At 41.0% G+C, this 144,179-nt stretch overlaps 9 protein-coding genes across 10 annotated transcripts in view; all 9 read left to right on the top strand.

Moving 5' to 3' along the window:
- The window catches only part of hoxc13a (homeobox C13a), a 4,715-nt gene extending 222 nt beyond the window's left edge, over nucleotides 1–4,493 (top strand). Inside the window, exons 1-2 of the mRNA XM_083770070.1 lie at nucleotides 1–612; nucleotides 3,173–4,493. The exon at nucleotides 1–612 is cut by the window's left edge and continues 222 nt beyond it. Of these exons, the coding sequence (XP_083626196.1) occupies nucleotides 1–612; nucleotides 3,173–3,432 (872 nt within the window). The 3' untranslated portion in view covers nucleotides 3,433–4,493. The remainder of the gene's footprint in view (nucleotides 613–3,172) is intronic.
- Nucleotides 4,494–12,334: 7,841 nt separating this feature from the next.
- Nucleotides 12,335–16,561, top strand: hoxc12a (homeobox C12a). The gene is made up of 2 exons (XM_083769030.1): nucleotides 12,335–13,311; nucleotides 14,247–16,561. Exons 1-2 carry the CDS (start codon nucleotides 12,723–12,725, stop codon nucleotides 14,483–14,485), a joined length of 828 nt encoding a protein of 275 aa, XP_083625156.1. The 5' UTR covers nucleotides 12,335–12,722; the 3' UTR covers nucleotides 14,486–16,561.
- Nucleotides 16,562–26,921: 10,360 nt separating this feature from the next.
- hoxc11a (homeobox C11a) lies at nucleotides 26,922–30,279 on the top strand. Its single transcript, XM_083770388.1, is given in 4 exon segments — nucleotides 26,922–27,067; nucleotides 27,069–27,144; nucleotides 27,147–27,860; nucleotides 29,273–30,279. Coding segments are annotated over 4 exon segments (1,050 nt in total). The 5' UTR covers nucleotides 26,922–27,040; the 3' UTR covers nucleotides 29,506–30,279.
- A 6,756-nt stretch (nucleotides 30,280–37,035) lies between these two features.
- LOC310861704 (homeobox protein Hox-C10a-like) lies at nucleotides 37,036–106,215 on the top strand. The gene is made up of 6 exons (XM_083769282.1): nucleotides 37,036–38,744; nucleotides 41,558–42,993; nucleotides 81,101–81,145; nucleotides 104,079–104,239; nucleotides 104,574–104,743; nucleotides 106,143–106,215. Exons 1-2 carry the CDS (start codon nucleotides 37,967–37,969, stop codon nucleotides 41,833–41,835), a joined length of 1,056 nt encoding a protein of 351 aa, XP_083625408.1. The 5' UTR covers nucleotides 37,036–37,966; the 3' UTR covers nucleotides 41,836–42,993; nucleotides 81,101–81,145; nucleotides 104,079–104,239; nucleotides 104,574–104,743; nucleotides 106,143–106,215.
- On the top strand, nucleotides 49,993–53,442 carry hoxc9a (homeobox C9a). Its single transcript, XM_083769289.1, has 2 exons — nucleotides 49,993–50,879; nucleotides 51,967–53,442. The coding sequence occupies exons 1-2, from the start codon at nucleotides 50,303–50,305 to the stop codon at nucleotides 52,215–52,217; spliced, it is 828 nt and encodes a 275-aa protein (XP_083625415.1). The 5' UTR covers nucleotides 49,993–50,302; the 3' UTR covers nucleotides 52,218–53,442.
- Nucleotides 56,589–60,667, top strand: hoxc8a (homeobox C8a). Of its 2 annotated transcripts, none has more exons than XM_083769292.1 (2): nucleotides 56,589–57,311; nucleotides 58,862–60,667. In XM_083769292.1, the coding sequence occupies exons 1-2, from the start codon at nucleotides 56,876–56,878 to the stop codon at nucleotides 59,182–59,184; spliced, it is 759 nt and encodes a 252-aa protein (XP_083625418.1). In that variant the 5' UTR covers nucleotides 56,589–56,875; the 3' UTR covers nucleotides 59,185–60,667. The 2 variants fall into 2 exon arrangements, with proteins under 2 accessions (XP_083625418.1, XP_083625419.1); XM_083769293.1 differs by having other exon boundaries at nucleotides 58,868–60,667.
- On the top strand, nucleotides 70,632–72,738 carry hoxc6a (homeobox C6a). The gene is made up of 2 exons (XM_083769294.1): nucleotides 70,632–71,333; nucleotides 71,835–72,738. The coding sequence occupies exons 1-2, from the start codon at nucleotides 70,940–70,942 to the stop codon at nucleotides 72,152–72,154; spliced, it is 714 nt and encodes a 237-aa protein (XP_083625420.1). The 5' UTR covers nucleotides 70,632–70,939; the 3' UTR covers nucleotides 72,155–72,738.
- hoxc5a (homeobox C5a) lies at nucleotides 74,057–76,658 on the top strand. The gene is made up of 2 exons (XM_083769296.1): nucleotides 74,057–74,506; nucleotides 75,641–76,658. Exons 1-2 carry the CDS (start codon nucleotides 74,071–74,073, stop codon nucleotides 75,847–75,849), a joined length of 645 nt encoding a protein of 214 aa, XP_083625422.1. The 5' UTR covers nucleotides 74,057–74,070; the 3' UTR covers nucleotides 75,850–76,658.
- On the top strand, nucleotides 92,002–94,167 carry hoxc4a (homeobox C4a; the record flags this gene model as incomplete). Its single annotated transcript, XM_083769291.1, has 2 exons — nucleotides 92,002–92,440; nucleotides 92,956–94,167. The coding sequence occupies 2 exons, from the start codon at nucleotides 92,002–92,004 to the stop codon at nucleotides 93,315–93,317; spliced, it is 801 nt and encodes a 266-aa protein (XP_083625417.1). The 3' UTR covers nucleotides 93,318–94,167.
- Nucleotides 106,216–144,179: the final 37,964 nt, after the last annotated feature.

A 144,179-nucleotide genomic window follows, 5' to 3' on the forward strand; every position in this document is an offset into this window, starting at 1 on the left:
ACGTTTATGAAAAAAGCCCGAATGAAAATAACCAGAATAAAAACCAAACAATGGAGGGACTGAGCGGCAATTGCCCTGCGACCCACTGCAGGGACCTGATGTCGCACCCCGCGCTGGGACGACATTCTGGCAGCATAGCGACCCACCAGGGCTCCGTCTACTCGGATATTTCTTCCCCAGACACCGGCCGACAGTGCCCCGCACCCCAATCCTCGTCGAGTGCATCTTTGAGCTATGGTTATCCGTTTGGAAACCCTTATTACGGTTGTAGATTATCGCATTCGCACAACGTGAACTTGCAGCAGAAACCTTGCTCGTATCACCCTGCAGAGAAATACGCCGAGCCCAGCACAGCGTTGCCCACTGAAGAACTATCTAGCAGGGCGAAAGAGTTCGCTTTCTATCCAAGTTTTGCCAGCTCCTATCAAGCTGTTCCGGGATACCTCGACGTTTCGGTGGTACCCAGTATCAGTCATCCTGAACCCCGGCACGACGCCTTGATTCCAATGGAGGGCTATCAGCACTGGGCTCTCTCCAATGGTTGGGATGGGCAGGTGTACTGTTCCAAAGAACAGACGCAATCAACTCATCTTTGGAAATCACCATTTCCAGGTATATACATTCATATCTATTATATATATATATCATTATTTTTACTGTAATTCTTACTGAAAATATTTTAACCATTGCACCTAGCATGCCATGCATGACATATAAGCAGCCTATATGTCAGTTGTTTTGGCAAATATTTCCTTTGTTTTGAAATGGCATTAGATGTTCTCTATATATGTTGAGGTGCATTTTAACTTATAACGTGTGAAGGACATTTGTAGAAGAATAACTGTCAATTCATTATTCAACTGTCAATGTTCGTGCTTTATCATTGGTTTTTATGGGCTACAACGTGTGGTTGCGATTAAAAACAATGTCTTGTCCTCGGATGTTATAAGGTTGAGTCCAGGCTCGACCTTAAACATCCCAAAGCATGTACAGGCTAAAGATGAAATCTGTAACAGTGTGGCTTAATAGGCTGTCTCTGATGTATGGCGGTGGTCACTTAACGGTTAATATAAATTCGGTAACACTAGCTTTCGGCATTGTTCTTTTGAAGTCATATGATGAATGCAGTAGTGTCCAAGTCACTTAGTCACGCAGAAAAAAAAGGAGCACCACTGCATACCTTTGCCCCCTATATGATAATATAACGAGGCGGCTACTGTCGTAGGATTGCGCCAATAAATCTCAGAATCTTTGTCAGCAGCATTCTGCAATGTGTGTCCCAGTGAATATTTGCATACGCTACATTTGGACTCGTTTGTGACATATACGTTTAATGCGCATACTTCAACACCCCGTTACATAAAATGTTACATGACGAGTGCACGTCTCTTTATAAATTGGTGTTTGTATCTTCACTATCTTGCATACCTGATATCTGATAAAGGACACATGGGGCCCTGCCAGTATGCTGTTTACAGAGTGTTTACTAGGCTGCCTTCTTTACCACGACGGTTTAATAATCTGCATGCAATTTGTAGGTATGTCCATTTCGGATACGGATAGATATGCGTTTCCTTAACTTCGGCTCACGGCATTTGGCCCGCTTTCTGTGTTGAAAACACGCAAGAACGAGCCACGCAAGAACGAGCCACGCAAGCACGGGCACGAACCCAAACACGCGTGCACACGCACGGAATCACGGTCACGCAGTGCTCGATTGCGCGCACGCACGTACACACACACACACACACACACACACACACACACACACACACACACACACACACACACGCCTTTAGATAGAAACATTGAACAATAAATTCATAACCTCAGTTTTCTGTGCCCTTAACTGCAAAATGTTGGACAAAATAACGGGAATTTCAATTCAGTGGAATAGTAGTCCCTATAATGAATATAGTCCTAATATCTTCAAGGGACATAAGGAATTGTTTATCACTCTAAACTTGAACATATTTGCTAGTAGCATAAGTATTATACAGGAAGTAGGAAAAAAACAACATAGTTCTGTCTCACTCTCACAGGGTATTATCAATTCCCAGGGTATAGCTACTTGTCCTATCATGTTTCTCGCTGACAGAGCTTTGCGGTTTTAACTAAAATGTTCAATTCCCAAACCTTGGACCATGACTGCAGTGCTTCCCAACATTCAACAAACAAGGTTCAACGTTGAGGAGGGAGAAAGAACAACTGTTTAGGAGATAATCAGAAGTTTTGACCATATCGCAATGCACGTATATCTCAATGTGTAAACTATTCTCTATATTTGTTTATTTCAGAAGAATATATAGCCTAGGCTACAGTTTTAGAATGCAATACAGGGAAAAAACAGGCAACTTAATGATGAACCAATAGAATACCGAAGAATTGTCACTCCCCTCGTTGTCATGATAACTGTCAGGATTTGATTTTTTCAGACAGGCGTAACTCAGCAGGCCATCTTCCATCTTTAGAGTTGGACAGTTGGTTAACCAAAACACAGCTTAATATAACGACTTGATATTTTCAAATTCTCACATTTGAACCACAATTTGAACCAACATTTTGAACCGTGGATTTAATACACTTGGCTTCCGTAACAATGGATATTTGATTATTTATTCCGCCAAGTGATTTTACGAAATGACCTGTAGGAGTATTAAGACCATTGCTGAAACTTGAGATTGACGTTTAGTTTCAAATCTGGTTTTGAATGTCCACGATCGAAATAGTTCATTGCAAATTAGCAATAATTGCATAAAATAGAGTCGACTATAAGGATACGCCTATCAAGCAGCCAAGGGGAAATACTTGGTGCGCTGTCGCGACATTTCAGCAGGTGCATACACCTGAGATCTTGATTGTAACGTATATGTTGCGCACACACACGCGCGCGCGCACACACACACACACACACACACACACACACACACACACACACACACACACGCACACACACACACACACACCTGTACCTCCATAACCCATAAACTATTTTGCGTTCACCTTTTATATTCACGAGCACGCGTTGCACCACAATGTGTTTCTACATTAAGGCCACACTAATAGGCAAGCCTATTACATTTATAAAACGACAAGATGATGTTTTGGCACGTATTATTATTATTATTATTACGTATATGTCTAACGGTTTCCTCTTTGTTTGTTTTTTCAGATGTTGTCCCGCTGCAGCCTGAGGTCAGCAGTTATCGTCGTGGGCGAAAGAAACGCGTTCCCTACACCAAGCTCCAGCTGAAGGAGCTGGAGAAAGAGTACGCTGCGAGCAAGTTCATCACCAAAGACAAGCGAAGGCGCATCTCGGCCGGCACCAACCTCTCGGAGCGCCAAGTGACCATTTGGTTTCAGAACCGACGAGTCAAGGAGAAGAAATTTGTCAGTAAATCGAAGACTACCAATCACATGCACACTACTTGACGGATGCCCCGAACCCCTCGACGCTGCAGCTGATTGATGCATCTCTACCCCCCCCCCCCCCCCCCAAAAAAACAAAAACATAACGCCATATATTTACCTCTTACTGAAAGTCATGGCTGAAGAACATTTCAGCTGTTTTCTTTATATTATTTAAGTTCATCGACGCCTCTCCGCCGCCACGCCCCTGTTTTCAGTTTAGAGATCATTGCTCTAAAAACTGTGAAAAATATTGAAATTTTCACTTCACGTTTGTTTTATATGAATGTACATATATAAATATATAATATTTAAAATGATATCTGTATTTCAAAGACACAAGTATTGCGTGTTTTTATTTCTTTCATTTTTTTCCCTCAAGCTCAAATCTCAAGAGGACTGATGACATTTCCAAGACTTGCAACAACAGGCAGACCCAACCGAACCGAGGTTATATACGGTTATATGACATTTTTAAGAAAGATAATTTCCATATGGATATGAATTGGTCAGGGAGAACATAAGAACTTATGAACTCGCGGTGTTCTGCATCCTCAACCCACCCAGAACTCTCCGAAAAGTCTTTGGGACATCTGACGCTATTTTGTTTTTGTTTTGTTCAGTATGCCTGCCAAATTTCAAAAAGCTATATGTTTGTGGGATATGTTTTTTTGTTTAAGCCTAGAGTAAACACAAGGCTGCTATGTTGTTAATCTGTACAGTGCAATGCCATTATTATTTAATTCATATTCACCTATAGTATGACAGGACTGTAAATTGGACTCTCAAAAACCTGTATGTTTTCCTTTGTCCGTGAAGGATAATTCTGTCATGCAACTGGAATGATTGTAAACAATTAAAAGTCAGTGAGTATTACACATAAATGCACAATCGTTTTATTTTGTTCTTTGTTATAGTGTATAGCATTTTTGATCTGATGATGACACGCCTTGTAAGCAGTCTTCTGTACCTTCTACTTTTCGTGCAGTATGTGAACTGTATTGTGGTGTTGAATTACGTACTGGTAACGTGTTTCATAAATAAATAATGACTATGAAAATGATAAAACATTTCAATCAATTACATGGCCTGCTTCTAGGGTTTCCTTTCAGTTTAGCAAACATTGCAGCTTATATAGATAGACCCGTTATCTCCTGAGCCGCTCACGGGTATAGTGGCCGGATGACATGCAGACTTCCCATGCAGTTCGATTCCGTGCTCCCTCGAAGTGTCCTTGAGCAAGACGCTGAACCCCTATAATTGCTCCTGATGTGCAGGTTTGTGCCTTGCATGGTTGTGTGTGTGTGTGTGTGTGTGTGTGTGTGTGTGTGTGTGTGTGTGTGTGTGTGTGTGTGTGTGTGTGTGTGTGTGTGTGTGTGTGTGTGTGTGTGTGTGTGTGTGTGTGTGTGTGTGTGTGTGTGTGTGTGTGTGTGTGTGTGTGTGAGAGAGAGAGAGAGAAAATGGGTGAATGTAATGCACGATCTATGTAAAGCGCTTTGGATAAAAGCCTATGGTGCATTTCCATTTAGTAAGTGCGCCTATATAGGCCTATATTGTGAGTAGACATTGGTGCGGTGGGCATCAATGTCAGTTACCAGCTTGTGAGCGACTGTAAATACATGAAAGTTATTATTATAGCATAATACACATATTTGTGGAGTATTTTATTCAGAATATCATATAATAATGGCAGAAAGGGCTAGTGGCTGCATGTGGCACCTGCGCAAGGGCGGATATACGCGTATAAACATCCGTCGTGATAACGTCTTGTAACATTTAACTTCATGGTTATCAACTGCAAAACGGAGAAAGCTGAAAGAGCGATAGCAAATTATTATTTTGTAGTATACTATTACTGGTTGATCAGAAGATTGACCGTATCCGCCATTTTAGCCTATATATAAGCTTACATTTGTAGAGCTTTTTATGTGGAACGTTCCAGGTGCCAGGGAAACCAAGTCAAAATGTCCGCCCAGGTAAGAAGGGATGCAGGTTGCATCCGTACCGTTTACCAAACCATGCACCACGCTCATTATTATATAGGCCTATATACACAATTTTGATAATTTGATTATCTTTCATGAATTCTATATGTCAATTAACACGGCACATGATTGCAGTGCATGCGAGAGGATATAGTTTCTCACAAGCTATAGCCAATCAAACATGTTCTGCATTCCATTTATCAAAAAAGAAAAAAATAATCCCCTCACTCATGCCAAGGGAAAACGTTTGTTAAACCATTGCTAGCTAAAACACGAATTAATATACTTAAGCGTACACATTAACCACGTGGAGCACTTCCCCGATAAATAATACTTTTTACGTTTGAAGTTGTTTTCTTTAATAAAGGAGCGAATTCAGATCTGCAAGGTTATTTATTTTCCACAATCCTGTGACTAAACGTGGCTATTACAAATATTACAATTAAATTAGCTTTCACCACCCGACTATAGGCTGTTCAGCTTGCGCTGTTGATGATGCGATAGGTTCCTGCACAGGTGTGCAGTAATTATACCAAATTATGCCTATATTGATAATTATATATTAATTTAATAATGTACACACACTTAACGACGCTTAAGTTAGCGTATAGGCCTATATACTCAATCGCAGGTTCTCTTGTTGTGAACAGTGTTAACTGTAGCTACCTAGCAAATTATAATGTAGGCCTATAGATGTTTTCTAGCTCAGTTCTTTAATAGCCTATGTATCTGGGCGAGAAAAGTAATATTCAGTTCACTCTTTCGCTCGTGTGTGTGTGTGTGTGTGTGTGTGTGTGTGTGTGTGTGTGTGTGTGTGTGTGTGTGTGTGTGTGTGTGTGTGTGTGTGTGTGTGTGTGTGTGTGTGTGTGTGTGTGTGTGTGTGTGTGTGTGTGTGTGTGTGTGTGTGTGTGCGCCAATCTGATGTTTTTAAACCAAAAGTAGCAACGCAATCTCAAACTGCAACTGTTATGGTGCAAGTGTGTGTGGTGTTTGTTTCTCACATTAAATCTGATAAATAGTCCACTAATTAAGTAATTGTGTGTGTGTGTGTGTGTGTGTGTGTGTGTGTGTGTGTGTGTGTGTGTGTGTGTGTGTGTGTGTGTGTGTGTGTGTGTGTGTGTGTGTGTGTGTGTGTGTGTGTGCATGTGTTAGTGCATGTGTTAGTGTGTGTTATGGTTATGGTGCAAGTGTGTATGTGTGGTGTTTGTTTCTCACATTAAATGAGAAAATCAGTTTCTCACGATAAATAGTCCACTAATTAAGTAATTCCTTTAACCAAAGCTGGTGTGCGGGCCTTATAACTCCCATTTTTTCACGTCACACACACACACACACACACACACACACACACACACACACACACACACACACACACACACACACACACACACACACACACACACACACACACACACACACACACACACATACACAGGATAGCAGATGAGATATGCATTATAAGCGTCAGTTTAGCCTGTGTGTATTTGTATTGTAATGTTATCGGACCCCCTCTAAAATGAGATGCTGCATCTCAAGGAGCTATCCTCTCAATACATTCTGACCAAACCAAAAAATATATAATCCTGTTACAAGTTGAATATAATGTATTTCACGTTAACCCATTTCTGTTGTCTCTGATTTCTTCTGAGGGTATTGATTGCGAACTAATTTGCTATCAATTTGCCTCGTTACAAATGGAGAATTTCTACCCTTGTGGAAAGTTCTAGTCTCCTGTCTTACCCTTGACCATGACTATGCAGTCACTTTGACCTTGACATCAGCAGCAGTTTGTGCATAATAAATAGGGGGCTGGACACCAATGCCGGCGGTTTGTTTGTAGGCAAACAAGGTGTTATTTCCCTGTCTAGACAGCTAGACTTAATGGCATGCCATAAATACATAAAAAAGGGGAAGTGTAGCGATATCCTCTGACCTGCATTTCTAACCATATAGAATCTGACACGTTTCCATTAAAATTTGGATTCTGTGCGTTTGTTTTACAGAATTCCTTAAAAGAGTGGTTTGCGCTCTGCGCTCATGACTCCGAAACCGCCAATGGTTTCCTGCACTTCTTCATGAGGTGTGTGTTATTGACCACGAAGGACAGGTAGAACTTTTTGACGTCTCACACCAACACCAGTAATCAGCCGCAAGCAGCCTGCCCGTGCACAGCGAAGGGAAATGATAATTCGACGTCGGCCACATTATAACGATTAAAAGGTATGCCCATTTTCTTGCTACAGTGAGGTTAGCCCTCCGTGACGACGCTTTGTGAGCTGTAGACATAATACGAGTTGAATCAAGAAATGCAAACGAGTATTTTGTGTCTGAACTTAAGCCTATATATTCTGTTAAACGCCTTTAGTTTTACTTGGCAAAGTATCGCAGATTTGTACTATAAGTTACGGGGCATTTGAAATTAATGTAGGCTGTATATTTATATTTAATTAAATGTAATTAATATCATGTATTTATTAGGCTAATATAGGCTATTCTTGTTTTTAAATACCGATACTAGTGCAATATATTTTAGGCTATATAGCACACTAAATGTTATGAACGTCAGTATAGTCAAAGTGAAGAATAATACATTCATTACATAAAGCTAACGTAACTCGATATAATATCAGATAATTAAGTCAGATAAGTTTTTAAAAAATCAGTTTTTGGTTTAAAATAGCCTATTTTGTATTTCGCCTATACATTACAAAGAAATGTATAGGATATACCGTCATTAAATGTTTACTTCATCACAAATTGAATACAAAAAAATACATATATACTTCAGTAAGTCGTGCACATCAAAGAATCTGTATTCCGTCAAAATGTCATCTATACGGCTAAAGTATGTAATCTAATACACACCACACGCATGCCCAGGCTGCTACTTAACACATCCCTATATAACCTAACCTAGGATAAACAATGACGTTATATTTGTGAAGATATATCGTTGCCTTATCTAACACCAAGCTGGTATAAACAAACGAAAAGCAGAGGCTGGCTGTATCACATCTCGCAAAGAAATGCATTTGGCCATGCAAATGTCAAACACAGTCCCTGCTGCATGATGTGCTCGTGGTTACGCATGGAGTCGTCGTCATGAGCTACGTCTGCTGCAGGCCTCCCCACTGCTGCTGTGCCAAGCGCAAAAGCAAGAGAAATGAGAAAGGGGGCTGATAACCTCTGGTGGCGACAAGGTGAAAATATCAGGAAGTGGCCCTATTTTTCTCCTATTTATTTCACTTGCAGTTTAACACAACAAAGGTTATGATTCTACCAACTATGAGATTAAGTTCAGCACTCGGTGCGTTTGACATTGCTTAAATATGAAATATTGACTTAACTTTGCTCTTTTTTTATTTTCTTTTTTAATTCCTTCAGCCTTATCATTAGATTGGTACTATAATTTGTAGATGGCAGAGTAAATGTAGACGTTAACCTGTATTGATGAAAGCGAAAGCCCATAGTTTCTCACACAAGTTGTTTGGTGGAATTTATTCACATAATCCATATTTATAACAGTGAATAATATTATGACACTTGCGTGCATGTTTGCGAATTACGCAGGTGTATGTTATTATTATCCAATATCCACAGCCTTTAAAATCGTATGAATAGCTATATGCATATAAAGCGAAAATTGTCCGAGGTTAATTTTCTGCATTTTAAGCTTAGTATAAAATACAGCAAATTTTCCTGACACGTGTCAATTAAGTAAGTGTATCTGAATAAACATGTTTGCAACTTTAACAACTTACAAGAAAACAAATGCGTGTTTTAAATGCATTTATATTTACACATTTTATTGATAAAAAATATATAGTAACTTCAGTTCATGGGCTACTATATTAACATTTAATTTAGGCTTACTTGATAATATACACAGCACACCGCGTGCGCACCGCACACAACGATGATGGCAAAGTATCAATGCAATCCAACAGTGTATTTGATGTCTTTTAAATTCACATATGTATAGGCCTACTTGGACAAATAGCCAACATTTGTTACGGTCAAGTTCAAATTGTTGGAGGTCCGTAGACTACTGCGACTAACGAAGGATCTCGTCTGCGATGTCCAATTTACTTAACTGGCTAACAAAATATGATGTTTGAACATTGTAAAACTTTCCCTTTTGTTTTTTTTATTTGTTTCTAATATAAATATAGTCCTATATTTTTCTCTAATTCCCCAGCATATTTAACAAATAAGTGCAGTATACCCATATTATTCTCAAATAAACACAAATATATATAATTAAATAACTATTAGCTGCCAAATGTTTTGCTCAGATTTATTCTGATTTTGGCATTGCGGCATGCACACGAGCAAAATTGGCCATTATCCTTTACAAAATGACAGAATCAGCAAAAAACTTAAGTAGGCTAACTTTTTCTCGTGTTTTGTTGCCTAGCTGCCCCTAGCTGGAGATTAGTTTTTCCCCTGAAGGAAAAGTTTAAAAGGATTGCATATAAGGCTATAACTGGCAACCTGCCTGCACAAAATCACATGAAGAGAAAGAGAAGAAAACGGCCCTTTGTTTACGCAATTGCCCTGTCTGGACAGGACTACAGGATTCCAACAGAGTTATTTCAATAGCACACAGACAGTGTACTAGACTGTGACCTTGACACTGCGAAGCTCAATTTACCAACTTCTTTTAACAAAAAGGGGGAAGAACACTTTTTTTCCACAGTTAAACTTACTCCTACTTACTTTATTTCATTAGGCTATACTAGATAATGATCATATCTGTAGCTACAAACAATAGGCCAGTTGTTTGCATGTGAATTGAGGATCTATACGGAAGCAGTGGATCGGAGGCGTGGAGTGGGGGCAACGAGGCGCAGCAAACAGCCTCTTTCTCCGAGGTAAAGTTGGGACTTTGCAGCGTTTCTTGTGAGATGACTAATCGCTCGAAGCCACTATGTAAACACCGCTGCGGCCTTTCTTTTCTGTTTTTTCTTTTGGTAACTTGCATTGTAACAACGCGAGAAGTTGTGAAGTGATTCCTATCCAAGACATCCATCCAATGCTCTTTAGACGAGTGTGAACCTCTGTCATAAGATTATAACATCGGGTTGATGTGCTGCATTGCGAGACACACTAACTAGAACCAAGTATGTGCACTGATTGAAGAAGCAACGTGAGAATCCGTGGGACATAATGCGACTGTACAGAATCCCCATGGCATGAGCGTCTCCAGTTTAACGTGGATCTCTTTTTCGTTCTATTCAGGGGCAGAGCAGGGCTCTGTGCCTTTTGAGTCAGATATGCTTCATCGTCAGAGGTGACGGATAGGGCTATCAAATAACGGCTGAGTTGCACATCGCTCCCAAACCAATGTTTAAATGAATGCTAATGTTCTCACATAACACTTCAGAGGCGATTTTGTAGCTCTCGACCAGAGCCAATCAACACCACGCATGGCAAGATATTTGGCCAAAGTCGCCTATATAACCTTTTATTACTTAGGCATATTGCCTGCATGGTATTACCTATTATGAGTTAAAACGTCTACTTAGTAAGATGACCTCATATCATTTTTTGCAGCCTACTCTTAACATAGCCTGCTATTCAGGGCGAGGGCAAGTCATGGGCCTATTTAAAACTGTTAGCGATATCACGCTATCAGCATGACTTGGATTTTACTCATAGCTAATGTGATGAGACTCTCGTGTCATTAGGCTAGTATTGCATGTCTCTTCAAGCTGCCATGTCCTTAACACATTACATATTTATTTATTCAAATTTATTTTTGTAGCCTAAATACAACAAGCCTATTCGAGTTCAATATCAAGTTCAACAAAGTGACAGACACGCGGTGACAACATGAACTTGAGTGAAATGACGCCGACTGATAATACATTTATTTGAATATTTAATATAAGATTTGAGATTTAGTCCTATTCTTGCGTAATTGGCGAGACGAAACTTTGAGTGCATGCGCGCACTTTGTCGATATAGGCCTATCTATATGCGCATGATACACACGCTATTATAACCTTTGAGATCCATACATCGATTTGGTTCAGTCTAGCTGTATAAGTTAAGACATTTTTAAAGATACCTTTCAAAGAAAAGTAAAGTTTGTCAGTGTGGCCACGGGGTTCTTATATTAATAATTAACAATAGCCAAAAGGTACATTATATTATTAGATTTTTTTTCACGTGCAATTGATAAATGGATATGTAGCCTATAGACTTCTGGGAGGAATGTGACAGAGGAGAATGATATGGATATATTTTTTGGAACGATGGTAGACAATTTGATAGCCGAAGGCCGTAGGGATTTATGCGCCAGCTATTGGCTAGAAACCTGGGCGTATCATTTGAAATATGGTGAAGTGGTTGTCCCTTTTTTCTCTCGCCCTCTCTCTCTAAGATGCACTGCATGGACTATACACTTGTAATGCCTTTAGATAGTTTATTTATTTATAAATCGTTGCATGTCAGAGAGACGTGGTACAAAACACATATTTGGCCATGTGTCTTCAGAGTTGCATCCATCCACTATAAGCCGCTAATTAGTCAGATACGGCGCAAAGAGCGTCCTATATGCTGATTGAATCAGTTAAGTGCCCTCTGCCATCTTGTAAAGTTCATATAAAAGAATTGTGAGAGGTATAACAATCCCACCAGAGTTTGGCTGCGAACGTTTATAGGAGGTATCTGTTAAAGTTGTTCATGTGAGGTGTACTAGAGAATATTATGTGAAATATACCCTCTTAAAGTAACCTTATAGAATATCGTCTTCTTTTTACAGAGCCAATGGCTTCAACCTGCTGACCCTGTTACTGTAAATATGAGCGGGGAGCAGCAATGAGCATCAGTCTTTTCTTAAAACAAGCTTGTAAAATGGGGACATCACAGCTTTATATGACATTGAATAAAACCGTAATTTGCTCGAAAACAAGATGTCATATGCACCCCTCTCCTTCTAGGGAAATAAACAGTTTTCATAAGAAATAGTATTTTAAAAACTTTTGCCAGCTTATAAAGATATTAAACGAGGCCAGGGACAGTTCCACGAGTGTAAAAAGAGAAGTGGCCTCTGCTACCTCTGCATGCCGTCCAGTGAAGGAAAAACAAGATTCTACATTTTTAATAAAACATTTATAGTATTTTTAAAAAGCATATAAACCTCTGTAATACAGAAGTTAATGTTTTGTTTTGTCTGAGATGGACCAAGTGGGTGGTACCATGTGTAGCATAAGTTACCCTGGACACGTGATTTGAGGATGACCAATCAGATGCCCTTCCAGGTTTAACTATGTTAAATGTCAGATTGCAATAAACTAGAAGCTGTTGGTCGGGCCCGCGGAAATGGGCGAGCATAATCTCCTTAATCCAGGGTTTGTGGGACCTTTGGTAAACATCCACACTGGAGACACATTTTACTTTCCGAATTTTAGAGCCTCAGGGGGACAACTGGCGGGGCTACCGTCTCTCTCCTACCCGAGAAGGGACAATGTTTGCTCCCTCCCGTGGAATCCATCGGAGCCGTGCAATGGATACTCTCAATCCTACTTTAGCAGCCCCGTTTCTATTAACCCTTCTTTCAATCGGTCGTGTGAAATTACCAGACCAGAAGAGGGCAAATGTTATTATAGCAACGGTAACGGGAACAGGGAGACCTGTTCAGGTGGCAGCAGCCTCAAGCGAGAGGATAGGGCGAGAGACACATCATCCCTAACATCTGATCACGGGATGCACAGTGGAATGGGCAGCAGTGCTGCCTTCTCCAAATATGAGTATGGAACCGAGCAACTAACGCAAGACCCACCATCCTGTCAATCTTTGGAATCCGACTCCAGTTCTTCGCTGCTCAACGAGGGGAGCAAACCACCGTCAAGCGATACACAGACCCTAGTGTCACCGGGAAACCATTCAACCAACATAGCTGCAGGCGGAGGTGGGTCCCGTGCTCTTTGTCGATATATTTTTCTATATATTATTGTGTTATTACATGCACGTTGTCCATTGTGTATTTGTTTATTTTTCTCGCGTGCACGTAGCCCCCTCTGTATAATAGCAGATGGTTCGTAGAGTTCGTTATTATGATGCTTGCTTTCATTAGCCTGCAGGGCACTTGCGTGGTGTACAAACGCCGCTAGGGGTTGCCCTAAAATACTCCCCACGCCATGTGGTTGTGTACAGTTATAGATAACCTCATCAAACGATATTGTCTTGTGGGGCTTTTAAGAAAGCAACCAGTCTGACACTATACTTTACAGTATATGTAGCCTAGCTTTAACCAAGGACTGAGTGAGGCTTGTGCCTATGAAGGTCCATTTTGGACCATTGTTGTTACACTTAACACACACAAATTAGTGCTGTGATTTAAAGAGGTGAGCCGCTTTGGTTGACTGCATCGAATGGAGAGAGTTTTCCTTTAATGACTCGTAAACGGAATTAATATCTGTCGCTGTGTACTCTAGAGTCGTTTTAATATGCTTTGAAACTCGCAAATAAGTAGGGGTATTTGCAAGCACGACTTAATTATCGCATTAATGTAACTTTAACTGCGACAATAAAACTTAGTGTGTGACAGCACTGTATAGTGGTGGTCTGGTCTCTTTTGTGTATGGGGTTAAAAAAAATAAACACCGAATTTCGTAAGACGTTTGTTAAACGTGCACATGCAGGAAAAGCAGCTCTGCACGAAAGTCAAGTTATTCCTAACACTCCAGCTATGCCCCAGTCCCAGACACCCCCAGACACGCCATCAAAACAACAAATAATCTGGCCGTATGGGCAGGAAGTCACAGTGGGTGCTCAGCCTTGGAGGTGACCGTGATTTTGCAACTGTGTTGTTGTGACTAATCCGTTGTATATGCCCCCCTCCAGGTGCCCCGTGGTACCCGATGCACACGCGGACCAGAAAGAAACGTAAACCGTATTCCAAACTGCAACTGGCTGAGTTAGAGGGTGAATTCATGCTGAATGAGTTCATCACCAGGCAGCGGCGGAGGGAGCTCTCCGACCGGCTGAACCTCAGCGACCAACAAGTTAAGATTTGGTTCCAGAACCGGCGGATGAAGAAGAAGAGACTCATGCTGAGAGAGCAGGCGTTGGCCTACTTTTAGGTTATGTGGCAGCAGAAGGTGAATCGATAGAGCCAGTGAAAGCCAAGCCTTGAACGCATCTCTCTTCAAATGCATGCACTTCATCCAACCCATCCTTTTCATTACAAGCCAGTTATATTTAATAGAACAATTTTATACGAATTGTTTTTGAGGTGTAGTTTAAAACCAGGGCAAACCCAACCATCTTGACATTTCTTTTCAAAACTTACAAAATAAAATAAAAAAAATCTTTGCGTTTTTCTCTGTCGTACAGGCCGTTATGGTTTGGTATTAAAACCACGCAAAGCTGTGAGGTGGTAGGATATAGGCTATACTTTCTCCTATACCGCCTATGTGTTAGATTTAGTTTTATATGGTTTCCTGAATTGATGTTACACACCATAAATGTAACTCAGACAAAACATGTCGTTGACGTAATAATTGAGTTTGTAGTGACACATAATCATATAGCTGTTATATCTGTTCCTTCGTTCCATGAAGATGAGGAGGAGGCATGCAGGGTTGAACATCACATCTGAATAATAATGGGCCATCATGTATAACGATAAAGGTGAGAGTGGACTAGATGTAGGCCCAAACCGTCTTGACAGGAGCCACACATTGCAGGAGTCATTTCTTCCGAGACTATGAAAGTGCAGGTTAAGATGAATATGTTTTCCAGTTGCTTAATGCCTCCCCAACGATCAGTTGTTGGGGGGGAGCGGAACACCACCCTTATCTCCTTTCCATAGATTTCGCCAGTCGCCACGTGTTGTGGGCACGTTCACGGTCATGGACAGGAAGTCTGATACTTGCAGGCTGCGGATGAGGAGAGGGATAACTTAAAACCGCAAATAGTGTCCATGCCAATACGTTTATGGCTGAGCATTGAAAAATTATTTGCCATGAATTTGTTCATGTGCTGTCAACGTTCTTGAAGATATTTTGTTCTCTTTTATCGCCTTTTAGCTTGACTTAACAACCACTTATGAGAAACTTGCATGGGCTGCATATCTTTGAGTTGAATGAGATAGCCGTTTGAACACGGTATTGAGCTGCTATCAAAAAGTACAGGTTCGTTTTGTGCCAACTCACAAAGTCTATTATTCGACAGTTAAGTCGCTGGGACATTATATATTACTCAAACAACAATAGTTACGTTTTTTGTAGGCCAGTTTCATAAAGCTAGAGAATTGACAAACGTTGCCCCAGGGGGCAAAATGGGAAAATCGAAATGTATAGGTATGAAAGGGCATCATTGAGTATTGGTGCTTATAATGAAAAATAAATATCTTATATGTAGAATTGTAGAAAAAGTTTATAAATAGGCCTACTTGTCTGCACCCTAAAATACGGGACGAACAAATGCATCATTTGACATGTATGAGTAGGCTATAGCAGTGAAATGTATTTGCCGCATGTAATTGATGTGAAATTAGCTATGAGCGACGTTCTGCCGACAGATATTTCTTTAACTTTTTTAGTTTTTTTTTATACTTTTTTTTCTGAACAAATAAAGTGATCAGACACTGCAACTATACAAATATTGCCACAAACAATCTTAAGTAAGCTTCATTATTATTAGTAGTATTATTCATATTATTATTATTGGGTCTACCAAAAGACATGATGTTTAGCCTAATAGGCCTATTTGTTGTATTTGCTATTCGCAAAGTGTTCTCCGTTGTCCCTATTTCCTTACCTTGTACTCGTGTATAACTTTGTAAAATGAAATCAGTATATGTATTTACATCATATTCGAGGATTCCCTGTAACGGTGTTTTATGTTATTGCTCGTCTTGTACAATATGGCATTCCATATATAGCCTATCTGTGGTTGTGAGTGAGGGTTTGAACTGTAGGCCTATTATATTATAACTGCCATTATTGGATATAAGAAATGGTGTATGCAAGAAATTATACCGTACTCTTTAAATACCAGTTTCAATGTATAGTAGCTGATTGTTATCGTTCCTTTATTTCGTCCCTCATTGCATTCCCTTCTTTACGCTTGTAAGGATTGCTACGTTGTCTTGTAAAAGTAAATGGTATGAATGTATGCGTAAGGTCTTCAATAAACAGAATATTTGAAACGTTTATTGGTGTAACCTCAGTCTATCACACGCTTCCCTTCCCGGTGCCGGTATTTCAAATCAGACTTTCAGGGTCCAAATATGATTATGATTTTGATCATCACTAATGATCTGTTTCAGTGTAAATGGCATAGGCCTACATAAAATAATTATGTCCAGCAAAATGAGGGATTCTCCATCTTATGTGGGTACATTTGGCAGCACTTAAAAATGTGTGTTGGTTGCATTTAATTGTACACATGCTGTGAACCAAGCAAGCACAATGAGCCCCCACACAGGTAGGCCTTTTCAATTTTACACGTTCATACAAAATATAGAATCACCGGGCATATAGCCTAATACATGATACATTTCCACTCAAAATGGCGCCCAGCTCCGCATATTCTATAGGTCTATATTGTGGCTCAATTAAGCCCGAACGTAAGCATCTTCACGTTCGTTTACTTCCTCGGTTTGTCGGCATTAAGCAAAAAAGGACATTTCTTCTGAATGGTCTGAACAAACCTTGCCCGTTTCCCTTGAAGTTCGACCTAATCAATGTCACTGGTATGATACAGGCCTATAACAGTGCAACTAAACGCGCAATAGCTCTGTAAAGTAGTAATAGGGTTACACCCCAGTGCTCCATATAGACAGGACTTGGGCCTGGGAATTCCTGCATCCTATTTTTTGTCGTTCATTATGGATTCATTCACGCTATAATTGCTTGTCAAAGCAAGTTTTTGAATGCACTTCTGCGGCTATATAGATTTCATGTTTTTGGTCGTGTCTGTAAATGATGTATATATACTTTTGTTTTACAATAATCTTAGTTTGGAATTCACAATGCACTCCCTACTGGCAAAGTGGTGTAAGGCAATGCAGATCTATTCAGTGAACTCTTCTCACTTGACCTTCATTTGTCTGCAGCAAACATGCATTTCTCTGGCCAGGGAATTTCACTAGAAAGAGGAGCTTCTGTTCTTTTTCAGTGTTGAGATCAGATGTTGCCATTTCAGTGAACTGTGAAAGCCCGGCTCCAGCAATCGAGTCATGGCACCGGCTAAGTGGTCTAACCCAGTTAGTTTGTGCGTGATCACAACACATTGCTAGATCAAAGCTGACATTTGTTCATTCGAGTTACATGCGGCGCTTATTAAGACCATACCTTGACCCCAACCTATTTGACGACAGGTTTGAGCATTTATCGGAAGGGGAAATATTTCACATTTAGCATGAGCCATCACACTGTATCGGACATCATATTAATGCCTTTGGTGCAGTGTTGCACGCTTTGTTATATGTATACTGTTTCTATAGCTGCGGCATGAGCGTATGCCACTGCCTATATCTCAAATGGGTCCGTTTTCATTGCATCTTAAGCCATTCAATTTGTTGTTTTGTGCATTTTGGAAAAAATACAAAATAAATATCTAATATCACTGCTATAGATGCTCGAGCATACAGTGCGAGATGTGGGTGTTTGAGGAGGATATAGAAACGAGGATTCTCCGATCGGTCACTGCGTCATTTTATCCATATAGACCTACATCTATAGATATAGGGAAATAATCCAACGTTACAAGATATGTTGTTAAACATGTCCTCTAGTGAGATGCTCTAGTATATGCGTTATACCTATACACTGGAATTACATATACCGGTAAGTCAAAGTAAACTGTTAGTGATTTCAGGTCTTGAATTCGTCTGTCCATGCAGTCCCCACAATTACGCATCGGATAACAGGGCTTTATCACGAGTAATAAGAAAGTCTATACATATAGATTTCATATGTAGTTGGCTTGGATTTTAGGGGACATTTTCAACAAACTGAAAATTTGTGAAAATCCAAAGAAATCAAAGAATAAATGTCGAATTTGGCATCAAGGATGATGAATCCATAAGGCGATCAATTTTCTTATAATTTACAAAGTGTTTGTGTATCACCATTGTATGTATAGGCCTACCAAACGTATTGGATAACGTCTGCTGGTTATGCTTACCACTGCCCAGACTATCCGGCTTTTGTGTTTATCTGCTTATCTAGTAGCCTATTCGCCTTGACCATGAAATTGGGGAAGGAAACCCATTGTTTGTATAGAATTTGATCATCTAGAGACTGAGCATTATTTGCAACAGCGCCAATCCGTTTAACCCATATCAAACGCCCTGTTAATCCTAAAACGAGATCATCTTTATTTCCCGTTTGTAGGAGTATTAAAGTGGATATGGAAATAACAAGATGAGCAAAATATTCGGACGGCCTTGCGATCTATAGTCACACAGATTCAATCTCCAAATGAATTCAAATTAGACAAACATGTTCAGTAAAAAGTGCAAATAAATAGACGCGGGCCCGTGCATTTCAGATGCAGCAAATGTAATATTTTGAATAACAATAATTAATACATGAAATAATAATAATATACTACAACATAGACTTATATACGGCAAAAAATAGACACTATAGACTAGATGTTCTCGATGATCTGTGTTAAAACAAACAAACAAAAATGCCGTAGATGTCCTTGCAGTGAGGAAAATATAGCCAGGCTTTCAAGTACATTTTTACCACGGCTAAAACGATGCGTCAAAGTCCAAACAATTAGCATAAAGTCTAGTACAACGTGACCGCTGACTGTGTGTGTGTGTGTGTGTGTGTGTGTGTGTGTGTGTGTGTGTGTGTGTGTGTGTGTGTGTGTGTGTGTGTGTGTGTGTGTGTGTGTGTGTGTGTGTGTGTGTGTGTGTGTGTGTGTGTGTGTGTGTGTGTGTGTGGTGTTGTGTAGGTTATCAGCTTTAAAGATGAACACGCCGGGACACGCCACATCACCACGTGCCGTTTTAACTTGAACTTCAGTTTAGACTTTAGTGTTAGATGCGTCGGGGTGCTTACTACTATGCACTACTATGCACTACTATTCCGACCTAATGCTAAATAAGTGATTTGATAATGTCGGGTATTTGTTTTTAATGCATAAAATATACACCAGTTCAATAAACCCTGGCTTAGTAGCTATCCCTTCCATTTCCTTTTCTTAAGCTGAATTGGGTAATTGAATAGCACCTATAACACTGCTATAACCACGGACCACATGCACTACAAAATCCTGGGTGTTAATTTAACCCCAAGACTTGAATTATCAGTCAGGATTTTCCAATGCCTATATTTATATACACATATGAATACGCAAGATGGTTCACGATGACCGTTTGATATTGAGAGCCCAAACACAAGACACCAGTCTGCAGAGACTTACGAAATGTCCGGATTGTAACACCAGGCTAAATCTCAGCAGGCTTTGTGGGGATTTACAGTGGGTCTTTCATTGCTCTTGAGCACTTTTGACTTTGAGACTGGCTAAATCTGTTTATGGTGGCCTGTCTCCGTTGCCCCAAAGGTCAGTGGGATCCACAGTGCCCTTCGCAGAGAACTTGCATGTCATGTGGTCTGGGTCCCCGGCCACCCCTCTACCGTTTATGGCACGGAGCTGGCTAGAGAAATAGAAAGGAGAGCAATGTTATTCCTGCTAAAGTGTGTGTGTGTGTGTGTGTGTGTGTGTGTGTGTGTGTGTGTGTGTGTGTGTGTGTGTGTGTGTGTGTGTGTGTGTGTGTCTGTGTGTGTGTGTGTGTGTGTAGGCTGCGTGCGTGTGCGTCGGTGGTCCATCTTTTCTCTTCAGTGCGTGACTGAAGAGAAAAGCGGTTTCGGCTATAGGCGACGGTAGAAAATGTAGATAGCATACGTGACATCCTATGTCGACGTATAATATATTATGTTCATGCAGTTTGACATTGAAATTACTTCAAATCTCCGTGTCTATGGGTAAATTAGTTCATTTATTTGATTCTTTCAACAGGATCGCACCCAACAAACTTTAGTATGGGTATGGGGTGTGGCCCTCTCTTGTGCTATGCGGTTGCCCAAGACGTGATGTCCCTAAAGAACTGTCCTCGTATTTTAGAGACAAACATTGATTAGCCAGGAGAATTCAAATTAGCCTACTATATCCTTCAAATGATTGGCATCGTTACCGTTTTCTTGTTCTTGTTTATTCAATGTGGAATCAATTAGCCTACTATTCTGGACTATACTCTTCGGGATAGGCACCCACCACTTGGTCCCTATTTTTGTCCCGGATTTATTGCTGCATTGCAGTATACTCGCTTTGATTATTTCAGTCGCTGATTTCAGCTATGCGGATTGAGTCCTCGCGTATAGCTCGTGACATAATATTGGAATTAGGTCTGCATCGTTTACTATAGGTAGGGCCTACACATTTGTCTCAGTCTCTCAGATATGTCGTCGGCCTATAGTATTTTTAGAGGTAGCCTATCTGCTTTCCCCTCACTGTCAGTCCGACGTGCAGGGCAGAGCAGACGCGTACAAATTGAAGGTCAAGTATGCACCATATATGGATCGAGTCCATAACAAGCTCTGACTACGCAAAGCACGAATAATTATACATAAGATATACGTTATACTTTTGTCATCCTTAAAGTGCTTAATTTCTTATACATTGTTTTAGAGACTCGTGAAAAGTGGGGGGAAACATATTTTTAAAGGCGAGACTTAAATAGGCCTATACATCACTTTAAAAACAATATTGGAAATTGTCTCCTCGGCTTATTAAGTGTTTTAGCAGGCTTTTGAAACGGTACTTGAGTTTGTAGCGTAATCTAACCTGCATATTGTGGCCCGTCTTATAAAACCATGGCTTAAAATGGCTAAAACGCAGCAATTTGAAAGGCAGTGTGAAATGAATATAGAACAAAATAAGACCATCGTGTATCCTGACTTTATCTCACAGCGGGGCCATGACCCTTATATGAGCAATAGTCTAAATGTGTTGAATAGTATATATAATATATTATATATTCAAATTCAGTGTTACACATGTGTTTAGGCCCCCTATAGTAGGCCTACACCATTATTTCGCTACACGCGCAAAACAAAGCATCGGATATAGGTTTATTTAGCATAATCTGACCGTTTCAACTAAAGAATAAATGTAGACTAATGACCTTTCATTGCAGTGACAGTATAGACTAGAGCCTGCCTGCGAGGTCGCACTGCAGATTTACAAATAATTATAGCACAAATATGAAACGCTATAACACTATATGCTACTGGTAACACTATGCTATGGGCCGACTATATTTTGCACAATTAATTCTCATGTGTAAATTTCTGCCAAATAATTTTATAGTATCATATTTTTAAATTATTTTACTGTTGCTACCAAACGCCATTATTGGTACACCTATCGAACATAGCCCGCGTGCGTAATTACCTATACTCGTGCGTAATCTGTACAGTCTCGTGCGTAATTTCCCGAGTGCCAAATTTGGGCTTGTTTATGGTGCCATTATCACGGTTAATATGAATGTATTTCTCAAAAATAAAACTCGATTAATAGAGTGCGTCGTGGATTTAACCAGAATATGTCAACAAAATATTTGATTGACCATTTAACGCCTTGTGATAGGCCATGTGATAGCCCTAAGCATTTTCCATGGCTACACAAAGATGCCCTTTATTGCTTGTTTTATTTACTGCGTATTGTATTATAGTACAGCATAATATTTGATGAGCTTTTGTAAAATATTCAACCTTACACTATCTCAGCGAAATAATGTAACTAGCCTACATTTTAGTGGCAATACACTGTGTGTGTGTATAGCTAGAAGGATTTTACGCTATTTCGAGCCATATCAAGTATCTTCTTGTCTTTTAAACAACACTGTGGCTGCATGTAGCCAACAGTTAGGCTATTGGCTTTTTTGCAATATGAATCGTTTAATTCTTTCAATAAAAATAACGCCTTGTTGTGAAAGCTTTATGCCCTAGTGGTTGATAGTATACTCTTGAGATTACCCCAAATGTAACAGCAATATACACCCTTATCTTGTGCGCTATTGTTGCCAGTACAAACCCTTCACGCTAGGTGCGTTCACTGAGACCTCAGTAAAAACAAGGGTCTTTCTTGTTGCTTGAAACTGTTCGCAGCTCATACAACCAAGTTTAACTGCCCGACTTACATCCAATTAAATTTATCTAGGCCATGAGGGGACAGTAATATGATTACACACGCTTCCCACATTTAGCCCTGACTTCAGACCGATTTAATATGAAGCAGCGCTCCACAAGCTAGCTGTGCAGCAGTGTCGTTGTGAAACGTGTGTGTGTGTGTGTGTGTGTGTGTGTGTGTGTGTGTGTGTGTGTGTGTGTGTGTGTGTGTGTGTGTGTGTGTGTGTGTGTGTGTGTGTGTGTGTGTGTGTCGTGCATGCACGCACGATCATGCATTTTTGTGAGTGCTGCGCCTGCGAGTGTTGTATCAGTTGTTAGGGATTATTCTAGGCATATTTAGGCCAAACCACCATTTGCTCCAAGAGCAACAATGTAAAACTCTTATGTTACCAAACCTCCACTCCTCAGTGTCCAGAACGCCATTTTAAGCGCATAGTTTTTAGCAACAATAGGCTGACACCTATACCTAGCACTGTAATTATGGCTGGAGGTAGCAATACATAGCTTAAATTCCCCAGACACAGTCGTAAAATGTGTGTGCTCTAACAGTGATGTTTAAGCGGAATGTTGCAAATATTTTCTACAACGGCAAGACACATTGACTATTAGCCTATAGGCACTGTTTACAGCATTTTGACATAGCATATGATATAGGCTATAGTTGTATTACTCTGTGAGCATGCATTTTAAGCTAGCGTCTCCAGGGATCTGGTAACGCAAATGCAGCCATTTGTTTGCAATCTCTGCATATTTTTGGCTCGTTTATTTGGTGGCGCTACCTCATCAAACTTTTCTGGGTCCTATTGCTAGCAGAATACCAGCTGCTGTGAGTGAACCATGGGCATATAACCGCATGCTAAACCTTATCCCTTGACTGATAGCCTAAGAGCACTAAGGCGATTATAGTCAATGTTTAAACCTCGAGGGGCGGATATTGCCAAGAGATGGACATTGATTGACCATACTGTGCCACACCACACGTGTCCAAGTTTAAAAGTATTTCTGAAATGCCTACCATCTTGACTCCTTATATGCCCAGCCTGTGCCTGCATGCTGTTAACGTCATCATATCATCTTGGCAATTCCAGTTGCCCTAACTTTGGCATTTTATTCGTGTATTACTAATTCATACTGTGCATTACTTATTCATGCCATGGCAATACAAATACGATGCGCGTGAACTCATTGCGGTGAAGAGTGGACTTGATAATTATTGTTTTGTATTTAGCAGCAGCTTCATTCGTACCATGCATGCAGGCTATACTGTTGCGTCTAAGGGGAATCAATGCAATGTATTGATTCCTGCACAGTTGTGGTCTACCAAAACTGAAAAATAAATTTATTCCTGCTATTTGAAACGTTATATTGCTGCTTGAATTAAACCTGCATGCAAAAGGGAGCTATATATATAGTGTGCGGACTTTAATTGTCTATACATATTTTATATGTAGGGAATAAGAGTGTACAATATACCTGACTTAGTTTTGTATAGGTCTGCCTTTCAGGTTATCTGACATCAAACTTCTATATACATGTCGCGAGCTCCAAATTAAACACCCAGTGCGCGATTATATTTCATTCTGTTAAATTGGGCAATGACATTTTAATGTGCGAATAATATGTAACTGGAAAAATAAAAAAAATAAAGAAAAAACTAAAATGGCAGCAGCATGTGTTCATATAGGCCATGGTGTGGCTAGTTTGTTTACAATATACTATAACTGCACTTCATCGACGCTATCCAATTAAATCAGTAGCTTTGCATTGTTAAAGCTCAGGTGGGGCCGCATCATAACTGCCATATTCACGTTTGTCATATTTTCATTTTCATTTATCGTGCATACTTTGTGAAATATTAGATTTTCGACAAGAATTTCATAACTTCTGAACGCACATGTGCATTGTTTTCTCGTGTGTTTTGTTTTGTGCTCGCGTACTCGCGCATGAAACTAGTCAAAACTCGGGACTCACGACAAAATCCTAATATTCGCCAACGCCTTCATATCTTTTGGTGCGGTTAACAAATAACTCAATGCATAAGTGAGTTTCTTGCAAATATATCACTTGCTAGTTGTTGGATTCCAAATTCCCCCCATTCGCACCCTTTATGGTTTTCTATAGAACAAAGGGATTTAGCGTTACTACAGCCATTCGGGGGTTTATGGTCAACGTAGAGAGGATTTTAGTGGTCAAATTCAAGTGCTGTGTCTGGGCAGCTGTCTGCTTTCTTTGTACTTGGATGCAGGATGCATCTTCTGAGTCAACCTTTTGTCTGTTGGGTAGTAAACACACTAATGCCAAAGCCACGTTTTCAGATAACGTCTACAAAATGTTGAGCTCATGATGTACTTTCCCATAATAAGGTTTAATCGAGTTTTCCGTTCTGCCCATGAGCAAAGGACATGTGCTTATTTTTATTATTCTTATTGTTGTTGTGATTTTTTTGTTTTTTTTAAACTTTATTCACAAAGGCGCCCCAAAATAGTGACTGAAGTATAGACTCGTAGTGTTATCAGTCTATAAGATACTAATTCAAGACTCTATTGAAATATTTAGGAAGCAGCCTATCACCATAAACAATGGGCCATCATATTAATTTCACCTTGTGATTGTATCAGTTAGTCTATAAAGGTTCGTAAACGACCCTCAACAGTATAATTAAAAGTTTACAATGACACAGGAAAGAACACACAGACGCATTTTTCCCCTCATCCCATTCTCTTTATTTCAATCTATTCTTATTATTATTTTTTACACCATGCACGAGATGGGACTATGCATTTAACTCACAACATTATGCACCAAATAAATGTTGATAAGCCCATTGATGAAAAATGCTCCAATAGCTTCATATTTCAGCTGGGACCTATTTTATTTTATTAATGAGGCCAACGTCGGATGCATTCATACAGCCTGGTCAATAGGGCTATATAAGTGGCCTGAGTAGCATTTTTACAAGAAGCCCAATTGTTGCGCTTATAGAAGAGGGACAAAGTTGTGCTTGCAAAACATTGAATTTGATTTACAAATGAGCCCAAGGAGCCATTTTAGAGCAACATGTCTGTTTTAGTTGCTATTTCCACGGTAAATGTTTTGTACAGTTTCTAAAGGATGTGTTTGGCAAAAAAAAAAACGTTTAAATTAAATTACATTAAATGGAAATCAAATTAAATGAAATAGGCTACTAAATTCTGCAACAAGAGAGGGAATAATTCTGTTCATTTGCATTTGTGTTTATGTCTCACTGGGATGCAGTTGTCCACTGCAGGCTTATGTGTGCGGTCCAAGGATAAACTTCACTGCTTGTCTCCCCCTCGACAGGAACTTCGGTCTTGAATTGTGCTGTTGTCCTCCTTGGACTCTGTCAAGATCCAAAGTCAAAGCGAATGGGAGTGGGCATGAGGGAGACTGGTTCAGTCATCTGCACCTATACGTGTTTTTATAACAATACACTTCAACTTCAATTTATAGCATATAGCTTATAGACCAACCAATGATCCCATGTCGTATGAGCTGTCAAGTTCTAAAAAAAAAAGAAAAAGAAAATGGTGATCTGAAAAAAGTGGAAAAACTTGGAATAGGCCTACGAATTGTAATGTTTAAACTAACGCCCATGTGCGTCTAGCCAATGTTTATTAATTTATTTTCAAGTGGTTTATGTTGTTATTATACAAATCAAAACAATTGGGTCTTATGTGAAGTATCCATCCGTCAGACAATGTTATAGTCTGCACTATTTACATAGGCTACTAGCGAAACGTGGCTTGCGGTTTAACATGCAGGCGTGTGTGCTATATTATGAAAAGAAGAGGCTAGTCGTATATATTCTACTAGGATAATCAAAGTCTTATTTTAGTTATGTATTGGGGGGAAACGGGGATAGATGTAGTCACGGGGTCGCTTTTAAAGGATTCATGCCTTATTGCGCCATATTCGTACCAATCATTGACTAATAGCCTAATAGTTATATCATCATTCTAATCTCAATACAGTGTCTGTATTGTGTCCATCGGTATATTGTAAATAGGCCCTTTCATTCATGAAACTATTACCGAATATAGAATGAGGACTATCTAAATATATATTCTGCTAATAAACCATTAAATAGCCTATTGTTAGATTTTGGGCTATAGTTGTCCTATAATAAAAAATATAATAATATTAATGAATAATAGTAATAATCATAACCTTACCTGTGAAACTCCAATAATACTATAAATGCATCTCACTGAGTGCAATGTGCAGTCTATGCTAACCATATATAAGAGGCTATAGCCATTAGCTATAGCCTACCATGCACAAGCAAACGTAAACATACAAAACACATCTTTGTCTAATTGTCATAGCCCAAGCCAACAGACGGGAATCTGTTACTGGTTTTCTTAGTGCTCCTGTGGTGTTTGAAAATTAATCGTTTGAACCTCCTAGATCTTACCTAAGCGAACCACTCCTACACATCCAACTGTTCCAAATTGATATATGACAATATCTACTTTCGATCACGTGTCTGCGGGGCGACTTAGACGGATTGCGCGTCATCTCGCCTTCCCAAATTTTCCCCTTCTGCAGTTCGAATCCAAAACATCTATCTATAGTACGGAGTACGAGAGAAAGATGTTTAACTCGGTGAATCTGGGCAACTTCTGCTCCCAGACGCGCAAAGACCGGACATCCGAGTTTGGGGACAGGACAGGCTGCGCGTCTAACATCTACCTCCCCAGCTGCACCTACTACGTCCCCGAATTTTCAGCCGTCTCGTCGTTTCTTCCACAGGCCCCGTCGCGGCAAATTAGCTACCCGTATTCCACAAACCTGTCTCAAGTGCAACCGGTGCGGGAAGTTTCATATGGCTTGGACGCTGCTAGTAAATGGCACCACAGAAGCAATTATGCGCCGTGCTACTCGGGAGAGGATCTGGTGCATAGGGACTGTCTTCCTCCATCCACCATGACAGAAATGCTTATGAAGAACGAGAGTGTGTACAGCCACCATCATCACCATCCAGGCTCCAATCATCCCTCCACAGGATTCTACTCCGGCGTGGGGAAAAACAACGTCCTCCCTCAAGGTTTCGACCGCTTTTTTGAGACCGCATACTGCAGCACGGACAATCAGTCAGACAATTGTTTACAAAAGGGCGAAGCGAGCAAGCTGGAAGCCGAGTCCCAGCAGCCCGCTCCCCTACCCGGCGCCCCAGACCAGGAAAAGGACCCAGAAGATGAGGAGGAACATACAAATTCAGGCTCATGCACTTCTTCAGCAACCAAGGACGGCAACACCAGCAAGAACAGCCACTCGAGTAGGTACCGAAGCTGTAAATGGGGAAAGGTTAAGGGACTAGCCCGGTGTTTTGTCGGTCAGATTTTATGTGGAGTTTTATAAGCATTCAAAGGATTTTATTATAACCTACAAAGCTCTTTCTTCCAACGAGAAGAATTTTTACGATGGGAAAGCGCTTTGAAAAAAAGGGATGTTATACACAGACGCTTCTATCGTGAGAGTCTGTGAAATTTTAAGAGCGCGCTATTGTGACAAATGCTAACTTTGATCATGAACTTGCATTGGGCATTTTAAGGGATTTTCTCGTTGGGCTGTCGAGAGTAAAAACCAATTGGGCAGAACATTGCTTTTGGCGTCCTGTGATTTTTTTTTCTTTTAGCACTCGTTTGCTCGCGAAAGACATGCTCCAGATTATTAGACACTTTAAGGCTAAATCGCGCTCGTGTGTCATCGAGTTGTCTATCTCTTTCTATCTATATCTGTCTATCGATCTGATTATGTGTCTGTCTGTCTGTTTGTCTCTCTGTCCATTTTCCAACAAGAGCGTTGTCGTATCCATTCAAAGACAGACCAAATGAATCAGTTATAGGGCTCGAGTAGCCTAGCCTATGCTTTTGTCCATAGAATGCACTGGTGTGTGTGCAGTTAATGCCCTTTCCACGGTAGTCGTTGAAACGCTTAAGTCTAAACACATTGTGCTGCAATTTGCAATTCTCCCCCTGGAAGTGATTTGTACATGTGTAGTAGTCTGTCAGTAGCCTGTATATTGTAGATGAGTGATCAATTGGCCTAGTATTCCAAATTATCTGATATTAATATACGCACTGCACTCAAGTCACATTATAGCCTTGAGTATAGTTTATTATTTTTATTTTGAAAACCATTGGTATTGCATACAATTGGAGTTGCTGAGCTTCTTATTTGTGAAAATAATGAAACAAAAAAACTATTATATTTATTTTGTTAGTTATTAATGAAAAGTTATGGGGTTTGGGTGTTTCTAACTTGGAAACGCAGGCGAGTATAGGCTACATTTAAACTGACAGCCAAAGGATTGTGTAAATTGTTAGTTTAGCTCCAAAGGAATGTGACGCTCATTTTGTAGTGATATACTTTTGTTGTTATATATTTGTAACAGATAAACACGTACTTACAGCCCGTAAGTTGATATTATTGACTTCCAAGGGGTTCGGATATTTAACACTCTTTATGGCCGGTTTATCTGATAGCCTAAGCTATTTTGCGCTTTGGATGTTGATTGAAATGGGTTCCATCACTGATGCCCTTCTGAATGTGTGCATTCTATATGCATCTGAAATCTTAAGCCTCAGCCCTATTACGGCAGCATGGATATTTGCATATGACATTATCATCATTGCCCATGACAAGCAGATGACAGACTCTGATCATGCTATTATTTATTTTCTTCAGGCACTCCGCGTACGAGGAAGAAGAGGTGTCCATACTCCAAATTTCAGATTCGAGAGCTGGAGCGGGAATTCTTCTTTAACGTTTACATCAACAAAGAGAAGCGACTTCAGCTTTCCCGAATGTTAAACCTCACCGACCGACAGGTTAAAATTTGGTTTCAAAATAGAAGAATGAAGGAGAAGAAGTTGAGCAGAGATCGCTTGCAGTACTTCTCTGGCAACCCCCTATTGTGAGCAGGAACATAAAATGTCATAGTCAGTGACACTATAGGCCTATACTCTTATCTTATTGTCATCATTGGCATAGCCAAAGGAGCCCACATCACCACCAGTGCAATGTTAAATGGACAGTTGGAGTTGTTAGGCCTGCATGGTGAAGTCGCCATTTTCCTATTGCCTATACGGTGCGGCTTTGAATTTCTAGTTGGCCTTGAGAAAGGCCTATACGACATGGTTAGAGTAATCATTTATACGCCGTTCTTGAGTATGCCCATCTATTTATCACGATTCTTAATAATTGTGTTTATTCTATTGTTCATATAGGCCCATTATTTGTTGAATATCAAAATGTAAGAAAAACAGATGGAAATCTTGGTACTGCGCAGAACGTTTATACAATTTTCGCTGGTCTGTGTATATAGCCTATATCATTATCTGATTCTCTCTCTCTTGACCAGAATATGAACAAATAATACATTTACAGGCTGCATTTTCGCCACTGAGAACTGTGACACCCAATCTGTGAAAATATACCCCCTTGTACAGACTATGCAATGTGCATTCGTGACTGTAAATAGGCATATGTTAAATTTCCTTTCCCCTATCCCTGCTGCTATTTTTTTCCGTACACATGCCCATGCATCTTTGGGAGCTTTAACGCCAACACTTGTTAAATTATTTGCTTAAAATACATTGGTGCTTTTGTTTAAGGGAGGTGGACCAGATTGTCGGCCTGTGTATCATTAATATAAGAATACTTATGAAATAAACAGAAACATATAGGCAAAACTCAACGACTTTGTGATTTTGTGATGATATTGCGCTTATCATGGTTTAGGCTACAATCGAGACGATTGCCGTGGACAAAATATATGTTCTAATTTAATGTATTGGCTTTCGAATGAGTTGGGAACTTGACATGCGGTTATAACATAACATACACAAACGTATATGTGAATTGCGCTTCCGTGCTATTTATTTTTGGGTGACTCCTCGATGATGCATACTAGCCTATTTGCTGACTTGGCGGCAATGAGGCAAGGCCAACATTATTTACTTAAAGGTTGCAGTACAAATACAGTATAATGAAGTTCAAATGTAACTTCAACAGGCAATATTTAGAAGACCTATAGATCTCAGAAATGTAGAGAAACAGTGGCATGATAACGCCTTTTTAGTACCCACTAAATGGAATCGCCACTCTTGTAGAGTCTAGACACCGCCATAAAGGCTGAGGCACTAAATGGCTATTTTTTTTCTGTTAATTGCACCGTCTGTTCAGTGGAATGGCGTTCACTTCCGCAGTAAATAGTAAACAAGCAAGACTGGATGGTTGTGGATGTCCGAACGAGGAGGGGGCGGGCTTGGCATGAAGAGAGAGAGAGAGGTTTCAACATGAACTAGGTCTGTGTAGTCTACTACAACGTCAAAACCAGCGCCCATTCATATAGCTTATGGCCACATGGCCATAATAAGCTATAAGTCATCTTTCTCTTCCAAATGATGTCATTTCAGAAAGGCATAAAGCCAGCATTGATGGGGTCACACGCGTTTCGACGGAAACCCTTTTTTTTTCCATGCAGGAATTATAGCCATTTTTAATACCCTTTGTAAACGAGCCCATGCATCAACAACATCACTGTCCCCAAAGAAGATATGCTTCTGAACTTATTTTATATAAAATGACTCAAACAAACCCCTGTTGTCCGTTCATATTACCACAAACATAAGCCAGCCAAGCGGTAGGCCTACAAATTAGATAGGGGAGAGGAAATAAGTGACATGTTAATTTTAACTTGATTGTTCACACTGACATATACTGTGTGTGTGTGTGTGTGTGTGTGTGTGTGTGTGTGTGTGTGTGTGTGTGTGTGTGTGTGTGTGTGTGTGTGTGTGTGTGTGTGTGTGTGTGTGTGTGTGTGTGTGTGTGTGTGTGTGTGTCCGTCCTGTGCTCGCTTTTCTGCACCAACATATGTGCATGACGATTGCACGTGTGCATTAACTACAATTTATAATTAAATGTAGTCTTTGAACTTCAATAATGTCAAGGCCTTCACCTTTTAACCCAGTGCAATAAAGTGGAATCAAGGAGCCCCCTTAGCCCGGAAATGTGTGCAGGGGGGGAATGAGCCAATGGGAGTGAGTGGGAACAGAAAATGGAATGTGTAGAGAGACCAACTTTGACCCCTCACATTAAACTACAGCAGGTAACTTTGCTAGCTTTAGCACGCCCAGTAAATACACTTTATTGTCCCTGTAAAATGTATACGTTTTCACGCATGAGACGTTTTATAACATGTTGGCATAGAACTGGGCCTACTACCAGATATTTGTATTCTTCAAGTTCTTCTAGCCTATTGCTCGCTATTGCTGACACAGCTTAGGTTAGAGAGAGTCGTGCTGGGTGGTTCTGTTAACACAAACTTGATGGTTTGCAGGTATGCGCGTCTGTGTGTGTGTGTGTGTGTGTGTGTGTGTGTGTGTGTGTGTGTGTGTGTGTGTGTGTGTGTGTGTGTGTGTGTGTGTGTGTGTGTGTGTGTGTGTGTGTGTGTGTGTGTGGGAGAGAGACAGAGAGAGAGGAGGTAGTAGAGGGAGAGGAGGGAGTGAGACAGAGAGAGAGGAGGGAGTGAGAGAGAGGAGGGAGTGAGACAGTGATCTGCCCATGCGCAATAATTTAAGTCGGATTAGTTTCTCGTCCGAGGACATTACCCTATTTGTGAATGCTAAGTTCGTGTGGGTGTGTGTGCGTGTCCACGTGTGGGCTGTTCTAACAAAAGAGATGAGAGGGGAGAGAGAGGGAGAGAGAGATGCACACCGGCAGAGATCAAGGCTATAGAAGCCCTTTATTGCCACACCCACCAACCTTGGCCCTGGGACGGTGACGTGGGCAATTTGTTGGATTTTTCCAACACACAACGTCACCATCTGCGCCGCTGCACCAGAGAGAGGCCCTCTCGCAAGTGCTGTCTGTCAACCACATGGGGGCCAGGATTTCTCCTCCTGGCTCTCTCTACAATGTTTGGTTTCCTCAACAGGATCTTGAAAACGTTTCCTGAGATGGATGCCCTAATGACATCATGCCTTTATTATTAGGCAGTGAGATATCCTCTGTGCGATAGGTTGACGGAAGGAGTCACATTAGAGTCCATATACTTCTTCTTCGAGTCTAAAACGCTATGAGGTAACGTGGAAAGGAAACGGCGGTGGGGTATGTCGATTGGATCATTAAAGTGCAGGAGCAAAGCCGATGCTTTTTTATTAACTGTAAAACATCCATGCACAACATACACGACTTATGAACCAGACAAAATAATATTGAATACAGTCTCAAATGTCCTAATCTAATGTTTGCTGTATTATTTGATGATGCTGTGAAATATCACCAGGCTTTTATTTTATTTTGTGTTTGTCTACAAATAATATGGCATTTCAATGTATTGGTTGTTGTATGGCATTGTGACATCCCCAGGCCTTTAAGCCTGGACAATTTCGGTGCGATTGGACTGAACAGAGAATTTAAAAAGTTCATCTCACAAATAACTGCTTCAATTGTAGTTGCTGCATATTAACTGCAACTTTAATTAATTTCTAAATAATGTTGCAGCCTACTTTTCATGCTGGCATCTTGTTTAGAGAAAAGAATCATGGTGCGCTTTTGCAGGGCATCGTGTGTTTTTGCCTTTATAACTTTGGAGTAAGGCGTGGACTTTAGCCTACATTTCTATACGAAAACCCTAATTTGTAAGGTTATATTGAACGTTTTTGTTCTAGCTACTTCACGGCATCTTTGTTGTTCCCGGCGTTATAAAGTGTCCTGTGTTGTAAAAAGTGCCCTATATTACAGCAACCAAATAAATGTTAAACCGCCTTGATTTTGATCTGAAATCTAATCAAAAAGGAATGCAGTGTGCTTATTTATTTGTGCTGCTGCTGCTGAGCTCATAATAGGAACTAGTATTGTCAAGCCATGGGTATGAAATGCCTCTGACTGGCTTTGTTGTGGTCGTCAAGCATTAATGCAATACTGCTGTGTCTTATTGCACTTATACCACTCTGGGTTTTAATTAAGAACGTATAGTCTACATGATTCGCCACCGTAAATTCGCAATCGCGCGCGGACAGGACCATGAAAGAGAACACCATCCAGTTGGAAAGATATTTCACAGTGGTTGCCAAGAACAAATTTGTTGTTTCGCCCAAATGGCTTATTATATAAGTACAACCGGGTGAGCTGCTATATACCCCAATAGCATCCACACTGTTTAGGGTGATGGAACAATGGAACATACAGGCTATATATCTTGTTTGCAACCTTACAAATTAGTAGCTGACTCCTCTTTTCCTTTAAGCCTATTTTGGCCCCCATTTCTATTATTTTACTTTATTTTATTGTATTAATGTTGGTTATAGGAACATAATATATAGGCCTATATGGTTTTCTAAATGTTTAGGTATAGGCATAGGCACACTTTGTTTCTAATAATATTTAGCTGTTTAGTTTAGTTGTTCACATATGTTGTATGGGCCGGCATTTGTTTGACCACAAATGCTAAGAATGTTATTTGGATAGGATTTTGTTTAGATAGAGGCTAGGTTTGATGTGTTTACCATGGTATCCAAGTTACTTTGAACTGAAGCATGTAATTGTTTTTCTTTGCACTCTACGTACGTGACTAGTATTTGCCCTGTTGTTTGTTGACCATGCAGGCTTATATGCCATTTACCCTGATCTTGCACTTGTAAGTCACCCAGCGTCTGCTAAATGCATCAATTGTATAGTATACAATTGGGGATTTTGTTATGTAGGTGTCATGTGCGTGAGAGTGCATGCATATTACACATTTCACACAAACATTTAGTATAACACAATTTCACAGAAAATAAGCCTCCCACATGCAAACCAAACAGTGGATGTGTCTTTGTTTTCAGTATTGTGCACGCGCAAAGCGAGAGAGACGAGGAGAGAGCGAGCTTGGGGGAGAGGAGAGGAGAGGGGGGGGGGGGGGCTATACTACGTTGGCCTACAAACGTATACTAATTATAGAGACACAGTTTCCACATATAGCATAATATAAATAAATACATTGTTGTCTCTTCACGTGTGAGTGAGTGATAAATAAGTGCATATAAAGCAAGTCCCCCATTATGATGTGAAATAACATGAGCAATAGAAAACGGCCCCATGCATGCAGTAGGCTATATAGTGATGAATGTTAGAAGGCTAGTGTTAAATTAACTTTTACATGATGTAAGTTTTTGCCTAACATTTGATTTGACATGGTGGGCTTAACAGGCCTGTCACTCATTGCTCTTCAAATCACCCCTAGGCCTGTGGCAACAAGATGGGCTGGCTATATGCAGCTGCTCTCACATTATCATAATGCTGTGTGTATATATGGACCATCTTCCACCATACGTCTGTGAAATCGCATTACTCTGCAGTCTGTTCTCTATGTTGCATCGCAATCTCTGCAACATCTTTATTTTTTAACTGTAGATTTTTTTTCATGTATTTTTTTGGAATTGTCGTGACTCGTGCTATAGGGTGGCTTGGCTGCAAGTTTGCTTGTCTGTGGTAATATATAGATGTGTATATTAGAGCGTGTGTGTGTGTGTGTGTGTGTGTGTGTGTGTGTGTGTGTGTGTGTGTGTGTGTGTGTGTGTGTGTGTGTGTGTGTGTGTGTGTGTGTGTGTGTGTGTGTGTGTGTGTGTGTGTGTGTGTGTGTGTGTGTGTGTGTGTGTGTGTGTGTGTGCACACTGTAAACCCAATCCAGTTGTTGAGAAGGATTTCGAAAGACACTTAATTATACTGTTTATTTCACTTACAGTCATTGGATTACAAGACGAAACAAAGGTTTCAATGTCATTTTTAATCAGCATTTCTGTCCTTCAAACAAAGCGCCTGCTTTTCCAAATGGTTCCGAACTCAACAGACACAGGCACGAACACACACACGCACACACACACGCACACACGAGTGCACGCTGCCTCGCCCATACGGAGGTGGTTAATGTCTAAACAAGAATTGAAGCAAGTACACGTATCACATTATACAATGATAGTTTTTCTGATGCAGGCTTGGGTGTTGTTTTTGTTTGCATATAAACAGCAGCATTGTGTGTAAATCTCTGCTCGAGAGGTTTTTTTTGTGTCTGTCGAGACATGGGAAGGAGTGCAACACATGCTTTACAAAAATAAAACACATAGTATTGTCTCGGGCCTAGTACGGCAACGTTCAATAGAAAGCAAATAGGCCTCAAACAAGTTATATTTGTGTGTTTTTCTTCTAGGAACTTATAGGCCATGTGTGTTAACCATCTATTTTAAAACATTACTGTCTCTTTAAGTTTTTGCGGCGTCATACAAACTGGATTATATTAGGCTAGTTTCTTTTTACACGGGCTATCCAGGTCTGTGCTCTGCTCCACGTGTTGTTCGTGCGAGAATATATGCATTACGTCTCAAAAGATTACTCTTTTGTTCCCATATAGCCGAAATTTTACATCCGAAATATTAGACGGATGCAATCTCGGCTTTTACGCCTATAGGATAACACTGCTTGCGTGCCTATAGTGACAAATATAGCCTATTATGCCTACTATATGTGTACATATCCCTTAAAAAAGCTAAAGTTTACAAAAATCGAAAAATAAAATCATTTAAAAACAAGAAGGTCCGTCATTTTTCATTTTGTGTCAAAATAATAATAAATATGCACATTTATTTAGATTTTGTTGTGTCCACGATGAGCATATTTCACAGAAGTAAACAGAAAAATAGATCTAATTGACAGGTTCCATGCTGCAGCGCACGATACCGACACGTCAATTCTTGCAATTGGCAGCTTGGCCATGCAGTACAGGCTACAGGCTACTGCATTGGGCAGATTGATTTGGCCATGCAGTACAGGCTACAGGCTACTGCATTGGGCAGATTGATTTGGCCATGCAGTACAGGCTACAGGCTACTGCATTGGGCAGATTGGCCATGCAGTACAGGCTACAGGCTACTGCATTGGGCAGATTGGTTTTCGGCAAGCATTTTCCGTGACCATTTTTTTTATTACATTTAAAAATATATATATGTAATAATACAAATGTAATGTTACACATTCATACACGTGATTCACCGGGATCCTCAGTGAACCGATAACATAACATTAAAAAAATACAGGAGACTATAAGTACAACACAGTATACAACACATATAGCCTATAATAACACATACCTTAACATGTGGCTAAGGTATACTAACTAGGTAGAGTTTAACAATATGCAATGAGTCATTTTGGATTACGTATTTTTCAACAGCGTAAACACTACACAAAGTAGTCAAGTAGACTACTATAATTCGATACTTTTTTGGTCCGCCCCGCACCTGCATGCATGCAAAAATCATCGTTCTTATTTTTCAGGCGAGAACAAAACATTGTAAGGCTTCGTGAGGCTAAGTCAAGTCCAACGTTGTTGGTCGTAAATTAACACATTCTACAGATTACAGAATACAGAAAATGTGATTTAATAGCATACATATATATACCTCTAAGGGAAAGACAAAGAGATATATTTGAAGGTCAGTAAAAGCTTAATTAGGCCTATAGGTCAGGTTTCTGAGGTTTGTCACTATATACTTCTTAATGGAATATAGGCATTGCTGAAAACTAGCACAGTCCGAACACAGCTATAGCCTAAAAAAAACAAAAAACATGTAGGCTATATGCGACTAAATGTGTCTGCATATGGCCTAATTTAAAACATCAATGATCTTAGCGTGTAGGCTATATAAACAAACTTCAAATTTCCCATTGTGTAAAATGGTTAAAGTTGACCAACGTTAGTGTTGATCTGGAATAACCCGGCTGTCAATAGCTTACCGTTCGATACAAATAGTCGGCCACATCATAGCGTAAATCAATGAAAACACAAATAAAAGCATAGCTATACACACACACAAGGAGGGAAAAAAAATCATGAAGCAAATCTATGAGCTAATCTACGACACAATGCTCGACGATTTCGTCTGCCACTGCGCTCTAAAGCCAGGAATAGAATCGAAATCACACCCTGGGTATTTTCATTTCACTCAAAATCTTCAAAGTACTTAACCTAATAGATTTGAAATCCTCAAAAGCCACGTAAGTGCCTGAAAATCTCTCCAAGGTTCTTTGTTCCCCTCATGAGGGCCTGGTGTCATTACCACCACATGGCTGCTAGATGGCGCCCTTGCTCCACGCAAAACCCACTTTGCTTACCAACTTGACCGCACTGACGTCACCAGAGTCTGGAGCATCAAGGCCACTTCCACGCTGCTATTGGTCTGAAAATCACATGACTCGTCTCCTAGCATCCATAATTATGTTACTGATATTTTTGCCCCCCAAAAGATGTCAGCATCCTACTGTCCTTATTCTCCTGGAGGAAACCCGTAGCCGGGCCACTGGAAAACAAAATAACTGTTGGTATTGTCAAATGCAAAAATGTCATGCCCGCATAGTAACATAGCTACCGGTAACTTCCTCATGGATTCTTTGATGGGAGGACCATCTTCCTTCAGGGGTGAGGGTTATTCCAGCAACTCTGGAGTGTACATCCACACAGCTGCTGAGTACGGATGCTCAATGATGAGAAACATTGGAAATAAGGTCGGTCACTCGTCGTCATCCTCCTCATCACCGTCCCTCTCCAAACGAGACGAGGCTCTTCCTGCGAGCGTTCTGCCTCTCGGCGCCTTCCAAGATGTGCCCTACCTGTCAACACAGCTGGCCACTTGGGGTGCGGGCTCCAAAACTAGCAGCAGCAGCAGGGACGAGCAACCTGTTGCCCAGCAGTGTTTACAGCCGTGCTCGTTCGCAGCGGGCAACGTCAAAGAGGAGGCGTTCTGTTGTCTTTACCAGGATGACAGTGGCAGAGCCAAAGACACAACAACAACAGAGTCGGCCACTTACATCCGGCTCGGGGACAATAGCAGCAGCCAGTCTGAGCATGCTGCTGCTGTCTCGTCGAGCGACGTCTGTTTCCAGGCGACCCAGGTGTACGGCAGAGAGAGGCCGCAGCACGACCAGTTCACCGCCCCCGGCTTCACTCTGACCCATTTGGCGACATCTGTTGAGTCAGAAACGACATCACTAAGTTGTAGCAAATCAGCCCACAAGGCAACAACAGCAGACATATCAAAGATAGAAGAGAGAGACGACAGGAGAGAAGAGACGGTTAAGAGTGACAGTTGCTCTGAAAACTCCGACGGGGAATCAAAAGGTAACCCCCCCCCATCCCATATAAGAAACACGCACACACACACACACACACACACACACACACACACACACACACACACACACACACACACACACACACACACACACACACAGACACACAGACACACACACACACACACACACACACACACACACACACACACACACACACACACACACACACACACACACACACACACACACACACACACACACACATTTTACCAAAGACATTCTACATTTTCACGACAGCCTTGTAATTATACAGTCTGTGCTTGTCATTCTGTGTAATCTGCCAAATCCTGTAGGCTGCACACACGGCACTGTTTGATAATAGTCCTATGGCTGCGAGGCATTTGACAGCGCCTCTTAGCGAGGTTATGGACCCTGTGGTATTTAACACCTTTTTATTATACGTGAGAATGTGAGATGGGGCAGTTATCATTGAAATAAACGCGCTCTCACACTCACAGACACACAGACACACGTTATACATGCGTGGTCCATTCATTCGAATTGTAAGGACAATACTATAACCATGCTTTTATGCAGAACCATTTTACGCATCATAATTGCCCAATTGCGCAAACGTAAAAGTCGGCCGTTCTTTGTCATTTTATAAACTAGGGGACATTTATATGTACACATTTAGCCCGATATTTTGTACATACATTTACAACTGTATAGGCATGGGCAAATTTTAGAACATGTTATATAAACAAGTTATATACGCTATATAAGTTAACATGGAATGGCTAATGGCTAAAAGCTTAGCCTATACATCGGTGTGTGTTTTTGGTTATAATATTAGAGTACCGGTAGTCTATATAAGCCCATCATTCCCCGGAAACAGCTACAACTATTCTCACATATAATTTGGTGATCCTAAAGTGTTCCAAATGCAAATCCATGCCACCAGATTTTACGAGTGGTAAAGCTTTTCTAAGAAATTGTTTCTTTCAGACTGGCGGGCCTTTAACACTGTTAAATTATACAATATAACAAATGATAAAACGTGGATGTTTTATTTATTTATTTTATTTGTTATTGTTATCCTCGTCCATTTTCCATATCATAATTTAGGTTATAGCTAGCATTTTGGTATAGCATGTGCTCCTTAAAATAAACCCTGCACGCTTGCGAGAAATGCGAAATAACAATACATCCTATAGTTTTACTGTATAGTAGCCCGTTTTACACTTCTTTATAGTCCTAGTTCACGGGAAATTGTTATTAGGAATTTGGTTAACATTTGACGAGCTGTCAGTGCACAATTCTTTTGATTTGAAAATGTCATATTTCGATAGGCCCTGGCGGTCCTGTGTGTGTGTGTGTGGGGGGGGGGGGTGGGGTGCAGGTGGGCGGTTAGAAATATAGAAATAACATAAATGAACGTTGCTTTGTGTGTATATACGCGCGTATCGTCTCTCAATTTTAAATGTAATTCAAATAGGCTAGTCTTAATTGAAATGGGAAGCATTTTGTGAAAGCAATCAAAAGTAAGAAATATATGCATGTACACTTAAAGTGTGTGTGTGTGTGTGTGTGTGTGTGTGTGTGTGTGTGTGTGTGTGTGTGTGTGTGTGTGTGTGTGTGTGTGTGTGTGTGTGTGTGTGTGTGTGTGTGTGTGTGTGTGTGTGTGTACACAGACCCGTATATTGCAGAATTAAATGTTTCGCTAATGATTAAATGTGGGCCACACACCGAGGCTCCACATTAGGCTAATTATTACTGTAACTAACTTTAGGGCGGGATTGTGTTTAGGCTGGGATCTTATCCCCAGAGCCATGAAGCCTAATCAAGGAATTGGCCAAGTGTACAGCGTTTTGGGATGATTTCCCACTGACCATTAAGTGCTTTTTTCTTTCTCCTTCTTTTCCAACCCCAAGCACCAGTCTAACATCTCGGAAAACATTGTATCGGAAACCCTGCTGCTTTGATTTGATTTTTCTTTTTAGTTTTTCGTTATCAACCTCCTAAAAGCTAATTTGGCTCCAGTCTGCAGAGGCAATAAAACCTCGGTTTATGAGAGTCTGCGGTCCAACATGGACGAAAGAAGCGCTTACACACCACAGTTTAATTTTATCTAATTAGCTTATATACCTATAGATCATGCAAAAAGCCATTTGCAAGCAATCTGCGTTGCAGCAAAAACAAAGAAAGAAACAAAGAAAGAGAGGCATAATATAGGCACAACAAATCCGGTGCGTATTTGCCATTGTTCCTTCACTGAGTCCTCTCCTCGTCGATTGCAGACAGTGCAATATCTCCAAACCTTTCCATTTCTATCCAATGCGATGTTTGAGATGTATGCATGTGCGCTAAGAGCGTGCATAGGCTTAGCTATATAGACGTAAACAGTATCCTCGGTGTTAATTTGTCCATTTATAACCAAGGGTGTACACATGTAACCAAATGGACCGTTGGGTCCATTTGGTTACATGTGTACACGTAACGTAACGTAACGTTATAGTCCCACACTCGTTGCAAATGGAGAAAAAAACTAACATTGGTGGTTTTATTTTGGCCTAGCCACTTTTCGCGGGGGCGAGTTGGCCTGTTACCGCCTAGGAAGTCTAGCCAGCACAACCACAACAACACAATCATATTTATGGGCTATAGGAATAACTATAACACTGGTGGTTTTATGTTGGCCTACTGTAGCCAGTACAACCATTACCTATACACCATGCAGTATATAGGCCCCTGTCTCGCATACCAAGCAAGTATGCATATTATGAACTCTATTTAAAAGCAGGTCCCAAATTGACCATGCAGAATGCTTATACTGTGACGCTTCCCCTGTCCTAACAGATGATTTGTCGGTGGAAAAGACGACGGGAAACTGGTTAAAAGCCAAAAGTGGAAGGAAGAAGCGCTGTCCGTACACAAAGCACCAGACGCTGGAGCTGGAGAAGGAGTTCTTGTTCAACATGTATCTGTCTCGGGAGCGCCGCCTGGAGATTAGCCGCAGCATCAACCTGACCGACAGACAGGTCAAGATCTGGTTCCAGAACAGACGCATGAAGCTCAAGAAACTCAACCGGGAGAACAGGGAGAGGGGGCACTGTGCAGTGTACAACTACAGCTGAACACATCTGCCCCCCCCCCCCCCCACCATCACTGACACACACACACACACACACACACACACACACACACACACACACACACACACACACACACACACACACACACACACACACACACACACACACACACACGCACACACGTAGGCTTATGTGTAGTGTACACACACATTTATTATTCATGTAGCCTACTGTTGCACGTCCAAATGTTAAATGTGTCCCTACGTGCACACATTTATACTGTATTTTCATTTATCTAACACACACACACACACACACACACACACACACACACACACACACACACACACACACACACACACACACACGCAAACACACACAGAGACAGACACAATTTGTGCCTTCCTAAATTATTGATTAAATGATTGCTCCGGAGGTCCGCAGGTGAACACAACACACTGCAGGAGTTGGAACAGTGAACAATGCGGTTCCCCCAAACAAAGTGAAGGCAATCCCCAGTAGTTTCTATGTTGGCATGTTGGAGCATCACTGTTGGTATACTCGTGTTTTGTTGTGTGATATAGTCGTGCAGTGTAATTTGCATGCACAACGCGCCGTTATGCCCATATAGTGTACGATTCCAAAACAATAAAACAAAAGAGGAATTAGAGAGATATTATAGCAAGTTTGTCCTTCCCCTGCTATCCCCTGGCACACTGGTAAAAGTGAGAGGGAGGGAGAGACTGCGGATGGGGAGAAGGAGATCTAAGATCGTTTTAATAGAAGTGAGAGACCATAACGTTGATTTAAATATTATCCAGGTGACCACAGTAAGTCAAGGTCATAAAATTCTAATGTCAGGTTCGCCCTGGAAAGCGTTGGGGGTGGATTTTATGATCTGCAAATATAATGTGCCGCAGCAGTAAAGATGCGTTTAAAGGTGTGTGGAGGAGGGCTAATCCACACAGCAGAGAGACTGCAATGTGCTGGATTCACCGAGGCGCTCCACTGGAAGCAGCGACCGTTTCCACCCAGGATAATGGAGCTCAATGGCAGCAGCAGGAGACGGGGAACATGGTGGATACACAGGACCGAAATACCACTACCGCGACAACAACAATAATGGCGACAACAACAACAATTATTCCAGCGAGCACGTGGATAAATAAACCCCCCTCGGGATGGCGTCTGCAGCTGCAGGTAGGAAAATGCTATAGTTATGCTTTTATTTGTAAAGTCTATATGCCGCGTCTGTCAGATGGAGCTTTGTTGACAGCTGTCGTGATGGCATGCCGCACGCTGGAGGACTGCATCCCATCGATTCAATTATTGATTGAGGTTGCTATTGCAGTGTGGTATTATAGGGTTATCCAACGTGTTGCTGATATCTAATGTGTTTTGTGGTTGAAACTGTTCTGGCAATGCTTTTAATGGCTAATTAAAACAATATAATGCTGTTTTGTTTTGTTTGAGGCTGATGCTTTGGAATAATTTGCTCTGTATATTGACTATTTGATCAATATACATCACATTGAGATTCTTGCCTTTTTGTGAATACTCAAAGAAAGTTGTGTCTATACTAACAGTGCTGAGAAAATACTTTGGAGCCTATAGCAATGAATGGTTGCTGTGGTTGATACTCGCCTTTTTCCTAATCGTGGATAGTTTTATTCCTTCACTTGCTGATGCATGGATTGTCCTTTCCATGGATTACCCCCTTTGCGCGAAGCTGAAGCGTGGTTTAGGTAGTTTCATGTTGTTGGGATTCGCTTCCTGGCTCGGCAACAAGAAACTGCCTTGATTACGTCAGTTCGTCTTCATCAAGGGCACAATTTCCGTTGAATTACACCCTAGGCACCGAAGTCGCCGCAAATGGCATTGTAAATGAACTGAACTGCAATGGCTGGGACAGAGACGTTTTCTTCTTTGCTCTTATTTTGTGGCGGGCTGTAAAATGTACTTAGGCTCTCAGAAGGAGAATAGGTTGTAAACAACATGGGGCAAACTCTAGTCTGCGTTATATCGCCTCATCATGCTGGCTTCTTCTGGTTAGGTTTCCGTGGTTTCACCTGTAATATGACATTTAAACGTAAGACTATATGACTAATGGTTGTTGGATGGATGGATACATGATGGAAAGAGACAGACACATACATAGATTGATAGATGCAGACAAAGATACAAAGATATACAGGTAGATATAGCCCATGTCTGTTTTGATGTCTATTTTCGTTTGGAAACGGCAAAATAATAAATAAATGTCTGACATTTCCAATTATCTTGATGGATTATCAAACCATGATGTCAGTCAAATAATGGCCTATATATAATAGCCTTATAATTGGACATGCGTTCCAGACCATGGTCCTGCAGGTTATTTGTCTTTGTTTTTGTGATTGTGTGATCGTATACGAAATCTATACCCGTGTACGAAAAACGATGTTGCATGCATGTTTGTGTGGTGAAAAGTTTGTTAATTTTCATTAGGGATTTTCTAAAAGAAACATAATTTCATTAGCCATAATCTAAAACAAAATACGCTGTTTTGTGCAGGTTTTCGCCTAGACTTCACTACCCTGCATGGGTTTCTAACCCGCATTATTCATGTATTGACTTAAGCCTCAATATTCAGTTTAATATATATTTCCTGTATTATTTACCTTGCTTCATGGCAAAGTATACGTTTGTATTTAAGCGTCATAAGAGCTACCCCCGGGCCTGTATACCGTTTTATGGACATCCGCGCCATGCACATTTTAGATAGAATTCTCATTCAGTTAGCCTAATTTAGAGTTGATTAAAGTATGACAATGTTGAGGTTTTATAATTTAAGGATTATATTGAAACTTTTCAATCATCAGGTTTGGTAACTTCGACTGTGAGTGACTTGCAAAGGCGATATTGCAAAAATTGTGTGCATGCAATCTACATGCAAATCAGCATGTGCTGATTTAATCACTTATATGCCAATAATGTGTGTATTTCATTTCAAAGTCACTTTAAAGTCCAAGGCAGCTTGACATATTGCACTCTCTTGAAGGCTGTTTCATCGTGTGTGTGTGTGTGTGTGTGTGTGTGTGTGTGTGTGTGTGTGTGTGTGTGTGTGTGTGTGTGTGTGTGTGTGTGTGTGTGTGTGTGTGTGTGTGTGTGTGTGTGTGTGTGTGTTTATTTATATATTTACATGCATATACACACACGTTAGCCTATATAGTTCAATGTTTTGTGACTTGCAAGGACAACCACAGTGCAATTTCTAAGGGTGTCCGGTGTTTATACTGCTCGCCATTTCCCCTTGTTTTCTCAGCCCCCTCCTTTGGCGGCAGTGCAACTGGAAGAGACAGTCTGGAATCCAAAGTCACTTTCATTCAGCTGCAGTGAATGGGTGTCTTCCCTGGAATGCACCCCTGACAAAGACTTTACAGCACTGGAAACAGCCCACAGCACAGAATGCTGTGGCTGCACAAATTCACCCTAAAACCATATACACATAAAAGCCATTTATTTCACTTGTGTAGTGGTGCACGCGAACTTACGCCTTTTAGACAGCTCGTCTTCTCTTTGGGTGCAGTTCAGAATTTGTTGTAGCCTACTGCTCTGCTGCCCATTGGCACGACCAGACATGAACCAAATTAGTTGTGTATAGCATTTTCAGTGGCAAAACCACAGCATGCTGCAGATAATATGACTATATGAGCATCAGTTCTTTCTTTCTTTCTTTCTTTCTTTCTTTCGTAAAGGACCATGCACAATATTAAAAATGAATGCTGCCATTTGAGATTTAGCACCATAATTTCCACCTGCAGTCCCCGTGCCGCGCAATCCTCCTCAATAATAGCCTATTGTCTTATTCTAGCCTATTGGCTAGAACACAAACACGTACAAGTCCATGTAGCCTACATTTGGGCGATATGAAGATGTAGAAAGTCATGAAATGATACCAATATTTACATACGGTAGAACACAAGTGACTTCCCGCCAAAGTGGTTTTAATATTCCACTTTAAAGTGTGTTGATTGACTGGCGCGCAAATGAAAGGATCCTTTCCAAGGCCTGTCAACGAGCATTCGTAATTAGAGTAAATAAGAAATGTCTTTATGTTGTTTTCAGAGGCAGTAAATCATCTATATATATCTGGGCTATTTACCGTTAAGGCGGTATAACTTGTATTTTCTGTACATTTTCGAGAAACCGTTTAGAAAATGTCACGTATATATGCCATCGTCTAGCCTACACCCACAGCTACAAAGCTGTATTTGCTGTTGCTTTCGCCCTCTAAAAATAGTTTACCAGACATCTTTAGATAAGCTATTAATAAAGATTGCTTTGGCCAAGTTGTCGACTATAACCACATCAAAACAAGCATTTTTGGGAAACTTGCTCACTAAATTAGCTTAATTGCATGGATCTATTTTTTATTTATTTATTATTTTGCGTGTAGCCAACGCTATTGTCCACTCATTGCAGGTGCGTGCCTACGCCATAAGCGCTTGATTCCAAATTAGCTCACTAAATTAGCTTAATTGGAACAATTATTTGTATTATTTTGCGTGTTAGCCAACGCTATTGTCCAGTTGTGAAGTGTGTGTGTGTGTGTGTGTGTGTGTGTGTGTGTGTGTGTGTGTGTGTGTGTGTGTGTGTGTGTGTGTGTGTGTGTGTGTGTGTGTGTGTGTGTGTGTGTGTGTGTGTGTGTGTGTGTGTGTGTGTGTGCGCGCGTTGCACAGAGTTGCACATTGAGTTCAATGTTAGCAAAATGAAGAATATAGCCTATACCTTCATGATTTCAGCACGATTCTAAATCAGTGTCTCTTCCTTGATTATAGTCTTCCAAGCCAGTGTTTGCACTGACACCTATATATATATATACATCACTGATTATGATGCTAAACAATATAGCATATGTCGGAAAACAAATGAATCCTCTGCTTATGGATGCGAATGCGTGTATGAACTAATTATTGGGCAATATGTTACTCACAGGTAGTGTTGTATGGGTGCCACCATTGTAAACATTGAACAGCGAGATTGTATCCATCATGGGCTACAACTGCTGCAATACAACCATATATGCCTATATATTTTACGCATTCAGAATATTTGGTGTTCTGGCGACCATGCAGAAAGTGAATAAATGCCCAAAGATTGGTGTATTCTGCTGCTATAGGTATATTACCAATATAGTGCGCTTTATGCACTTTATCTGCTATATATATATGCAGAGGTTTTAATGCCCTCTTCTGCGTTTAATGCAAGACCCTTAAACCCTTGTGCGGTTATTTCCAACAACTTGTCCATACCGTTCCGCACAAAATACGCCGAACCATTATACAGCTGTGAATAAGTATCTTTACCACAAACCTCCAATGATTGGAGGTTTGTGGTAAAGATACTTACAGCCATTGGAGTCCAATGGCTGTATGGTTTAAAGCAAATATACATATAGGCCTATGGCAGCTTTAAAAGGACATGTAGCCTATATGCTTCTGTCGCAAAACATAAAATAAATGAGAAATAAGTAAATCCATGCACTTAGCCTAAATTGGAATATGCCTTTGTATAGTCAAAATTTGACTGCACATTTATCGCCAATTAAGTAATAATGAATTCCAAGACCATGTAATTTTGCGACCGTTTGAGTTTGTGACAGTTATTTGAGATTCAGATGTATTATATTTTTTTACAGATGTGTGTTGCTCTTCATGGCTATGCTAATGATAAGATTAATAAACCTTATCAATAATCATACTAAACTATAATAGACCTTTTTCCCAACACATTATTTTGACGTTTTTGACATGAACCCATGTAAAACATAGCTATATACATGCACCTACTTATTTTTCTGTGTTTACGAGCGATATCGGACCAACCAGGCTGAGGTTGGAGACCAAACATGCACGCACTGACGCACAGCATCGTTTATAAACCGTGATTTGTTGTTGACTATAACTATATAATTGATCATGAACAGGCGTAAAAAGTCCAAACTTTGGACTCCAAAGTGAAATTAAATAGAAAATGTATTAATTATTTATCTTGTGTCTTTGCGAACCTATGCGTGTGTTAGACTACTTTCGTCCGTGAACACGGGGGCGTTAAGAGAGATGGATATTCAAGGATAAAAAAAAGGAAAATGCCATTGTAATATGTTTTATTGTAAAACAATAAGCATGGGCAAACAAACGTTAAACATAGTGTCTGTACAAATGATCAATTTGATCACATTCACTGTCACATAATAGGCTACATCTCAAATAAATAAGTACAATTATGAGACAATGTAATAGATGTTGTTATTGTACAACATGTATATAAAATAACAGTTGCAGTAATATAACAGATATTATCATCACAAATGACCACCATGCCTATGGACTGTGTGGCTTGGACATATAAGCTATAGGCTACGTCCAGTATACAATGCTACGTCCACGTCCACGAGAAATACCCAATTCTGAAATAGCCTAAACAAAGTCAAGCTATGCCAAATAAAGCTATATCTGTGTTATACCTACCTATACCCATGTGTTGACTATTTTTGGGAGTACATTTTTCCAAAAGCCTGCTTCATAATCCATCAGGGAATAGTTTTTTACTGCTGTGGTATAGCTAGTAAGTAGGTTAAGGTCTGTCGTCTGGGCGTTTAGATTTCATGGTTGAATCTGAACTCAGCCATGCTGACAAACATCACATGTAGGCTATAGGCTATAATGCACATGAGATTATATTCTTTCGATTTCTGGAACAACTATTGCGTTATTCACCTGTGTGATCGACTTAACAAAAGCATAGTAATTCCTCACTTTGAGAATTTAGCTCAACATAATAGTCTAATTACAAACATCACGTGATCTTCAGGGCATGGCCGTGACAGCGAGCTAGTAGACATTGTGCATATAGACAGTAGGGGGAAACAGAGCTTATCCATAAAACGAGTCATGTCTTTTTGTATTTGGGCTACTTAAGTTCCTCAGAGCAATGCAAGAAAACGGTAAACAAATGTTAGGATAAAACTCTCACTGGCGCCAGACGACTATATGGTCCTATTTTAGAGGCGTGGACACACAACACCAAGGGCTTATTGGTTTGTGCAAACTAAGGTTTGTACAAACAACTAGCAAAGAACTGGTTTTGTATATGGTTTTGTATATTGATCTGCAAGACAAGATCAATAGGTTATGGTTTCGACATATGCTTGGGTCTATATGCATCATGCTATATCAACTGTACTCGCCCTGTTCTGCAGTCGCTTTCTTTTACGTGCATGCAGTCCATAAATGGTTACATTTAGATCAGAAAAAAATGTCTCATATTTGGTTTAATGTTCCCGGGGCCCATGGTGACGTGCTTGTACATGTATAGGCTACTTTGTTATAACTTGTTTGCTTGGTGACGCGGATAGCCTCTGCGCAGTGCAGTATATTTCAATGTAGGCTACAGTAGTCCGTAAGTTTTGTTTGAACCGAACCTATATATACAATTAACTCTTGCTATTAGATGCAACAGTATACCATCATTCCTGTTATGAAAGCCCTCGTCTACTTAGCCCTTTAACGAACCTTTTTACCTCCTCTCCTCTCCGCAGTATATATATATAGTCTCATCTTCATGCGTATTCCTGTTTGATAGGACTTGTTTCACATGCACAGTGTTGGTTTTATGTTGAACTAGGAACTCAACTGCACTCTTATTAACGACACGTTTATGAACAATCAAATGGTCCTCGTAAAAATTTATTGAAGGACATAAAAACATGCACGGTCACTATAGCCGAATATAGCCGGTGTAGCGGGCAAGTTTTCAAGAATTTGAATCCCTGCACTCCCATCTTCACAAATTCTATTTTGGAAATATTTGGTCAATTGCTTATAGCTGTAACAGTGCTAACTTTAGTTTTGGTGTATTCTATGTCCGATGTTAAGCTGCTAGTCTCTGTAGCCTGCTGGCTCGTCCCTTTTTGCATGAACTCAAAGAGCCACTATATCAACAAATTACACAGCGACGAGATATATTCCTCGCTTAATCAAATGTACAGACGAACTCTGTAAACTATTTTAATAAATTGTGCAAGCTGTAACATCCAGTGCATTAAAATGGGTTACGGTAGATTTTGCCAGACAGAGATTGATTACACCATCAAATAGTGCCTTGAGAGATTTGGGACCTAGGCTACTCTGCGTAGGTTTGTGATGCGACGAGACAAATAGCTAACACGAGTGCTACACAAAGTATATATCCTGCACACGCGGACAGATTATTGTTGGATTTGGAATTTACCTCTAATATGTCCGAAGAAAAAGCAAAGGAGCATATTCATTAATCCGATTCATGAGCTTTGGTATCCCAGGATAACTCGCGCATTGATCCACTGTACAATTTTTGTGGGGGTAAATATAATCACGTGTTGGCGAGGCAGCCAATAGCAGCCAGGCAAGCGTTGAGAAATAATTACCTGCCTTGATTGTTCTATGGGTAGATAAAAAAGTACACATACACTCCATATAATAATCGGATGCATGTAAAAGAGTCAGGAGGCTTCGACATGTCGACCACGGGTCCCATAAGTAATTATTATGTGGACTCTTTGATCAACCATGAAAACGAGGATGTCCTTGCGACTCGATTTTCGGCGCCTGGTTCGCACCCCACTGGCCCTCGTCCGACGTCCCTGGTACCGGAGTGTGTTGGTGTCGACTACCCGTCCTGCAGCTTCGCACCGAAGCCACCCGTTTTCTCTACCTCTTGGGCCCCTGTACACTCCCAGTCCTCTGTGGTTTACCATCCATACAGTCACCAACCTCATTTAGGCACAGACTCGAGGTATATGCGGTCATGGCTGGAGCCGATATCTGGTGCTATGCCCTTCCATGGCTATCCGGCGAGCGGCAGGCACTATGGTCTAAAGCCTGAAGCCTTCCAGGAGCACAGAGCCGGCGAATGTATCGCCTCCAACGGACGCACCTACACGGATTATCTTTACTGCTCATCCGCTGACATACGAGACAAGACGCCGCAGAATATCTCTTCTCCCGAGTCGGAGCTCCAGGCTTCAGCGAAACATAAAGACGAGAAGCCAGAGCTAGACCCGAGTAAGTTCAAGCCCTTGTTCTTTTACAACCGTGTAAGAAGTTAGATGCAGGCTTTCTGTTAATTGCATTTGCTTAAAAGGATATTCCAACGTGTTCCATGAAATTAGATTATATCTTTCTCATCCCCCTTTCCGTTCTCAACTGAATCGCCTTTACTAGAGGGCTAGCTTTAGGAACTATAAAAGACAAACGCTAGTAGGCTACTAAAGGGCTATAAAACGAGCAGGGTTGTAAACATGGACTCGGGAAAAAAAAACTATAGCCTATACGACGGCTGTGCATTTGTTGGACTATAGTAGCCTATCATCTCCATTGTCCAAATCATACGAATTAGATTTTCAATATAAGAACTAGCATTAATATCAATCAATAAACGTCTTGTGGTTTTATTTTACGATCATAGTGTTGACCTTCCTGCCTTTTTGTCACATCAGTGTATAGGAGGATTATTACGACCTCAGAGTCACTGCTTTCTCACAGCGGGTCCGTCCATGCAGTGACATACTCCCACAATATCCCCTTTGAAGATCAGTGGTGGAATATAGATTGCACACACATGTAATGAAAATGTGATTAATAAAAGATAAGGCTGCGCCATATTGCCATATGCGCAATGGAGTCGTCTGGAGCCTTAATATGACTCCACCACTCCAAAACAAATTCATATGACTCCCAAACAACTTTAGGAATGTTAGAGACATATTCTAGGACTTTCACCACGGACCTGTAAAGGCTTGAACCACAGGCCGTTTTATGGGCCAATAAACTGAATAAGCGCATTGAGTATTTTACGACGGTGTTACTCAGAAGTTAGGGGGACAGAGAGGAATGGCCAGCTCAGGCCTAGACATATATGCTTCCCCAAAGTGAACCACGTTGCTTGGCTTTAGCAATACACGTTGAATTTCCACAGGATTTGACTTTGTGTTCAATGGGCCTGTGTGAATTTGGGCACCATTTGATGCATGGGGTCCCTCAGCTGCTGTTTTGGTCCTGAAGGCTCTGCATTCATATGGTGCATTGTACATTTATTTCAAATTTGAATGTGCTGACATAATAATTGATTATCAATTTTGTTGATTTGCAGACAACCCAGTGGCAAATTGGATACACGCACGCTCCACAAGGAAGAAGCGCTGTCCGTACACAAAGTACCAGACTCTGGAACTCGAAAAGGAGTTTTTGTTCAATATGTACCTTACCAGAGACCGCCGATACGAGGTCGCCAGGGTCCTGAATCTGACGGAGAGACAGGTCAAAATCTGGTTTCAGAACCGACGTATGAAGATGAAGAAAATGAACAAAGAAAAGCTCGACAACAGCAATAAAGAACAATAATGTCCGTCTATATTCACCAATGGACTCACTCCAATTCAGCAAACTATATACTAATAACCACTAGTATCACATGGACAACACAGATATACCAAAACACATGATGGCCCCTTTCTCCATATTTATCACTTTGTTGGATTTTGTATTAACCTTAACTTCAAGACTATTTGATGCTGAATATATTGTTTTTCCAGTGCACCTTTCTGTGTCCAGCTTTAGAAGAAGAAAAAAAGTTATATGCGGAGAGAATACATTCTGCTCTTATACTTTGATAGGTTTATGATTATATGTTTTTCTTAAGGCAAATTATACAAATGCAGACTTTGGATAATAATGTAAACTGTCCAAGGATAAGGGAGATAATACTTGAATTATTTTTGAAATTCATTTGCCCATAATTTATGATGTCCGTGTGAATGTTTCGTTTATGTATGTTTTCTTTCCACGTTGTTGTGCAGGTGCAGTAGGCCTATATTTTGTACAGAAACCAAACATCTGCGAGCTTGTATGTCTTTGTGTTTTTGTGATAGTCGTCGGTATATCCTACTATTTGTGCATCTCTCATTCTTTTGACTGCAGTCTCCTGCGAATTTAATTATCAAGTGTAGATATAGGCCTCTTCAAAAATATATACAAACGTATTCACGAAACATGTGTTTTTTGTATTTATTATCCATTCAAGTGATAACATCAAATATACTGCCGACCAACCGCATTTTTGTTTTATTAAGGAAATGGGTTTGTATAGTGGCCTTCCATATTGAGCCTCTTCCAACATCAACAAAGGGATTATATTTTCATGATCAAAGAACTGTAATGCAGCGAAATTACCAACTCGCAGACACGTCATAGATATAGGAAACATATGGTTATAGTTCCTTAATTAAATGTCTATAGGAAACATTTGTTTTGAAAAAAGAACGTTAGGCTAGTCCAAGTACAAGTTGCTACATTTGAAAATAGGTCAAAAGCTTATGTATAAACATAGCTGATGATTCAAGAAGACATTTTCTTTTTATAATACTATAGCTTAAACTACCAGCCCATTTATTAATTTATTTTGTTTTTGAAACGCGCTATATGCTATTTGGCACCCTTAAATGCAAATAGACATGCAAATATGCAGCTAATAGACTTCCAATCGTTTTGCGAATTAGCCTCTATTGAATAAAACATGCATAGTTTTGTAATACACAACTGTTACACAATAGGTCTGTAATAAAATATTATACATGCAAATGTCACGATCTCCTGTAAGTATTCTTTCTGACTTTGGTGTAGTAGGCTACGAGTGAAAGAAAATATGAAGTCTATATACCATCGATGTGATCGTATGGTGATATTTTGTGAGTGCGCACTCGGCCAGTTTACATAACCCACTGGCAGGAGAGCATTTTGAGTGAAATTAACATGCCAATTTATCTAATAGTATAGTATGCCAATAAGGCCATATACGCATTAAATGCATTGGGTCAAGCTTATGTATTTTGATATATTGTGAAATAAGCTTAGTTTTTAACGAGAGACAAATTCCCATGTCTGGCATTTGTTTCCTGGGATAGGCCTAAATTACCTTTTTGTGGTGTCAAACAATACGGACAGGATGCTGTAATTTCAAAGCCCAATCCAGTGCATTTCCGCACAGCTAAGGAAAAAATGCTAGTTTTACAGCCCTGTTGGAGCGCGGCTGTTTGTCTCAAATGCAGACCAACAAAGCAAACTCGACTAACTGGCTAGACGTCTGGGCTAAATTACTTTATGGTTTTAATGGACGGTGGTGGTGGACTCGTTCAAAGGAGAGCCATACGCTTCGTTCAGCCAGTTATGCCTGCTGGCCATTGGCAACCCCCCTTGGATGTCATCACGTGAGAGGTATTGGGTATTATATCAGCATATAAACAATTAGATGAAAACGTCAATAGTTGTTGTGTCTTGTGTATTTAAAAGTACTCTGCTACTCAACACCAAATAGTCGCCCAAGAAAAGGAAAGACTATCAACATATCCGTTAAATGAATTAAAAAAGGCCTCGTTTTCTATTTGCTTTTGGTGTGTCGTATTAGGTTATATTTCCATATACTGCAAAATGCCGTGTGGCAGACTGGCAGTGCTTTAGTTCGATTTGCGTAATGAAATATTTAGACTATAGCCTATATATGGAGATTGTCATGATATGAAATGTGTTTGCATTATACTCCTGTGTATAATTTGTGGATGGGGTTTGTTGTAGTTACTGATACATCTGAACACTAGATGACGCTGTTGTTCCACTCTTTGGGCTATAACCCCTGGACTCCTGAATGGCCAAACACGCTCTGTGGCTTGGGTAAAAAATGAGGAGTAGCCTTATCGATGACAAAATGACAGATATGGTCACTCACCACGTTTTGTGTCAAGTACAGTTCGATGATGAAGTGAATAACCATGGCTATTTCAGTTGGGAACAAATGGGGTTTCCGTTGACCCTTTTTTATTTAATGGTGACTTACTGGCCCTATTACGATTATTTGTTAGACTCATGGTGACAATTTCAGTTTTAGAAACTTTCCAACATACATTGTTGTGAATGTATAGATCAAGCAGGTAAGTGCATGGTCTTGCTGCTGCATAGTAGCCTATACCTACAGCACTGTATGCCTTTGGCTACGTGCGTTGAAATGTTTGGCTCAAGTACACTCTGTAACACAGTAATTGGCAGTTCTCTTTTTTACGTGGGGACATAGTTGAGTCAATGTGTTTAAATTAATTGCAACTATAGGCTACAACAACATGAACGCACAGAAACTATACGTATTTTCAGACCGAATTGTAATACATTGTATGTACAATAGCAACAATAGGCCTAATGGCAGCAGCAGCAGCACTGCAGTCAGAAAAACAACACCATCCACTGTATACACTTTAGTACTATTTCATAATTTATTATAGTAGTTGTGGTAGAACATTCAGTCAGAAAAACATTATCATTATTATTATTATTAAGTGACAGTAGCATAATAATAATAATAATAATAACAATAATAATAATAATAATAATAATAATAATAATAATAATAATAATAATAATAATAATAATAATAATAATAATCATAATAAATAAATGACAGAAGTTACAACAGTAGCTGTAACGAATATTCTAGGCTACTATGATTTACACATAATATGATATGATTTTTAGGGTTATCACGACCATAACAGGGCGATGAAAACATGCGGATTGTTGCGATAATGGCAGTTGCATTGAGGCATATATGCTGTGACTGCTGTTGCATGTGAATGTCAGGGACAGATATAAGCTTACAAACTTGCAAAGACGTGTAACAATGGCAGTTCAATCTGCATATTTATAGAGTGTGAAAAGTCTATAAATTTGCTTACTGGGCCTTTCATATTTTACGATGATGTATAAAAATCGTCAGCAAACGCCACACAAACCACACTGGTATTGGGAAGAGGCCTACAGCCGGCTGAGCTATAAGAACATGTCCGTCGGTATAACTAAACACCCAAGTAAAATTTTATGAACTCCACCACGTGGGAGATTTACTACGTTTCCCTCGTAGGTTTTTACGGGGTCAGTAAGTGGCAGCTAGTATTCATAGGTCGTGTTTATATTTGCATGTGACGGTGTTTTACAACGCACGGTGCAAGTGTCTCGGCGTTGGTCATTGCTCGATTACGACGTCTAGAGTGTTTTGCCTCTGTATTCTACAGTACATCATATAGTCTAGGGTTTGCATGCGTTTGCCATGCCCCTGTTCTTTATTGTCTTTTTTGTGTTGACATTGTGCATGGTCTTGATGACCCCAAATGCTATATAAAGCCCTAAATGCTCACAATGGGTCAAACCTAACATTTAATATATTAGTCCTTTATTAGGCCATCCCATTAGCTCTATGCCAATTCTAATGACTAAACCGCATGCACTTTTTATATAGATACATATACTGGATTTCCTACAAAAAAACACCAAATTTTAGACACAGCCATATGAGTTAAAGCTATTTCACAACTCCATGGTTTGTGGCAGAGCTATTTCCTACCGTTGTGTGTGTGTGTGTGTGTGTGTGTGTGTGTGTGTGTGTGTGTGTGTGTGTGTGTGTGTGTGTGTGTGTGTGTGTGTGTGTGTGTGTGTGTGTGTGTGTGTGTGTGTGTTGTAACAAACGTAGCATTTATAAGATGTTATAGTCTCTATAATGTTCTGCTTATGATCGCAGGTCTTCTCAAGGTGTATACAGGCCTACGCGTGACCGTTCGTGGAGAGATGAAGGGAGGGGGTACTGGGAGGGGGTGTTGTAGTGGGGGTGGTTGGGTAGGAAGCTACAAAAAAAAAAGAAAGAAAAGAGAAGCTCCCGTGACTGTGCCGGTGGAGCAAGCCAGCTTTAATCTAAGCTAACACACATCCAAAGCACATGCCACGAGCCGGGTTTGAGCCTGCAAACGCCGAAAACACTGACGACTGTGAGAGAAATTCGATGAGCACGTCTGAGAGAGACTGAGCTGCCGTATATTGTCCAAAGGGGCAGCGTTTCTCCTAGTTCCGGTTTGTCTGTGCCTGTGCTGTGTGCGAGTTGTGGGACCTAAACAAAAGGCTGCCATCACCCTAAAGGAGATAGGCTATTTTTGACTGCGAGAGAGCCGTCTGTTTGATGCAAACCAAACATGAGCTCCTATTTTGTTAACCCTCTTTTTTCCAAGTACAAAGGCGGCGAATCGCTGGAACCAACTTACTACGACTGCAGGTTTCCACAAAGCGTTGCCCGTAGCCACACGCTGGTGTACGGACCCGGAGCTACCGCACCGGGCTTTCAACACCCGTCCCATCATGTGCAGGACTTTTTTCACCACGGGACCACGGGAATCTCCAATCCTGGATACCAGCAAAACCCCTGCGCTTTGGCTTGCCACGGAGACGCGACGAAATTTTATGGATATGAAGCCCTTCCGAGGCAAACGCTTTATGGTACCCAGCAAGACGCAAGCCTCGCGCAATACCCAGACTGTAAATCGTCGAGCAGCTCTAACCCCGGAGACGGACAAGGCCACTTAAATCAAAACTCCTCTCCCAGTCTTATGTTTCCTTGGATGAGACCCCACGGTCAGAGTTATAGAATTATTTCGTATTCTTCGTGTGTTGCTGTTTCTCACGCGCGCATGTGAGTGTGTGTGTCTGTGTGCGTGCTTGAGTGTGTTTGTCCGTCATGTGTGTTGTATACGCCTGTGTGCACTCGTGTGTTCGTCACCGAGAAAAGAGAAATAAGTGTGGGAACGGGATAGGGGGTATAAAACCTTTATTGCACTTGTTATAGCCCACGACTGTGGAGCACATTGTCCTTAAAGGGACTGAATTGATGCTTTGCTCAAACACAGCGTTGTGGAACATAACTCATGGCACCAGCTCAGTCAATTATCGTTCTCATAAGATATTTCACAAATTTTAAATGCTATAGCAGTGGGGCGAACTCGACCGCGGCTTGAAACGAGGTATATTTCCACACATATCAGCAATCACACTGTAATGACAGATAGGTTATCCCAAAGCAACACAACATTCCCTGCTCATTTAGAAAGCGGGGTTAAAGGCTTTGAGGGGGATGTAAGCCATGCACAGGCCTAAAGACGAGGCTCAGATGCATATTGCTGTAAGTCATAACGACTCTGCAGATATTTACTTATTATTTTATGGGATCATTAGGTTACTGTACTGTAATGCCTGTGTAAAACACCTATAGGTCTCATTTATCTTACAGTATATGTGTTAGTCAGTCATGTGTATATAGTAGCTATACTTCATTTGTGGAGTGTTTGTAATTCCCTTGTATATAGAAATATTGTCAGAGGTAGGCAGATGTTTGTTTGCCTTCCCCTATCTCGCTGTTCAGTTCACTCTTTCTCTCTCTCGTATGTGTGTGTGTGTGTGTGTGTGTGTGTGTGTGTGTGTGTGTGTGTGTGTGTGTGTGTGTGTGTGTGTGTGTGTGTGTGTGTGTGTGTGTGTGTGTGTGTGAGAGAGAGAGACTGACACGTGTATGCGTGCGTGTATGTTTGTGTGCGTGTCTGCCTGTCAGAGAGAGAGCCTTATGCGAATATGAAAAAGTATTAAACATCTCCTTTACACACCCAGAGGGGTTTAAGCAAACATAATAGATATTTGAATCAATTTTATCAATTTTACATTTAGGCCTACACTCATGCGTGTAGGCCACGTTATAGTCGTGTATAGTTTTACGTGTGTTTAGGCCTATTGGCAGCCCATATTGTGGCCATAGTATCCAATAACCAATTGTGAGAGTAGGTTGACTGTTGATGTTGACTGGAACTCCGGTAAATACCTGGTAAATATCAAAATAAGTTAGGTTATGAGAACACGTGCATGTGAGGATCTGAGCTTCAGTTGGTGTCAGCCATTGTTTTCCTGCTGTTGGAGTGTGTTAGTAAATATTACTGCAGCAGTTTTCGCAAAAAAGCTTATCAATCCGCCCGAAAAAGCGAGAGTGACAGCAAGTTCAAATTTGCATTGAAAATTGACTATTTTATGGTGAAGAAAGGAGAAATGTAGAAATAAATGCCACGCATATTAGCCTACTGCCTATGGGGACCTGATCCTCATGATCACTCTATAAGCTAACCTCAAGCTTTATTTTATTCAAGCCCCAGGAAGACGGAACGGGAGGCAAACCTACAGCCGCTACCAAACTCTTGAACTGGAGAAGGAGTTTCTCTTCAACCCCTACCTGACGCGCAAAAGGCGGATCGAGGTGTCCCACGCCCTGAGTCTCACTGAGCGGCAGGTGAAGATTTGGTTTCAGAACAGGAGAATGAAGTGGAAAAAGGAGAACAACAAAGACAAGTTTCCGGGTCAGAGAGGGGAGGCTGAAGCCGAGGCCGAGGCCGAGGAAGAGGCCAACGAGGACGGTGAAGTGGAAGAGACGGAGGAGAAAGAAGCGGAAGAGAAAGAGGAACCCAAGGAGTGATTTTATGGTCTTTTTATGGTTATATGGCTGAAAAAAAAGAGAAAAAGAGGTCCCATAAACAGACGACGGGGTTTAGAAGGAGGCAAGAAGCGTCAACTTTATGACCACCCTTTCATTTAGTCAAGAGGGGACATGCAGGAATCCCATATTGCTAAACCATAATAGGCAAATGTATCCCTTTCTTTCTCACAATTATTCTGATAGGAATATGGTTAGCATTATTTGGATTTTCATAATAGGCTAACCACACACACACACACACACACACACACACACACACACACACACACACACACACACACACACACACACACACACACACACACACACACACACACACACACACACACACACACACACACGCACACTTAGCAATATTCTGTTTGATAGAATAACACCTTTGCCAAAATGATAATTTAGAACGCATGTAAAACGGGAAATGGCTCATTGAGTTGTAAAGATTTAGTTTTAATAATCTATCTAAAGAAGATACTGTTCTGACCGATTCTGACCCGTCATGTAAATAGATAATATAGCCTACATGTACAAAGAACATGGACCGTATTTTCAAAATAGCTGCCTTCCCGCTATTATTAGCGAAATGTAGGCCTAACCTTGTAGTAACTGAACACTATTTCAGCTGTTTCAATTCAGACAAGAATAGCATTGGCTAGCAGGTTCATGTATAAACAACAAATGTTTTGTTTATTTTGATAGTTACTATTATTGTTGTTCTTTTTCTTCAATTCCATTGTGAACGGCCAAGATAAAGATAGCCATTAGCTCCTCAGACATATTCTTTCTAGGATTTACCAGGGAAATGCAATCGTTTGAAATCCTTTGATGCTACCTAAACCTGGGGAAATTGCAATATAGAGATTTCTGAATATAGAGATTTCGTATGGTTTTGTTTGAAAGTGTTATCAACCTTATATTAAGTTATATATGTAGTATTTACCCAATATACAGTATACACTTGTTGAAGACAATTTGAGTCTTGGGAAGACAATTAGCTCAAAGCCAAGCAAACCGCGGCACTACCTAATTACAGAGCATTTGCCTTTTCAGAATTTTTATTCCAAACTTATGGCATTGCTCTGTTTTGATTGAAAGCTATTTCCCCAACAACTAAAACTGCCTATAGAAACGCACATGACCGTGTATGATAATATACCTGCTACAATTACAACGATTTTAAAGTAAGGACTTTTATTTTAATTGTGCTGGTGATATAGCGTAGTTGTTTTTGCACTGAATATAACCTTTATGTACGTCTTGTTATATATTGATGTTAACAGTATGCTCGTTTTCTGGTGTTTTCTCCTGTGAAAGACAGAATTGTGTGTCCCGCCATGGTTGTTGATGTAAAAATCACCAATAATAAACAAGATGGCTCACAATCACTTCTGTTTCTTTAGAGGAGATGTAGTGACTGAAAGGATCCGATTTTAACACAAATAAAAGAGCACTGGAGCACACATATATACGATCTATTAGGTTACTTATTAATATGGATCAGTGACCTATCGGTCTTATAGGCATGTATTAATAATTCATATTTAATCATATTTGCTTTCACATGCATGCTATATCAACAGAAATGTATATGTTACCTGAAGTTTCTTATTCTGCCTATATATGGCGACAGCACGGTTATGTTTTTAGTTGAGAGTGAGTTAGAAAGAACAAGATATTACATACAAAAACAAAACAATTGAGTTTTGTAACATAGCGACAGGGAACATTCACGTATTAGACGCACGAGAAGTAATTCTGAATGTAATTTTGAATTAAACTTTCAAATCAATGTTTTTATTAAAAGTAAGACATGTAGCGTCTGTGGGAGATGTCACCCTTTATGGAAACGCTTTGAATCCGACATTATCTCGGCATGCAGTATTCTCCAAAGGCTACGCTTTTTTATGATTCATGCACTTAATAAGATAGTTCCTCGCTTCAGGGAGGATATGAACCATTCTTTAATGACTCACAGGGTGAAGAGCGTCTGGTTTGAGGTCACAGGAGTGGCGTGTTTTCATAACAACAGGGCAGTGTTACAAAATGGGACTCTATATCCATGCTATACATATAGGCACGGTGTTTGCGTGCAGACAGAGTCGAACGGTGTTTCTACTTCCATGCATCAAGCCCTTGAAATGAAAGCAGCAGGCCAAGTGTGGTTAGCTCCCTCCCGCACCTTGTCCTTGTCACGTCAAATCCAATCTGTAATGCACTCAGAGTCAGACAGTCAAAGGCACGAAGGCCGGACTGTTTGTTTGCATGGTATGAGGAGGATATAAGAGAATCCCCATATTTAGACATAATTATGTCCGATACGTATCACTTGGCCTACCCCACTCAAAACACCCCAACATTGAGGGGTCACTTAAATTTTATGCAGGATAAAGAAACGTTATGCTGCCCGCAGTGCCCTGTGGTGCATGGACGGATGCCAACATTCTGATTGAATCTGCACCTGTTTTAAACTTGAGCAGAGTTCTCCCTCTCTTTTGACCTGCATGCACCTATGGGGAACCCCGGAGTATATTAAAACAGCCTAGATGCTATATCTTGTGCTGACCAGTGTTCATTTAACTAGGGGAGAAGAGAAGGCCCAGGCCTATACAAACGGAACCACATGGACCCTTGTCAATTGTGGGGTAATTTCTGCACAGTAACGGCCCATCGAAGTGATGCCGAGCTCTATTATTTTTTGTTAGCCTTGTTTATATAGCCTTTATATAGCCTATAAGAGTGTGTACATAACATCATTAGTCTATTATTTGTATAATTAAGAAAGTTATATTATTCATTTGTTGTTGTAATTATAGGCTATAATATTTTAATAAATCCATATATAGGCCAAGTTGATGTTGACTGAGCATTAAAGCAAACAAGGAAGCTATATGCCGAGTGGCTGGAAACATTCGTTAATTGGCTCATTAATAGCTAATGAACAAGTTAATTAACGAATCCATTTTATTGAGGCTGAAACTTTGCAGTCCGGTTTGACAACTTCGTTTAAGTTTGGGCAAAGGACTAATTTAAAGTCAGAAAAACATTTAAATAAGTAATATTGCAGCAAATTTCGCTGTTCTTCTTTTCATTTTGAAATTAATTAATTAAATACCATAATATTTGTCATTGCCCTTTGATGAACCTCGTCAAGTCGTGATTTGGTTTGTGAAAATAACATAACTATTCATTTTTGAGAGCTGGAGGTAGAAAACAATTAATTGTTAAAATAGTAAATAAATAAATATATAATAGTAATATAAAACGCAGGCGTGGGGGCAATTGAGTTCCTCAGAGGTCTATTATTTGGCATTATACAACTTAAAATGTGTTTGATTGCATTATTATTTTAGGCATACAAATATTATATGCTATGTTGTTTCAAATATATATTATTTTTCGTATCGATGCGTCTCGGCCTGTAGCATGAACACCAGCATAGACCTATACGTTTTCCATTGGTATCACAGTTTCTCTTTTGACGTTTAACGAAATCGTGCTAATTGAATTTGGGCTGTTTGTTATTTGCTTCAAAGCGTATAGAGGCCTGCACATTTTGCTGCAGGCTACTGAAATTGCAGGAAGTGTTCTTGGGAAGTGACAACTATACGGTGACCATTGTCAGAACCCAGTGCCGTGCGTATGGCTGGCATTGCCAACGATGTGTGCACGCTGTAAACTTTATTGGTGGTGTAAATGACACGGTTTGGATCATCTAGAATGGGTCTACATCCTCTATAGCTCTATGGGATGGATCTCACTATATGTAGTGTAGACGGATCTCACGGCCTCGCTGGACAAGACGCACCATACTTCCATGTATATGTATGTATGAAGTTTGAATGTTTTATGTGTCATATATAGAAATACAGTGCGGTATGGGGATTCGTGCATGTAGCCTATGTTGCTTGCAGGATGTTGAATCCCATATATATCCCATTGCTCCCATATTTATGACCAGTCCGAATTATTCAGTACAACCATGCTGTTATGTTCTCGTCCAAGCGGCACAACAGTGTTGCTTATTGGATAGGCCTATATTATATATAGCCTAAGCCTATATATACTCATTGGCTGGAGGTGACAGACATTTCATTTTGAACTTTGTTTAAAATGAATGGCAAAAGTTTATGTAATTGTGGCCTTCCTATTCCCGTTGGGCTATTTCATATAGTGTAATGACGCTTTTATCGATTTCTTCAGTTTCTTGTGTGGTTGATCTCTCTGATCTAGCTTATTTTCTTGCAGGATAACGTCACCTGACCCACTTTTCGATTTGAACATTTTAACGACAATATAACCTTGCTAATTAGCTAAATTCGCCATCCGTTTTTTACTTTCAAAATGTAGTTTGGTTTCCTTTTACGAGCCTTTCTGAAAATGCTATAGCCTACACTTGACGCTGGGCTGGGCGGTTTATCCTTGGGTTTTTGGCTTTGGATGATCCTCTCCAAAGCCAAATCAATGAAATTATTTCGAGATCAGTGTATATTGTCTATTCGTTGCATGGTTTAGAGGTGTGTGTGTGTGTGTGTGTGTGTGTGTGTGTGTGTGTGTGTGTGTGTGTGTGTGTGTGTGTGTGTGTGTGTGTGTGTGTGTGTGTGTGTGTGTGTGTGTGTGTGTGTGTGTGTGTGTGTGTGTGTACACTTGTGATGTGATTGCTTTTGGTTGGGTTTTTAAATTGGTGTGGTGTGTTTGTATTTCATAATAGTAGTGCCATCTCCATTGTGCGTGGAGATGCAGCATCCCGGCCATCACAACCTGTGAACGGGGGCGAACTGTCACATTTTGACGCACGTCGAAAGTTTGCGTCCTCGAGCAATTTAAGCGTTCGTTACTCTGCATTGTATGACCATTTTAGTCTTTGCAGGATCGAAAAAGAGAAGGGAAGGAGATGGGTGCAAACATTCCTGGTTGTTAAAGGGAGAAATTTACAGCTGAGTAATAAAAGTTTACGACTGAATCCATTCTGCGATTGGTTGAGGCGAGCCACGTGGCACAGGCTCTATGAACATGAACTTTATGCTGTTGTCTATTCTCTGGTCCTTCCGTTGTATCGGCAGAGGGCTAAGCTGTGGCGTAGAAATCCTCATTTCCCAAATTCCGGGCCAATATTACACAACAGCTCTGGAGTTTGTGCGGTAATTATTATTCGTACGATGCGTTATAGATCTCCGACTTCCTCTTCCTCGCTGACAGGGGAGCTTCGCGACAGTCGTCGCCTCCGCCAGCTCCGTCTGCTTATACTGTTTTCCCCAGAGTCGCTACAACCAGGGCTGGGGACAGACAGAAAGAAGGGAAAGCCGCCCGCGATAAAGAAAGACCCCTTCGATCACACTTATTTTCCGTTGCGGAGTTTCGGAGATGGCCAAGCCGCTTGCCGTTGCGATCCTCAAGCCCCAGCTCTCTCTGCCGTTTTCCCCGGATCACAACAGCAAGCAGAGCCACAAACTATACGGATAGCCTGCTGGGGTAAGATAGTCGCTATTCTTCCTCCTCGCTCTGTGTGTCATTGAACCGTGTATGATAATTAGTTAATTTAACAAAATAATAATAAGTGAAGGAAGGTGCGTCTGTTCCAAACACGGTTTGACCTGACCTGTAGCCTGGGAGGCAAATGATTGACTGCAGGCGACGGATCAAAAGCTACATCACTGTGTACACTAGTATAGTAGCCTAATTCAGAATGTTTACTGGTGGGCTCAGCCTATTTTAACGGACGTAGTTTGAGGTTACACTGTCGTTGTTTTGCGGTTATATAGCATATATGGAAAAGAAAACTTTCTCATCAGTCCAGAGTCACTAGAGGCCCTCTTATTAGGTTAATTATACGATTATCTTATGAATGGGTTACCTAATTGTGACAAATAAGTAGGCTGATTCATTCATTTCGTCTATTTTTAGCGCCTGCGTTTATGCTTTCCGGTCTCGAATATTTTTTCAAGGATATTAGCTGAATTGCATCATTGCTATATTTCTCTCTCTCTCTCTCTCTCTCTCACACACACACACACACACACACACACACACACACACACACACACACACACACACACACACACACACACACACACACACACACACACACACACACACACACACACACACACACACACACACACACACACACACACACACACACACACACACACACACACACACACACGGAGAGAACAGAGCAGAGAGTATTTTACTGCAGTGCCCCCTAGTGACCGTAGCCATTCAAAGTGGAAGTGGGCGGGAGTTTCAGAGGGAGTATATCTTGTTTATGGCTATTTTGTTCGGTGGCTGCACACTGCGGATGTAGGCTAGTCTGGCTCATACACAGTCCCATTGAAGCCGTGTGTTGCCTTGCCACTGCTTCTTGTTTCAGTGCAGAGTAGAAGCGGAGTGAATGTATACCTTTTAATGACAATGAGATAGATGCACAAATCACATGATGTCTTAATATTGTGATCAGCAAACCCTTTATTTTATTTGCACCATTTACAAAACATCATCATCAGCAGCAGCATCATTGACCATTAATTTAAACTGCATCATTTTTTCACCATTGCTGTGCTAGAAGCCTATACACATGCACTTCATAATATTGTATGTACATTAGAAGCAGTTGATAAGCAGTATCATTTGCACGGAAAATCTGTCTCCTATATCACACACTTCTTCTGAACTTTACAATCTAGCGGTCTTAAGTTTCATTGACAACTGCAGAGAGTGGCAGGTGTGTGTGTGTGTGTGTGTGTGTGTGTGTGTGTGTGTGTGTGTGTGTGTGTGTGTGTGTGTGTGTGTGTGTGTGTGTTGTGATTTTATTGCACCTCACAGCTAAACAGACTGTGCCTAAATGGTTTTATTGCTGCTTTCCGGCATCTTGCGCGTTTGTTTGTCTGTCTGTCTGCCTCTCCAACACATGTGCCCGCGTGTGTGTGTGTGTGTGTGTGTGTGTGTGTGTGTGTGTGTGCGTGTGTGTGTGTGTGTGTGTGTGTGTGTGTGTGTGTGTGTGGCTTATGAAGATAATTGAATTGAATGTAAAAATGGAGTTATACTTCTGTGAAGTTCTTCCCTATTCAAAATATAATGATGAATAATTGCTATATTGAACAGTATAGACAAATAGGCAGACGGTATGATTGTGTTTCACCCTTTAAAAATGCACAGCACAAATGCTCAGTGTTGTTTTAACTCTGAGGGTGTAAATATACGACCTATAAATGTGGTAGGTACATTTGTATACACTCTCACCGATTTAAATCATCGCTGAGGTTTTTTCCGTGGCCAATTATTGACATTTACATCCTGCAGTGATGTCGTTCCGGATGGGAACAGCCCACTGTTGAGCAGCACGTTGTTTGTTTCCCCATTATGACGCATTGCTGTTGAAGCTGTAAAGTGTCCGTTGCTGCTCAGTTTTATGCCTATGGAGAAGAGAGGGAGAGAGGGGTTCTATTCACCAAAGAGCATAGCCGATATCTCTCTCAGCCTTTACATATATTCACACACAGTATATGTTAATAGCATATTATCCATTTGTAATTCCAAGAAAGTATACAAATATAATCACATTTGGTTGCATTACATTAGACTACATGTCTGTACATTCTGCAGAGTAAATGTAACACTTCTGGATTTTTACTGTGCACCAATATAGGCTAACACGGGTGTGTTTTTTTTATCAGTGGTTTGACGAAGTCCCGGCGGCGCACCTCATGCCTTTGAAGTGGAGATAAGCCTCGTATAAGCCCCATGCACGTGAAGCACTGCGTCTGTCCATGTCACCATATTTAGAAGTGAACTTACGAATTCTCGACAAGGCTTAATTTTGCCCACTAATGGTCATAATTTATGATGTGTGGACCACATCATTGGGCAACAGCTTCCTGAGTGCTTAACGAGCATAAAGCCATGCACTTCCGGACATTAATTGGGCCAGTCGGCAAAGGTAAAGCGCTTCTATAGAGCCTTGCTTTGTTGCTATTTTAAAGTACTCCTTATTAGCAGTGGCGGAATATATATAGGGTTAAGAAGAAATAAAACAGAACATATAATTGAGCACGCTCTTTAAGTCTGGCTATATGATATAAGCATGATTGATGGCCTAATGTAAAGCGTTTGAATATCTGTAACACTCTAGGATTTTTATGATTAGTTGTCGGATGTATCTCAACAAACAAACTTAATCCCTAAAGCATGCACACACGTGTATAGGCACCGTGTGTATAGGAAGGAAAGTATATAAAGTCAACATGGCGTCTGTTTGAAATTAGGCCTCAATTTCAAAAGGTACAAAACAGACCTATAACTAGTAACATAATATTAATAATGATAATAATAACAATAATAATACAATATTAATTGTAATAATATTAGCCTATATGATAATATAAGAATGCAGTAGCATACATGTTTTAATAGACACATGTACGCTTTAAATATTCTTTGGCGCACATACAAATTAAAGGAATTTCCACTGTCATTGATATATTGTTAATAATTCACTTTGGTCTTATACAATTTTGGCTGTTAACGTCATGGATATTAATGTTAGGTTGTTTCCCATTGTTCATAAATATAACGGGGAATTACTAGACACAATATTTGTACTCTCAAGCTGTCTGGAAACGTGGACCAAACGGCTTTCCTCCCTGCCTCAAAAGCCCGCATGTGATTTGTCTCGCGGGCTGCAATAAAACACTAAAAAGCACATGGGAGAGAAAGAGCTTTCTACTCCTGCACACTAGTGCAACTTCTTTTGCATTCCTACTCTCCTCAAACAGATACAGCCTCGACCTTACTGTTCAGCCACGTTATTTATAGGCCAGATTCCACGAATCGTACCATATACATACGGATTCTAACCCCGCTATTAATTACCTCAAAATATACATTTAAGTTATATATTTCCTGCTCTTTTTTTATTTAAATCCTATTTTAATGTATATATTTTTCCTGTCAAGATACTAAATAGACGGGGATCTGCCTCAAGTATGTAGTATGCCTCAATCAACGAGTTTTACAAGGTGCTGTGTTAAAAGACTTATTGAAGCGAAACAATGTTGCCTCAAATTATGGCCATGCGCTGTGACTGTCACTTCAGTATAAGACAAAATTTGTGTTTTTCGAAACAATTTGTTTTGTATGCTTTAATTTCAGTTTTTTATTGGAATTCAAACTAATAATGATTTTTTTTTAAACAAAACAGCTGTGGAAAGCTGTATGAGGTGCATGCACAATCATCGTTTTCTCTTTCGTACAAGGAGGAAAATGTATACGAACTTATTAAAGAAATGTAACTTGCTTTATATAGAAGTATTCTGCGTGTGTGTGTGTGTGTGTGTGTGTGTGTGTGTGTGTGTGTGTGTGTGTGTGTGTGTGTGTGTGTGTGTGTGTGTGTGTGTGTGTGTGTGTGTGTGTGTGTGTGTGTGTGTGTGTGTGTGTGTGTGTGTGTGTGTGTGTGTGCGCGTGTGTGTGTGTTGTGTTCGTCACAACGTTACAACTAGCCCATGCAGTAATAATAATACACCAAATGTAACATTTCCCATGAAGTCATATTATACATAACATTATGTACAGTCTCTGACGTTTGGGCTTTATTGGCACGAATCTGTGCCACGTCGAAGTCACATATGGCCACCACGAATAACTTTTATTACACCAAATTACTTCCTCTTTCTTTGTTCTTGTCATTTTATGGGCTATTCAGGATCCGAAACAACAGACCAAGCAGTGTTGCACGTATAGGCAGCAGGGATTCACCCTATTGAAGAAATCAATTCAGTGGACCAGTAGGCAGTATACACATCGACAGTATTTGAGCAGAAAAGCCAGACAATTTCTATACGGTATTGATTAATAATCTCATACATGGCCTGATAAATGTGGCAGTGAAAATTATAAGCTTCGATTATTGTCAAGTGTTGCGAATTGTATTTCAAATTTAATATGACTGTCTTTAAAGGTCATAAAAAACACTATTTTTGCTTTTTTTTAAACAAATACGTGGGGAAAAAACATATCCAGTTTACTGTGTTCTATGGACTGTGGCCTTACCTTGCAATTAATATTGTATATACTGCAGTTCATCGAATAAGCTCTTTGCTTTTGTCCCATGGTTACAGGAAGACCTCTCTAGTCGTGTTCAAACCCATCGTTTAACTGCATCTGAGATAATTATTAGTTCCATTTCCCTCCGCTGTCAAAGGAATGCCATGGAATAATTTTGCGCAGAACGAGGATCATCGCATACGTATTTTAACGTGTCACATATTTTTGAGAACGCACACCTTTCACATTGAGATTCCATACCTGAACAGTGTGTTACTATAGTATTGAAAAGACGGTACCTGTGTCCAATCAGCCTAGTGGACCACAGCGTGTTGAGTTGGCCCGTTAAGGCTTTTGTCTGACGTGGGTTGGACAGTCGCATAACTGATTGGACTTTTTCAAGAAGGTGGCAGCAATATCTTCTCAAACGCGCCTCTTTATGTGTCGACTGACCCTGTGTGTGCGCGATTCTCTCCCTCTTTGTTTATTCCCCTACTTGCAGTGCACTGCTTTCATTTCTGAGCCCTTGAGATTGCTATCGCTGTTGCAGGGTTTGCTGCAGTTAGTTGTTGGTGAGCTGGGGAACCTCACTTGTTTTATTGCTCTCACAGAAGAGAGAGACCATAAACGCATTCTTACCACCTCCCCCTCCCCCCAGTTCAGTGCAAAGGCATGATAATTGCTCACATGCCATATAATACAATTACTAGACACTTAAAAAAAAGTAAACATTAAAAGAATGTTAGAAAATCGTTTACATTGGTGGGATAAACACCAAAATGCTTGTTCATTTGAATGATCACTCAAAGTTAGGGTAGGCTAGTGCGCTGTGCACGGTGCAAACAATCCACCCCATAGCCTAGTTATTGGTCCCCGGTGGACCTGTTTATTTATTGTATTTTAACGGTGGTGTTGTAAAATTAAGGGACGCGCGCGCGCGCACACACACACACACACACACACACACACACACACACACACACACACACACACACACACACACACACACACACACACACACACACACACACACACACACACACACAGACAGGTAAAAATATGTTTAAAAAAACATCAAATAAACGTTCCCTGATGTGTATAATATCCCTTGTGGGATAACATTGGAGTTAACCTAATGTTTCCATTCTGGTTCTGATCATATTTCTACTGTGGAATCCCTGCAGAATATTCCAGTTGAATGAGATGAGCCAACATTTTTGGCAGTTTTCCCATTTTAAATATATCACTGACTGTCCTACCGACCGACCTTTAGCCTCTACTTTCTCATTGGGTTACGGGGGCTGTGGTCTGTTAGTCAGAAGTAGGAAGCAACGCTGTGTTTATCTGCATTTTAGCACTAATGTAGCTCTGAGCTAAAAGCTACAGTTTCTCCTCGACTCCTGGCTCTCAATTGGTGGAGAACGGTCAGCTGACGTTGTCATATTGTCTCTCACGGAGCCAAGCCTCAGCTATAACACTCGGGTTTGTGCGTCTTACCGGAGATTGGAAATTAATAATATTGAATCCCTGAAAGTAGACTACGGCTATTGGAGAGAAGCAAAAGAAAGTGGAAAAGAAGATCTTCGAAATAAGGTGTGGTTGGGTTGGCAGACAAGGAGAGAAGATTTACTGAGGAGGAGATTGAAAAGAGAGCGATAAAGAAGTGGGGAGAGTTAAAGAGAGGGTTACAGGACAAGGTATGAATTCGTATTTCGCAAACCCGTCGCTCTCCTGCCATTTATCGGGTGGTCAAGACGTTTTGCCCAATGTGCCCCTAAACTCCACCACCTATGACACCGTCAGACATTTTTCGTCGTACGGTGCTGCTGTGACCCAAAATCGGATATATGCACCTTTCTACTCTCCTCAAGACAATGTCGTGTTTGGGTCTGGCAGGGCACAGTATGAATATGGATCAAATGTATTTCTTCAAGACAAGGACGTGCTCCCCAGTTGCAGGCAAACAAACATGGGACTCAGTACACAGAGCCACATTGCTCAAGAGTACAGTTTGGATCAAGCCAGAGGAGCTCAAGACCAGAAAAGCAACATCCCGATCTACCCGTGGATGCAGCGAATGAACTCACACAGCGGTGAGTTTTACTACGACAAATAAATTAAGGAAATGGGCCAGTTTTACGATATGTCTTACCAAGAGAGGAAGTTACTTTTTATGGCCCCATAAACCATTACTGTATTCCCTCACTTCGTAGATATACTCCATAGGCCCTTTCATGTACAAACAAACAACTTTCGTTTTAAGAAAGGATCAAGAGAGAACCGTCAAATTCAACAGCATTTGACAGATTCATTGTTAATATCGACGTTATTATTTGAGATACTAAAACAAATGAGGTGCTTATAGAATTGTCTTAAAAATGTCTTCTTCTTTTTTTACGTCATAGATTTATGACATACATCGACTTTGATTCCCTTGAGGCAAAGAAAGTTTTATTAACTGGCCTCAAATGACTATGTTATACACCATGAAAAAGCTTTTAAAACCAATTTATTTCATATCAAAGCGTGATGGCACTGTGTAATTTGGGTTAATAAATGACTGGCCTGATTGTATCTCATTTGCTTCCCTGCAGGAGTCGGCTACGGGTCAGACAGGCGCAGGGGACGTCAGATCTACTCTCGCTACCAAACACTTGAGCTGGAGAAGGAGTTTCATTTCAATCGCTACCTGACTAGGCGCAGACGCATCGAAATAGCGAACGCGCTTTGTTTAACAGAACGTCAGATCAAAATCTGGTTTCAAAACCGCCGCATGAAATGGAAGAAGGAGAGTAATCTGACCTCCACGTCGGTGACTGGGAGTGAACAGACAGGAGAGACAGTAGTCTCTCAAGAGGAGGAACCGCCGAGCGGTGCGGAGGAAGGCAAAGACGAGGAAAAGAAAAAAGAATGAGATTTTAAAAAAGAACAAATACGAGATATTATGCCCAACATAACTACCTATTACAATCTATGGACCAGAGACTTCACTGCATGATGGTTACCTTGCCGCTCTGCCACTAATCTCCATATCGATCACATCGAGACTTTACTAGAAACTCAGATTCTTTGTACACAAAAGAATGGACCATGAAATATCCGGACATGGGGTCGGGGACACGCAGAATGAATTTTCATTTGACATGTCACATTTGTGTTGTGGGGAAAGAGAGAAAAAAGTGTTAATTTCAACATATCCCCAAAATGAAAGCAGAGACCCTATATTTACCCCCACACACCATCCATCACTGTAAACTTTATCACTTTAATCACCTCAGAAACTATACAGTGTTTGCCATGCCAGGCTTAACTCAAACATTTCCATTAACATTCCACATATGAAGGAAAAAGGATCGGACGCACACTTATTTTATCACAGTATAAATGTATATAGTACTTGAAAACGTCCGCAGAAAGTGTCTTGCATAATCCTGGAAGTTGCACGGGATAGAATACACACACAACTGAAATGCCTGTATATATTATTCAGAATAATACTCTATTATGTAAATCCTGTGAGGACTTACTGTATGTGTATTTAGCCGCTTTGATAGACGCGTCATAACGCTGCGCTTAGTTCCTTTTTTTGACCATTTTGAAACACAATAGGCTTTCCTTATGTGAGATTTGTACACTAGTAATATTTCACTTTTGTTTGGGTTTACAAATTCATGTTTTTGTCATAATTGTGTATCATGGAATAAAATATTTGTAAAACTTTCGCCCTCGTCTTGTCCTCTTGGGTCTGTGCACTTCCTAATATGACACAGATGACCGTATAAAGTGGGGTGGCTTACACCACTTATCCCTTCACTCAACGTGGAGTGTTTTTTATTGTCCAGCAAAATTATCCATATCCGTATAGTAGTAGGTACAATAAATAATTATTCTGTGTACAAATATTTATAAGAGAAGGGCACGTGTATTTATTAGCAATGGTGGCCATGCTAAAGCCCTATAACCTTCTGGATTAAATGATAAACTGCAATCAGTTTCATTTAAATCGTGACATATATGGGTTATAGTTATTGTCAGTGTATTTTCAAACACCCGTGTGGTTTTCTAGACTATATAGGTACCAATGTAGGCATAATTATGTAGCAATTCCCATGCAGTGCATCAGCTTGTGGTGTATTTATTATGGCTGATCTACGTGTCATCATAAAAATATTAATAATAACAATAATAATAACAATACTTGTAATTGTTATTGTGGTTGATGTCGTTGTTGTTGTTGTGGTTATGTTTATTAGATTTCTTTGACATTTGATGTGGGTATGCATTGATACCGCATCATGTGTGGGGCACGCCACGCACACGCGGCCAAGGCTGAGAGAGCCATGCATACAGACATCCATGACCGCCCTGCCCCATACCAGACACCAGATGACGCTCTTGTCTTACTGTCTTGCCCTTTTTTCGCCAAGATCTCTGCATGGTCCTCAACAACCAACAGCTCAAAGTTTACCGGACACGTTTCTCCTATTCATCAATATCCCCATTGAGTATCAAGCCAATTTATGACTGGCCAACATTTGCACGTGATCCTACAAATACCCCATATTTGGGCAGCGCACGTCGAATCAAGGGGAAAAAAAGATACCATAGCCTACCCCACCTATAAATCGTGGATTATTTTTTAGGACAGACAGCTCGGAATTTCCTAAGGGCTACCAAGAAAAGCAATGATCAACAAAACAACGAAACAACCGATAAATAAACTCCAGCCCTCTCTATAAAAAAAGGAACTACAGACAATACTTGAAAATGAGCTCTTATGTCAACAATCCCATTCTCAGGCAAACAAGCGAGACAACTTCTTGTAACACAATGTTTAGTTTTGATAACTGTGGTTCTTTAGCTGGGCGTCAGTCCAGCCACTATGAGGGTGTTAATGTCAGCGGAATATTCACTTCTCCAGTCCCCGCGACCTCTCTGCTCGAACGGGAAGAGATGAAAACTAGCCTGCGTGGCAACACGGATATTCCTCTGCCGTCAGGACCACCGCTAACAATGGTCTCCAGCAGCTCCGTGGACGCAAGTGGGCTCAACTACGGCAGCAATGGGCTGCTGCATGGAACAGGGATTGACAGAGACATGGAGCGGAGCGAAAAATCCAAGCACGGCAACAGCAACACCGAAGAAAACGAAAGGAAAGTCGAGAACACGCAGGCGGTAAAACGACATACGAATTTGAACCAGCACCAAGACAGTGAACAGCGGCCACAGATTTATCCCTGGATGACAAAACTACACATGAGCCACGGTAAAGTTAGCTTATTTTGTTTTCCTAAAAAAGTGCGACTTAAAAGATGCTTGCCGCCTCGCCCCATTCTCTCTTTCGCTGCAACTGTTCTTTTGCCCATTCCCATTTTTTCCTCTTGAGTTTTATAGGCCAAACGCAGGAAATAATAAAAACTCGCGGTCATAAATTTTATGACAAAGGCATCCATTGCTCGTAAACCTGTTCTGTTATGGTGAAGAGGTGATCTGCGCGGAGATTTATGGTTGCATAATTGGATAAGAGAACTAAAATGTGATACAATTATGAAATAATATTCCTATAGATTAATGTTCTAATATTGGTTTCTGTCGAGCTATAGGCTACTCTACATACTTTTTTAGTCAAACTAGCACTAGCCCATATATTACATTCCTGCAGGCTGTGTTTGAGAGGAGGTTTAGCCTTAAATTGAACTCTGGGAAAAACCAATGCCCTGACCCAATCATGAACTTTTCACCTCGAAAAGCTTTTGAATAGGCATGCTGTTATTGAACTGGAACCACTGGTTGCCTACACATGTAGTAAAAAAAATCTCAGTGTTAAACTCAGAGCGTATAGCCTATACACATGGAACCAAATGGGGCTCCATTTGATTCCATTGATAGTACACATGAACACCCAGGATTTTACAGTGAGACATGGCTATAACTTACAGACATGCAGACGTTGTCCCCGTTTTCGAGAAAATACTTAAGTTTTGCCTCCTCGTGAGCCAACATGTATATGACTCTCTGTGAATATTAAGTTCAGCAAACTTGGGCCTGTTCACTCCTCGCTTAGCATGTCAGTACTCGAACAAACCAAGGAAGGAATCCTGTTATAATCACAAGCAAAACCAGTGCCTTCATTTTTCTCACCATTTTTTGGGTACCATAAATGTATATATATTTTTATACATGTGTTTTCTTTCTTCACGCGGAATGCGCATGCAGTCTCAGGCCCAGAGTTTTAGTAGCCATAAAGGCCAACTCATTATCATTTCTTTGCCCTGTTTATCTCCTTGCATTTTCATTATGCATTATTATAACAACATATCACGCATTAATTGATAATACACTGTTTCATATTTTTTTGGTGAGTGAGACTGCAAGCTAACCGATTTTAATACCACTCCAGAATCGGACGGTAAACGGTCAAGAACCAGTTACACCCGCTACCAGACTCTGGAGTTGGAGAAAGAATTCCACTTCAACCGGTACCTCAGTCGCCGCAGGCGCATAGAGATCGCCCATACCCTCTGCCTAAACGAGAGGCAGATCAAAATCTGGTTCCAGAACAGACGCATGAAGTGGAAGAAGGACTCAAAGATCAAAGTGAAGGAATAAGCGCATGCATGTACCGAACGGTGGTGCACCATATCCCACACTGTGTGCACGGAGCGTTGCCTGACCTCCGGATGAACTGTTAGGAGCAATGACATCATGACACGGCGCTACGTGCTTCATCACCAATTATGTGTCAGTTGCTGCAGTTTGGGATCTAATGTATTGAATATCACTCAGTTTGATCAATCGGTTTACATTTCTAAATTAATTTGCTGCCCATGTGATGATAACCTTACTTTACTGCATGTAGGGTACCAGGGGCCATGGGTTGAGGGGAGTTTGGGTCCAACATGCTGCAACTCTTTGTTAGCTTATTGCAGTGCATGGAAGGGCTAATATACAGTACACATGCCTCTAATATTATGTGCTGTCAGATTAGGACAAGACGACAGGCTGACTGATAACCCCTTGTCATTTGATGGAGCTGTTGTAAAACAAATCAAATCAAAACATTAATATTTCTCCAAGCCTAATGGTCCCAAAATCATGTGGTGGTGAGTTGTCCTATAGGCAACAGTTCGTTTTCCACTTGTAAAACAATGTTTTTGTTTTGTTTTTTAATCTAATGTGTTGCAGTCCATATACAAGTTGGTTAGTCACGTTGCAATGTATATATTGTGAGAGAGTTTCTTTTTATTGGTGGTCATATTATGAAATCATCTCCAATGCCAATGTGAATCTAAATTACAATGTATTGTTCGACAATTGTATGTGCATTTTATTGTTGTAATGTACAAATGGAGGAGCCACTATACTTCGCCTTGATGGGGCTTGTATACTGTGCCTGAGTTACACGAGGCCTATAGATAAATTGAACAGCACATTTGTTGATTGTAATCAATAAAATTTGACAAGTTAAATTATTTTCCAGTGTTTATGTGTACCCATTTACATTTTATTTAATTTTACACTATAGACACTACATTTGCTAATTATTCGGCAGCAAATTCATGACATCATATCACAGCGCATGGGTTATATGCGGTCTAATTACTTACTAATATACCGTTTTATACCTAAAACACGATGCGTGCTTGCTGATGAGTTTATTGTTTATTGTCGTCGGTTTTTTGGTGTTTATATATTGCTGACTGTATCAATGCAATGAATGAGTAATCTCTGTTATCATCGTGTCATCAAGGCTACGTTAAATCTGGCGCAGGCAAGGCCAACTCCATTCATGCGGCTTGTCGAAAATTTACGGCATTTTTCTTGACTGACAAACACACATTAAAGTTTAAGGCCCTAATAAAACTTTATTGCCCCGTCTCCACCACCACGCCACCACAGACACACTTCGTTTCCTGTTTTGTTAGGGTAGGAAAGACCATAAGCCTGTGATAACATTCTCCCCACAACACAACACTGATGCAAAACTTTGGTTTCCTGTGGCCGTGGCGCGGACTGACGACGCGCCAGTCATCACAGCCAGGCCAACGGCCATATGGCAACTTCATGACATTTCTCTGATCTCTGACGCTGCCTGCGAGCTATATTGTAATTAAAGTAACAGTCATTAGGCCTATACAAACTCGGTGCTATTTGTAGTGTAGCCTATGTTTGCAGAGCATGCAGCCCTTGTATAGCCTTGTTAGCAGCACTTGAAGAGAATAAAAATCAACTCACCTCTCAAACTAATAGCTTAGACCCTCCATGACAGTTAGAGAACTGGCTGCTATATACCGCAGAGTGCACTTTCTCTGCGCACTGTTAGGCCTAACCTTACGGGGACAATGTATAGAAACCCGTTTTTGTATGTCTTTCTTTTAGCGTATTTTAAAGTTTACAAGGTTACTTATGTCAATTGCCTCAAGCAGGGCCTGTGAATGGTGCATAGGAAGCACGTGGTGTCATTTAAGTGGGTTTTATGGCCTGGAAGAGCTGACAAACCTTCGATATATACACATCATATATAATCTTAACTGTCCGGAATCGCAGCTGCCGGCATCCCCTTATCTGAGGAAGAAAGGGCTTTGTGGCAGTGAGGGTGCAGTACCTTTCTCCGGACTCAGTGTGGGTTAGTCGAGTGGTCCGGGCCGCAACGTGTATAGGGGCATCGGAGCTGTAAGCAGTAAGTGCTATTTTAACTTTACCCAATAGCTTAGGCCACAGACCTCAAACGGTTCCGTTATTTTACGCTTTTATATATTGTCATGTAAAAATAGTTGTTTCCGTTTTGTCTTCAGAGTCACACGATTTTGATCAGCATGCAAGGCTATCAAATTAAATGCACCTAATGATTGCGTGTTTATGCAATTGTATAGGCCTGCCGATTTTTGTATTGCAGCTATTATTAACATGGAAGAATCTTTCATCTAAAATAACAAATAAAACAATACTATAGCTAATACTATTTGGGGTCAATTAAATCAACAACAAGCATGCAAAAATATATATCCGCAGATGTTTATATGTTTATGCATGCATTGCAGCTTGATAAGCTAATTTATTTCGTTCGTTATAGATTAGACAACACCATGTTCATTAAACATTTTGACAACGCCTGAGAGACCGGAGTCCAAGTGTTGCAACAGTTTGTTTTGCATGCATGGCTATGGTCCATTCTGTAGAAAGAAAGCCTTTGCTAAAAAGGATTGTGTGGAAAATCAAAATTCAACGGCAGCTTTAGCAAAACTCATTTGGCATTTGTCTCACACACACACACACACACACACACACACACACACACACACACACACACACACACACACACACACACACACACACACACACACACACACACCTGTGTAAAGTGTTGAGTGAGAACTCATGGCCCATTTCTTTTGGAGTACAACAGACAGTATAGTATAGGAAGGGGATGAGTTAGTTTGATTTCAGTATAGCTGGAATTGACATTGAAATAGTGTGTTGCCTCAATCTATGTATTGCTGTGCTGTGCTGTGCAATATATGGTTGCAGAAGGGTTGGAAAATATTTGCACTTTCAAAAGTTCAATTTCACATTTCTATTGACAGTGCCTATAACTTTTAAACGTTTTTTTTTACTTTGATAAAAGTTTGTATTGGGTGATGAGAGAAGTGGCCATGGCTATAGGCCTAGGCTATATGAATTCCATTTATTTTATGTACTGCATGGGAGAATTACACATTCAACCCCAATCCACCCAGAAAACTACTTCAAATGCTGAAATAATGTTACATTTTCTTGTTGACATGAGACACGACCGCTTATGCATATTTTCCTTGTATGTTATTCCATGTAATGCATTGTTCCAATAGATATTGAATTCTCAACCACCCTTACTGTCCTTGCTTGATGATTGTTGACCTGACAAGAGGACATAGATATTACAGAATTGATCAATTCAAAGACTGATGGGGCTATATGCATTTTATAAGCTCAATAGTTTTCTGTTGCTCTATAGGGGGGGCTGCTCATTTAATAGCCTATATGTCTCGGAAAGCAATTGAGCTTACAAATGCCATCTTTTCTTAATCAATGCATGAAGCTGCAAATGGCATGCAGTCGCATATACATCTTTGGTTCAATGTGGCTTAATTGATATAGAACAAGTGGTATACCAGGGTTGCAGGTTCTGTTCCCATGATACTTAACAGACAGCCATATGGAAAATATTAGGTACCTTAAATTGCTTATCAGCTGTCACTCTGATTTATACTAAGATGTGTGCTAGTATACTCAGTAAATAGGAGATATACAAGCTCACAATGCAACACTTTCATGACACTTTGTGAGCTTGTAGATCTGCTATTTACTTATAGGCTAGTAAGGCTACAACACTGGCTGATGCACTCAGGATGCATGCAGGCCAAGAGTTCACTTAGAATAGGATGATTTTCAGGTGTGGGGTGTGATAAACTATACACTTCCAATAGGGGGCACTGTGTAACACGCTCCTGTGAGGGGAATACCCCCATGGGGCAATGTGTTTTCTGCCTGGGTTTGTGTTCTTTGGATCAGACTCATTTAGTTCCTTTGGCATGCATGCTCATATATATAGGTATGGATGCAGGATCAAAAGTCTCCCTATATGAGAAGATGACATAGTTAAAGAAACATGATAGTATTAACGTGTAATGTGAGGTCAGGATAATATGATATAGGCTATAGCTTTTATGTAATGCAGATATTTATGTGGTTTGTTCTGGCACTCGCATTTTGTGATGGAAGTTGAATATTGTTTATTGTTTCTTTATTAGCCCTAATACATCTGCTTTTTGCGGGGATACATTTCAGTGAATATGTATTGTTGTTTCACTTAAGTCATCCAACTTTCTAGCGCCATTGTATAGTTCTCTGCTGTTCAATTATTTTGTTTGACCTGTGGAAGTGACATCGTCATTATTCAATCAACAGAGGTCATTTCCGGGTGAGCACACACTTCCCTTTGTGTGACAGGGTGTCCGAATATGAAGCTTAAAATCCTATTGCATAATGTCGTGTATAGTCTTTATTTTTATTTTTAAGACTAACTCGAATTAATTAATTCCCAATGTTAGGAGGACAAAGTCGCAATTTCACTCATTATTATCATTCCAGAGTGCTGAGGTCCATGGGATTTCTATTCATAGAACGTTCGCCCAAGGAAATACCAAATGCTTGTAAATTTAGTTTTTAACTGTCTAAAAATGACCCGTCCTAAATTCCTCTCCTCAGTCCCAGTTCTGCAGGAGCCCACACTTGTCACACCTTTTTCTAGGGCGCTTCAATCCCTTCAATTAGGCTAGATAACACTAGGGGAGATCAGAGGCAAGGGGAGAGGACAGGGGATCATTAGGGTGAAATAATGACGCAATGCCCCCAAAATAGTTATTTTCCATTTGAACATACCGTCGAAGTTTTAAATGAAATGATTTATAATGAAATCACGTATTGATTTTCGCCATTTGAGCATGTCTTCATTTTCTTTTCAGACATTAGGGAGCGTAGGCTGGCTATAGCCTATACTCAAAAAAATTAAGACAATTGTTGAACTAAATAAATGAACCGTTTATATGTTCAGAAAGACTAGCTTACTGCATTGTTTCTGCAAATAATTATGGCATATTAATGTACTATATTCGTTCTAATAGAATATAACATCAACATCGAATTATACTTTCCAAGACTTTGTAGATTAAATTATTTTGGAATTAAATTTAAAGTCCTCACCTCGGTATTTCGCATGCATTTGGATTTTTAGAATGGCTGGGCTGAGAGAAGACCTATTTTTAACTTATATATTTGAGACACTCTTGATCTAATTTCGTCTTTCCCCTCTATTTTTCAGGAAAAAAATCATCGGGGCAAAATGAGTGCGATCTGGGACTCATCAGTAAGTGTGCTGTCCGACGCCAACATATTAACTCTCCCGTGCACCACACAACACCTGCATTTAGAGGGAATCATTAAGTGTTTGATTAGGGGCTATAGGCATACAAACATCTGGCTTAGGTGACAACGTGGCTATTGATGCCTCATCTTTGCAGCACATTTCGTTAGTCGTTCCAGTTTATTCACATGCATCACAGTTCAGTCTCAAGGTCATTTTTCGCCTCAGTGGAAGAGCATGCATAATATTCTAATCGGACGTTGCATGGTGAACTTCAATAGATTTTAGATGCTGCTGTATATAGGCTGCAATGCACCATCCTTTGAAGAACGGCAGGTAAAATAGGCTACCACGTGTTAATTTATCCATTTGTAACCCTTTAAGTGCACACGTGTAACCAAATGGAGTGGACCCATTTGGTTACATTTGTACAAGTCTCGAGGCTAAATTGACTTGCCAACTCAACCCAATAACCTGCGTTAAGTATAGGCCTACTATCGATCACCCATGGTTCCGTATGAAGACTGCATGCTTTGGTGGTGGAGGATTCGAACTTCAACCACTCTTGTGGTCTTGCTTTGCATTCAAACCTTTTACTTTCGATCCTTACCATTTTTCAGAGTGAAGGCGTAAAGGCTGTTCAATGCATTTTATATAAAGGCTTATTCTAAACATTTCAACCGGATACTCTAGTCTATACTGCTGTAAAACTCTATTATAAGCCAAATTGTTTGGTTCCAAATTAGGAACTATGGACCGCCATGCCAGGTCAGACCCACAACAGCATGTGGGTTTTCTCCTGATTTATTTTGTTTGCATTTGTACATATGTGAACACGGTTGTATAGCTGTTATAGTTTGCAAGGAAAGGGAAAAGCTTAACTATTCCTCAAATGAACAAATGAAACATCAAATTAGTCCGCCCGAGGGCCTCATTTTTTGCACTTCTACATTATAACTAGTTATTGAACTAGGTGCAGGGATCTGAAAGCCATTTGTGGGGAGAAAGAATTCATTGCTGTTTCCCCATCAATAATGCTTGGCAGTGAACTATTGGAAGCAGTCAAACGCGAGGGGTGAAACGCGGGTCAGGCTGTCTAACTAATATTAAAATGCGTCCGCGCCAGAGCACGCATGGCGGGGCGCGAGGGGAGTTTGGGGGGGGCGTGCATGCATGCGTGCCGTGCATGTATGCATGCGGCTCTTTCATACTGTTGTTGGGTTGAATTAAAGAAAAGAAGGGAGAGGAAAAATCGAGCATATATATTTAGAGAATGTAGAAAATTTAAATGAACATATACACCATGAAATCCCGAGTGTTTATTTAACTCGTCGGTGTATACAAACCATCTAATAGGTTACACGTGGAGTTATAGATGGATACAATTCCATTCCATAGCCTATAGTATTATTTTATTTGTCTTGCATCTTCGTTAGCCCCCCTAAAAATTGATCTAGCTCTCAATCAAGAAAAAAATCGGTTGAAGTCACACGCAGAACAAGAACATGCATGCTAAATATGAATATAATGTTTTATTTTCTCTTTTGTATAAGGCGTTCGAAATTCCCACGTGCATTTTGCACCATAATCAATTCCATTGATTCACCATTTGAGCATGTTTGCTGTTTTTAATAACATTGAATCAGGTCACATGTCTGATATTACATTTTTCACCCGGGCTTTTCTCATTAGCTGCTAAGGATGGCAGGCAGAAAGGTTACCGAGCGGTCAGTATGGTAATAGAAGGCACAAGAAATCGTTGGGAACAATGGAAACTTATTTTTCATCTGTGCTGTCACGCCGTCCTTTTGTATTCTCTGTGTTTGTGACTGAATATTCATATATATATATAGAGCCACCTCAAACTCAAAGGCAGGGGTTGAATCTGGAGAAAGACTGAAAGAGCCCCCTTATCCTTTACTCAACGCAGTCTCGTGCGTGCGCGTGTGTGTGTGTGCGTGTGTGCGCGTGCGTGTACGTGTGTGTGCGCGTGCATAGCCTGCTACCATTTTTTTTAAACCTCCAGATAGTCATGTGAGTATAAAAAAAAAGTAGCATTACCTGTTCTGTAGACTATAGCATTTTTTTTCTTGGAAGCCTGCATGACATGATGAGACTATATATAGCATAAGGCGCTGTGTTTGCTGTTTATTTTATGACTTTGTTGTTTCTGTACACAAACACATGCTTTATTATGGCGTCCTTATATAAGCACGTCCGACCGAGAGATCATCTTCTTCCTCCTTGCAGGTCCGAACGCTAAACACATTAGTTGTCTATATGTACCCTGTAGAACCGAATTTGTGTAGTACAAATAATCGCAAATACGTCTCTACAGGAATACATGGGCGACTGAAATTCCTCGCCTGCCAACGGACCCCTCTCTCTCCGAGTCCTCTCCTCTCCCACCTCCTCATATAGCTGCTCGCCTTCCCCTGATATACTGCATATTGCCATTGCATAGCCTGCGTCGGTGTCGTGCGTATATAGCTTATGTCTAAAGCACTTGCGGTGTGCAATAACATTGTCGCAAAGTGCAGAGTATTCATGGATTCTATAGTTAGGCCTATAGTCTGTCTGCGATGCCGTCTGTGTGTGTGGCTACTATGTGTGTCAGACCCTGTAAAACACGCAGGACCGTAGAGGTCGTTTAAAAGTGACTGATTTACGGTTTTTATTGCTCTATAAAACGCCTCTAACATCCTTGCCAGGGGTAATAGAAATGTCATGCGCGTTCTGTACACACAGGAAAAGACATAGAAGTATACCGTTTCCCGTCGTTTTCACCGTATTATGTAATTATTATGGCTGTGGAAATGGAGACCTCGGTGCTAGAATTTCGTAGCATGATGACCGATAAGATTGCCATAGTGGCTCCTTATCTGACTATTGGAAAGAAGTAGTGACCATTTCATACCTGGCTCTATAGGCTGCATTATTATTATTATTATTATTATTATTATTATTATTATTATTATTATTATTATTATTATTATTATTATTATTATTGTGCTATATTTCATTATTATTACACTGTATTATTAGCCTACACTGTAACATCTTCTGTCATTTATTAACTCTAGTGAGAGGTACTTTTTGCCACACTGCAATACACTGCAGTTAACACTGGGGATTTAATTTTACTGTGTAGAATTGTTGTTATTGCTGCTGCTGCTGCTGCTGCTGTTTTGATTGTCGTTTGATGAATTTCACAGTGCACCAAACTGTTAAAGACCGCATGCAGATGCTGATGAGCATTTAGCTGCATGCTTTTATGTTGAACTTTGAACACAAGATAGGTCAGATTACAGTGTGTGGTTGACGTGATATCCTCTTACTAAATAATCCAATCAAGCTCTTGCACTCTCCAGAAAACACCCAGGAAAACAAATAATCCTTCTAATGGGAAGTGGTCACTGGTTCAGCATGAGTTACACATAACCATTAACGGGCTGTTCTTCTCATTCAACCCATGTACACTTTGACCATTTAACTAAGTTACGCTCTCTGGGTTACAAATGGACAAATGAACACAGGATTTTACTGTGCAGCTTCCTTCACCTGCAGTCTGGGGATAGTTATAGTAGGCTATAGAGTACAGAGTACAGTGGTCTGGGGATAGTTATAGTATAGGCTATAGAGAGTATACAGTGGTCTGGGGATAGTTATAGTAGGCCACTGGTGCCCACACTTTTTTGTCTTGAGAGCCACTTACAAAATGACCAGTTCAACAAGATGGTGGCAGCGGTGGCCGAGCGGATTGCGGAGCGGTCTTGATACTGGAAGGTCGCCAGTTCGAATCAGCGGTCCGACTTTAAAACTACCACCGTTGAAGTGCCCTTGGACAAGGCATTGAACCACTACCATGAAATGCTCCATGATCAGGGCCTGGCTGTAAACAAGTATCTGATGCTTAGTCCAGTGTCCCTGGGTAAACTTGATTTACCAGAAAGCATTTCTTCTTCTCTCTTCTTCGATCTATTGACCAAACTAATTATAATCCCTTTGCTAAATTTTTGTTTAAATAAGTTACATAAGACAAATTTTGAATGGGAAATAGAATGGGTAGGATTTCTTGTATGCAACTTTGTAATGCTATACTGACGTTTGTGTGCAACCCTGCTACTGACGTTTGTGTGCAACCCTGCTACTGACGTTTGTGTGCAACCCTCTTGAAAACAAAGTATTGCAATATTTATGATTATATATATTTTAGGGACATGTCGTGTGGTCTACCAGCACAGCCTATATGTGATCTACTGGTAGATCACAATTTACTTTTAGGGCACCCATGTAGTAGGCTATAGAGTACAGAGTACAGTGGTCCTCAAACATTTTTGTCTCAGGTCACCCCTGTAGGCCTAAATAACTTATACATTGTCACTTTATAGCACCTTATGGTATATGTAAGTATTTCATGAGGAAAACCTGAGAAGAATATCAGTTTCCATTAGGACAGATTGAAAATAATTGTTATACTTGGCATGTAAGCACTTGAACCCCACCATCCCTATTCTGGGGGGGACCATTCACCAAACATTACAGATCTACAAGCTCACGACGCATCATGCAGAACGTGACGCGTCGTCAACAACCTTGTTTATCTGTTATATTTGGTGAAGAGACTTGGTGTACTGTAGACTGAAAAAATTAATAATAATAATATAATAAAAACAACGCACCAAGTAAAGTAAAGTGCAAGTGATCAATTTCAAATATTATCAAAGTATTCTGAAGCACCGCTGGCCATCAAGGTATCTGATATATAACATACGTATAGTATAGTATAGTATAGTATAGTATAGTATAGTATAGTATAGTATAGTATAGTATAGTATAGTATAGTATAGTATAGTATTCTGAAGCACCACTGGCCATCAAGGTATCTGATAGCAGAAGGTATTGAGATGAAGTGTCGTTGATGAAGACATCTGATAAACATAATAAAACCTATGGAAACCTAGCCTGTGTACGCAGTAACTTTTGTGACTTAAACTCAGAGTGTAAATATATATATAGGCATACGTATATGATTTCAATTAACACAGAGGGTTTTGTACCAATCTCATGGGATTTATTTGGGGAAACGCCTATACCTGAATGTAACGTTACTTTGGGTATACTTGAAAATGATCTGGGGCTATAGCAAAGCGTGGTCCAGAGAGAGAGAGAGAGAGAGAGAGAGAGAGAGAGAGAGAAGAGGGGGGGGGGGGGGGGGGTGCAGACATGGCCAGTAGCACTCATTTTTGTCAATGGAAGTGAAAGACTGTGCTGTTAAGAGAGAGCTACAGTGGTTTCAATTTAACAATGGTTGGTTATATGCAAGCCTCCAGTGAAGCATATATGTGAAGCAGTAAAGTCTGGTCTATTTAATTAGGTTTATAAAGCATATCACTGCTGGACAATGTTCTGTTGTTTAACTGCCAACTTCTGTGATGGAAACTTCTAGGTTTTTACTACTGTGTGGTCCTTGATATGATAATGGCAATATACTAATACCTTATATATATTTTTTTCTTTCTTTTTTATACATTTGCCAAAGCAATTGTCAAAACATATGATATATGATTCACAAGCATCACTATAGAGCGTCACAGTCCCGCCACCTTTCATGACGACGCAATGGGCCCAGGAAATAATTCCCAATGCATTTTCCCTATTCACCTTTTTCCTGGGCTGTGTGTGCTCCTTTTCCTGTCCATTGGTCATCTGACCAGTTTCATTGGATTTCATTGGATCAAATCGACAGGAAGCGGAACACACACAGCCTAGGAAAAAGGTGAATAGACATTTAAAAAAGTATTTATTTAAAGACTTGTCATGATTTGAGTTGACTTTGTACGAGGCTTGACAAATCACGACAATAAACACAATGTTTTGGGCCAAACAAAGAATTAAAAAGTAGAAAGAAACGGCAGGTTACAACACTTTTTTTGTTGTTTTTCTTCTTTGTAATTATTTGTTTGGTCCAAAATATTGTGTTTGTTGTCATGATTTGTCACGACTCGAGTTGGCTTCGTACAACGCTTAAAAGGTCTTTAAATAAGTACTTGTCTATGTCTATGCATGGGAAAAATGCATTGGGATTCATTTCCTGGGCCTGGCGTCGTCATGAAAGTGGTGGGACTGCGACGCTCTATTGTGTGACATGATAATGGCCACACACATTCACATTCGCTTCACATTATATTTCACAGTACTTTTTAATAAAGCCAGTCAAGTTGAGACATCACATTTTAAATATAGTCCAGATGATGACATCACATGCAGTCTACTTTTTACTAATGTCCGCTTAAATTGTGACATCACAGTAACATTTTTAATAGTCCAGCTGATGACAGTACCTTTTCCTAATGTCCGCTTAAGTGACATCACAGTACATTTTTCACAAATTTGCATGTCATCCTTGCGCAGGGGCCATGCTAATCAGTACATTTTCCAATAGTCCAGCTGATGACACACCCAGTCTCCAGACACGTTTTAAAATTCAGTTCAGTTTCAGACATACGTCTCACAGGCATAATGTTGCATTCACACAGGCAGACTCAAACATACAGTCTACCATTCATTGTCAATAGAAGCCAGAAACATGGCGATGCAAAGACGCATTGATGCATGTAAATTAGTTAGAAGCCAGCGACATGAAGCCAGCGACATGAAGATATAAAGATGTATCCGACGTTTGTAGCTTCTGCAAAAGCTACAAAGACACAAGTTGAAGCTGAGCTGGGTTCAACTTCCAGATGGAAAGCTGCAAAGCAAAGCTGTAGCTGCAACAGATATACAAAGCGATAAAGCGACAAATATCCTGTGATCTTTGCATCTGCCTCTTGTGAACGCAGCATAAGACGTATAGCTATTGCAGCAGCTACAAACGTCGGATGCATCATGCCACTGCATGGCTTCTTTTGACAATTAATGGTAGACTATCTTGGCATCGGCCTGTGTGAACGCATGCATGCAGCATTATGCTATATTGCATTATGTTATATTGCATTTAAAAATCACACCTGTGTGAAGTGAGGGGCACTCTTATAATCTCATTCTGGCCAATTTGTGTCCTCACTTTTGTCTTCAATGTTTGTGTTTACACAAACCCTCAAAGTTGGACATATAGGAGGGGCTAGCGCCCCTCAAAAACATCCTGTGATGTCATAAGCTGCACTGAATTTAAAAAATCACACCCGTGTGAAATGAGGGGCGCTCTTGTTATCAAATTATATTATCATTTAACCATGATACAATGTTTAAAAAACAACAACAATATTTTATTATAAACATAATTACATTAGGCCTATATAAATTATATTTAATGTTTCCCTTCAATTCATGGCGTTAATTGTTTTGATGTTTAATTTACGTCATATCTAGTGGAATTATCAGCTCTGTTATCACCATACATCATCATGGATCATCTCATACTGGCCATTGGCCAATCAGAATGCCTGATGCTTATGATTGGTTATAGCTGATTTGCTATATGACCATCAATGGCGTTTAATGTTTTAATGTCATATTTAGCGGAATTCTGACGTCATTTCTCTGTTCATCGTCAATGGCAAAACTTGATACGGGTGATGACAAGATTTAGCAGACATTTGACCGGAATTCTCTTAACGTGGTCAATGGCAAATCTTGAGACGTGTGGGGTCAAAAGCTGTTAGCGCCCCTTAAAAATCACACCCGTGTGAAATGAGGGAGGCTCTTGTCATACAGTATACAGCAATATGTTGTAAATTTGACATTGCTACATAAGATACATAAGGTGGTCCCTTATTGGTCAAGCCGATTTGCTCGTTTACATATGACGTAAGTTTTTCCTTCAATGTCAATGGCGTTTAATGTTTTGATGTTTAATTTACGTAATATTTAGCGGAATTATCAGCTCTTATCATCATACATCATCATGGATCATATCATACTGGCCAATCAGAATGCCTGTTGCCTGCATGTGATTGATTAGCTAATTTGCTCATTTACATATGACGTAAATTTTCCCTTAATTCAATGTCAATGGCGTTTAATGTTTTGATGTTTAATTTATGTCATATTTAGCAGAATTCTGACGTCATTTCTCTGTTCATTGTCAATGGCAAATATTGGGACGTGTGGGGACAAAAGCTGTTTATAGAAGGGACTAGCGCCCCTTAAAAATCACACTTGTGTGAAGTGAGGGGCGCTCTTATCACCATACATCACATTCCGTGCTCAACCAATCAAATCATGTGCTACTGTGCTACAAACACAAGCATGGCGCATAGTTACACACAAACACACAAATGTGTGCATAGGAGGGGCTAGTGCCACTCAAAGGCATAGGCCTACTGCAATGTCTTAAAGGGTAAGACCACTTTTTTTGAGGTTTGGGTTGTGTAGTTACTTTGCCATGATGCAACTCCAAATGTGGACAAGAAATAAAAAAATACTGCTCCAGTGATTAGAAATTGATAATTCAAAATATGCTCCTCATTGACTTACATTGTAGCTAAAACAGCTCTCAAAGTCACTCTTTTGGTACGTAAACAAACACAAACAAAGTTGATTCAGACAATATAGAGCATCACCAAAACTCATGTGGTTTTATTTTTTCATAAAAATGTTAGATTCCTGTTGATTTTACTATTTGAAGATCTGGATCCGGATCCACGGATCCAGTCCGGGTTTTCTTCCCAATAAAATGGACAAATCAACAGGAAGATAACATTTTTATGAAAAAATAAAACCACATGAGTTTTGGTGATGCTCTATAATATATTGTCTGAATCAACATTGTTTGTGTTTGTTTACGTACTAAAAGAGTGACTTTGAGAGCTGTTTTAGCTACAATGTAAGTCAATGAGGAGCATATTTTGAATTATCAATTTCTAATCACTGGAGCAGTTATGTTTTATTTCTTGTCCACATTTGGAGTTGCATCATGGCAAAGTAACTACACAACCCAAACCTCAAAAAAAGTGGTCTTACCCTTTAAGCTGCAGCTACACTTGTAACTTGTCCAGCGTGTGACATCATCACAGTATTTGTTCCAAAGCTGTACTGATTTGTGACATCATAGTACTGGGATGTGACATCACATTAACATGCAGTCTTTGCTGATTCTGTCTCCATCAGAGCAGTCTTTCAGCTGAATATCCCTTTAGAACACATTAGTGGAAAATTGGTGGCATTCAACACCATCATTTGGATTGTAATTATTAGGCCTACTTATAAGATGTATATCTTATAACTTGTATAACTCTGTCTTGTCTATACTTTACTCTGTTGATCTAACAGCAATGCTGTTTTTTGTTGTGTAAAACTAGGTATGTGGTTTAATAGCCACTGAGAAAGTGGTCACTTATTCAACATCAGCTACTCTTTTACAACCAGGTTGTTTTAACTTGAACTATAGAGGGAGAAGATAGACCACATTATATATTTGTATTAATCATCCCTTCATTGGCTACCAGATTATTTTTTTAATCAAATCTAAGATTTGTATTATTAAATATTAATAAATTAAATGGACTAGCCTCAAGCTGCCAGCCTATATTCCCCCCTTAGCCCTGCAAAAAAGACACACAAATGGACCTTTAATTTAAAAGTTGACTCATGGATTTGTATGTCCCATGTTCATCATTGACATTGAGGACTTTATACTGTACTTATGTACAGAGGTATACTGTCAGGTCATCAGAGCTCTGCTCTCAGTTCCAAAGTTTAGATTAGCAACTATAGTTGCTAATATATCACATATAGGTGACCAGGGATTTGCCACTGTGGTATACCAAAGTTGTGGAATGACCTACAGAGTAAATTAACAGTGAGATTTTTACTGTGTACAATCCATATTTAAACAGGTATATCTTTTAAACTTCAGCTAAAACCCACACCTTTTTAAAACTATAGTTTTATATTGATATGCATTCTATTTCACTTCATCTTATGTATGCAAACCTTTTATTTCATTGTTATTATTTCATTGTTTGTCTAACAAACACTTAGTCTAACACTTAGTATTAAAAAAGCCTCGCAGAGGAAATTAATTCTAAATAGGGAAAGGCTTTTCTATTGAAGAAACACTGTTTAATTAAGAAGCTGCTTTTTGCCTATACTTACCCCCAACCCCATTCATAGTATAGCATAATGAACGAGAAATAAAATTGTAAGTTATTATAACAAGATGCAGGAGTTATCTCCGGTTCCTCAAAGCATATAGGCTACGCTATACACCACTCAAAATAAAATGTTATTCATACAGACCATTTGGTTAATTCAACTTTTTAAAGCAATATTAATGGGGCTGTGTCATAGCACTAATATAGAGGAGTGCTATTCCTGATTAGTATAGGTTACCTTTTTGTTTGCTATACTAGTCATAATGATTAGTATCCTGTTGTATCTTATCCTTGGTGAAACACCTATTGTCCCCCTTGAATAATTGAGATCAGTGGATTTTGCCTGCTTTATTATTTCCTTAGTCAGCAACTAGCTACTAGTTTTGTCCCCTAGATCAATTACCTTGGTAACACAACCAGAGAAAGGGGGAGAGGGACTGTGTGTGACTGTGTGTGTGTGTGTGTGTGTGTGTGTGTGTGTGTGTGTGTGTGTGTGTGTGTGTGTTGGGAGGGGGGGGGGAGTTGGGGAGAGAGAGAGAGAGAGAGAGAGAGAGAGAGGGAGAGAGAGATTTGTGCCCACAATGGCGACTGTAGGTATGCTTAATACCTCTGGTTCCTTATCCGGGAACTACCTCTTACTCTGCTATTGGGCCATGGGGTCACGTGGTAAAAGTAACTTTACAGGGCTGCTCGCAAGTAGGAGGGCTTTATGGAGCAGAAAAACGACAAAGCTAGAAAAATTATTTTCCACTCCAGAAATTAATGATCATGAGCTCGTATTTGATGGAGTCTAACTACATTGATCCGAAATTTCCTCCATGCGAGGAATATTCGCAAAATAGCTACATCCCAGAGCATAGTCCAGAATATTACAGCCGCGCAAGGGACTCTGGCTACCAGCATCACCAGCAGGAGTTATATCCTCCGCGGGCGAGCTACCAAGACCGCCCGTATAACTGTGCAAGCATCCCTGAACCTGACACGCCAAGGGGACATGGACTACCCCATTCTGCCGCGCACCTGCTTGCAGGGAAGGGGCAGCCCGCCTCATGTGAGACCCCACAGTTATCCATGTCCCCCGCTACTCCACCAGCCGCAACCTCCGCCTGCAACCAGGCTACGCCGGAGCACCCAAACAGCTCAGCCTCCTCCAAGCAGCCCGTGGTGTACCCATGGATGAAGAAAATTCACGTCAGCTCTGGTAGGCAACTTGTGTGTTTATGTTCCCTGCACTCCTGCTCTTCTCGCTCCTCTCTCCCTTTCCCTCCCTTTATCAGCCCCTCTGACTCCCATCTCGTTGCCAGCCCCTGCTCCGATAGCGGGGAAGCCTTTGAAATGGCACAATTGAGGCGGATTTACGACTCGGCATTGGTAATTACACCCACCATAAATTTTATAGCCGAGGTATACTCAGGGCAGCCGTATCACCATGTGGCTTCTGCTGTTATGTATTGCGCGATGGAGAGAGAGGGGGAGATGAATAAGAAAAAAAAGATTGAGCTTTGTAATCTTGCATTAATAATTTAGCACATAGTTGGATGTGAGTGTCCTCTCATTACGCTGAGAAGTTCTTAACTCCCCATTTAAATTTCTCAAACAGCTAAACATTCATATCCAATAAATCTTTCAGCCCATATCTCAGTTGAGGCCATTCTTGTTTACACCTCCTTTCCTCCCTTTCTGTCTCCCTTTCTTTCCACTTCTCCCCTTTTCCAGTGTCTGGTTACAATGGGACGGAACCCAAGCGGTCTAGGACAGCATACACTCGACAGCAGGTCTTAGAATTGGAGAAGGAATTCCACTATAACCGATATTTAACTCGACGGAGACGCATCGAGATTGCCCATACCCTGGTTCTCTCCGAGCGACAGATTAAAATCTGGTTTCAAAACCGCAGGATGAAATGGAAAAAAGATCACAGGCTGCCGAACACCAAAGTGAGATCGTCTTCCTCCTCCTCCGGTTCCAACACAAGCTCAGCAGCCGGCGCTGTTGCCGCTGCCTCGGCCACTAGTGCTGGGGCTACACCCGACGAACTTTCCGGAGCACAGCTTGGCGAGGATATTACCAGGTTATAAAACCACGTCAAGATTGGGTATAGGAAGAAAAAAAAGGACTGGTTATTTATAGAACAATTATATATTTTGTTTTCGTAGGTTGTGCGGTTTCCTTTAAGTCCAAAGTTATATAAAATGCATGTTATTATATAGCATGGATTACTGCGAATACCGATGAATTATTTTTACGTGACAACAGGGTTTAATTTATTTGAAGCAGAATTAAAATGATGTTTTTTATGAAAAATGTTTTGAATGAAGGAGAAAAAAAATGTACATTTTATCAAAATGTTATTGTGGGCCATTCTTTTGCCCATGTTGCCCAAGGTGAAATGCACAATCTATTTATTTCAAACAACACTGGAAGAAAATCATTATTATTATAGTTATTTTTGGTAAAAAGCTGAAAACCACACCATTGATCTTGAACTTGTATGTTTAGGATGAAAAAAACAATGTGTGAATTACCTCGTGTACTTCAAAAACAGGGTTTTGATTTACAATTTAGTTTAGTGGTGTTGATGTTGTGTTCTAGACCGTTAAAAGCAGATTATTGTGAAATGCAATAAACGGAGTTTAGTGTACTTGTGATAATCATATTGGTCAATAAAACAGTGAGTGTCTCCTATAGTTTTACATAACGTTTTTGGTTGAACTTCATTCATGGCCAGCTGAGGTATATATATTGTTTTGGCTATGGAGTGATAACGCCTTATAGAGAAGTGTACAGTTCCATTGTGTGAGTATTTATATATATTTGAACCATTTTCATCAAGGAAAACACAAGTCACTGTGTCTACAGCCATGATTGTGTTGATGGAATAACTGCTGCTCAACCTTTCATATTTATTTACCAGTGTAGAGACATTTGACCGGCATAAACACAGATAGTCCTATATGTATTTGTGTGTTTAGCCTTGCACTCAAAATGGACTCCGATTATTTCTGGAAACGGAAAATTGCAAATGGAATGGTTTTGTGCTGTGCATATATTATATATACGTGCAACCTCATCTGTCTGAAGGGCATTCAATTAACCATAAAAGACAAGCCATTGAGGCCCATGTAGACTGCACTGCATCTGTGTGACATGCAGTGCCACGAATCCCAGCCGGCTTTTCATTCTCATTTACTGACTTATGGAAAAATAAAAGCTGCATGCCGAATTTTGAACCCTTTTACAAATATGTGTTAGAAATTAAACGATAAATTGTTGTCAAAAAATATTCTTATTCATTTTGTAACCTAAGTAGTTTGCCCTGCTTTTATAGACCATGACACCATTATGCGACTGGAGTTTTCAAATGTAAAAGAAAAAAATAAAATAAAGTCGTGTATAAGAGATAGTATTGAATAGAATGCGTCATGTGGTCTTGCATGGTTTCACATCAGTGATGGTGAATGATGTAGCAGACGGATGTTATGAAACAGGCCTTGTAAATAGGAAAGATGGCCGTCATGTTTACTTGTGTCGTATTGTGTGTTCACCATTTGTGCCTTTTTGCGTGTTCATTTTACTCTGTGAGTGTGCAAATGGTACCAAATGGACCCTTTATGAGTCCATTTGGTTCCATTTGCACACAGAGTTAAATTAACATTATGGATTTTTTACTGTTCTGTGTGTTGCATTGTAGCCTACTATAGGCTACTATTGCCAAATACAGTTTGTCTTACAGTGCAGCTGACGACAAAACTGTCAAACTGAATACAAATTTAAAAAACGGCGCTATAAGCCTCTCACTCTATACGTCATCTGGCAAGTGGACCAACACACTGTTAAAGTCTTTACGACTTTATAGACATGGTACTAGTATAGGCAGCATATTATTATTATGCTGTTTAAGCCTATGTAACAATTTGACAGAAACCCAAACTATATTCCCTTAAAGGGATGGTTTGCCATGCATTATTTTCTCACGCCGATACATTCATTTTTTAAACACGCAAACGTTTTTTTTGTTGTTGAACTGAATGCTTGGGTTGGAGCATAACTTGAGCACGAAGACCCGCAATGAATGTGATAGATTATTGAAATTGTGACTTGAATGGACATTATAAAATGCCTTGCTTGGTGGGGGGCAGGGGAGCACAAAGGAGAGAGGTATTCCAGATCATTAATCTTGCGCCACAGAGTATTGTGATATATGCTTGCAATATAATTCTAATGACAACAAACAATTTTGATGCGCGCAAATATTATGTATACCATGCAGGCAAACGCCTGACAGCGGTTTCGAAATCTGTGAGTTTAAATGGACTAGCTATTTTGCTAAAACTTTAAGCAGCATTTTCCTTTTTGTTTATATGGACGTGCCTCTGGAGTGGCGTTCGAGAGAATGGGGCTCAGACGGGGCGCTGAAAAATGAATTCAGAAGCCTTTATGTTGCCGGACAGATTAGAGAAATTAATGTGCACGCCTCGGTCGCAGCATCCCTCCAATCTCTTTCTAGGCCCTGTCGCCTCCATGTCGCGAGGCTGAAAAGGTACTTTATTGAAGTTTGGGGCGAACAGCGAGAAGGCCGAGTTCACCTCGAGGACACGTTTTCTGTCCCATTAGGCTTATTTTAGTCTGGATGGCCGACCTTTCCTACCCTGTGACCCGACGGGCTCTCATGTGCGTGTACCTTCTGTGTGTAACCCTCGTTGCTCCCCCTTGGCCTCCGCTTTCTTTGTGGGTTTTGCCGCTGTGCGCCCGTAGAGAGGCCTAGTGTGGAAGAGCATCTCTGAATGTGTTGCTCCCATTGTTACCCTTCGTATTGTGACCCGAGAGAGAGAGAGAGAGAGAGAGAGAGAGAGAGAGAGAGAGAGAGCGGCGATCTCTTGTACGGACTGTCCCCTTCTCAAGCGCGCCCTTAGTCCTTGTAGGACATCCTATACAAATCTGCAGGACTTCCAAAATAGGGTGATTGTGGTGGTAACGCGAGAGCTAATGCTATCTCCTGTAATGAGAGACAGACAGAATCCTGAGAGAGTTACTTTAACTTCAAGAGTATACAAATGTAACCAAATGCACAATTTGGTTACATTTGTATATGCCTATACTCTTAGGATTTTACTGTAGCACAATCTACTTTTTTTCCCTTTTTTTTTGCCCCTCAGATGTAGTGCTTTCAAAACATATAGGCTTATAAGCAGAATGTTCCGAATAGGCTATTCTGAAACCGTGCAGCTTTAATTTAAAGTTCACTTAAGTTGAACTTTTCATGCAGTCACTGCTCAGTGGATGGATGTTATAGGCATTGGAATCTAAACCACGTGAGCCGAAAGTATATAGCCTTGTGTACTTTTCAATTTCCTGTCAAATAGGCTATATATTACATCAAATTAATCTTGATGGGAAGAAACGAACTTATGTAACATCTGCTTTGAATAATGATACCACTAACATTAAAAAATATATAGCAAACCCCATGCAGGGATAAAATTCGTAAAACCCCTAAAATGAGTTCAGGCAGGGCTTATATGTCTTTCTTGACTCTATAAGAAAAAGGTCTCAGACCAGATCAGCACATCCTTTCCTGCACGAGTCCTGCACGTGTCCCTGTCTAGAAAGGCCGGAAAGTTTGAACCCTGCATGGCTTACATGTCTGACCATGTTATCTCTCCCCAGAAACACACATTCTGCACTTAGTGCACTTAACGCCTTAACTCGACGCCTCCGTAACAATGCTGTGTGTAGTGTGTGTAGTGTGTGTGTGTGTGTGTGTGTGTGTGTGATTGAATATTGATTGAAAATTGATTGATTGCATACTCTATTAACAGTTTGTAAATACAGTGGTGCCATACGTATATACAATGTAACTGTTAGTCAACATCATAATTGACTCATTATGACCTGCCCAAAACTTCTGCACAGAAAAGTAATAAAATAATTATTAGGGAAAAACATTAGATCAAACCAAAATCTAGCATGCTCTGATATGAGATTAGTTTGGGAAGAACTATTGCTTGAATTAATAAAATTTGGTCTTGATTTACGAACTTGGCGCTGCATTAATACATGCAGCACCAAGTTCGTGTTGTTATAGGTTAGGTTAAAAGTAAGAGCAATTGCTCTTAATTTAACTACTTTCAACCTAGCGTCCTTATTTGGGTATTATATATATACACACACACACACACACACACACACACACACACACACACACACACACACACACACACACACACACAAAATAAATGTTTTAAAATGTAGTTCATGACCCGCGGGTGTATTGTATCATTTTAACTATTTCACGCGACACCGTCGGACTGTGAAGTACTTAAAACGGGGCTTATGGTTAAGCACACATGCCAGGCTGCAGGACAACATTGCCCAGCATCACCCATATCAATTTCATGACTTCTTGGGTTTTGAATAGGCATGACAGACACTGTCACTGTTCCACGTGGCACTGCTTTTACAACAAGACTGGACAGAATGTCTTCGCTAGACAGAGCACTTATAGGGTGGTGCTAAATCCATGCATTGTAAAACTGATGAATCAGATACAGACAAATCCGCAGCGTGCATTTACTTATAAGGGTGGAACATGGACCCATAAGGGTGTGCCATTTCACATGCAGTGATAGCCTATATTTGATTAATCAGATCGCACAGACAATATTATGCAGTGTAAATTTAACTATGAGAGTGTAAAATGGGCCCATTTCACAGTAATAATTTAACTGAGTTTTAATTAACACTTCGGATTCTATGTGCAGTCTCAGCTATAGCTATATAAAATAAAATTCTGTTTAAACATGCAGCCTATAACAGCCTGTATTATTAGGCCTGGACACTGGGCTATTACGCACGGCTTAGTCCACGCGGTGGAAACTTTTCTAATATTTAGCCTATACTGTAAACACATTCAACAGACAAACGAGCGCTCAGTATCACCTTCCTCAGTTTACTTTTCCGCGTCACTCCATAAACATGCTATAGTTAGGGATGTTTCCGCGTGTTTCCGTATATAAGATAGTATAAACTCGTCTATTTTTCTCCACAAAAGCATAACCACTTTTGTTGATTGATAATTGGCAATACATGAAAACATTTTATTATATTGTATACAAATTCATTATCTTTCGTTCAACTTTACCTGCATGGCTGCCCCAGCCCCTCCTTTGTATTTTTGGGCTACTATAACCTACATAGACCATTACTTTGACTTAGACTTGTCAGAAATAGGTTTTAGCAGTCGAATTATTAGCACTGTGCAGAAATCTATTGCGTTTTGTTTGAAGTTCGCTGTTTAACATTAGGGTACACAGTAAATCAGAATGCATGTTCCTCTGTCTTTGATTTGAGATGGTTTTAATCTCACAACGATTCTTCTGCAGCTCACATTCCACTCCTGCAGGCTCACGTTGATTTATAGTCGCCTCTGGCAAGGAATCTCACTTGGAAGACATAAAAATAAAACTTTACACAAACACATCAAATTGTTTGAACAAGACCAAATGCTAAGCAAAAAAATATATCGACTATTGTGATGGTGCTATAGTTTATGACCTGGTATATTGTCTATTATATTAGTAAAGTTAAATATTTGTCCATTTGTTTCAGGTTGAGTGTCTTTGGTGTAGTCAGTGTATGCAACGTCGGAGAGACTAGAGTATTGTTATGGGGTGTGTTGTGTAGTGTTTAAACGGCAGTCATGGCAGTTGCATAAAGGCGCAGCGGCAGAGTTGAAACAGGGGTCACACTGCTATTTTCCAGGGACAGAGAGGCTCTCTCCTCTCGCATTGACCAGAGGTGGGTGTGTCATAAATCCGTAAATCTCTGCTCCCATCGGCTCACCCAAGGGAGCAGATGTAGCTACTCTCTCCCCTCTCTCTCTTCACCAGAAAGAAAGAAAGAAAGAAAGAAAGAAAGAAAGAAAGAAAGAAAACTCAGAGAGGGACGAGAGCCTGTTTGCAAACTGTACATTTATTTGCATAAAGTTAACTTTAAAACAATACAAACTGTAAAACAACACCATGTTAATATATGATTAACTTGTTAATATGATCCATTGAATATTAATAGATCGCATGAGTTGAGACGTTGACGTTGAGCAATTTGAAAACCTATATACAGTAGGCCTAGTAGACCCTTAAATAAAATAAAATTGGGAAATTATGTATTTCACAAACATGCCTTTAATATACGCTGTCAACGTATAACGCCTATATGAGAAATATTCCAAGGGCCTGTTTGCTGCATCGCTCAGGACCATGAAATGACACTCTTCTTCATTCATTGGAAGCCTGCATCATGGTTGATGGCGAAGAGAGAGTCATTGAATGCATTTAATAACTTTTATGATTATGTTATGACCACATTACCGTTGTCAATTCATCATTCATAGTTTAATGTGGTTAAGTAATTTACTTGATTAGTTCACCAAAGTGATCCTGCAGGCTCCTATTTTGCTCACAGTCACACACACACACACACACACACACACACACACACACACACACACACACACACACACACACACACACACACACACACACACACACACACACACACACACACACACACACACACACACAGTAAAATCATCAATTTAACTCTTAAGTCTGGGTTACTTGGTCGCGTGCCATGATGTCATGCTGCATGATATCATGGCATCATGCTTTCGTCATGCATCATGCATGCATCATGCATGATGCATGCATGATGCATGAAACTTATACATCAGCTATTTTTGGCGCGACACCCTAGAGGAAAATGTGGACCCAAATGGAACTTTTTACACTTTCTCAGTCAAATTAACATACCCCAGATTTGTTTCGCTGCATGTGCACCAGTTGCATGCCAATTTGATATAGGTCCCTTGTGATGCTGTGGTTGTGGTTAATAGTGGCTTCCTCTATCAGCATTTAAACCATGTAGCACCATTCTCGGTTACATCTGTGTGTGTGTGTGTGTGTGTGTGTGTGTGTGTGTGTGTGTGTGTGTGTGTGTGTGTGTGTGTGTGTGTGTGTGTGTGTGTGTGTGTGTGTGTGTGTGTGTGTGTGTGTGTGTGTGTGTGTGTGTGTGTGTGTGTGTGTGTGTGTGTGTGTGTGCGCGCGCGCGTGTGCGTGTGCGTGCGTGAGTGTGTTGTCAGTGTGCGTATATGCATAAGTGCGTGCGCAAAGACATTCCCAACAGTCACCTGTTATTAACTTCCAATTTGTCAAGTTTCCTAGAGGCAGAATTATAGGCTATAATAGACTATTTTAAAACACAGCATTTGTGTTGGTATTTGCTGCTCTTACTGCCATTCTAGGAAGCTGTAAAGATGGAAATCCATCGTTGAAATCGCTATAGCTCACTAAATATCTGGAAACATAGCTTTAGTTTTCTTGTAGAACCAGAGAAGTGAAAGTTATACTGCCACATCCTTTACTGCATGTGTGACACTTTATTGGTTCAAAGACTAGGATTTATGTTTTTATGTGTCCTCAAAGCTTATGTTACAGGCTATAACTGCAGCAGAATCAAATTAATAACATGTATGTGGATCAAATCAAATTAAATTATACCGATATTGTTACAATAACTTTAAAAAAAAAACAATGTCAAAAATAGTAGATCTACAAACTCACAATAAGGTCATTATGTGATGTAAGCTTGTAGATCAGCTATATTTTCACAGATGTTTATCAGCTCTCAGTGCGCCTTGATGCTATATAAGCATTGTGAACTTGTAGATCTGCTACTGTATTTTCACAATTCTGAGTAAATTAGGACATTGCATCATCAAAATACATACATTTTGTCATATAGTATATCACGATATTGGGATGTCCAAAATCCCAGACAAATAGTCTCACAACATCAATATATTACATGCTTACGCATACTTTATATGCAAAAGTCAGGCATGTTTGGGAAGTTGACATGCGTGTCTTTTCCTAAAGTATGAAGTGCAGTCTGCAAACTCCAGCCTTTCATTTCACTCTGCATTGTTTACAGCAATATAGGGCACTGAGCCCATAAATCTTCCCCTTGCTCTGCCAAGACAGGGCCATTTGTATGCACCGTTTTAACCGACAGCATCCTCTGCCCATTAACGTCCTCTCTCCGGCTCTCTCCTCTTATCTGCCCAGCTCTGTCCCATGGAAATACATTAACTGATCCATGCATTCGTTGAAGCCGCCCTGAAAACTAATGCAGGTTTTTTTTTGTTAAAAAGGTTAACGGATATCTAATTCGTTGCCAGAAAGCTGGCGCATTAAGGGAAGCTCAAACTTGTTGCAAGGACATTTTATAACTTTTCCGACGTCCCCCCCCCCCCCCAAGTCTGTTTTAGTGGCACAGATTGCCTTGAGTTTCCTGCGTTTACGCTATCGATTATTGGCATGGGGAATAAGAGTTTATCGATGGTTTCTTTGGCTGTTTGTGTCAGCAACCTAGAGAGCGCAGAAGGTAAGGAGGAATTGTAAAAGGGTTGACACCCAGAGCGACCGGCGCGCTTTTGTGTGAGAGAGAAAAATGATTTATTGCCATCGAGGCGGTTCAAACAGAGTTCACGGAGAATTGTGGTGGAGGCGCGGAGGAGCTAAATTATGGTCTTGCTGAGCTAGTATATCATAGATTCTATCTCCAATCCAGAGAGTGTGTTCAAGGGTTAGAGGCAAGGAAAACAAACCGAATTTAATTACTTTCTTCCATTTCATTCAACTTAAAGGTTGATGCCTATAATGCAGCCCAGTAGGCTACGAGCAAAGGAGGCTGTGATGATGATGATGATGATGATGATGATAATAATAACGTGGTTGGGAGTTTAAAATATAAATGGATGCAATTAGATGCTATTACATATAGATGTATCTCCAATTTTGTAAACGTTTGCACAGCTTTGTGACTTTTAGGCCTGCATCAAGATTCACTATCGTCATATGGGCCTATAGGCTACCCGCGTTGGCCAATTCTAACCATATTATATAATCAGCTTTGTATTATTAAGCTTTTATAGCCTATGTAAACTCGTGTATTTTGGTCTTCAACGCTAAAAAACTAAACATTTACAGAATGTGTTTTGTTTTAGAAATTCACTCCAGAAATAACAATAAAAATCAATTCCATGTGGAATTGGTGGATCATTATACGCGCAGCCACAAAGCCTTGGCGCATGGCAGAGTGGGCGTGTCCACCAATGTCCTTTGATTGGACAGCCCAGTCAAAACCAAATCATTCCGTGTTGTGTGTGTAATGGAAACATTTGGAGCGCGCAGGGTCAGGTAGAAACCTCCGGTGACAGTGTGTAAACGGCATAGTCAACCCGGAATGCATAATCCATCACTCCCCGAGAGACGTGCAGAGAGAGGGCTTCTCTCGACAGCTTTGCTGTGGTGAAACATCAGACGAAAACCTAGAACACCAAAGCCGATTTCAGCATAGATGGATATTGGTATACCACGAACCAACATCATTCTTCAGAATTCTCCCCTTTGTGTTATTTTTTTGGATGGCTTCTTCGTTTAGATGCAAGTCCAGTTCTGCCTTGTTGGAATCCAAGTTTGTGGACATTTGGTTTGGAAAAAATGTGATTGTGCTACAACACACAGGCCTCTGTTATAGACACCACCAAAATAGTTACCAAATAGAATTTATTATGTATTTTTCCATGGTTTGCGTTGTAAAATGCACATTTTAATTGCAATACACCTTGATAGATGTCCCTTTGAGATCCTCGTTGTACAACGGCGCATAGGAGGTTTTACATAATGCTCTCTTTGTCTCTTTGTCCATCCAACCATGTAAAATACTTTGCTTTGGTTTGCTTTTACAAATGTGGGGTATGGCTACTGTTGATCCCTGGCAGACAGAGCCCACTACAGGCATGCAATACAATACACATGATGGAATAATAAATGCCCAAATACAGTATATTCCTTTTTGCTATTCTTTAATGATTGTCCCCTTTGTCTTTGTGTGGCAATGAGTGTCAACCCTTTGTCTGACCACTCCCAGTGAATCCTATTAAGTCGAAGGCTATACACTTCGAGTGCGGTAGCTTTAGCATACTGTAAATAGAAGGCAAGGTTCTTCGATGTAAATGAGCAGGTGAATGCACCGCGCACTTAGCAATTCAATATAATCGATTAGTCTTAAAACGACAAACAAATTAATAAATGGTAGCGTATAAGACCAGCCAGACGACACTGGGAACAGCAGGGAAATTAGGGAGAATTAAAAATGCACAATGAGAACAATTATTTATCATCAGCATGTTTGACATCCCACAATTGCTTTTCCTTCTGACATTCCAAAATATTCAAACAAATTAGGCTATTATTGTATTGAGACAGATTATAGACTCGTCTCGGACACAAGACAATCAGACACAATCTAGGACTATATATAGCCATTGATATAACCTACCTACCAGACCACACAAGTTCGGAAAGAGAAGTTTCAAGACCTCGGGGTTCTTAAAAAAAGAAGTGTCCTGTCAAAATTACAGAGTGAAATGAGCTCTCTAAGTTAGTTTCTAATCACTCGGTTGGTTATGAGCGCTCTCTCTCCTCTCTCACTCTCCCCTCTCTCTCTCACTCACTCACGCACGCGCGCGCGCGCGCGCGCACACACACACACACACACACACACACACACACACACACACACACACACACACACACACACACACACACACACACACACACACACACACAAACCACTCTGTCAATTTCTCTCCCCATATAGCCTAAACACATTTCTGCTTCTAGTCTCACCCTCTCAGAAATTGCATATTGATTAGACTGTTGTTCCACACAGTATTCATATTCTATTGTTTTTTTCTTTTTGTTCTTTATCCGTAGGGTGAAGCAGTGCTCGCTGCATATAGAAAAGCTTGTCTGAAAACATATCACAGAAAGCTTGTCCCAGCAGCGTGTCAAGTTGCCAGCAGAATATTTTGCAACTCCAGAGTGCAGTCATTGGAGGATGGCACCACGTGACCATGCGTGGCAGCCTTCTGCTGGTAAATATTATTCAAATGTTCCACATGTCTATTCCAACCAAAGTCATTCTCCCTTTATGCATGTATGCTTTCAAGCTTAATTGTGCAGAGGATATTAGACAACCTTAGCTTTTTTCCAACACTGTTGAGGGCTTAATTGTTAGATTTGAGCTATAGGCATACCTGTATACATGGACCCGCAGCAGTCTGTCCAGTTTCAGCTGCAGAGCAACAATTTCACTCTGTGCTCTGGACAGGTGCCAACAGTGAACATGGCCTACGGTGGAGGAAGAGGCCCAGTCATGCACCTTAACCAGCGAAACATGACCTCCTCTTCTGTTCGTGTCCGTTCCAGGTGGAGCCCGGATGAGCGCTTTAGGAGGTGCCCACTGGAATCTCTGGATGAGGACCATGGCAAGGACACGGTGGACTCCAGGAACACGAGCTGCAGTCCATTCACCATCTGCCGTCCAGGATTAATCTTTCCCTGGATGAATCCAAGGACGACTGACTCAAATCAATCAGGTGAATTCAGATTTTGTTTTTTGGGTCTGTTCAAGGTTAACCACTTGAACACTATATAGCATCCCTATTCTGGGGGGGCGAACGTTTGGCGAAAATATCAGATCGACAGATCTGCAAGCGCAAAACATTGCAAAACGTGATCACAAATGCTATAGATGTTGTGATCTTGTTTGTCTGCTCTTTTCTTGTGCGTAAGCGATTTGGTGTATAAGGAAAAAGGAGCGGACCAAGTATCCCATAAGTCACAAAGTAACATAACATTAACGTTGGAATAACGTAGAGGGGACATTTTGATGTATAGTTTTTCATTTTGTATTTTATCACTGTGTAAGTGATTTGTCAAAGTCAAATGTTGCTATTAATCAGAAAAATTAATGGTTCATCCAAAAGCTCCCTTCCCCCAAATCTTTCACACTTTCACACAAAATGTAAACATAAAAATAACCTAAATATGTCACCTTCATTTAATGCTATAACAATGCTAACAATGCCAATATTAACAATCGTTAAATGGATTTTCTCCATACCATAATGTGTAGACTCTCAAACCCCTCTTATGTGTATACATGTATATGAATATTATATCTGGGTAACCAAAATATTAACTTTATGATGCAAATCATTAGTTTTCCTCTTACACACAGTAATTCAGCACTGAAATTAACTGAAATGCAGCACTATATAGCTGTATAGGCAACACAAAGCTTTACTGTCAAACAAACCGTTACAATTACAGTGTATGTCAGAGTCGGTTACAATGGCAATTCATATTTTTCAACACCTCACCTACTGTATATATATTTTTTTATATCAATCAAATTGCATAAATAGCTATACAGTCAAGCCCTAACAGCAGAACAGTTGCCTCTTTATGTGAATATGGGCCTTAGTTATTTAATCTCTATTAACAACTGTATGCTGTATTGTTATCAACTGAGAGGCGGTATTGCTCATATACATGTCAAATGGAATCTCTAATGGTGGTTATTTTCAGTGGAGGTCCCAAGGTACCTTTTAAGTGACTGAGATGGGGATTTGACAGGTCTGCTTCCGTGTGTGGCTGTGATTAATGTGGGCTGTCATCCAGCGGTAGTGGCGTCAGATGTTTCCCCCAGACTGTTTCTTCGGGAGCTAACTTTGCCCCGAACACATGACAGAATAGACAGCGAGTCTTGTACACCGTCTCAGGCATGACTGTATACACAGGAAAGGCTTAGGGGTCCACTCGATCGCAGGAGTGATTGGTAGGGGATTAACACTGGGCTTACTGCAACTTGATCTAGCTTGGAAATCTTACAAAGAGTTTTACATCTTTTATGACAGACTCATCGGTTAATTTGACACTGCCTTTATTATGTCCCGTGTTTTACTAATGCACTCTCCCTTTGGCACCAGTCAGCGGTGGTCCAAAGGCGGGTCTCCCAGGCGGAGTCAGAGATGGCAGCCGGAGGGAGCGGACAGCCTTCTCCAACAGCCAACTGCTGGAACTGGAGAAGGAGTTCCACTTCAGCCCATACCTGTGCCGGCCTCGGAGGATAGAGATGGCTGCCGGGCTGCGGCTCACCGACCGGCAGGTCAAGATCTGGTTCCAGAACCGCAGGATGAGATACAAGAGGGAGCACACGGACAGATGGATAGGTAGGCCGTGCCAGTGGGTCCCACACGCCGCCCCCCTCAGCCCGGGATCGCGTGCTGCTGGACATTTGAGGTTCCCAGGTGCATGCCTTGTCAGAACTTCCTCCGCCAACTCTTCAAATCTGCAATTTGTGAATTGTGATCAGATGTCTTTGCCTCTTGGTCCTCAGAGTGAGAACAACGGCAGCCAATATATTTGTGTTAACCATGTGGACATGTCCCATCTCAGCTGTTTACCCCCATCTGTTGCAGATGGTGCACAGTCATGCTCTACTGGCACAGATAGTTGTCAATATCACCAAGCTGGTATTTCAAAACCAGTCGTGGGGTTCAGTGATGCCCATCCCAGCTCTTACAGTCATCAGGATATCATTGACACGGCTACTCTTCCTTATTTGTAAAAGACTAACAGAAGTCTGGATAACATCCAGCACTGAGATCCCCTCAGGTTTCCCCTCTGCTATTCATTGAACATTTTAATTAGATTATATTAACTTGTTTTAATTACAGAATAACCATAGAGATGTAATTGTTTTTACTCAATCATGGCCACTGTAGACAATTTGTCTTCCAGTAGCTGTACTTGCTGCCTAGATTACACATAATAGCATGCACAAGACATTAACAAAAATATTTGAGCAATAAAATAAGAAGTGGTTCTTTTTGCTGTAGTTTCGTGACTGTTGTTGTATTGTTATGCATGGTTGGTGCATGTTTAAATCATACTATACTGTAAGCCAATTTTGTATTTTCTTCTATTGTCAGATAATAGATAAGTGGTTGTGCAACGGCTGGTTTGTATATATCAAATTATACCTAATTTTCATGTTGTGATTATGTACTGTAAATAGATCATTTGTGTAAAATGGCTAAACTGTGAAATGCACAAAAGTATGTTCATATTGAATGATGTTATATTTTTGTTACAGCCATTAAAGAATACAATATGTCTTTGATACTGTTCTTGATTAATTGAGATGTCATATACATGCTTAATAAATGCATTTGGGAAAACTGTGGCCCTTGTGTAATGTTTACCCCATTCATTGCTTATTAGAATTACATTTTCTTTCTAGCAGCAGTAGTACTTTATGATTAAGGAGTCCTGGATTACATCCCAAAAGAAGAAAAAAAATTAGAATGATTCTGTAATCAAATTTAGGCATGCTTTAGATTCATTGAGAACTCTACATTATTGTGCATTCATGTTGCACAATCTTGCCACACAAGCCTGAGAAGCCTCTCCCTCGTTCCTGCCTCCAAGTTCCCAACCATTAATCATTAAGACAAGGCAGTCTTTACAGCACTCTAACCACAAGCTCTGAACCCAGTGGGCGCCATGACAAGATCTCTAGCCTCCTCTTTCCCAACTCTCGCCTTTTCAAAAGGCAAATTGTAGTGTGGCAAGTTGGGGCTGGCCTCCCTCTCAGGGGGCATGTTAGTTGCAATGGCTTAGGAGCCCTTCCTGCAATACACAGGCCACAATAGACCAATAAGGTTCACGATGTATTCCTTTAAAAGCACAGCAAGGAGACTTAAACAACAGCCACTGTGCCAATCTGACATGTTGACTTTTAACTGTGAGCCCCATTATAGATAGACAATGTTCTATTCCTGTGTTTTTTTTATTTTCAACATTCCGAGTTTCACAGTGGTAAATTACACACGTGGGACATTTTGCATTTATTTGACAGAAATGGGTCACAGTTTCTCTAGGGTCTCAACAATCAAATACGCCAAAGATAGACGGTATAGCTTTCACGAAACATGACAAAGGCCGCAAACTTTCCCATACACTTATATAACTCTCCTTATACTGTCAATAAATGAAAGAAAATCCCACATATTTTGGACATGCTGACAGTTCTATATAGTTGCCAAACTGTAAGTGATGGAGGACAATTGACAACCATGGCGCACCATTCTGGGCAAAAGCCAAGCCAAATCGCACAAGGGAGAGATAGGGATATAGGAGAGAAAGAAAACCACTTTGCAAAGGTTATATCATGCAGGATGGATGGAAATGCCTATAATAAGCGCACATGAGAGCCTTTTCCCCTCACACAGCTTCAATTCAATGACCGCAGGTGCACGGGATCAAGTAAAGTGCTCATGCAGGACCAATACAAACATCAAACCTGAAGTGGGAATGGCTGAATGTTAGTGCTAGATCACAGCTACAAGGGCATGGTAGGCATGAGTGGCCACAGAGGTTATTATGTGTTAAATTCCCTTACACTTCAAGTCCAAGTTAGTTTTGGAAGCGAACATTCAGAGCAAAGCTAGCAGGGGACAAGCACAAATGCAGAAGAGGTCTGTGGCTCAGGCTGTTTATCACTGAACTGTTGCTAAATGTACAGGTAGGCTATGTATGATCATGCCCTAGCTGTTATTCAGACCAGTATATGTTTATAGACATGCAGAATGACTTGTGTGACTTACGCACCCAAGCTACCACTTATGTGTAATTTGTCTTGGTGTGTGTTGAATTCCCCTAACTGTAATGTGAGATTTAGAGACAATTTCCTGAGGAAAGATGGAAAGGCTCTTGTAGAACAGGTACTGTTACTCAGTGCGTTCATAACTTGTCAGAGCCCTTTAAAGTCCCCCAACTTTAAAGGAGCACGCCAACATTTTGGCAAAATACAACTTTTGATCTACATAGAATCTGCCTAGATAAGATCAATACCACTGTCACCTCTGTGCGTTCAGTACAAAGATAGCTTCTGTCCTCATGCTAATTAGTTTTTAGCAGAAAGCAGGTGGAAGTCACTATAGCCTGCACTGTAAAGTGAGGAATTGAGGCAACTCCAAAGCTGGTCTATTTAAATTACATGTGTGGAACTAAAATTAAAAAGGTCACAGTGGATTTACCATGTTTTTTTTACAGTAACCACTGACTATACACTAACAAACCACTGTGACCTTGTTTGTAGTATATAGGTATACACACACAATACATACACATCATGTGTATGTATGCATGTGTAAACAGAAGGTATATTTCCTCATCACAGAGCACAGATCAGGTTAGTTATTCTCACTCTTTGAAAACAAGTATATAGGCTTTATATATTCCCAGGCAGTAGACAGACTTTAGTGAAACTGATGAAAAGTTGTTAAACACTTTGCACGACCAGTATCCTGCAGGGCTAGACTATGCTAATAGATCTATAGATATAGAAGCCTCATTTGCCGCTGCAGTTCATTGGAGCGACATGTAATCCGCCATATTGAACTATGGCACGCTGCCACTCAAAGTGACTACTGGCCAATCACAGCACGGCTTTTCAGGACTTGTCAGAATCTAGGGTTCGTTCGAATACACAAACGACCAGAGAGCGCTCAGTGTGCAAATACAGCGCATTCTAGATTCAGTCCCGAAGAATCCCGCTGTGATTGGCCAGTAGAGTGGCAGCGACCCTATACACCATGCCATAATGGAAACAAAAATGGCAGCCGCCATACGATACACCTGCCCCAGAGCCGGAGGAGGTGTCCTTTTTATGTCTATGAATAAATCTGCTCCTTTTTTCCCTACAGTGTAGAGTCTACACTAGCCCTGAAACATGAGTTTTACGTGGTCGCTACATTTACAGTAATAAACATTCAGATTTCAAATATAAAGTACTCGCCACGTGTGCCACGGGTGTTGCTGGTACAGCGATTAGCATTGCTGCATTCCACGTTGTTTAATAAAAGGCATTTTTATGCGAGCGCCCCAGCTAATTTTCTCAAACGGGGTGCGTTCGGAACACACTGGGAGATATGGGCGCGTAGTTGAAAGCCTAAATCGGTGTAAATCAGGCGGAAGTTAAGCCATGACACCAAATCTCTTTGGTGTGCATGGCAATGCATTGCTAAAATGTTGCCTACAGCGATTGCAACACCAAAACATATGGAGCAGGCACAGGAGCTCTGACCACAAGCAGTGAAGGTTAGTCATGGGCGAAATGCCAAGAAAGCGGAGGTCATCGCCTACACAACATACTCATGGACATCCAGCTAGGCTCTAACTCATCAGGGGTCAACACATCAGAGCAAGACCTTAAAGTGGAGGGCTCTGAATGGCATGGCCAGTGTGTGGAACTCCAACCTCCCCTGACATATCAAGCTTGCGGCTTCTTCTTTGCAACTGTAGAGTCCGTTCTCCTATATGTCCGTGGATGCTGATGCTGACCCGGTCCCTACAGCATGCCTGCCCTGCAGAAGTCCCTGGATGGTTGCTTCTCCTATATGTCCGTGGATGCTGATGCTGACCCAGTCCCTACAGCATGCCTGCCCTGCAGAAGTCCCTGGATGGTTGCTTCACCAGAATTATTATTTGCAGTGCTAAAAATCAACCAAAACATGCACGCACACATGCACACACTCGGCAGCCTGCACAAGAAATGTGGCACGGATGGCATACTATTCAGTAAACCTCCCCCTAGCTAGTTCCATGGATTGGATCTGTTTTCACCTGACCTCAACCTAATTAAAGAGCTGCTCTATATGCTGCCATCTCCCTCTGCATGTTCTGTTTGGCAGCAACACATGCATAATATGTAATCAGAGTACACACAGTAACCATTTCATTTAGTGTCCTTTAATGAACAGTTGTGAGCTAATTAGTCTTTTGAACAAGCAGAGCGGCCATCACGTTCGTCATACATCTTCATAGCTAACGGCACAAAAGACAGTCTAAAGTCTACAGGGTGTCCCCTTAGGGAGGATGAATCTATCACTTCCCCTCCTGCTAAAACTCCCCACAGTCTCCATGTGGAGGGGGTGTGAGTGGTTGTCCAATAGTGTTAATTTTCCTCGCCATATGCACCTTCGTCGCCTCCTCCGCCCTGTCCAGAGTAGCCCCAACGAGGGAGCCAGCTTACCTGACCAGCCTGTACAGGTTGCTCGTGTCCCCGGCATTAATGTGACCCCCACCCCTTCCAGCAGACAACAGAAAATAAGAGGGCAGTGAGCACTAGTAGTCATTACAGACTGAACATCTGCACCATACTGTTACACACCACGAAGGACCTCATGCAGCGAAAGAACAGTCTACTCTACAGACTCTACTCTAAATTTCGGGCCTGTTGAGAACTCTAGTTTTCGCCGGCTACTGCACTAATAACTTTAGGACGGGCCCGTCTAGAGTTTGAATGGACAGGTAGGTATCAGTCAAAAGGGACACATCGAAGAGGAAGGACAGGTGGGGAAGGATCGACATGGAATGTCAGAACAGGTCAGCTCCATATCCTGCCACATCACACCCATCTTGTTTTCCTTACACTGGCTCCCAGTAAATTATAGAATTAATTCTAAAATTCTCGTCATCACACACAGAACCCTCCATGGCCAAGCACCCCAATATATATTTGTGACTTACTCCATCCACATGTTCCTAGAAGGTCTCTAAGATCCTCATCCCAACCCTGCTGGTCGTTCCACCCATGCACAAAACTAAAAACTAAAGGTGATCGAGTCTTTTCTTTTTGCCCCCAGGTTATGGAACAACCTCTCGGATCACCTGAAATGTGTGGCCTCTGTGGACCTTTTAAAACAATATTTAAAGACCCACCTTTTTAGACAGGCGGCTGTGGCTCAAGAGGTAGAGCATGTTGTCCAATGATCCATGGGTTGGCGTTTTGAATCCCAGCTCCTCCTGTCCATATGTCCAAGTGTCCTTGGGAAAGACACTGAACCCTATACATTGCCTCCAATGAGTTGCTCGGTGTGAGCTTGCCACCATTGGTGTGGGAAATGAGTGAGGACGCTGGTGTTGACTGTTCGCCACTTCACCTCCCAATGTATGAATGAATGAACCATTGTAAAGCGCTTTGAGCACATGGAAAGTGCTATAAAAATGCAATTCATTATCATAATCATTATTTGTGACATAGTGCTGCATTTATTTCCTTGATTTTTACCAGTGCTGTTTGCTTTGTTTTATTTTTCTTTGCTTTATTCTTATTATTAATATCACTATTGTTACAATTGACATGTTTTGCTTTTATTGTTATGAAGCACTTTGTGACTACGATGTCTGTGAAATGTGCTCTATAAATAAAATGTATTACTTACATATATGGAGATCTAAGGCCCAAACCACACCAGCTGCAACTCCTTGCTACTATAGAGCGTCGCAGTCCCTCCCCCTTTCAGAACAACGAGTGGCCCAGGAAATGGTTCTCCATTCATTTTCACCATAGGCGATTCCTAAATGATTTATTTAAAGACGGTTACGCCGCGGACAAAGCCAACTCGGATCGTGACAAATCATGACAATGAACACAATGTTTTGGGCCGATCAAATAATTTATAATTTAAGAAAAACAAAACAAAAAAGTGTTGTAACCTGCCGTTTTTTTCTACTTTCTAATTATTTGTTTGGCCCAAAACATTGTGTTCATTGTCATGATTTGTCACGATCCGAGTTGGCTTTGTCCGCGGCGTAACCGTCTTTAAATAAATAATTTAGGAATCGCCTATGGTGAAAATGAATGGAGAACCATTTCCTGGGCCACTCGTTGTTCTGAAAGGGGGAGGGACTTTGACGCTCTATACTCGCAACGAATACCAGAGAACACGCCCCTTTACCAACTCGCCCCTGGTGTACAGCCGGCGGAACTGCGCAGCCTGGTATTCCTAAAGTAACCTAAGTAAATTTTGCTTAAACGGTTAAACCTAACCTTATTCCTAACCTTAACCCCAGTAAAACTATGCCTAATCCTAAACTTATTTATAATCTTATTCCCAGTAAAAGAAAATAAAGAATATAAGAACCGTCGGACCCAGTGGTCGGCGTGAGGTCGGCGAGAACTATATGGCTTCCATTTTCGCATTGCAACTTTTCAGGACTAGAAATCCTGCAGTTTCTATTAGCTTGGATTCCCCATTGATGATGTCACTGGTGGACGGGTTTCTGAACTGCCCACAGCCATATGAGACACAGACTGAGTAGGAAAGAATTTGGTGGTGGTGCAATTTTATCATAATTATTAGCGAAGACCTATTATATGAAGAAAGGTTGAAAAGTGGTGAAGTGGTCCTTTAATAGTGTGAGATTTATGGATTTTGGGGCCTAAATAATATATTAGAAGCTTTTTATCAAGAAATGATCAATGTCACCATGGTCCACATACTGTACAGTGTACACTGTACAATATATATATATATATATATATATATATATATATATACTGTGTGTGTGTGTGTGTATATATATATATATATATATATATATATATTAATGCTGGGCCGTTATCGGCGTTAACGTGCTGCGTTAACGCGAGAATATTATCGCGCGTCAAAAACATTATCGCCATTAATCTATTCTCAAAGTTGGGTCTGGGAGCTGGGTCTGCATTGACTGCATAAAGCGAGCAAACTAGGAATTTCACTTTGATAGTTTTACCTGGCGGAATTACTCTGGGAGGGAGAAGTCCTAACCTAACAGGGACAAGGTGAAATAAATTACTCTGAGAGCGGGGCGGTAACAAATCCTAACCTAACCGGACACGGGTGAAATTAATGAACAGTGCGGCGTGCCACATCAAACGTCAGCATGCAGGACTCTGTGAACCCGGGTTTGCTTCAGGGGAAATTTCTTTACAAGAAGCTTCCCAATGGAAACCTCGACAAGAACAAGGTGGTTTGTACCCTGTGCAAAGCAGAAATGGCTTACTGTAGGAGTTCTTCAAGTCTGAAGTATCACCTAACGCACAAGCATCCCTTTGCGTTGGTTGATAATAGCGAAGCTGCCGGCGGGCCAAGCACTAATATGGCTCCGGGGAAAAGTGTTCGTCAAACTACAATGTTGGAGTGCAACCGTGGCAAGCCCGTCAGCCCAACTCTATCAGCCAAGCTAACTAACCTCCTAGCTCAGTGGATTGCCATCAACTGCCGGCCTATCAGTGTGGTTGAAGATGATGGGCTCGAGCTTCTTCTCCAGGCGGCCACAGGCGACCCATCTTACAAACTACCTGCGAGACGAACTATCACAAGGAGAATCCATGACCAGTACGCCGCAGAGAAAGCTGCGAAAGATGAAAAGTTGGCCGGGGCGGCGTGTGTAGCACTGACTGGGGACCATTGGACCTCTGTCAAAAACGACAACTACCTTGGCGTTACTGTACACCTCATCGATGTCAAATTGCCTGTATGGTAACGTGTTTATGGTTATTCGTGTTTAACTGAATAAACAATGTATAACACACGTACATCGTATTGAACATTATTATATTTTCATTACCAATTATGATAGGGCTCCTGGTCTAATGGGCCACGTGGCCCGTTCAAGGATTTACTTCTGGTCATTATTTAGGTAGCGCACACATATTTTCAATGCTTTCGGCAGAGTTCAAATGAGCCATTTTAATCTAGATTAATCTAGATTAACTCCAGAATTGCAGTGAGATTAATCTAGATTAAAAAAATTAATCTATGCCCACCACTAATATATATATATATATATATATAGGGCACATTTGTCCAGAAGGAAAAGGGCAGGAGCACCCACGCATCTGTCAACAGCGATTAATATGATTCTGTGTTATTTTAATTTTACTAATTGAAGGCTAACACCAAGTTTTCGGGAACCAATAAGGGCCCAGTATGCAAATGCTGGACTATTCTGTCAGATGATGTGCCAAAACCATGAACTATATATTATGTAGTTTTTTCATAATTTTCACATTTGTTTTAGAAATTGTTGCAAAAACCATGAACAAAAAATAATGATGAAAATGATGAAAAAACTACACACTATAGTATGCCAACTGTCTGTAGCAGAGGCAACCGATCAAGCGCACCACACCATTGAGCCAAGGCACCTGTCACTGGTGGATGGGTTTCTGAACTGCCCACAGCCCTCCTATGAGATATACAGACTGAGTAGGAAAAATGGTGCCATTTTATCATAATTATTATAAGACCTATATGAAGATAGGTTGAAAAGTGGTGAAGTGATCCTTTAATAGTGTGAGATTTATAGATTGTGGGGCCTAAATAATATAGAAGCTTTTTATCAAGAATTGATCAATGTCACCATGGTCCACATACTGTAGTGTACAGTACACTGTACAAAGGGTTAGGCCGGGGTTTGAGGTTTGAGGTCAGATGTAGAGTTGCTGGCCGGCTCCATATATCCAGATCTAGGTGACGATCCAGTCTTCTCGCCACTGGCACTTCCTATTTTGTCCCTCTGTGCCTGCATAGATTGATTGGTCATGCCTGATGGCTGACACACTATTGTGTGCTTGTGTTGTTATTTGGTGTTTCTATAATGCAGCAGAATTATAAACTCACAATGCCAAACATCTATTGCAAAGTTTTTGTAAGGAAGTCAGTTGTATCCTGAGGAGTTCACCTTTACTGGGCCGGGGCAAACTTCACAACAGCGTCTGCCCTTGATTATGGATTACTACATGATTGAATACATCAAAGGCAATAATTGTAATTTTTGCTGAATTGATTTTCACTGATTGTGCCCCATGCTGTCTGCTATATGCTATGGGGTGCTTAATTTAGCTTGATTTAGAAGCGAGTTGAAACTAGCTGTTATCAATATACTGTGAGAAGTGTGTGTGTGTGTGTGTGTGTGTGTGTGTGTGTGTGTGTGTGTGTGTGTGTGTGTGTGTGTGTGTGTGTGTGTGTGTGTGTGTGTGTGTGTGTGTGTGTGTGTGTGTGTGTGTGTGTGTGTGCGTGTGTGCGTGTGTATGTGCGTGCGTGCGTGTGCATGCGTGCGTGCGTACAGCTGTGCGCTGTGCTCACTTCAACACAGTATTATGGTGCTATATGATACTGCCTGGGAGAGTGTGTTGTAACTTCATATATTGAGGAAATTGAAGGGGAAAAAAATAAGTTTTAATGAATTGATTAATTTGTTGCCAGGCCTAGCCAGTGATTAATTCCTGTATACGCCACTGCTCCCCAGGAAGAGTGACAGTACAGTCTCCGGGGCACAGTACCCTGGAGAGAGCACCCGTGTCATCAGACACGGGTGCTCACTGGAGAAGTCAAAGAACATGATTCTGACGCTGTTGTGCTTGGTGGGCTCTCACAAACTGCATGTGAGGACTCTGTGTCTGTGTGACTGCATGCACACACCTTGTATTTGATGAAGTGAGTTCATTGCTTTCTTAATTATGTACTTTAATGGTTACGCTCACAGTACGGCAGGAAAAGGCCCCGGATGGCGTCTATACAAGAATGCTACGAATGGCACTTGATGTCACATGGGAGAACCACATCAGAAATGTGGACCTCTGTGGGGGCCTCCCCGGGTCACGGACAAGGTTAGGGAGAGAAAGATGAGGCTATCATGGGCACTGTGTCAGGCACCCGGAATTGATGGCGAGCGAACTGTGTGAGGCAACCCAAGGCACAGCTTATAGGTCGGTGAATGGGGCGCACCACCTACGACTACGTAGACACACAATTGAGCCATGGCCCAGGCCCGAGTTGAGTCTTTTGAAGGCTTCATTTGTTTCTGACTATAGTCTGCCTAGTGCAGGCGGTCAGGTCAGTCCATAGGTCTCCAAGTCTAATATATTGATGCTGTTTTGGTTGGTGACTGAATGCTTCGCGTCTATTTCCACTGTTACACTACACACCTGACCAGCCCAGGCACAGAAGGCCAGGTAGGATTTTAACTAATCTTAATGCTAATTTTAACTCATCTTTGAGCGAGCCGGAGGTCAGGGAAAAATAAGATATAAGAACATGTGTTGTTTATTATTTTCCTGAACTTATTATGCCCCTAAAGATATTTTTTTGGCATATCTGCCACTTTAATTAAGGTGACTTGATTGATTGACATCAAAATAGTCTGTCAGCTTAAATCCACAATGTAATACTTTGTTTTCAAGAGTGTTGTGCACAAATATCAACACTACCATAACAATTGCCCCTCTGTACCCCCTCTATTTCCTATTTCAAGTGTGTTTGTCTAATATGTAAAGACAGCCACTATTCCAAAGCCCCCTCAGGTACATTTTAAACAATTCTCATCAATGGCATACATTTGTTGGTGGGTATAGATCTTGTTGAGCTCATGAGCTGGTCATTTTGAAGTCAAAAAAGTGTGGGCACCCCTGCCCTATAGCCTCGACAACGTTGCAGGCTTATGCAAATGTTAAAATGCGATTTAGATAGCATGTTATGACAGATAGCAGGTTCATTTGTTTACCTGGCATCCTATAGTTTGTAAAGGTTCAACGTACCGTATAGTATTTCTTTTTTGTTTATTTACTTGGACCCTGTTGAATAAACATGCTTAAACTGACGAGTTTGCTCCAGTGCCTTCCTACATAGTATATGTTTTGATATACTGTTTGGACTGGTGAAAGATACCATAGGTTCTTAGTTTACCTATATGATCCTAGATTACTATTTGTATGCATTTGATGTAGCCTAATTCCTTATGTTTACCTTATATTAATTAATTTATATAAATATTATTACCACTTTTGTTGGTGTTACTACTTCTCTGTGCTTGTTCACCCTTGCCAATGGACTAATTTCCCTCTGGATTAATAAAGGTCTTTCAAAAACAAAATCACATTTCAAAAGTACTAGGTGACATTTGTTGTTGCTGTGAAGGTGGATTGGTCTGGTGCTGTGTCTCTCTGAGAACATGGAGTTTCAAGTCCCCGGCCTCCTAGCTGCAGATAATTGCTGGGTATACTTTAACATTTTGAAGGCTAACATGCAACACTTCAAAAGCACTAGGGGACATACTGCCAGTGCTGACTGAAGCTGTGATAGTGCAGTGATCTAGTGCTGCGGTCTCTAAAGATTCCTTGTTTGAGTAGCAAGCCTTCCATCATTAAATGCTGCTGTTTTGAAGGCTAACATATCGAACACTTCAAAAGTGCCAGGTGGCATGTCAACTCTGAAGGTGTTACGGACCAGTGGTAGAGCTCTTTCTGTAAGCACAGTTTCAGTTTTTTGAGTTCCAGGCCTCTTGTATAGATACATTATTGAGTACTTTAACATTTTGTTGTGTAACATACAATTCTTCAAAAAGCATTGCACCTGCTGACCATAATGGTGCAGATGTCACACACAGGCTAAATAAATATCATATAATACAATATAGACTCGTAAAACAAATTATTGTACTACTTATTTTGTATTGTGGCAGCAGTGAGCATGAATACATATGGGTTGTGTTGGAGGGGGACTCTCGAGATTGGTGCATGATTTATTGGAGTATCACAGATTTTAAAAATGAGTTTTTACTTTGCATTTAAGCACTGTGCCACTGCGCAGGTATTTCAAACTACCCTGTGAGAGACATTATTTCAATCTTTAGACAAAATCCTGCATGGGGCCACAACGGCAGCCATGAGATGAAGGGCCCCTTCATTTGCAGCAGCAGAGTCTTCTGACTCTATGCTTCAGGAAGCTGTGTAGCCTACCCCTAGTGGTTCTGAAGAGTATGACTGCCATGCAGTCACTGTCTGACTGTATGCTAATCAGTTATGGACAAATATTGATCAGCTGCCACTTAACACGATTTGCGGCAAGGTCTCTGTAGGATATTTTGATTAAAAAAATAAATTAGTGTCTATGCTACTACTCTCTGCACGACTGCACTTAAGAATTAGAGACAGTAGACTTCTTTGGAAGCTCGTAGGCTCAGTGAAAAGTCCTCTGTGTAACACCGGTTTGCTTATATAGAGCAAGTTTGAAAGATCCAAACAAGAGTTTCACACATAGCGTTTAAACAGAAATCTGAGTGGAAGGGAGAGAGGACAAGAGAGAGAGAGAGAGAGAGAGAGAGAGAGAGAGAGAGAGAGAGAGAGAGAGAGAGAGAGAGAGAGAGAGAGAGGCCGGGGCTGAAGAAGGAGAAGAAGCATGCAGCAGACAGTGTTGGATTCCTAACATTCTTGCGTATGCTGCGTGATTTATGGTGCTAATGGTGCCTGGGATAGGAGAGAGGGCTGAATGGGACCCTTACCTCTGCATGGTTGTCTTGCACATTCTGCTTCCAGACACTAAAAGCCAGGAGAGTCCACACTGGAGTGCAGTAATTCTCTTGATGGGGTCAAGGGGGATCCCCAAGGGTCAATAAACGCCCCCCAAGGGCCCCACTGCGAGGTGAACAGTCTACTTTTAAGTTATAGCAAGTTGTTCTCTTGATTGGGTATAGCTGCTATAAAGTTGTTATTTCCAGTGGTGTAAAGTAAACTGAGTGCATTTACTGTATACTGTACTTTTGGTATACTTTAAGTACATTTTGATACCAATACGTGACAAGAGTATTTTTTCATTGCAGTAGACCAGTGGTATTCAACCATGTGGTCCGGGGACCACCAGTGGTCCTTGAGGTGGTTCCAGGTGGTCCCCAGCTAAATGATGGAGTTGGTAACCAAATGGACTCTTATAAGAGATTTAACTCTTGAGAGCGTAACATGAAACCAAATTCATTTTACGCTCTCAGGAGTGAAATTATTGTTAAACATCTGGATTACCGGTATACTTACTTTACAAGTCTACACAGTGAGAAGAGGAATTTTCATTTTGGTCGTTTGGCTGTTGTCTCTCTGGTACCAACATCAATACAACATGGAATTGCGGACCAAACACTATGGTTTTGGGTTTGAGAGGCTAAATCTCATCAAGTATGTGGTCCGTGGCTCAAATGCAGAATAAATAATGAGCCTTGTATTGAAAAGGGTTGAAAACCACTCCAGTAGACTATTGATACTTTTACTTATAAGTAAAACATGCGAGTGCTATTCCCACCACTGGTTATTTGTCACTTCTATAATTTGGTAACATCTGTTTTGGTTGGAGCGAGCGGCCAAAATCTGCTAAACATGAAACACTGTTTTGACATTTGGGACTTTGATCATCATAATAATTATTTATGATCTTTATAGATGAATACTCTCTCAATGCCATGAAACCATCTTTTGCTATGGTCTGGCTGTGATTCATTTATTTTCTTTCTTTCTTTTTTGTGGTCCTTATTTTGGCTGTTTTTTTTTCACTGTCCCATGCATCTGCAAATGCTGTGGAACAATTTTAGGATTATGGTTGGGGAAAATAAATGTGGCTACTTCATATCGGATTCCCCTGATGACTGTTCTGAATATGCTGTTAAAAAAAACATTGTTTATATTTATAAGACATGGCACAAAAGATTCTTCAAAGAATTTTCTCTTGACAGTATTATATTACCATCACAACAATAAACCTCTTTCTTTCTATCTTTCTATATTGGTTAACAATGTTTATCTTCTCGATCTCTTCCTGTGTCCAGTCTGGGACACCACGTCAGGCCGCTCAGGCGTCTATATATATGACGTATAGTATAACTCCAAATTTGGTTTCAGTGACAGTGATCACAGCTCCATTTACTTCGATTATAACATCTCGAGGAAATAAAAGTTTGGCACTGTTCAGCAGTTTGCAATTAGCTCCACAAGCATGTGCGCACGCACGTACGCACGCACGCACGAGACCCATGTCATATGAGACTGGCCTCTTGCAAATCGCAGAGCACGTCGTAAAAAGTGGTAACCCTTAGAGTCTTAGACATTAAAACGGGGCAGAGGAATTGCATAAAAGTGACTATGCCTAAGCCTATAATGAACTAAATACTGAACTTTTATGTGGTGGCCTTCAACAGATTCTGCTGCTCATTTTATAACCATTAACCAAATTCTCATCCTTTCCCCTAAAGCTGTTAGCTGGCCAGCATTCTTTTCCACATGGTGCTTGTTGCTCGAGATGATTGTTAAGTATCAATTTCCTGTGTCACCTTTATGGGTTTTATTTATTTGTCCGCTCCTCCATGTGGAACGACGCCCGGGCATCGCTCAGGTGGATGGATTATAACTCACCTGCTACGACTCATCAATCTTGGGAATTTGACTTCCTGAATCTCATACAACTGTTACTGTCATATTACGGCATGGCATTATCAAGATCAATGGCATTTTAAATGCATTCCAGTTAAGGATGATCGGTGACGATAAAATAAAATAAAAATGTAAGTTTTGATGAAACTGTCCCTGTTGAAGCGGCGCCCCAATACAAAATAGTCACCCACACCTAAATCTACTTCTGACAGTGAAAAATGAATGAACTTGTGTAATCACAACAGCAGCCTGGTAGGCTAAATGTCACATGTTGATCGCCATTGATTGCTCAAGAGTGATTGAGCCGCCGATGGCTTCATCACGCCGCTTGCATGAATCAATGCACAGTGACACCATCAGTATGATTACTCTAGTCTTGCATATACACGCCTTATGGAAATATTGTAAAGATTGCAGAGATCGTGAACATAATGAGTATTCTGAAATCATATCCTACATACTGCACCTATAGGCCCCTACCCATGACTACGAAATAACATCACTAAATCTAAGATTTGCATAATTTTTTTCTGAATTAGAAATCATATGCACATAATTAATATATGGTGCTATTTTATTGGTTAATATTTTGTAATTAACCAGAATATATCCTTATAGCTGCAGGTGGTAAATACCCGTCCCAGAGACAACAGCCTTTATGGACGATGCTGTTGCTCCCTCTTGTCCCTGCAGTGAAAAAGACGAGGAAGAATATAGTGGCGTATTGCATACTGCTATGCAGCAATGATGAACATTTCCCCCCGTTTCATGTTTAACCCTGCTCATTTCCCACAGTAAGAACTCCGGAAACACACAAAGTGTGCACAGCGGCTTTGGTGCGAGATGACTGATGGCTTGTTGTCATGATGTTTGGGATTGTGCCGACTCGAAGCCTCTTGGCTCACACAGAACCCGTGGAGCGCTGCAGTACAGTATAGCCTACACATACATACAGGCTGTTTTGTTGGAAAGTCCCAATATTAAAGGCATTGCTTCATTGTCATATTGTGTGTAGCCTGCGCAGAATGCAGTTATCTGTAATATAGGCTATTGCAGGCTATATTGTTTTGGTTCCAATGCATATACTGTCTGTGACAAGCTTCACATTCAACAATGGATTTTCATACAATGGTATGAAAAATAAAAATCATTTTAGGGATTCTGTGTGGGCTTAAACGTCTAAGCTATCGCTGACATCACTATTTATCAGAAATGTCAATATTTGAAATAAACTGACGTGCTCCATCAATCATATGGATGCATGGCCATTGTTCAAATGGTCATGTCAGTGATGATCTGTCTGTCAGTGATGATCTGTCTGTCTGTCTGTCTGTCTGTCTGTCTGTCTGTCTGTCTGTCTGTCTGTCTGTCTGTCTGTCTGTCTGTCTGTTTGTCTGTCTGTCTGTCTGTCTGTCTGTCTGTCTGTCTGTCTGTCTGTCTGTCTGTCTGTCTGTCTGTCTGTCTGTCTGTCTGTCTGTCTGTCTGTCCGTCTGTCTGTCTAATAATAACTAGAATTGCACTCTTGTGCATGCGCAAGCAGAGCGCGCAAGTAGCCTACTGCTATACTAATGTCTATTACAACTGCGCTCTGCTTGCGCGAGTATAATAACCAGTAAGACACCTGAGGGCGAGAAGCGACCTCGCCCTTTCACTGGCCATATATGGAGCGTGTCTTGAGTGTACACTGTACAGGGTTTGATGAGGTCAGATCAACATGAAATGTCAGAACACGTCAGCTCCATATATGGAGATCTAAGGGTGGCAACGGGGGCAGTGTCTTAAAGGACAACTTTAGTTTTTTTCAACCAAGGTTCATGTTTTAGGTTGTTATTAGACAAAGTAAAAGATGAGTGTTAATCTTTTTTCATTTGCTGCTTTCTTTCGTTTTAGGGATTTTAGCTGTTTTTGACAGGGGGGCGGGGGCATTCGAGCATGGGGCTAAATATGCATTTTTTAACACAATTTTATGGTGATTTCTTTTTTTTATGGTTTACTATAGTCCTAATAAACGCCAGGAAATTACATCTGGCCACAGAAGATCACATGATCTACTGAATGTGAAGGTAGCCTACTGGGGAAGGCTTATACTGTGTGTATAGGCTCAATATGTCAGTTTGTCACATTCAATAGATCCCGTGATCTTTTGTGGCCAGATGTAATTTCCTGGCATTTATTAGAACTATAGTAAACCATAAAAAAATAAATCACCATACAATTGTGTTAAAAAATACATATTTAGCCCCATGCTCGAATGCCCCCGCCCCCCTGTCAAAAACTGCTAAAATCCCTAAAACGAAAGAAAGCAGCAAATGAAAGAAAATTAACACCCACCTTTTACTTTCTCTAATAACAACCTAAGACATGAACCTTGGTTGAAAAAAACTAAAGTTGTCCTTTAAGTGTACATGCAGGCCTATTTTCTATTGTATGAAAAGTGCGTATTGCGTGTATTGAAAGTCACCTTGAGACAGAAACAAGCTAAAACTTTATAGGAAAGAAACTTAAGGAGTCTTAATTAAAGTCTGAAAATGTCGGTTTTGAGTGTGGTTTTAAATGTGCCGAGGTTGTCTGTCTGTCTGTCTGTCTGTCTGTCTGTCTGTCTGTCTGTCTGTCTGTCTGTCTGTCTGTCTGTCTGTCTGTCTGTCTGTCTGTCTGTCTGTCTGTCTGTCTGTCTGTCTGTCTGTCTGTCTGTCTGTCTGTCTGTCTGTCTGTCTGTCTGTCTGTCTAATATTACCTTTGATGATTTCACCTTGATAAAAAAAAACTGTTCTGTAAACGTGATTTAGCTAACATGGCCCTGCAGACTGCATCACCAAAGTCCTGTCCCGTGTGCGTCAACCTGTCCTGGACACTGCATTAACGGCAATGACCTCCCCTGGTTGGCGGTGACAGTCATCTGTCAGCGCTGGTTAATTCCCCGGTCCTCCGAGGGTCGAGAGATGACAAATAATGAGGCCTGACAGCGGTGGAGGGTTAGACAAGGGTCTGGGTGTCAGCAGCCATGGTCGTAGCATCATTACAAGCACACTGTCAGCGGGGTTAGGGGGGTCAATACGAACCAAGGAGATAATCCTAGCATGGGCCACCGTGATCCCAGGGCCACGGCTTCATATTGACACACATCAGAGGCGCGGAGGCAAACAAATTAGCATCAGTCAATATTCTCTCACTCCGCCCTGACATCGCATGATCGCCACCCAAAGTGCTGCGGCCATGTTTACCTCACCTCCAGTCATAACAATAGAAACAATGGGACTTGTGCATGCGTGCGTGCGCGTGTGTCAGGGACGAGGGAGGGAGAGAGAGACCACGATGGAAAAAGCACGCGCAGTGAGTTTTAAAGAGGAACTTTTAGAGATGTCTGATGTGTGTGCCAACTCTGAAAGACTATATTTGCAGTGTTCGCTCATCCAAGAGACCATTGACAGAATAAGCCTATTTCTGGACAATATGGAAATTATATTCCAAACTGCAACTGGAGGCGAATCAACTTCATTCGTTTGGGGGGAAAAAAACGTCAGATTATTTCCCTCAGACAGAAATGTGCCTGTTTTTTTAAGGGATGCAAGCTGTCCAGTCAGAGGAGCCAGCTTCAAGATCGCCATGTTTTTCTATTGCTGAGTGTTGATAATATAACTTCTGTTGCTGTGAGGGGGAATCCGGGGCAGCGAGGTGGAAAACACTTCAAATATGCTAATCAAACATATGGCACTTCTAGAAACAAACACGGATCCGTGTCCTTGTCCTGTAAAGATAAAAAGGTTACTTTGGTTTTAAATGCAATTTGAATGCGTCCGACCGCCCGTGATAGGCTACACGGCTGTGGCGCATTTTTATTTTATTTTTATTTATTCGTTTGCATATGGGGAAACTGAGAGATTGCTCACACCTGTTTTTCCTTTTTTCACCCTTTTTCCTCCTTTCTGCAACCCCTTTTCGCCCCCTCGCTCCCTCCCTCCCTCTGCTGAAAGCCATTACAGAAATACAATTTCTAATACCTCCACACAGGTCTTCGATCGACTGCAAACAAATTTATATTCAGGCGGTAAACAGAAAGCTGCGGAGATTTATTTATTGAGTGTAGAGGAGAGAAACAAGCTAGCGCGTGAACCCTGAGTAACCTCCGAGCCTGACACCAAGATGGATAAGTGTACCATGCAAATGCATGGAGGGAAGGGATATATTGCACTCAGTCATTCAGCACCTCGCCGCCTGTAGAATTCCATTAACTCCCCCAGCTGGGACCATATTTTCTGCGTTGTAAGAATGCACTTATAAGTTGTTCATTACGGAGAATTGTTTTGTAATTACTGGGGGGGACGGGGACGGGGGGACGGGGACGGGGGGACTTAAGAGAGATACAAAATATTGCTCGAATGTTTTTTTAGGCTTTTGCTGTTTGTACTGAGTGGTAATATTCTGGTTGCCAATTTATGACAATAATACCGGTAATCTGTTTATTATGCAGTGAATAGTATAGGCCAAATGACAATAAGAATAAAAAAACATGAATAATAATAATAATATGAATAATAATTAATAATATGAATAATAAATACAGGACCTACTTGTCTTTTTGTATTAGGCCTACTTTATGTCATTTAAATATATTGGAGTCAATGGAGTGTGTCTGCCTGTATCATTTTAAATGACAGAGATGCAACAGCAAAAATATATAATAAAAAACTAAACAGAATAAAAAATGTATCATATGAACTATAAGTTGTGTAACTTAAAATCTCTCGAATTTAACCTGACTTTAATTTTTTTGTTTGGTGAAGAAAGGAATGACAAAAACACATTAAAAGTTTGAGCTCATATAGATATTAGACCACACAAATAAATAAATTTCCAATGGCCTAATTTTATAGTGTGGTAATTTAGTGCTTTAATTGGGGCCCCGCAGCAGCAGAAAAACAGCTGCATGTGTGAAGAATTATTTTCACTGTACATTGATTCCCGTCGATCCGCCGCGGCCCCTTCAGCGTCAAACGATTGACGTTCCAGATCATATTTGCATTAGCACGTCGATATGTAGTTATATATAAAATCCAATGTTCTCCTAAATAAATGTGAACATAAGCACCACACACACACACACACACACACACACACACACACACACACACACACACACACACACACACACACAGTGATTTTTTGACTTGTAGGAAAAGTAGGTCACCAGAGAGAGAGAGAGAGAGAGAGAGAGAGAGAGAGAGAGAGAGAGAGAGAGAGAGAGGGGGGAAAAAACCCTGAGTGTGCAGCCATGACATTTTCTCTATGTAGGTCCAGCTGCAAATAACTTTGTTTGGAGGAATTAAGTAGAAGTTGTCTGTTAACCTGTAGCCTGCATGGTACCACCAAAACAAAACAAAACAACAACATTTGATTGCTTATATGCTCTCAAAACTAAGAATATAGACGTTTTCTAATTAGGCCTGCAGGGTCCAACAATGTCGAACTGTCAAATGTCACGTGTTTGTTTCAGTAGGTCCTACTTGCGTTGTTGTGCTGTTTAGACATGCGATGCCTTGTTAAAATATACTTTGTTGAGAGTTTTATGCTTTCGTTGTCAAATCAATCCTGGTGGTGTCCCGTTATTTTGGGCATTATATTATGCCCGGATATTATATCATTATATATTTCGAATATGCTTGGGTCTAGGCGGTTATAATAAGTGCATGGTTACAATATGTTTGCTGGAAGCGGGTCTTGATGCTATAGCTAAAAACATTTGCAGCTGTAAGAAGCCTGCAGGTTTTAACTGTTGGGGGCTTTAAAGTGACACTGCCTCCTATAACTATACAGACACTGTAATTTAACTTGGAAGTCTTCTCTGTCAACGACAACTTCTTGATCTTCGACTCGGAGCCATTTTGTATTTGTTCGAGGCTAATTACAAATCTGCTGCCACTGAACCTCTAAATACCAGCTGTCACGACCTCTGAACCCATTAAGTGTGCCTTTCACATGACCTAAGCCCTTTACTAAAGAGGGGCTCGGGGTTTTCAAGAAGCTCTCGCCGAATTACCATAATCCATTAGCTACATCATTGTATATTATGTTAATTTAACTTCGGGAAGAAAAAAAAGTTGTTTTGAATGCAGGTCTGGGTCTTAAATTGGACTCTTGAGGCAAAAGTTGTTGGAATCACGCAGCAAAAAGGACCGTTATCCACATCGAGGATATAGAGTATAGAGAGGTATGATGATCTTCAATTATACAGTGCACTGTATATTTAACCCCAAAGCGGGGTTAAAGACATTTGGAATAATCTTACCTGACCGAGTAGCCTAACATGCAGGCCCAGTGGCCCTCATCACCTCTGTGTGACATAAGCACCTCGGTTGCAATGCAGCCTCATGACATGATGACATTCAAATAATTTGGATGCCCTGCTCCTCCTAATCATAAGAGGCCACACTGACGCGGGGTTATTACAATGTTGACCCGAAATGAGTTTACAACTCGGCTTTGCTCGGCCTAATCAGTGTTGTCTCCGCTGATGACAGAAGATGTCCGGCTATTGGCCAAGACCAAGAGGGCACGTCATCTCCATCAATCAGGGGTGTGTGTGTGTGTGTGTGTGTGTGTGTGTGCGTGTGTGTGTGTGTGTGTGTGTGTGTGTGTGTGTGTGTGTGTGTGTGTGTGTGTGTGTGTGTGTGTGTGTGTGTGTGTGTGTGTGTGTGTGTGTGTGTGTGTTTTCTCCACTAAGGGATGTCCCCATGGTCGTCCAGCCAGCCGCCTGACCATGCGTTACTGGCTGCTTGAGAGGCCGGCCATGAATTGCTAACCCTGTCCAATGATTATGCAGGGGATAGGGTGATAATGACTTCCTATCAAGAGTTAACGGCCGGAGGAGAGGGGAGCCCTCTGTTCACGGGCTGCTACCTACCAAAAGAGGTCAGAAACCAGGACCTCGAGCACAGGAGGACTCCTCCTGAACTCGGGACTCACGGAGACGACGAGGGGAACTTACTCGTGGAAGTTGACTCGGGATTTTCGATTTCCCCGCATCACAACCACCACCACCGCCAGCACTTGTCTCCCTCTCCCCCCGGCGCTAACGTGGGAACCGTGGGGTTGGCTCTGTGCACCTTTTCGGACAGCCCTCCACTGCTCTGCTCTCAGAGTCCGGGTTTTTCAAGCCCGCCGGCGGCCTGCCCCCACTCCTCTCCTCGCGTCCCTTCTCTGTGCTGCACAGGAGAACAGGGGCAGGACTTTCCAGGACTTGGATACTGCGCGTCAGCCGGCAGCGGCGAAGTGGTGCACTCCGACTTCGGGTCACTGCTACATCATGAACATATTCAAATCTACTCTCACGATGCTGGGCCTAAGATTCATGTTGCTGTTGTGGAGAGGTCAACCGACTTGCACTCTGGGTGTAACATGACTGATAACGAAAGGAGTACAACTTTTGCCTGGATGAAAGTGAAGAGAAGTCAGCATCGGGCTGGTAAGTTTAGTCAACAATAATGGACCAGCAGCTGCGTTCCACTTCCTTCCATGTAGAAAAGAAAGAAAAGAAAGAGTGAACTTTTAACTTCCCTGCTGTGAACGAATTAGCCTACCGGTATACTAAAAACATCACATTTTCAACTTTTGGGGCCGCCACACTTAATCGTAAAAGTTAGGAAACAAACGAAGGACTTCATTGAACATTTCGCTAAGCTAAAGCTGACGCGTTTTGTACGTCACCACGCAGACACAAAAAAAGTCAAATCGAATATGTTGTGTAGTTTCTTATTGAATAATAGCACATCGAACGTAGTGTGTTAGAATAAAAGCAAAGCAACAATAACTGCTTAGCCTAAAGCTACCTAATTTGAATATGCATATCAGGACTCGGTTGGCTATTTCCCTAAAGGTCCGTGTTATTCTAAGACTAGTTGTTTATTTCATAATTTTACTCCTTTCCGTGCAAACAATTTAAGGCGATATGAGGAGAAATGGTAAAGTAAAGGGGCCTATACAGCTGCTAAAGCCTCCGAGTTTCAAACGAGAAAAACGATCAATTATTTACACTTGCCCTTACGCTAACCAGTTCCCTCTGAATAATGCAACAAGCCTGCACTGCCAGCATCGAGATTCACATGGAGAGTTGAGTAAAACTTACTCTTGTAAAGCCGAAGTGCTCCCCGACTATTGATTAGTTGTCTGTTTGTAATGAGAGCCTTGGGTATTGATTTCAGTTTCCACTACCTTTACATGTGTCCACCTTTTTAACATAATTGCTGTCACAGATCATCATTGACCTGACTGATGACTTTCTGGGCTATCGTCATGGGAGACAGAATCACATCTTTGTTTAAAAATAAATAAATAAAAATACAGAAAATGCCCACAGATCCTCTCTTCAAGTTATATTTGATATATATATATATATATGGTAGATCTCATTTGATCAATAATGCAAATTGACTGATTGGGTTGCTGTGCTTTGCTTGGAATCCATGAATTTTGCATAGAGAATTTACATTGTCTGTCTGCCTTAAATCTGCATATATCATCTTCAGTGTTGGCAACCATTAGCTGCTGGCTGTTTTGGTGCAGAGAAACACATGGCTATTTTGACTGGAGTGCTGCTATGACCACAAAACAATGCAATATCTATATGCTTGTTCAAAATCCAAAGATAGTGGATGTAGGCCTCAGCTAGCTAGCTAAACATCTTTCTGTAGAAGCCATATGAGCTAGCTAAAGGGAAGGTGGTGGAACGTGACATCCATATCATATCTTAAGGTCTATTTTCGAGACATGAATATGACCAAATTTATTTGCCCGGCAAGATAAGACAAGATAACAGCATGGATGCAATACATTTTGAGCTTTAACAAGACAAATGTACCTGCACACGCACACGCACACGCACACACGCACACACACACACACACACACACACACACACACACACACACACACACACACACACACACACACACACACACACACACACACACACACACACACACACACACATCTGTCCATTTGATTATACAATTGTAAACTTGCGTCTCGACATTGAATTCTATAGCGTATACTTATAGTTTCATTATACTGTTAGACGGATGTTGGTTCTTAGCATATACTTATGTTCCTTGATGACTATTCCTATATGTATTCGATATATGTGTTGTTCTTGCTTACTGTAAATCGCTCTGTATTAAGAGTGTCTGCCGAATACCTAAATTGCACATTAATGTCTCACACAGTCACCCCAACTCTATAAGAATCTTTCATGTGTCCTTTTCGTGTACATCCTTTGTAGCATCTCTGGTGGGGATCATCCGGGTATACGAGTAGCAGCTCATTAGTACTATACTGTGTTACTTCTATTGGTGTCATTAGTGAAAGCATGCATTACTCTGGAGGCTGTATTGGTTTTGGCACAAAACAAAGCCTACCGTATTCTTCTATGTAGAGAGGCCCCCACAAACCCTGTTTAACCTGATCTCCTGGCTCAGTGTATATACTCCCAGTGCGTCATTCTTCAATTATGCTTTGACAGCACCTGAATTACTGTGGGCTGGATGCCCAGATGACTGAGGCACTGTGTATCGATCCATCCCCTTTTCTTCTTCCCTCTCCTTGGCTTATATGGAAGGCCCAGCCATTCCCTCTATACTCTACTGGCTGGGCTATTTCTATAAGCGTGCAAGTCATTCCTCAAATATTTAGTTTGATTCTTTTATGCCTTCTGGCCGGCATCAATTCTATTATCTTAGGAACCATTCATCACAATGTGCATGTGATTTGCTCTCCTGAAAGCATAAGTGCTTAATTATGTTTTTTTTCCATGTGTATTGGGTTCTTCATATCCATTCCTAGGTAACCTTGACATTAATTTTCTTAAAACATGGATGTCGACATTTATCCCATCAACTGACCTTTCCATCTGCTATGCTTCTCACAGTGGCTAGAGGCCTGTTAACCTTCCTCTCAGTGAATTGTGGTTGGAGATGTTGTACTACACCTGCCATACTGACTCCATTATGCAGCAGCAACACATTGCCTCTATGTTCCACACGCCCACTGACAAGCGGCCACAGTGTCAGCACGGAGAGAAATCAAGATAGAGTTGCAGCTTCTGTCATTCATCGCACATAAGTGGCACAGACGATACTTTAATGTGTACTACCTGTACTTCCAAAAGGAGAAATGGAACCATTTAACCTCTAATGAGACATTTAAAAAGGGGGGAAAGTATTTGTAAACTCTTAAGCTGTCATTCGACACGGCCTATAGGTCGGTTATTGATGTTTGTGACCAATAGTGCAGGCTTTGAAATACAACTAAAGTCAAGATTGAATATCTTTATTGTTGCATCTCATGAGTGCACGATAGTGCGATTTCGATTATTATTTTATAATTGTAGCAACAATAACAAAGATTGCATTTAAGAACAACATTAAATATAAAGATAAAGAAAAATTGCGTACTGTACACTAATCTTAATACACTTTGAGTGCTTGAAGGGTGTGTGTGTGTGTGTGTGTGTGTGTGTGTGTGTGTGTGTGTGTGTGTGTGTGTGTGTGTGTGTGTGTGTGTGTGTGTGTGTGTGTGTGTGTGTGTGTGTGTGTGTGTGTGTGTGTGTGTGTGTGTGTGTGTGTGTGTGTGTGTGTGTGTGTGTGTGTGTGTGTGTGTGTGTGTGTGTGTGCGCGCGTGTGCGTGTGTGTGCGTGCACGCGTGTGTCACGACCGGGTTACCAGTATATGATTTTCTGTGATTCAGCATCATTTGTGTTTGTGCACATTTATGACCAGCACTCACTATAAATTTCTTATTTTACTAAAACTGAACTCATTATGAAACAAATTCCAAGGAGACTATAGGACATTTGTTTCCCAAGTTAACAAGTTGTTGGGACAGTTCACACACAAATACTTATTTTTTAATTATAATATATTAGAAATATTTTGTTCACTTTCATTGATTTCATGTGCTAATACTTTTGCTCAAATAATAAAAGTGAAATGGCTGATTGTGTGTATATATATATATATAATATATATATATTATATAGGCCTAACAAAGTTTATTTATTTTATCAGAAATAAGCCTGTTATTATATTATTTCTTGGAGGTGTATGGCTTACTATAGGCTATATATATATATATATATATATATATATATATATATATATATATATATATATAATATTTTCCTCAACTGAGTTTGTGCATGGTTCTTTTTCTTCCTTGATAAAGTACATGCCTGCTGTCTGTGTTTCCAGACGACATGCATATAAGGACCTGTGGTCTGAACATCGTTGGCCCGAGTAGCCTCCGTGCTGACGAAAGCGATCACAACAACATCTGCACGGACGGCCATCACCACCACCACCCCGCTGCGGCCAACAACAATATCAACAACAACAATGGGACGTCGCGGACCAGCTTCAGCACCAAGCAGCTGACGGAGCTGGAGAAGGAGTTCCACTTCAACAGGTATCTGACGCGGGCCAGGCGACTGGAGATCGCCGGCGCCCTGCGGCTCAGCGAGACGCAGGTGAAAGTTTGGTTCCAGAACAGACGCATGAAGCAGAAGAAATTGCAGAGGGAGCGGCGGCCTCTGATGTGCACTCTGCCGGACCCGGTGCTCACGGTGCCCGTGGCGCCACCTCCACCGTCACGCTTGGACAGCAGCAGCAGTGCTCTGGACACCACCTGCCCCCCCTCTCCCCCTCCGTTGTCTCCAAACCACCTGCCCGACCTGCAGGCGCTGCTGGCCCGTGCGTTACGCAGCAAGGTCGCCGACGCGCTGCTGCCAATGTCGTCGCCCTACAAATGCTTTGATTCCAGTTTGCATTAGTCTCAAATTCTCAATCAAGCTTCACCTCCATTTGCGTAGATAGGAAGGATACAGGCTAATCTTATCTGCAGTCTGTCTGTGCCTCTCTGGCCATGTTTGTATATGCCAAGAACGGGTTAAAGCTATTTGTCATGATCATCGCCCTTGGCTCCAGATTGGTGCGCGCTGGAGTTTGGATTTGAATATTAAAATTCGAGTCATTAAATCCCACGCTTACACAACACGATGTAAATGGGAAAAACAAAATAAGTTAAATTGACCGTATAGAAACTTTTGTTTATTTCCATTCTATTTATTTGACTTGAGTAATCCACTACTTAGGCTATTTAAACGTATTTATTTTATTAAAGTGAACTCTCTATATACGTCCTTGCCCATGTTTGTTGTATATAATCAATAAGATGAGTTTTTGTTTTTCATCTCTGGCAACATTGAAACAGGGAGCAAATGCATTTGGAAAATCCAAACTTTTATTATTCATTCAAATGTTGTAGCCAAATAGGCGGCCTGCTTTCCCCGTGCAGCAATTTTAAGGAATGATTCCTACAGGGAACTTGCATCAAGTGCGATCTGTTGTAAAAAGAGGAAAGAATGACTCATTATCTCTTAATTGTCTCAACACACCGTCGTTATTTCATTGTAATGTAAAAGTGTTTACATTAAACTTAAAGCAAAAAAAAAAGTCAGGTGTGCACCTGTTGTCGGCATCGCTCTTCTTTGGAGCGTTTTTGTTTTGTTGCATTTAATGAATTGAGACTATAATATAAAAGCAAAAACAATTAACAATCACCATCCTGATGTATTTTGATTCGTCTGTCCTTTATTCTTCTATATACACTCTTCGGCGCTAATGGTATTCATTAGGCTCCGTGAACCGAAGGATTACATTCCCATAATTGACTGATAGATTTATTGACCAACTAAGTGCATCGATCTGTCTATTTGTGGAGGAACATATACATGTGCAAACATTTGCATGCACCTCAACTTCGTGCATGCAAATGCATGTTGAATTTTAATTGTATACCTATATAATAATGTCGCACCTCGAACGGGATCTACCCAGTCTTTTATTGCGTTAAACAATGAGAATTTTGCTTGGAACACATATACAGAATAGAGGCAGGCAGGAGTAGACATTAAAACGCCAACTGTAGTGTTTTGCAGAGCGACCAATAAATCGCCTGCATAGCTCGAGCTACAGTTACAGTGCCTGTCCTGCAATCCTTTTAGATTCACATCTCATAAAAAGTAAACGATCTATATACGCTGGACCTTTAAACACAGTTAGTGCACGGCCAAAACGATAGTCAATCAGGTTAATGTCAATTACAATATCAAGATATAGGCTTACGATCACAGTTTTATGTATAACTGAATGCTATATATCGCTGTTTAGATTTCCCTTAGCAATAGACTATTTACAGACGACTTTACAACTTCATAACAAATGCTTCATTAGTTTATTTTTAAAAGTAAAAGAATAAAAAAAACGATGCTAACGAGGAAAAACTTGTCAAACGTTTGTTTGGGGAATTTCCACTGCGAGGGGAAAGCTATATGTTTACTAGTAATAGCCTATCCATTCCGTGTGTGTCTTAACTGTCCACAGGTGCCGTCATTGAAACAATATATTTCAACAATATACATCGTAATAATTAGACAAAATTGCACTTCGACAGGAGTTAAGGCTGCAAGCAAGGCCATAAGCTAATATATGCAGTTACACCAGAGTTCACCCCTCACCTCCTGACCTCTGGGCTGCCTCAGGACACCGGTGACCCGGTCAGTGGCTATGAGGGACATGAGAGATCCACCATTAATTTGGCTGACCTCGCGTCTAAGCTTTTTTCCCTATCTTTCTTTTTTTTCTCTCAACAAGCGACTTCTGGACGCTTTTGTTCTCCCATGGTGGAGAATGTCCGCGCAATAATATTTCATCTAAAGTGAATATAAGGGCAACTAGGCCATATGATAATTATTCCTATTACAATTCCATATACCAGCCTGCATAATAGCCTATACCTTCTTTTTTTAGTGGAAACTTAATTGTATCTCATTTTTTAAACAAGGGGAACAATGTCTTACATGCATGCTTACTTCATAAACTGGATGAAAGACTCTTCTTTTTACCTAATAGTATTTGGATATATATTATGCCCATACTTTAATAATGCCATTGATGACTTCCTTGATAAAACGTTATAGTTAAAAGTGATAAATTCTATACATTAAATGGAAAATAAATAGGACTATTATTCCTTATTGAAACAATGGCCACTTTGTGAAAATGTAAAACGTTTGTTCAGTATAGGTCCCATTTCAACACAGCACAGTATTCATTCATAATAGTCAATATTAAGGAATACAAAGTTACAAAGTAACTTTTTTAATATGTTATTCTTTTCTTGCATAAAATGCTTAGATTAAGCTAAAAAGGCTCTCTGAAAAATTGTGCATTGTTGAGCCCAGTTTATTTCCATTTGAAAAAATGTATACACTGTTCAGCTTCGTGCCCGGCTTTATTACGCATCACAAAATAGTCACGTCAATAATGGCTTCATAACACAAAGTAATTGTTCACGAAAAGAGTGTCCCGAGTCTTGTAAGCACTAAATAAATGTTCATTTGTAATGATGATGATGACAATTATGATGATGGCGACGTTAGGAGTAGGATATTAGTACGACTGTATTATTCTTATTATAACTTAATGAATATCCAATGGTCCTGATGCATGTGTCTACTGTCCACAGCGAGGAGAATTTGACCTTATAAAAAGGTGCTTTGGTCAGCTCCTGTGATAATGTATTCTGGCCGTGGGGCGACACTAGTGAAATCCTCGCATGCGTTAATTTATCCATTTGTAACTCTCAGAGTTAAATTAACACTAAATGATTTTACGGTGTGGTAAAGAGTCACAATGTGCATAGTAGAGGTTGTTTGTATAGTACCTACACTGTAAAGTCATCAGTGTTACTTAAATTCTGAGTAGTAGTGTTAATTCATAGGAAGTTTTCAGAAAACCAATACTGCTCGATTGTAACACATTCAACTCTGAGAGTGTAAAGTTGACCTTTTTACACTTCTCAGAGATATAAGAACACCCACGACTTTGCAGTATAGGCCTATAGATTTTGGAAGTTTTCAGAAAACCCAAACGGTTCCCCATTATACTTTATCACATTTTTTTTATTGGACAGTTTATTCAAAAAAATATCCCAGAAAATATCCTTCAAAATTGTGTTATGAAGTATTGAAGAGTGCCAAAGTGCAGGTGGGGCGGGAGGGGACTTGGGAGGAGACGAGACACGGGACTTTTTTATGTGAGTCTCGCACAGATAAGGTGAAGGTGCCCAAAAAAAAGGAGGTGAAATATGGCTGATTTATTTAGGGTGAACTATCACTTTAATTTTGTCCTCTGGCAGTTTCAACATTTGCCTCTCAATTGATGAGAGGAGGCCTGCATTGTTTGTTCAGACCTGACATTTAGTTTTAAACCGTTCAAGTGTGACTGTCCCCCTGATGAATCTGTGCTCTGTCTGTAACTCTGTTCACAAGACAGACAGCTGTGCCGTGCCCACACTGTAAAACTCTGAGTGTTAAAAGGGATGTAAGTTAGCATATATGTTTTCTCTTTTTCTAGAATATCTCATTTTGATAATTGCTATATGGAGTTAATCTCTATATAGTTTGACTCTAAAGTGTTTTGAGAGACAGGAAGATGCCAATCCGAATAGAGAGCTCCAAGGGTTTACATAATGATGTAACTGAATGGACACTCAAGATAACATGGTTAGATTTGTGCAAATTGCACACTCTCAGACTTACACATGGATAAATGAATACTGAGGATGTACTGTGTACATGCACACAAACAAAAAAACTAAACAACCTTGTTGTCAAAGTTGTCAAATCCGCAGTGTTCAGTGTAAAAACGGACCCAAATCGACCCCTACAAGACCCCTAGCAATGAAGCAAAAGATATAACTTTTGTCCAAAAGTTCTTCCAGCTCTAGTTAATAGGCTACTGTATACACATCCCCGGTGTTAACTTAACCCTGAGAGAGTAAACTTGAACCAAAGGGACTTGTCCGGGTCCAGTTGGTTGCTGTGCAGCTATGTGTGTAACACATGTTGTGAAATATATAATAGGCCTATTGTTATATTATTGTTGTACCATATAACATGTCACACCATTTAATGTGTTATGTACTACTTTATTGCCTCATAAATATAAAAATTGAAATGTATAATACATTGACCCAGTTGAAAGGTCTACGTGTATACAGTACATGGACACAACGTAAAATAACTTGAGCATTATATGTAGTGGCGAAGTCACACAGGTTAATTTATCTGTGTCAAAACCCTTTATACGGATCCATTTACAGGTCAGTTCAATGTCAAACTTATATTACAAAAATACTCAATGTTACTGTATTGTATCTTGCACCTCTGAGGCTATAGAAACCTCAAGTAGAAATAGTAAGCCCTTGAACCCCATGAGCATCCATATTCTGGGGGGGAACATTTGTCAAAAGTGTTAGATCTACAAGCTCACAGATGTTGTGAGCTTGTAGATTTAACATTTTTTATAAAGGTGAAGAGATTTAGTGTAGACGGGAAACAGCGGTCCAAGTGCAGTTGTAACTCATGGGTCTGTTTTACTAAGTACAGAGAGTTTAAGTGCTTAAAGTAGGGGTGATGTGATGTATTCATTGAAGTGCATTTAGGTGCATGGTGTTGCATTACTTAATGACATACAAGCCAATTGACAGTCTGTCTGTTTGTTTATTTCTCCCCTGTATTTTCCAGTAGTGTAAAAAAGTACTCACATTCTTTACTTAAGTAAAAGTATCATGGCCAAAATGTATACAAGGCTGAAGTGGTTCATGTAGGCTATGTTTTGTCATATTAATCCACATCTACATAGTAATTAGTAACTAATGTTGTCAAATAATTAGTGGAGTAAAAGTACAATATTTTACTCTGCTATATATGAGATGTATAGTGGAGTATAAAGTAAAAGTATTGGACATTGGAAATACTCAGGGTTAAGTAAAAAATACCTCATAATTTTCATATGGGTCCATTTCCATTTCCAGTTAAAAGAACACTAAGGATTTCACAGTGCTTATACTGATGTGGACAGCTGTTGCTATTCTCCTGTGGCGTGCTGTGTTGATCACATATGCGCCGTACAATGAGTCTCTTACATTATGTGTTAAATTAACACATATAAGTGGGCTCTCTGTTCTGAGCTCGCTGTAATTAATACCAAGTTGACCGAGAATTAACTTAATGCATAATCTGCATGTAATATCTTCACTGGTGCTCAGGGGAATTAACTCAATTTGATCATGTTAAGCTCTTCCTATAAGCCTATACATGAGGCCACTTATAGATGGTCCAGGTGTTGTTCTGTTGTTGTGTTGTATAATTATGGAACATTTGAATGTCTTACCCTCGTTTTACTACCTCTCTCTCCCTCCTTTTAATCTTTGCACTCGTCCCTTCAGCCATCATCCCTCGCTCTGCTGTTACTGTTTTTCTTTGCTCGCCCTGACTTTCATGCATCACTGGTCTTTTTGCTCTTTCTTGTTCCCATATTTGGCTACCAAACATGTTGCATGGCGAGAAATTCAAAGAGGGAGCGCTCTTGAGTATCCAAGTGCACCTGTGTGTGTGTGTGTGTGTGTGTGTGTGTGTGTGCGCGTGCATGCGTGCGTGCATGCGTGTGTGTGTGTGTGTGTGTGTGTGCACGTGCTTGTATATGCATATTATGGCTGTGCACAATTATGCAAAGATGTATTTTGTATCCTGGGTCCTAGCAATAAAGCATTTAGAAAGATACAAAGCACATATTTGAATAATTGTTCTTGCGCACACAGCACAGGCAAACACACATGATGCACACATACAGATGCGTTGGGGCAGGCATCCCTAAACAATACATTTATACACATATGTACAGTGCATGTGCACATGTGTGTGCACATGTACTGTACACACACGCACGCACCCACGCACGCACACACGCAGAGCCACACAGAGCCACATCCATACATAACGCATCTAGTCGTAGCTCCACACTAAACCACATGCACACCAACCAATTCAGTCCTTGCCTCTCCTCTCCCAGCTCCACTCCAGGGAGCAGATGTTTGGGGACAGCTTACAGCCTCAGCGAATTTCTGTGTACAAAGCAAACAGCAGCACTCAGCACTTCTGGCTGCAAAGGAAATTTTGCTCTTGAAAAAAAAAGAAAAAAGGAGGGAGGGAGGGGGGGATGGGAGGCTTTCGAGTCAATGTAAGGTACCGTCAGGCACCGGAGGGAGGCAGAGAGATGAGAGAGATGAGGGAGAGAGAGAGATGGTGGAGAGAAAACGTGAGATGGGGTGCATGCAGAGGTGAAATTGTGTCAAGGTTGCGTCTGTTGCATAGGAAAATTCCCTCCATTCCCTCTATAGGACATCCGGTGCCTTCCAGCTCTTGCGCGTGTCACGTCCTGCACAGTAGATGTCTTCAACCTTTTTTAATTTCAAGGACCCCCAAGTTCAAAATGAATTAGGCCACAGACCCCTGTTTCGAAATTAATTCTTTCATCTGGGGTCTACATATATACACTGTAAAAACTGCTGTGTTCAGTGTTTGCACCCTAAGGGGTCAGTTTAGTTCTCCTTGAACTTGCTGGGTTACAGACCTGTAAGGCTCTGTTTGGTTCCTATAGCCATCAATCGTATAGCACTTGGGAACCCCTGGAATCCCCTCAAGGGCCCCTATAGGGGTCCCCGGTCGCCATGTTGAGAACCAGTGGTGTAGGACAGTGGTTCTCAACCTATTGAGGCCGTGACCCCCCCAAAATAATGATAGTTTGACTCGGTTCCACAGATAAATATTCGCAAAGCGAGGCATTGTGAGCTTGTAGATCAGCTATTTTTACAAATTATTTTACCAGTTTTTATAGTATAGTTTGTTGATTACTTTTGATGCAAGAATAGTCTTTTTTCATTTAGTTCATTTCCTTTTTTAAGGTATTAAAAAGGTCTTAAAAGTCCTTAAATTGTCACTTTACTGTCATCTGGGGACCCAGCCAAAGTCATGTGTGTGTGTGTGTGTGTGTGTGTGTGGGGGGGGGGGGGGTTCCCGGCACACAGGTTGAGAACCAGTGGCGTAGTGTAGGACAGAACCAGTGGCGTAGTGTAGGACAGGTTGAGAACCAGTGGCGTAGTGTAGGACAGAACCATTGGCATAGTGTAGGACAGAACCAGTGGTGTAGTGTAGGACAGAACCAGTGGCGTAGTGTAGGACAGAACCAGTGGCGTAGTGTAAGACAGAACCAGTGGCGTAGTGTAGGACAGTGGCGTAGTGTAGGACAGAACCAGTGGCGTAGTGTAGGACAGAACCAGTGGTGTAGTGTAGGACAGAACCAGTGGCGTAGTGTAGGACAGAACCAGTGGCGTAGTGTAGGACAGAACCAGTGGTGTAGTGTAGGACAGAACCAGTGGTGTAGTGTAGGACAGAACCAGTGGCGTAGTGTAGGACAGAACCAGTGGCATAGTGTAGGACAGAACCAGTGGCGTAGTGTAGGACAGAACCAGTGGCGTAGTGTAGGACAGAACCAGTGGCATAGTGTAGGACAGAACCAGTGGCGTAGTGTAGGACAGAACCAGTGGTGTAGTGTAGGTCAGAACCAGTGGCGTAGTGTAGGACAGAACCAGTGGCGTAGTGTAGGACAGAACCAGTGGCGTAGTGTAGGACAGAACCAGTGGTGTAGTGTAGGTCAGAACCAGTGGCGTAGTGTAGGACAGAACCAGTGGTGTAGTGTAGGTCAGAACCAGTGGCGTAGTGTAGGACAGAACCAGTGGCGTAGTGTAGGACAGAACCAGTGGTGTAGTGTAGGACAGAACCAGTGGCGTAGTGTAGGACAGGTTGAGAACCAGTGGCGTAGTGTAGGACAGAACCAGTGGCGTAGTGTAGGACAGGTTGAGAACCAGTGGCGTAGTGTAGGACAGAACCAGTGGTGTAGTGTAGGACAGTGGCGTAGTGTAGGACAGAACCAGTGGCGTAGTGTAGGACAGAACCAGTGGTGTAGTGTAGGACAGTGGCGTAGTGTAGGACAGAACCAGTGGCATAGTGTAGGACAGAACCAGTGGCGTAGTGTAGGACAGAACCAGTGGCGTAGTGTAGGACAGTGGCGTAGTGTAGGACAGAACCAGTGGCGTAGTGTAGGACAGAACCAGTGGCGTAGTGTAGGACAGAACCAGTGGCGTAGTGTAGGACAGAACCAGTGGCGTAGTGTAGGACAGAACCAGTGGCGTAGTGTAGGACAGAACCAGTGGCGTAGTGTAGGACAGAACCAGTGGCGTAGTGTAGGACAGAACCATTGGCATAGTGTAGGACAGAACCAGTGGCATAGTGTAGGACAGAACCAGTGGCGTAGTGTAGGACAGAACCAGTGGCGTAGTGTAGGACAGAACCAGTGGCGTAGTGTAGGACAGAACCAGTGGCGTAGTGTAGGACAGAACCAGTGGCGTAGTGTAGGACAGAACCAGTGGCATAGTGTAGGACAGAACCAGTGGCGTAGTGTAGGACAGAACCAGTGGCGTAGTGTAGGACAGAACCAGTGGCGTAGTGTAGGACAGAACCAGTGGCATAGTGTAGGACAGAACCAGTGGCGTAGTGTAGGCCAGAACCAGTGGCGTAGTGTAGGACAGTGGCGTAGTGTAGGACAGAACCAGTGGCGTAGTGTAGGACAGAACCAGTGGCGTAGTGTAGGACAGAACCATTGGCATAGTGTAGGACAGAACCAGTGGCGTAGTGTAGGACAGAACCAGTGGCGTAGTGTAGGACAGAACCAGTGGCGTAGTGTAGGACAGAACCAGTGGCGTAGTGTAGGACAGAACCAGTGGCGTAGTGTAGGACAGAACCAGTGGCGTAGTGTAGGACAGAACCAGTGGCGTAGTGTAGGACAGAACCAGTGGCGTAGTGTAGGACAGAACCATTGGCATAGTGTAGGACAGAACCAGTGGCGTAGTGTAGGACAGAACCAGTGGCGTAGTGTAGGACAGAACCATTGGCATAGTGTAGGACAGAACCAGTGGCGTAGTGTAGGACAGAACCAGTGGCGTAGTGTAGGACAGAACCATTGGCATAGTGTAGGACAGAACCAGTGGCGTAGTGTAGGACAGCGCAGCGTGCATCTCCTCTGGAACCACGAAGCGTCACAGCAAGAACCTGTTTGTTCGCCTCTGATTGTGCAGAGCCTCAGTGACCTCTCTCTCTCCTGCAGCTCTGTTTACTGTTGCAGTTTAGATTGCCCTTTCAAAAGTTGCCTGCAAGCATAATGTGAGGCGCGGAAAAAAGGAAGAGGGAAAGGGAGAAAAAAACAAACAACAATGCAATGAGCCTTTACCAGTTTTGCTGATACCGCAGATGAGCTATCAGCTATAACCTAAAGCCTGGCATGGCTAATGATACCATTGATATCATCCACTGGTTTAATGACGTGGTCCTAGTGCTGCTATTTTATTGGTAGGCCTAGAGAAATGATTGTGCCCGCTCCGCTGCATGTCACCTGAGAAATATATTATAACGACGTTAGAGATATTGTTGTCAAAATGTGTTTTTGTATGTTTGCGGTGTTTGTATATTTCAGTTGCATCTTGCAAAAGTAGGATGTATTTAATTTATGATATGATGATGCGATGAAGACTCAAACTGATGAATGTTTCAATGTGTTTACTGTTGCAGTTTTACTACATGCTTAACCACACGCAGTGCACATGCACACAGTTTAATGTGAATAGGACACACACACACACACACACACACACACACACACACACACACACACACACACACACACATGCACACACACACACATACACACGCACACACACACACCCTTATGTCCCAAACACGTGTGCGAGTATACACATTTTGACCTCTCATCATTGTGTTATCATCTCTAAACAAACCACCATAAATGAGCCCTGCAATGCTTATTTGTCTGAACGAAGCCGCCCCCCCTCCTCCTCCCCTGCCCCCGGGGTGAGGTTGCCATAGTGACAGGCTCGTAGACATATGGAGAGGGGAGAGAGAGAGAGGAGAGAGAAGGGGAGCCGGGTTGTCGAGGCGGGGCTGGGGGATGGAGGGGGGGGGGGGGGGGGTGGCAGAGGAGAAAAGGATGGGTAGGGTTTTGAGGACGTTGGCTGTCTGTCTTTCTTTCAGATGTGTCTTTGTGCTTCATCTGTCAATCAGCCATCCGTGTGCGTGATGGGAGAACAGTTCGTGAACTTTTCTCAATCAAGGCTCTGTCAGGCGCCATCTTGCATGTCTTCCCACAGCGGGAATGGATTGATTCTCAGGCCAGTGGCGGCATCACCATCACACACACACACCCCGGAAATGAATGCAATACGTCTAGGAGGCACAGAGAGCCGGTGAAGGACTTCAGCTGGCATATGCATATAAAACAAATAATTAGGAATTCTCTGCACGCAGGTTTTTGCAACCTTTAGTCGTTTGCACCTTATTCTATAATCAAAATTAAGTATGCAAATGTTTTCGCTTCTTTACTAATTAGTTTCTAACGATGTAATCAACCTATCAAGCAACCTGAAGACAGACAGATAATGGTGTGTGTGTGTGTGTGTGTGTGTGTGTGTGTGTGTGTGTGTGTGTGTGTGTGTGTGCGTGCGTGCGTGCGTACGTGCGTGCGTGCGTACGTGCGTGCGTGTGTGTGTGTGTGTGTGAGAGAGAGAGAGAGCGAGAGAGAGAGAGAGAGACAGAGTGAAGCAAGGAAAGAGAAAGAGGGAGAGAGAGTGAGAGGCAGAGCGAATTAAACAAGGAAAGAGGGAGAGCGACATATAGTGAGGGAGAGAGAGTAGCCTGGGAGAGCGACATAGAGTGATGGAGAGAGAGTCTGGGAGAGTGACATAGACTAGTGTGGGAGAGAGAATAGCCTGGGAGAGCGACATAGAGTGAGGGAGAGAGAGTAGCCTGGGAGAGTGGGGTGACAGACAAGGAAGGAGAGTGAACAGGAAGGAGGTAGAGAAGGAGGGGGGCGGGGGAAGAAGGAAAGGAGGGAGGAAGGGAAGCGGAGGGAAGGGAAGGGGAGGAAGGG

The sequence above is a fragment of the Protomyctophum parallelum genome (assembly GCF_964188405.1).
Source record: "Protomyctophum parallelum genome assembly, chromosome: 7".
In the NCBI taxonomy this organism is placed as follows: domain Eukaryota; kingdom Metazoa; phylum Chordata; class Actinopteri; order Myctophiformes; family Myctophidae; genus Protomyctophum; species Protomyctophum parallelum.

What these genes read in the sequence shown, in the direction of transcription:
- hoxc5a (XM_083769296.1), top strand. Translation starts at nt 74,071, where the DNA reads ATGTTTAGTTTTGATAACTGTGGTTCTTTAGCTGGGCGTCAGTCCAGC. An exon ending in AAAACTACACATGAGCCACG is followed by an intron (nt 74,507 to 75,640) that starts GTAAAGTTAGCT and finishes ATACCACTCCAG; the next exon opens with AATCGGACGGTAAACGGTCA.
- LOC310861704 (XM_083769282.1), top strand. Translation starts at nt 37,967, where the DNA reads ATGTCATGCCCGCATAGTAACATAGCTACCGGTAACTTCCTCATGGAT. An exon ending in CTCCGACGGGGAATCAAAAG is followed by an intron (nt 38,745 to 41,557) that starts GTAACCCCCCCC and finishes CTGTCCTAACAG; the next exon opens with ATGATTTGTCGGTGGAAAAG.
- hoxc9a (XM_083769289.1), top strand. Translation starts at nt 50,303, where the DNA reads ATGCATGTAAAAGAGTCAGGAGGCTTCGACATGTCGACCACGGGTCCC. An exon ending in GAAGCCAGAGCTAGACCCGA is followed by an intron (nt 50,880 to 51,966) that starts GTAAGTTCAAGC and finishes GTTGATTTGCAG; the next exon opens with ACAACCCAGTGGCAAATTGG.
- hoxc12a (XM_083769030.1), top strand. Translation starts at nt 12,723, where the DNA reads ATGGGCGAGCATAATCTCCTTAATCCAGGGTTTGTGGGACCTTTGGTA. An exon ending in CAACATAGCTGCAGGCGGAG is followed by an intron (nt 13,312 to 14,246) that starts GTGGGTCCCGTG and finishes GCCCCCCTCCAG; the next exon opens with GTGCCCCGTGGTACCCGATG.
- hoxc8a (XM_083769292.1), top strand. Translation starts at nt 56,876, where the DNA reads ATGAGCTCCTATTTTGTTAACCCTCTTTTTTCCAAGTACAAAGGCGGC. An exon ending in TCCTTGGATGAGACCCCACG is followed by an intron (nt 57,312 to 58,861) that starts GTCAGAGTTATA and finishes ATTTTATTCAAG; the next exon opens with CCCCAGGAAGACGGAACGGG.
- hoxc6a (XM_083769294.1), top strand. Translation starts at nt 70,940, where the DNA reads ATGAATTCGTATTTCGCAAACCCGTCGCTCTCCTGCCATTTATCGGGT. An exon ending in GCGAATGAACTCACACAGCG is followed by an intron (nt 71,334 to 71,834) that starts GTGAGTTTTACT and finishes GCTTCCCTGCAG; the next exon opens with GAGTCGGCTACGGGTCAGAC.